Consider the following 116,629-nt stretch of genomic DNA (forward strand, 5'->3'; position numbering starts at 1 on the left):
ATTCTTGCCTCTGTCACAGGGTATGTGTACGTATATGCAGGGTGATGCGGTGATACACGAAGCAACATAACTGTATTCAAGCAACATTTGGCCATGCAGATTAATCCTGCTGATAAGCAAGATAAAATTAATACGAGCATGGAATAACTAATTCTCATACTTGAACTAGGTCATCTGATTGTAACTCATGAATTTTATACAGAACTGCCCTGTGAAGTACAGACATGCAGACACTAAATCCTTATCTGGACATTGGCTGGTTACACAGGAATCTCTTCTAGGACAGCTGTACTTTTGCTAGAAAGGATAGAGGGCAACACACAGCTTATAATGTCATCATTTAATATTGGCTGTCCCCTCTCCTCACTTCTCGTGCCAATACAGAGGTAAGATTAAGAGATTTTCCTTCCAGATCAGCCAGTTCCTCATAGCACGATATTGTGGGTGGTTTTTAACACTGGTGGATATGCAGATTGTATGTAGGATCTGCATTTATGTAAGCCAGGACACATGTACAGATCAGCTTTTGTGGTTGCACACGCATACACAAGAGCGTTGGTTGGAACTGAGTGCTTTTAAGGGAAGGTATTTATATTGTGTCCTGTATTGTTTGCTGTGTGTTATGTATAGCTGGTGTCACTAGTGGCGGTCAGTGCTGATCCCTCTAACAGCTTGTGTTGTGTTCCCTGAAGTTTCTGTGAATTGTTGGGGAGGATGGCTAAATCAGTCAGTTTTCTGTATTCTATATTAGTTTTTCAGTCTGTGTCACTTACCGAGATACTGCGCTGCGGAAGGCTGGTATCTCACACCACACACGCTGCTGAAATCACACCGTGCAGTTTCTACCTCCTCATGTTATCTCGGTGCAAGCCGGGGCTGAGTGTGCGTGTTACGGTTATGCTGGCGGGGCAGGGTGCGACGGTTGGAATGGGAACTGGGGAAGGCTGGAATGGGAACTGGGGAAGTCTCGTGGGAGGCACTGCTCTGTCAGCACAGGCCCCGTCACAGCCGGGGCACGATCTTTGGGGCACAAACCCCTCAGTGCATGCACGTTGGCACACAACTCGTGATTTTTTTCCCTCCTCGGGTGGATTCAAGGCTGGACGAGACTCCTGTCACCACACAAGTCGAGACAGTCCCACTCCCCCCTTTGGGTACTTGACGATCCTATCACGACACAAACAGAGGCAACCCCACACGCGGCTCCAGTCACGACAGGCCGCTGCGCAGAGACACCCATCACCTCATCCCTCCTGACGGGGCTGCACCCCCGCGTCCCCTCAACCACCATATCGAGACCGCACCATGAGGCGGCTGCCACCGGGAGCCGGACCAGCTCGCCCCCCACCCGCGGGCCTCATCCCCCGGCAGGGCGGAAGCTCTCCCGCCGCCGCATGAAGCCTGCAGCGCCTGCCTCCTCCTCCTCCTCCTCCTCTTTCTCCTCCTCCTCCTCCCCCGGGCGGAGGGCGGCCGCCCCGCGTTGCGCAGGACCGCGCCAGGCACCGCCACCGCCACCGCCACCGCCATCGCCTCAGCGGCCCCCGGGCGGGGCCGCTCCATCCCCCGCCCCGCTCCGCTCGCCCCGCCAATGAGCGGCGTCCACATGCCGCGGCGGCGAGTGGGGCCCCGGGCGGCCCAGCTCCCGTAAGTTACATTAGAGCAGCCGCCGCCGCCGCCGCCGGTGCGCCACGGAACCTCGCGGGGGGGAGGGAAGGAGGGGGTTGAACGAGCCCGCAGCCCTGACGGCGGCCTTGGGAGCGTGTGTGTGAGGGGGGCGTAGCGACCCTCACCCGGCTGGGAGGGAGGCAGCGGGGCGGCTGCGCCTTTTTTTTTTTTTTTTTTTTTTTTTTTTTTGTGTGTGTGTCCCCCCTCCCCTCCCCTCTCCTTCCCCGCCTCTCCGAGCCGTTATCGCCGGCCGCGGGGGCGGCTCGGAGCTCGGCGAGGCGAAAGGCGAGGCGGCGAGGCCAACCGGCCGCGCTCTGCCCCGCGCCCCTCAGGCCGCAGCGGCTCTCCTCTGCCAGGCTTCGGGGGTGCCCGAAGCCCCGCTCGGCTCCCTCAGAGGGCGTGTGGGGTGGGAGGGGGGGCGGGGGCTTTTTTTTTTTTTTTTTTCCATCGGGTTTTTCCCCCCCCTCTCCTTTTTTAATTTTTTTTTTTTTTTTTTTTTTAACGTCCCCTCCTGCCTCCTTCGGGAAGAGAGAGGCGGTGAGGTGGACTCGGGGGCTCTCCTGTGGTGCGGGAGGGGGTCTATGGTGATAGCACGGGGGCGGTGGGGGACAGAGCCAGGCGCTGAGGGGGCTGAGGAGGGGGCTCGCCGCTGCGCCCGCCGCTGACGAGGAGGAGGAGGGAGAAGAAGAAGAAGCAGAAGCAGAAAAAGCCAGGCACCATTTGCTGCTCCTTGCCCCAGCCATGGAGAACGCGCACACAAAGACTGTGGAGGAAGTTTTGGCTTATTTCGGGGTCAACGAAAGCACCGGGCTCAGCCTGGAGCAAGTCAAGAAGCTGAAGGAGAAATGGGGCTCCAACGGTAGGTGAACCGGCCCCCTCAGCCGCGGGGATGCTGTCGCTGGCATTCGTCTCCTTTTCTCCCTCCGCTCCTTTTTTTTTTTTTTTCTCTCCACTCTTTTCTCTTCCGCTCATCGTTCTCGGGGCCCGGCTTCAAGGCCTGACGTGTATGTATTTGCAAAGCCGGCATCTCTTACAGGACCCGGAATAGGAGCGAGGGAGAGAAGATGGCTGACTTGAACTCCACCTCGTGGGTTTCTTTCATACCCCGAGCTCGCAGGGCTGCTTTGGGAAGGAGGATGTCACCTCCGTTTCCTTTCACCTTAACGGTGGGAAATCTTCTTCCATTCTGAAATGAAACACCGTGGGGTTTTTTGTCCGTCTTGACCTTCATTTTTCTATGCTTTCCGATACCTTTCTGTCCCTCATTTTACATTCTTCTCCGGAGTCGGGACACAAAATTCGTCAGATAGGGCGATTTAAAAAAAAATCTTCATTATTTGTCCTTACTAGTCCCTTTTGAACTATGATGGCATTGTGTAAAAATGAAAAGCTGTGAGAAAATTATGTGTATTTCTTTTTATTAGCTTTAACTCCCCTTTTATGCCTCTCGTATTGCTAAATGTAGTTGTGGGGAAATAAAGAGAGAGCAGAAATGAGAAAATCCTGAAATGGAGAAAAGCACTTGAAATATTTTGAACCAAGTTCCTTCTTTTATTTTTTTAAGTGGTTGTGGAGGAAAATCCGTGTCAGAAAGCATTTGGAAAGCATTTTAAGCCTTTGACCCTTTGTATGCAGCAACAGCAGAAGTCACACAGCTGGCTGGAGTGATGACTTGGCTGAATTTACAACCCTTAGCAGCTCCCAGCTAACCTGTATGTGTCTTAAAATGCAAGACTAGCAGGCCTATTCAGTTCTTACAATGAAAAGAGCTGCTTTAATGGCTCTTAAGGTATGGCTCTCAAACCCAACTGAGTCGAGTGTATGATGCAGAAGCAGTATCTGGTGGATGCCTTATAATGCTCTAATGTTTCTTCAATGATTTCTTCTCTTTGACATGCTTCCTGAAAAAATCTGACCGACAGAATTACCAGCTGAGGAAGGTAAGCATTTTTTCTTGAAATTTTCTAGTTCTTGTCAATAGTTCATCCTTTTTTATATTCATGACTAAATGTCATCTTTACACATTGCAGGAAAAACCTTACTCGAGCTTGTGATTGAACAATTTGAAGACTTACTAGTTAGAATTTTGTTGCTGGCAGCTTGCATATCTTTCGTAAGTATGAATTGTTCTTATTTCATTGGCTTGTATATTGCAGACTCAGAAATGACATATGTTCCAACATATAGGAGCTGTACACCCTTCTCTTTCTTCAAGAGGTAGAAGTATAAGATGCTTAGTCAATCGCTCTCTCTTAAATTGGTTGCCTTGTGAATGAATTTTTTTTCCTATGCTAAAGAAGAAAGTTTTGGGGAGTCTTTCACTGCATGAGTCAGAAGTACGTAACTATGCTGGGCAGGTATTTTAAAAGTACTTCTTATTCAACCCCGCTTGCTTATTTGAAGTGGGATTTCCCAATGCTTTTGTTGGCTTTGAAAACTAACCTTGAGTAAGTGTTTAACTGGTCATCCTTCTTGCCTTTGAGTTAATTGTTATCAAGCTCAATGTATAATCACCGCAAGACATTTTTGGACGCAGTGCAGACTGTAAATAGAATTTACATGGCGAATATTCCAGTTGCCTTCCCTTCCTGATAATAGCAAGGTGACAGTTGTTGCTTTTGACAGTGACAAGAATGATGACGGCTGTGATGGCACCATTGTTGACCAAATTTGGTAACTGACCTTTGGATAGTCTAGTCATAAAATGAACATCTTGCTTTGCGTACAGGATTAAAAGAACAAGAATGAAATTTAATTTTTTTTAAAAAGCACGTTTAGTTGGTCATCTTATGCAATATGTAAAGTGTATGCGTTTACAGAAAAAATAGAAATCTGAACAAAGTTTTAAGTCTAGAAGGAAGATGAGAGCTATGCATCTTAGGGAGCTGGATGACAGGAAAAAAAAGTGCAGAATATTAAATTGTTTCAGTAGAAGTAAAAGTTTATAGTAGACTTTGCCCTCCAGTTGTAATTAACTACTTGGGAAAAAAAAAGCTGCAGCTGTTAGGGGGTGTGGAAATTGTGACTCTAGCTAAGGGCAAGGTAATTAGATGGGCAGAGGAGAAACTGTTCTGTAATGGGGGAGGATGTGGAGTTGGGGGAAGGGTTGACCTGTTGTGGCTGCTGCCGCATGCTGTGGTGCTGATCCTTGACCAAGGGAAGTTTTATCTATCCCCACACCAACACCTTTCAAAATGCGCTGGGTTTTGGTGTGTATATACCGTTACCAGCTGAGCAGTGGTTGGTGGCATTGATCTTGGCTGTGGACACAGAGGTGCTTTACTCACTCTTCTGTTTCCTGGGGAGGAAATTGGGCTGCCCATAGCAATTTGAATAAACAGGTCATTCAGAAGCCTTTTTTCCTCTTCTCTTTCTCATTTTCTTTCCCCAGAGGATGGAAAGGGGATGAAATAAATGACAGTACAGAATACTGTTAGCCTTTCCTTCCAACATATATTTTGTTTTTATTGTAACCAAGTGACAAAACCAACTTTACCAAACTTAAAAGATTTAATTGCCGAATGAGTATTCAGTACATTACTAGACTGACAGCAGTCATATAATATGCACTGCCAAGCACGCTTTGCAAACTTTATTAGTAACTGGATTCAATTTCTCTTTTTCAGTATGCTTAATTTTCCTGCCTAATTAAGGGGAGACTGTAGTCGAAAGGAGCATAGGGTAGATCTGGGTTCTCTGCTTTTGTGCAACTGGCATGGTGTATGACCTTGGGCTGCTGCTTTGCCTTTTCTCTGTCTCCTATTTAAGAGTTATGGCTACCTGCTGTAGGATTATTTTGGGAATAGCAGGGATTTTCCTTTTAATGAAATGTAAAGGAAAAAACTTGATACATTTTATTTCTGCACTTTAAAAGCACTCCTCCTTTGTGTTAGTTTCTGGCTTTTTCCCTGTTCAGAATGTGATCGTGCATTGTCTGATTTTATTTTGTTTTGACACTTCTTCTTGATGAAAGCATATTAGAGACTTCGGTAGTAGCTGCAAGGAACTGTTGAATGTGTTCATAGATTGTATTGCTGTAAAATTGGGTGGAATTAACATCAACTAAATTCTAGTGCTCCTGAAAACGTTTGAAGAGTGTGTGTAGCTGTGTTAAGCATGTGGACAGTAGTTTTTCCATGAGAGAACTTGAAAATACTACATTAAATACTGGAGTCGTACGTGAAGTTGAGACTAATAAATTATGCTAAGTCATTCTTATGGTAGAACAACTTAATACTGGAAGTTAACTTAAATGCATGTATTATGCTGTCTTTTGCAAGCCTTAAGAATTCAGTCTTGCCATTTGTACTGTTGGAAAGCATGCAAAACTTCCTGTACCTTAGAGATCTTGAAATGGATAATTAAACTTAAAATGGAGTCAACTAAATTTGTGTTGCTTTAGGATATTGAGTAATACCACTGAGAACTGCTCTTCCATCTAATAAGACTTTGCCTTTCTTGGGGGCAGTGTCAGACCCCTCAGACTTATGTGTGGGACGGATGTGCGCATTCACACTTCAGTTCAGTGACTACTTCTTCCTATATTTTATTGTTTGATAGACACTACAGTACTCAGGTAGGGTGTTGGATAGTGTACCAGCAGAAGGAAGACTGGATAATGGCTCTGGGTTGAAATAACTTCCAGCTGAAGACTTACAGACCTGCTGTACTTATAGACCTGGTGTATATCCAAAAGGGAGTTTCTGTGGAAACTCAGACAGACCCAACACAGATGCTTAAATGAATTGTTTACTTTGCATGACAATGGGGGAAAATGGCTTAACGAGCTTGGGTTTAAGAATGAATGACCCCCAGATCTTGCTAAGTCTTTGAATTACTAGTGAGAGGGCCAACAATTGAAATTAGGCATGAGTATAGGATTGACTTTATTTTTAAGCTTTGCGTGTGTCACTAAAACTTGCTAGAATTTGAGCTGTTGAGTTTACTGAAGATCAGATGGAGAATGTACTTCACCATGCTAGTGGCAGCCAGTTGGCACTGTGTGCTTGCAGGAAAGGCATGGGTGCTGTTAGGGCAGTGAAAGTAGTGGGGGTCTTCATTGTCAGTTTGAAGAAACCATTGAACTTGAAGGTTCAGGTCTAAGAGATGGAACCTCAAGGTATGTTAGGGTACTAGTTTGTATCACGAAAGCTTCTCTGGTAATTGTGTTGTGATCTTAAATCGTATTAGATTTTTACTATTATGATTGATGGCACAGAAAAAGGTCTTTAACATTGAGATCTGCATTCAGCTACATTTTTGTGTAGCAACATCACCTATTACATACCATAATATTCTGTGTTCAGAGTGCCTTTTGTGTCCTCTACTCCCACAAGCCCTGTCAGGTATGTGTCAGTAAAATAAATCAGACTAACAGCTGAATCCTTGTCACCCTAGCTGATCGCGGGGGTCATATGCTGCCTGTTGCCTTGGCTGTAGATACCGTGTGCTACATTCCAAGTCGGAACTGCTGTTACAGATGTGCCAAGTTAGTAACAGCTTCAATTCTTACACTGTTGTTTCTCCAATATTTTTACTGGCCTTAAGTATGGTTTTTGAAGAGAAACAATGTCATTTCTGATTTGAAGTAAATGGATCTACATGCGCACTCAGATCTTGTCTCAGTGTTTTGTCGGACACAGTGAAGCTTTTACAGAGGTAACTAGTGAAATGCATCTCAGTGGTTCAGGGGCTTTGGTAGCTTGATTCTCCAGGTGTAAGTAAGAGGATGTTCAATTTACCATGAAATCCAGCTTTTAATCCTTGCTACGTCAATAACACGCACTAAAATCTACAGTATTTACGTTAAAAATAAGCTTGCTTTGCTGTATAAATCACTTCAAGTTGTAAAATATTACTTGTGCCCCAGATTGGGAATAATGCTTTGAAGAATGTGATGTGTGCTTAACTGTACAGTCCTATCTTTGCATCACATTTCTACTGAGTTTTCTTCTACAAGATGAAGTATGTGCTTGTAAAAGCTTGTATTTTAAAGTTAAAACTTCAGCATCCTGAGAGCACTCCTCTTTGGTTCAATTACTTCTGTAATGCGTGGACTAACTTAAAAGTGAATGTTCTGGGTCTCTTTCTGCTAGTGGATGTGTGTGTTTAGAGGAAAACAATATATTGTGATTTAGGCTGGAGATGTTGGCTATATCCTGGAAATTAGCATGAGTATAGCCTCATCTGTGTTAAAAGGTGAACAAAGCCGCTGGTGAAGGGAGTTAGATGTGCCAGTAAAATGTTGCAGGCTTTGCCCTGGGATCACCCCAGAGCTACCTGGTAAGGTCAGGAGCTGTATGTGACATGAGATAAGGGCTGCTGAAGTACATTACATTGGCATGCTTTTAGCCAAACTCAGATTACTCAATAGGACCCGAGACACCAAATGATAGGTGGGGTGACAAAGGAGTAGGAAGCAATTGTGATTCCATTTTAATTTGTATAAATTAAACTATAAGTACTATGTATCTTTATTGTTCCTGGTTTTGCTACAGTAATCACAGGAATGTACTTGATTTAGAAGTATGGAGTAGCAAAACTATTGGATATTTATGATCTGCTAACCCAATAAAATTCTTGATTCCTTACCAATAATTCTGGCCAAGATTTTTTTTTTCTTGTGTAGCAATTAAAAATAAAATCTGTTAGCAAATTGGGGATTATTTCCTGGTCTTCAGGGTAACTGTCAAGTAACTAGAACAAGTATCAGGACTGCTAAAAAAGCTTGTATCTGCTTAAAATTAAGCAAATTTGTATTGAGAAGAAAAATAATTTAAAAGATTTGTGAGCAACAGTAGCTAGTACTCTGTCCAAAACATTCTGAATCCTAACTTAGTGTCCTGTGAGAAGAGGGCTCTCTTAAAGGCTTGCTGTAGTTCTACATGACTAGCTTTAATTAGTCTAAAACTTTTTTCGTCAGGATGAGGTCTTAATCTGCCTGCTTGCTTCAAAGTTTCCATTGTCAAAATGAAAAACAAACAAAAAAAAGCCTTGTTAGGTTGCTGACAACAAACTGTTTGCTTTTCCTCTGGTAGTAGGTACAGCCTGCCGGGCAACAGAATTTTATCTTGAAACTTTCATTCTTCATTTTATTCTTTCTGTTACTTAATGACAAATGGACACCTGAGGCAGTTTGCCACCATAACTTAACTTCACAATCCACAGATACTAATTTGTAGAAATGCAAAAGGCTGTAAGGACGCTTCTGTTCTTGCAGCTGTATTGATCAGTAGTCTACCTCATTGTTGGCTGACTTCTGCATTGTACTTCTGACCCTCTTTCTTTAAATAACCACAAAAACTAAGTGCAGTTTGCCTGTTGTTGCATGTTTTTGGACTTAGTATCCTGCGGGTCCACCCCATTATGCTCTGGATAAAGTAGGCTTCTGTAAGCCATGTATAGCAACGCTAAATCAGATGTGCTGAATGAAAGTTGTCCTCAAAGCTGCTTGTGTGGGCTGTTGGTATGGGACTGGTAGGTCTTGCTAGTGATTTTCCTTATGCTGTCAGGCTCCTGTTTCCCCTGAGCAATTATTTTATCTTTTTCTTGCTTTTTAAAACTTAAATGATAGTTTTTCCTACTGACCTGAACAGTACATTGGGGACCAATGATGTGGTAATTAAGCTTCTCTATGTGTGAGTTGAAGTGGTTAAAATATAGTGGGGCCCTTCTGAGTAGTAGCCAAAGATCTTTCATGGAAAACCGCTTTAGGGTTTTAAAGTGTGCAAATGGAAGCTTTTTTGACATAGACTCAATGCCTTGGGCAAGAATTACAGTCTCTACTAGGCTTTGATTTACAATCTGTTATCAAAAATGCATAATGAAATGGTCATAAACTTACATGTATTCCTTGCTCTACCTTTTGAGCTTGCTGTGTTTGTTAACTTTAGGCTACTACCAAAGAATAACCCTTGTTTGTTAGTACAGCATGTCTTGTTGGTCACAAATGTCCTCAGTGGAGTGCTAATGTAGCAGTAGTGTGCTATAGCAAAACCAAGGACTCACATTCAGGTGTTCTGTTATTTACATGCCTATGTTTGCACTCTAGGACTACACAGCGTAGGTTCTGTTACACAGTTCATGATTGTGTGGAAATTTTGCGGGTGAGATGTGTGCTGCTTGCCTCCAGGATTAACTGTATTTCATTTCAATCTAGTCACAGATCGGTAACTTTACCAAACAAGCAACAGTGAAGATCTAAAGCAACTTGATAGATTTGTACTGTTAGGATTTGAGTTCATCTGCTCTTTTTGAAATAATGGTATATTGAAAGAAAGATCTCAAACTTAATTTTGGCTCTCCTTGATGCGCGTGGATCATGCTGTTCTTGTAGCTACTTTCCTTCCCTCTTGAAGTTGCAGGCTTTCTCGATGTTGCTTTACAACCCACATGGTCTTCAATCTGCAAAGATTGTGGTTTAGTATTATGTAAAGCAGATGTTTTACTTCAGTTAACCTTGCAGTTGTCTGCTCTGTTAAGAATGCTACAAAATGATTGGATTTCCTTACTTTTTTGGAAGCAGCATTGGCTTTGTGGAATCCCAATAAAGAAAGGGAAGGAAGAAACGGATACTAAGCAGCTTTTCTGATGGTGTGTGGCTTTGTATATGCCAAGGAAACTGGGACATGCTGTTAGCCATTTCTATAACTCTGCTAGAGGCAACAGTGCTGGTGAAGAATAAAAGCTGCCCATGATGTAAGGAGTAATGTGTTGAGTGAAAACTACCGTGTAGGCTGCGCTTCAGCAGGTCAAATGGCAGAAGCTGTTACTGGGAATTGAAGATGTGTGGTGTGGGAGGAGGGAAGAGGCATTGAGATGTGAAGAGCATAAGAATTCCTAAGTAAATCTCTCTCCAGAGGGATTACACAGACCCTCCAAATTATGCATTGCCAGTTGGAGTGGTTCAGTCTTACTAATCATAACCTGGGTCTTACGAGTTTATTCTTTTGTAATAAAATTTGTTGTTGCATTGGGTTTGCTTGACAGTCTGCTTTCTGCTTGAGGCTTTCATGCTGCTGCTCCTTCTTCCTTTTAACGTCCTGGAGTGTTTCACAATTGAGCAATAGCTCTGAGCAGCATGTCAGTGGAATTATGGTGCTTGCTTTAGTAACGGTTTGCTCACTGCAGTCAGTGATTCAGACTGCTGCTGTTGCCTGACTACCAGTCCTAATTATCTCAACACGTTGTTCCTATTTACTGTCACTTTCCAGGCTTCCTGTTGCTCAATATGTTGACGAAAAAGCTCTTCCTCTCTGGTCACGTTAGCTTGACTTTTCTTTGGTAGCTACAGAACTCTGCAGAGGCCCTGATGCTTACCCATTCTCCTGAAGCCAAATGAATGGCAGAAGCCTAAAACTAGAACATGATTTGAAAGCAAATGGATTAAAATCTTCTTGGAGTCCTTTATGCAAGTTTTTCTGTTGATTTACTTTAAAAAAAAAAAAAGTTTAATTTTTATCAGATCCTTGGCTCTGAATTCAACTTCAGATGTAATTGTGTCGTTCACTTAAATGCTTCAATAGGACATTAATTGTATTTTAATTAGCAGATATTTATTTTCATATGCACTCAGTGAAAATTTGTAAAGCTATTTTCATTTGTGTAAGTTACTGATAAAGACCAATTTAGTTAAAATTCAGAATCTAGCTATGCATAAACGTTAATCATGTGAAGCTTTAGTGCTCTGAGTAGTCAAGCTAATCAGTCTGCATCTTGTTTTAGACAGTAACGAAAAATTTTTGCAACTTTTCAGTGCTGGAGCCGTTGTCACAACTTCTGCTTTCGTTTTTGAAGCAAGAGTAGCAGTATGGTTCCCAAAAAAATAGCTTTCTCCTTTAAAAGAAGAGCAGGTTTCAGAATGAACTTCGTACTACTTCAGTAAAGATTCTTTTTCTCCTTTTCCATTGCATATTGCCAACTCCTTCAGGAGCTAAAGCATGGAAGATTTGAGGGTTCTTCAAAATTGCTGAAGTCTGAGGAGTTGAACCTCAAGCTGAAATTCACTGTGTCTTAGGTTTGCAAGGTGTCAATGTAAATCACTTGATTTAAATCAGTGTTTCTCTCTTTCAGGTCCTGGCCTGGTTTGAAGAAGGTGAAGAAACAATCACAGCATTTGTAGAGCCTTTTGTAATCTTACTTATATTAGTAGCCAACGCGATTGTGGGAGTGTGGCAGGTATGCAGATATTTTACAATACCAAATCACAAATGTTTTGGAGTTTCTTGGTTTAAGAGGAACTGCGCACTGTAGTGTCAGGTGCTTCATACAATGCAAGCAATATGTATGGCTAGATTTAGATTCCTAAGAGCCTATGTATCATAAATTCCAGACAAAGTATTGACTAAAGGTGAAATGAAAGCTTCAGAAGTATTGCCAACAAGGCAAAGTGCCTGTCAGTTTGTTTAGCCATACACTGATCAACACATCAACTCAACTGTCCAGAATGAAGTCCTGAATTCAGGAAATAAACATTGCAAAGCTAAGAAGCAGTCATTTGTATAGGCTTACAAAATGTGGCTTTGTTCCAGCTGAGGAACAAAGGATGGGACATCTTGTAATTTTGTTTCTTGTCTGTTTCCTTTTGAGAACAAATACTAGTTTTAGTGCATTTGTTGAGGGAATTAACGCAGTATTCTTCCTCTTCAATTACTACAGCTCTTAGTTATAAAATAGTATTGGCAATAACGCATACTGACACTTCTTAAAATAGTCAGAATGATATGAACAATTTTGACTTGCCAAATTTGATCACTTTCAATAGAACATTTTATTAGAATTTTTTTCTGCAGATAGAAAGTATTACGGGGTTTTAGGGTAACTGAAGTCCCTTGCAGATTTTTTTTAAAGGGGTAGTGTTAATGTAACATAAGTACTTGCTATCCTAGCAAGTCAGGCTTCAGTCTTTTTTAGAAAAAAACAAGCAAAGCAAAACACAACAAACAACACAACAAACCAAACAAATAATGCTCTCCAAAATAACAATGAAAACTAAGGGAGAGACCTCTTAGCATGTTAAAACACGTAGGAGTCGAGCCTAAACACTGTTAACCACCAGAAGTGTCTTTCAGTGGCATTGCTATGTGTTTCTACTCTTTGCTTTGTTCAAACACAAGTAGCAGATTGATTTTTCTAGCAGAATCCTGCTTGCTGCACAACAGCTAGAGCTGGTAATGGGTGCAGAGGTTATGTAGAGTGAAGAACGAAAGCAGTGCACGCTTAAGTGTCACTTGTATAAAGCAGTTGTGGAAGAACTAATTTTTAATAACTTGAAACTATGTGTTACAATTCTGCACACAATCTGAAGCCTGAAATCTAAGGTAAAGCTATCCGTATAGTTTGGGAACTTGCTTGTGTAGTCAGATAAACTCTTGTAGGGAATAACCAATTTTTTCAGATGTGCTAAGTGTGCAGAGAGTATCTGTACATCTACATGCAGCGAACTTAATTGTGAAACAGAATTGCTGCACAGATTAAATGACTCATTCCCTTGTTTTAATGGGCATGGAAAAAAGTCACAGTACGTAGTCTCCACCCATAACTGTATCTGTTTCTACAGGTACCGTGAGCAACTGAGTCATTGCCTTAGCTCTGCCCTTTTCAACCTTTCTTTCCATGTGCACATTTCCCAAAATGCCATCTGCTAGTACTTAAGTGGTTGACAGGACAGCGTACCTACCCTTCAAATCAAGCAAACTGGGAGCAAAAAGATATGGTCAAAGATGCTGAGATGTTAACTCTTAGATAATGCTGACATTACTTTTCCATGCATTATGTTGTTGAGGAGCAGAATCAATTTTCCTGGTGGAATATGAGGCTAGTATTACAGCTTTTGGGACCTGCACTGGTACCTCTTCACGGCCTGGCACAGAGCTGTACCATGTAAACAGAAGTCCTTCGAGGTAGCTTTGGTGAGCTGCTTTGTTGTATGGAAACACCTCATACCTCAACCTTGGACTTTCTGAGGATTAAGTGTCTGTTTTGATACATGCTGGGTCAAGTTTTTATCGTCTAGAAAGGCCGGTATGTATTTGAAGTGAAGACTTTCTAAAAACTAGGTGTACTAGCTGTACCCTTTGCATTTTCAGGACTGTATGATGTTTGTACTTGAAAATTGAGTGGGAAAATGAGAAATAAGTTATTCCTCCTTGAGACAGAGCAGCAGTAATGATAGGCTGCTGGTTTTTATGTTGCCCTATCTCTGGGTAGCATCACTGCATTGACAGCAATCTCTGGTAGTGTTAAGCTGAGGAAACTGCAATTGAGATAGAAAAGTTATTGTGCTAGTGTTTGTGGAAATAAAAACTTGTGTGTGGGGATTCATCTAAGTTTGTAAGCTGCTAGAGAATCTGGGGAAGCTTCTTGTCAGTGTGCCTAAATTTCACTGTAGCATGACTTAATTTGCTGAAATGAAACTGATGATAATGCTGTTGGGGAAACTTTGAGCATCTTAACTTGACTCTTGACTTCTATTAGTAAATCAAACTCAGTATTGCTAGCCCACTCCAGTTTGAATGTAAGCTGGTACAGCTGAGACAAGACTAGGATTACAACTCGTGGATATACTGACAGATGCTTTTTGACATGAAAAAAAAAATCACTGCTACATAGAACAGTTTGTGCAGCCTCCCTGTAACAAGACATAAAGGATTTTCTTGATAGGAAATACTGCTGAGTTTGAATAAACAGCATCAAGCTTCTAAAAGTCAGCTAATATCTGAATTACATTGTAATGATTTCCAGTCAGCAACCTCATAAGGGGATGGGTCACACAATTTTCGTTGTGAATAAATGTAGCTGAGCTGAGTTAGTAGTATTCGTGTGATACTGCATTTGAAAAGTTGGGTCTGACATACTTATGTCTCCTTACCTTGGAGGCTCTTTAAATTGCATGTTTTTTTTTTCCGTCTTTTAGGAAAGAAATGCTGAAAATGCTATTGAAGCTCTTAAAGAATATGAACCAGAAATGGGTAAAGTATATCGACAAGACCGAAAGAGTGTTCAAAGGATTAAAGCAAGGGACATCGTCCCGGGTGATATTGTAGAAGTGGCAGGTAAGGCTCATTTATGTGATACATACATGTATTAGTTTGTATTGTAAAACTGTTGTGGGGGCCTTGTCTTAATGATTTGAGGCCCTGGGGGGAGTTCTTAGAGAAATCTTAAGTATATGCTTCACATAAAGAACAACCTTGCTCCTGTTCATCTGTAATTACTTTAAATGTGCGTTTGCACTGAGGGGATTGTTTTTCAAATTGCCACTTAGTTTAATTAGCAGGTCTAAAAGCAAAGCATCTTAATTGGAGTACAGGTTTTAAAACACTTGTCACTACTCTAAAACTGCATTTTCGGCAGTGTGGGTTCAGACTATCATGTAACTTGTCTGTTTTCTATCACAATTTTTTTTCCTTGCTCTTAAATGTGATGACTGAAATTTTGGAATGCAGAGATTTTTTTTTTAGTCACACTCTGTCCTTTAGATAAAGAAAGCTGTAATTTAATTTGAAATTTTTTCCAACTCTTACGCTTGCAGCGGCAGTCCTTTTTCAATTTCTTGTTACAAATGTCTTCCTCTGTCCTCAGCTAATATGTGCCTGGCATGTGACATCATTGGTTTCTCATCTTTGATAATGCCTTAGCACGTCTTTCTTTTATGTATTGCTGTACAGGAGGCTGCAAATAGAATAATTATTAAATAAAGTAGAGCATCCTGTTCTCTACTGTGAGCATTTGAACCCCATGCCTTCATTGCTTCTTTTTAAAATAGATAAATAAAGTCCTAGATCAAAAGATTTGATTCTTGCATCAATATTTTCAATAGACTTGTCCTAAAAGATGTATCTTTGTCTGGAAAGAGTACAAAAATGGAAGTATGAACTGAATATGTAAAACCCTTTCACTTTGGTGATAATGCCACAGCAATATCTCTTTCACTAAATTGGAGTGGTCAGTGACTTTGTTTCTGATTTCTTCCCGGATAAAAGTGGGTGGTTCTTGTTAAATGTCAGGAGTAATTGCATATTCATATTTCGTAGGTCATTATCAACTGTTAGCTGAGTGATTGCTCCTTTGGGAGCAATTTAGGGTGTACATCAAACTATTTCTTTTCCCCTAGCCTTCCTTTGCTTTTAGAAGTGGTAGCTGTCGAAGGTGGAGATAAATATATACCCTTAAAATTGACTATCCTGCTGTTTTAATTAGTAGGCAGAGAGAGTATGCACTCAAAATGAAGTTGGTGTTGGCTGGCTTCCCAGCTTTCATTCCTTGAGAAACTTTAATGTTTGCTAAGCCCTGTCCAGAGTCTCAGTCCTGTGCACAGGATGATTCAGCTACGGCAGCTCTGGCTCAGGTGACTGCAAGTGAGTGAGAATCGCATCAAGGGTGAAGCTAGTTTGCTCTTAGTGTCTGTGGGTGAAGAACAAGTACAAATACAAAGTGCTGATAGCTGAAATAAAGGGTGAATTATGATACCTTGTCACTTACTCTGCTGTTTTACCTCACCATTACCGTATTCTACAGTTTAAATCCATGAGTTCTGCAGTGAGATGTTGTTTAAGCAGCTGAAGTTTTCTTTCTCCCAATTTTAAGTGCTTGCAATAGACTGGTAGTTCTGGAAGCAGTTTATCATGGGAGTATATTGATTTTTGTGGGGTACTTAAATGAGTATTGGTAGAACAGCAAACTGATGACTGTATTTTATACAGGTTTGGGGTATCCAGCTAAGGAAAAATGCTAGATTTTGTTGCTCTGACAGGTGTCTAGAGCACAGAAATTTCCCAACTGATTCTTTGTTATTTCAGAAGCGGCAGAGAAATCCCATTTTCATCTTGCAGAAAAAGACAAAGCTCAGGTTGTATGTAAAACAGCTGGGGGATGTGCAGGCTTTACTTACATTGCTGTGTGTTGTCAGTATCAATAAAATCAATTGCTTGTGACTTTAGACATCTCTTTGGAAAATCTTTGTCTGAAGGAGAAAAAGGAATTGAAAATAAATTGCTGACTAGAATGTCTATATTGCTAGGCTGTCTTTATCAAGCATGATACCCTGTTTTTCACAGGGGAACTATTGCATTATTTTAAAATCTGATTGTAGATCAGTGTCTGATAGTTTGCGTGTGGAATGGATTTAAAAAAAAAAACAACAAAACACTAGTATGCTTAGTAGGAAAACAAAATTGCCCAACTTTTGTGATTGTCCTTTAACATAAATAGTCTAGCCTGTTGACTGACTGTAGAAGTACTTACTAATTAAAACACTTGCTTAATCTGGTGGGTCAAATAGTCCTGAGCATGTTTTAAGCACTCATTTTTCTTACATTGGTAAGTAGTCAGTTGCATCTTCAATGAAAGTGACTATATGTGTTATATTAAGTATGTCATGTGGTTGTTTTATACAGAAAATTAGTGCTTCAGTGTAATATGAACAATGATACTGAAACAGTATAAATTCTAACTTGTAGTCAGACAATGATGAAATTTTAATCATATCAAACTCAGAAAAGCTCCCAAGCAAGTTGAGAAGAGCAATACACTATGTACCAGCTTTAGTGTCAAGACCTGGAGGTGAGGGAGAGTGTGTGCATGCCTGTCTCTCAAGTGCAAGAGTATTGTGATGGCCTTTGACATGGTGTTTGCAAAAAGATGACCATGTAGGGAAGTGACGGAGCACTTCATACTAGGATACATATCTGGGTATGGAATTCTAGGCAAAGTGCCAATGACATTTGTGTGTCCAGGCGAATATCTCTCAACCGAGTGGTATAACTAACCAGGTGATAGGTTTCTCCCCTGTGTTGATATCTAATTTTAAAGAACTTTCTAAAGGTCTTCTATTACAGAACAGTTAATGCTATAACAGCTTTCTTAATTTGATGTGGTTACATTGGGGTCTGATGCAGAGAGAACTTGCTGTAGGAATTGGTGGATTGGTATTTCAATTCATGCAGAAGTATACATTTTTATATTTGCTTCTTTACACCGCAAGAGTTCTCTGAGAATAAGTAGCATTGAACCATTTCCAAAATCATTTGGTCTGTCTTGTAGTTTTGAAGCCTTTAAAGGTAACCTGTGCAGTTAAACATAACCAAAAGACAATACAATAATGGCTAATAGATTACTCTTTATTTTGGCTCCTTAGGCTGTTCCATGGAGCTTGACTGTGTTCATTACATAGACAACTATGCCTCTTGGCCTTCTAAAATAAAGCTATGTGAAGATACTTCCTTTAATTGTTCTGTCAACTGGGGAGATGGATGCTGGGGTATTGAAGTAATAGGGGGAAACTGTAGGTCTGCATTGTCACTGTGCAGTAAATGTGGAGTACCTTGAAATAGATTAGGCCATCTATCTCTTGAGGGGCACTGTCTTATGCTTATCTTGGGAATCAGTGTGCACGCAGGCACTGTGGAGCACTTGATGAGCAATTACTGGTTATTATGCCTGGCAGCTAACATTCGACATAAATGCCACGCTATAATTTTGCAGGTGTACCAGCAGACAGTTGATGGTTTGAATGCTTGGAGACTATGCAGACATGAATTGCTTAACTGTATATGTTCAGAAACTTTTCTTCCACATCTGCCTCAGCAGAGCCAGTGGAAAAGATACTGTATAATCATCAGGAAATCTGTGGGATGGAGTTGGAGTTTAGGGGTTTGGGATATATGCCTTAAATTGGCTTGCAGAGCTCTAGGGGGCATAGTTCTCAGAACTGTAGTGTTTGAGGGTTACTAAGCTACGCTGTTTGTTTCTTAGAATTGATGAACTGAAAAAAAAAAGTTCAGATGCTGTCCTCAAATGGCTTCTCTGTGTGCCTGTCTTAAATGGATTACCACTCTGCTCTAAAACCTTAAGTTTATTGGAGGATGCACTCTAAATTGGTAACTAGCAGCTGCCTTAATAGATTAAAGATGCCCTTTGATGTTTTGAGTGTTTGCCTTGGTTAAAGTAATATTTTAAAGAGAAACTTAAAACAGCAGGGCTTTAGTTCTTAAAATTTTATATGAAGCCCAGTCTGACAAGTTGGGATAAACTGGTTGCAAATTGCTTAATTATAAAAGAAGCACAGTAATGAATTTTGTTCTCTTTTTTGCATTATCCTGTCTAAAGTGTTCTGGCTTAGATGGTGTATCTAATTAGATTTCTGTGATTTAATAAATGGATGTTCACTAGTCGTAATTTGTAAGTGACCAAGCTGGAGTCATAGTAGTCCCTTTTTCCCTGAAATGCTGAATAGTGGTTTCTGTCATCTACTGTTACATCTGTAAGTACTCAACAGCTTAAAAATACACAGACTTCCCAGAAATTGATGCTTATTTAATTGGTGGATATGCTTGAATACTCACTTTTAAGTTTATACCTGGCAGAAAGTATGCAAGTGTTGCTTTCCAAGGCTTTTAATTCCAACTGCAGAATATTTCAAGATACTTTCTAAAGCATAAATACTTTATAATTAAGGGAAGGTGAATTTTGGCATTAAAGTTGGGAAGGAATATTCTTGAACTGAATTACGTCAGACTCCAATGTGGTTATGAAGGAGCTACAGGTTATCCGTGTAGTATGAACAGCAGACATTGATTTTTGCAGAATTTATTCTAAAGCAACTTGCTCTCTGCATTTAACTTTTTTAATGACTAGAATTGATCTTCAGTGCTAAAGATACAGGTTTATTTTCTGTGGAGAAGTAGTTGGAACGGGTGAGGGTGGCATACCAAACAGCTACAACACAATGGAGTGAGAGTTCAGTCCAAAGTGTTGACCTTCTGGTGACTGTCCTAAAAGCATACTGCTGAAAGCAGCTCTTGATATGGGGGGAAAAATCAACTGTAGGTATTTCTTCTTGCCTAGTGCAAGTTGTTGGGTTTGCTTTGTAAAAATGAAGCACCAGCTGTTTTGCTTTTTCCATAAAGTACTGCTTTTGCACCAGAAAAAAAACACACACAGAAATAAAAACAGAGGTTAATAAATACATATATGCACAGTACATAAATCTGTGGGCTGTGGTGAACATTTTGGCTGTCGGACTCTTCTAACACATCAGAGGCAGTTCTGAGATAAGAGTGCAGTCCAAACTTCACTCGGTACTCCACTGACATCATTACCACGTTGGTGGTTATGCATGAGGTTCAACTCAGGGCACAGCCTAAACCTGTGTCACTCACTGCACGCATTTGTAAGTTTAACAGACTACTCTCTTGTTTTTTCCTGTTTCTTACAGCAGTTTCCTCTGGAGTTGCTGAAATGTTAGTGAAAAACAGTGACTGTAATTCTATTTTAATTGTTGGTATTCGTAGTATATCTGGTGTTCTATATTCTGAATAGAACTGATACTGCAGTGGGGTTTTAATACAAGTAGTACTGAACAAAATACTTGATCATCAAGATAATGTTCTGCTAATACTGTAATCACCCTTGCAAAGCAAGCCTTTCCTTTTTTAAGACTAAGGAAAACTTGCCCTTTGGTGCTGTGCTGCACTTCCAGAATGCTTACTGGTTGTTCTTGGATTGCCCAAATGCAGTCAGATTTGGAAATGGGATTTCAGCTTTGGTGGGGAAATGTCACCTGCTGCTCTACCTGATCTGGCAAAAGTGGAAGCTTAATGTAACGGTTTCTTCTTTCTGCTATTAGATATTTTAATAGGCTGATCACAAGAGTTTCCATCTAGAAGGTGGTGTTATAAATAAATCCACTGATTAAAAGCTGAAGCTAGACCAAGTCAGATTAGAAAAAAGTGCAGACTTACAGGCTGGGTATCACGTTGGCACAACTTACTAAATGTTCTGGTGCCCTCTTCAGAAAGACTGACATTCAAATATGATTTTCCAAAATGGAAGCATTAGAATAGGAATGATTTGTCTTATGTATTGCTCAATACACTATATACTTCTAAATAAAAACCTTAGTTCTGGCTTTGAAATATTTTGCTCCCAGAAAGCTGAGTTTTTTCCTGTTTTTTCCTGTCTCCTTGGTTGTCATTTATGAGAATGCAACATGAATAACTTATGTATGATGTTTTTCTTCTACCTCTAACAGCTCTTAGGTTTGGATATTTAGACCTCTGCATGCACTGTGCAGTAAGCTCCAAGGATAACTTCTGTCTGTCCAGAATGGAGAACAGCATGTGGTAGAGAGGGCTGTTTTGTGAATGCTCTCTAATCTGTAGCATGTGTCATCAATGCAAAAAATTGACTCAGAATATGTTGTTTTGCTGTCTTGGCAGTAAAACCAAATGCTGTTTTACTAGTATGGTTAAAACTGAAGGGACCACTATTTTAGTCTACATCTTCTTGAAAAGAAATCCATCCTAACCGTCTTTGGGTGTAAATTCAGGTTTACAGTGTATTTCACAGTCACTCCTCATTTTGATAACTTGATGCTTCTGACCTTGTATGAAAGAGTAGGTGGACTTCTTGTTTTGAAGAGCTTCTGATTTTTCATAGCATTTTTTATTATGCCCTATATAGGAAATGTTAAATTTTATTCCTGTAACAACAGGTTAAATTTGTGGTCAAACACAATAGGAAGACTGGGCTGTATGTGAGAGGAAGACTAGTATGTGAAGAGGGAAGAAGATGAGCTAAGCTGAGTTCGTTAAAGAAGTTTAGTATCAAAATCACGCTGCAACAAATAAACTTCCAGATAGAAGCAGTTCATTATGTTCAGATGTAATTGCAATTGTTACTGTCTGTCCAGCAGAAACAATACTCAGCACTGTCTAGGGTCCCATATTGTGTTACTTAAGCCTGCTCATTTCAGTTCTTAAATCTTGTGGTGGTATCTCTACTGTAGGGATTTTTTGATTGCTTGTTTCAATTACCTCAGTTTCATAGGCAGTTTATTAGTAAATACTCCCCACTGGTATGTATTCTAATTTAGAAGATAAACTCTATTTTTGGGCAAGAGTGGACTTTGAAATAACAGATTCTTTAAGAGGCTAAAGATCTCATTAGGAAAAGTGGCCTAAGTAACTGTACCCATAATAGTATGTAATGTTGGAACAGATAAAGAAAACGGTTGTTAACCCTTAATGTTTTGGCAAAAAAAATAATACTCATCTTTTTTTGATGGCTTTAGGTTTTTTTCCTCTAACTTCATGATTTATAGAACATGTCTCATCACTTCATAGCTTCCTGGGCTGTTGGAACCATAGGCTTCAGCATGCTAAGTGCATTTCTGCTGTAGGAGTCTCCCAGTAACTGTCTCTGTGTTCTGACAGTTCTGAAAATAAATGTTTAGTGTTACTGCTATCTTGGAAAGTGGTAAAGGGATATTGGTTCTCAAGTTAAACATTTTGATAATGAATTGATCGTTCCAGGACATGGTCACAGCGAGGTGTTAGATTAGGACTCAATGCATTCTACGCTTGAAGTCAGTTTGAAGACTTGGATCATTCAGGGTCACTTCCCAAGTCCAGCTGGGCAGCCTGCATGCTGGTTTTTCATTTAGGTTTTTGTTCATGAGGAAGCCCTCTTTAGGGAACTGCAGTCACATCTGCAAATGGCACCTGTTTTACTTGAAGTGTGCTCCTTTGCCAAGTAGGCTTTAAATTGAACACATGTAAATGATTGCACACACAAAGAGTGGAAATTGACCCATAATGCTGCCATGGCACTGGGAGGAGTCAGATAAGTGGGGAGCTTTGAACTCCAGAAGAAAGGCTAGGGGTTGAGGTGTAATCAAGATAACATTGCTAGGTAGTTGTAAGTAGCTGAAAAACTCAGGTATTAATTGTCCATATTTTCAGTGAGGCAATGTGGCTTGTTTAAAATACCTTTAACTTGTATCGCAACTAAATGTGAGTCCAGTTTCTATCAAGGAGAAGAGACTGTAAATCATATGCTACAGTATATACTCACATGCAGTTAAATAAGTGGCTTTCTTTGGCCTCTTCACGTGGACTAGGCTTTTTTTTTTAAGATTTCTTTGTGGGATAAAGCTCAGTATTATAATGCTAAAATGCTATTTTGTGCATGAACAAAAGGATTGTGAGGAAAGCTGTAATGATTTGAACCAAGCCCTGCTAAAACTGTTCCAAGTTTAATTTGTTAAAAATAATTGATGAGAATACTTCTGTAACTGACTTGTGCTTTTAGGCTTAAAGCTATGAGATTATCTAAAGTTAGACTATCTAGACTGTAGCAGCTCTGTATTAAGCAACGCAAATACACATTCTCCTAATTTCTTGTTGTCTTCTAAGTAATGGCTTTGGGTAATACTTGTAGTTGTTCTGTGGTCTAAAATAGTTTATTATCACAAAACAACATGAGATTGATTTGAGTTAAAGTATATGGAAAAAAAGCCTTCTACTTATAGATGAGATCTGCATTAGTGTGCTCACCAAAGAATTTCCTGTCTATCATAGGATAAATTCCTATCTATAGTAAGTTTCACTTATGCTCATTAAAGTGTATTTGAGACCATAAATGCCTTAGTGTTGTAGCTGTTTTTGCAGAGAGCTGCTCAAAATAGTTCTGTAATAGATCCTGATATAAAGTTGTTTTTTTACATATTGGAAATACTTTGAATGTTTTACTCCAGCCTTCTCAAATGGAGATGGTGAGGGAATATAATGCATCTTACCTTAAATTGTTGAGATAAACTTAAAAGCAGCAGTATTGTAACATTAAATGCTTCAGTTCTGATGATAGAGGCAATAATAATAGTGAGTAGCTCTTGTGGCAATATTGTTGCTTGAATATCAATCTACAAGAGCAGGAGTCTCTCCTGGCACATCAAATTTTTAGGAATATTGTGTTTGAGTTTGAACAATTTAGAGCTATTCAGAAGTAGTGCACTGGGAGATGACTCGTGCACTCTTCTGTCCAGTTACTTGAAGGTACTTGTTTACAGCTGCTTTTTGTATTAAGAAGCAATGAAGACTTCAGCATAGTCTTGGCAAATGTGGTAGTGTGTTGGAGTGGGCCGTAGCTCTCCAGCTGCTGTAAGAACTACAAAAATGTGTACGTGGATTGACAGGCATTATGCCCCATCGCACTGAGGCATTAGCCTGTTGTTCAGTGATATCTGAAAACCAGCTGCAATTACATGTCTGCATATGAACGTCCCCACGATGTCAGGAGAGCATATTGAATACTTTTGCCATTTTTGGCTGAGGTCACTGTTCGTCTAATGCTATTTTCTCTTGCTGCTCAAGGGCACGGTGGCTTAAATTAGTTTTCATATGCTATAAAGATACAAAAAGACAATTTGTGGCTATTTATGGGATCCCTTCTTATACACATGCTTATAAAAAGATGGGCAAATCCTCAAGCTAAACTGCTGGTTTTAATGGTGGTTGGGGCTTTTTTGATGTTATAAAAAGTCACGTGCAAATTTACTCAATGTTCAAAGTAGCACTTAATTCTCTTCAGCATTTTGTTCCTTAGCTTTCCTGTCTGAGTGATTGTATGTTCGAAGGCTGTAACACCAGTGCTGACTTTCTCATGGCATTATTTGTTAACGTGCATTATTGCTGTTAGTTGCATAAGCAGTTCCTGCAGGAATTGCAGCTTGTTTTAATTTTACTGCAGGGACACAGTCCATTTACTGAGAAAATCATCTCTTATTAGCTAGTTATTGAAGTATTCTCCCTTGTCTCTATGCATTCTTTTATAATAAAAATGAACTTAACACTTGAATAACTGCATTGCTAAAATCACGTTAGGAATAAACGTGATTATATGCATTTGTTAGAAATGCTGATGTGTGAATGTAGACCCCTCAAACATCAGTCAGAAATGTGGCAAGTTAAGTTGCTTGCATGCAACAATTTATTTGAAGTAGTAACAAAATAGTGAGGCTTAGTTCTTTTACTTTAGTTACAAAAACAGGAAAAGCTCTAGATAAGAGAAAGTAGAAAGATGGAAGAATTAATTGTGGGATGATAAAGATGCAGGAGCAAAACTGGCCATGCAGCTCTGGCAGCTGACTTCATCACTCTGCCATCTTTAGGAGTGTGCTGTTAACTGTTCTACCATCTGCTGCCTTGGTATCTCAAACACTTGATAGAGGAGGTGGTTCTTTATTATTATTATTATTTTCATCCAGTGTTGTGCTCTAGAAAATAGAAATGTATGACAAACACAGCATAGAGTTCTGCCAAAATTTTATGGGGATTTGGACTGTGGTATATTTCATACAGTAGCATTAATGAGAAGTAAAGCTAGTTCATGATCTGAATTTAGCTTTCAATTCTTAAATATCTGGCAGTATTCAAAGGAAAACATTTAAAAGAGCAGATCTGCATAAGCAGTTTCTAAATAAACATGGATAATGTTCTGATCTCTGGAGAACAGAAAACTGACTTTGTGCATAAAGAAAACAACCAGAAAACTGGCCAGGACAGTTTCTGAAAAGGAGACTTGATTCAACTTATAAATAACCAAAATTTGTAGCTATGTATTCTGAAATTGGTTATCTTTCTCCTGAGAATGTTCTCCCTTCGCTGTAATGTAGTCATGTGATTAGAAATACAAAATAGTGATTTTCAAAAATGTTTCTTTGATGGGGTGTAGAGATCTTGAAGACAAACATACAATTTCCAAAGTATATACTGGATACTCATAAAATGAGAGTATTGAGAACCACAAAATATTTAAGAAGCTGTTAATAATCTTAATCACCTAAACATTTACTGGAAAATTCATTTTCCTGGCTGATAAAGCTAATAGTAATTTGGTTAGAAATCTCACCAAAAAACAAATGCTAACTTTGTCTTATTAATTTCTTTGTAGTTGGAGACAAGGTTCCTGCTGATATAAGGATTACATCTATCAAATCTACAACTCTAAGGGTAGACCAGTCAATTCTCACAGGTATGAGTTCTGTGACTTTTGGAGAACTACGCGTACATTTGGAAGTGACTTTTTACTGTTCTAGAATACTATAGACTATTTCCCTATGGATGAGCCAGAAGCTATAGAAGTACAATGTTGCACTTAAGTGCAGTATATTTCAGATCTAGTTACTTAAATTTTAGTGGTTGAATGCGTTAACATTGTCACTTGTGCTCACATTTGTGGGGTGAATATTTTTCTGAGGTTTATAATACCTTTTTGATATTTTTAGTTGAGAAGCACAGGAATCTTGTGAGGAATAATTTCTTTCCTAGTTTATGCATTCTTCTAGGTCTGAACATCCTGTCACTGCTTGAATATGAAAGTATGGAAATCTTGCTAAATGTCTTCTGTAACACCAATTTTCTCTCACAAGAGCTTCTAAAATACAGGCAGCTGTTAAATTGCTGTTACTAAAGCCTTATTTGCTGAAATCCTGTCCATGCACATTCATGTGTTTTCTGATACTAGCTCTCAAGCGCAGGAGCTATATTTAGAGCGCTTGCAGATTAGTTGAAAACAAAACAAAGTAACGGTACTTCTGAATATAGGAAAGAAGCTAGGAATCAACCAAGCATGTTATAAGAGTTTTCTCAGCTGGAACATGAAGATCTATCTGCCTGTTTTGGTAGTATAAATAACAAACGTCAACTAGCTCTGAATTTTGAAACAGTAAATTATTCATCAAAAATTTATTTTTGATCCTTAAATTCGTCTTGAAAAACAGGCTGCAAATTTTCTTAGTACATATCTTGAATAGCACAAGACTGGTCAAGCTTACTTATGTTTAGCATAAGAAAATGTAAGCACTCTGTGTTTGTAAAGCTATCAGAACTGGAAGAAGTAGAAGTAGTCAACTGGAAGCTTGCATAAGGGGAATAATGAATTCCCTGCCATTATTTAAATAACTGAAAATATTTACTTTTTTAAAAGAAAACACTTTTTGAGCCTATTTTAAATTGATGTTTGTCTTCTAATTAGTAAAACAGGACTACAGTCTAAGATGCTCATCAAACCTTTTAAAAGTAGGAAGCTTTGGCTCCCTTGGGCTTACAAAAAGTAGTATGCTTAAGTAGTATGCTTTTAGCATCAGTCACTGAGTTACCACTCTTTTTGAAATATGATGTAGTAATTAACATCTCTTCTTACTGAGAAGAAGCTTTGTATTCCAGTGTGATGTTTATGGAAATTGAGACATTGAAGGTTTTTATGGAAGAGATTTCAGAAGGCTTCCAGCTAAAGGAGTTAACTGACAGATGGCTGCATAGCGTTAAAAAGAGAAAATCAAGGTTTGCCAATAGATGCATAACTGGTAACATGTAATTATTTAAATGAGAATGTAACTCTTCCAATGCATAGAGAACAAACTCATGAATGCATGAGAAGCACAAAACAACACTGAAGTAGAAACTTCCTGGTGAAATAATGAGAGGTCATCCTTGATGCAGTAGATCTTGATAGGTAGTCACACCACTCCTTATTTTAACCTATGTGACCACTTTAATGTCTCTTAAAAGACATGGTTTATGCTTCATTGATTTCTAACTCTATAAAATGTTTACTTAAATCTTACCTTATTTTTATTAAAAGCCAGCTGTTCAGTTCTTTGGTCAGTTGAATTATTTCCTGTTTTACTTAAGCAATTAATTTAAAGAAAGCAGTTTCACACACAGTCTTTTTAGGACTGAAGATTATAACTTTTGATTCCCTACAGGACTCAAGATGATACATGTATAATCTCTTCTTAAGGCTATTATCTTCATTTTAGGTGAATCTGTCTCTGTTATTAAGCACACTGACCCTGTACCTGATCCTCGTGCTGTAAACCAAGACAAAAAGAACATGCTATTTTCTGTAAGTTGTTTTGAAAGTTTTAAAACATACAAAACAATACAGATAAGCTGATAAACGAAAGTGAGGAGAATTTAAAGCCTGAATCTAAAGGCCATATGACTTTGCTATATTCTCTGTGCCATATGTATGTAGTCTCCATGTGCATCAAATGGAATGAAATAAAAGTTAGAAGTAACTTTTAATGAAAGCTGTCCTTAGGGAAGATGCTTGTTGAAACCAGTTTATGTGAGGAAATTCATTTTTGTCCTTTACAAGAAAGTTTTGAAGGTTGGAGCACGTGCACTTTTAAAGTGCGCCTAAATGACTGCTCTTTCTAAAGTAATTGTTCTCAAGACTGATAAGAATGTGTACCTGAATTGTGCTATTGTGTTGCTAAAACTGAGAACTAGCTTGATAAAACAGAAATACGGAGTTGATTTGAAATTTGTTTCATGGAAGTGTTGAATGCCTTTCAGACACTGAAATAACTCTTACTGTTGGTGAACTCCCTGTAGAAAACCTAACTTCTTGCTCACGTTAAACATGTTCACACAATCCCACAGAACATGTCTATTACTCACAGTAAATAACATAATTAGGATTGGTTCTTGCCAGGCTAAAACAAAAGAAACCCACTTGAGATGTCTGTAGACATAGGTACTGAATGTATAGCAGCTGGGTTTGATTTTGATGTTTATAGTACACCAGTATGGGTTCATATTGGGCCTAAATTGTAAATGTAAATTATTCTGTGCTAGGACATTCTCTTGCATATATTGGGGGAATGTCATTCTTCCTCTCTTCTCCCTCTTCCATATCCTAACTCAAACATGTTCTCTAGTCTGGCCTTGTATAAGTGTGTGTTGTTTTTTGTTTTCTTTATTAAAGGAAACTGTTTACAGTTTGAATGCAAGTTGTTTTCTCTTCCCTTTATGTACATTAGGGTACTAACATTGCTGCTGGTAAAGCTATGGGAGTGGTTATTGCAACAGGAGTAAACACTGAAATTGGCAAAATTCGTGATGAGATGGTGGCTACTGAACAAGAGAGAACCCCTCTCCAACAGAAGCTGGATGAGTTTGGAGAGCAGCTGTCTAAAGTCATCTCACTTATCTGCATCGCTGTTTGGATAATAAACATTGGTCACTTCAATGATCCGGTTCATGGTGGCTCCTGGATTCGAGGTGCTATCTATTACTTTAAAATTGCTGTTGCTCTTGCTGTTGCTGCTATTCCCGAGGGTCTGCCTGCTGTCATTACCACCTGCTTGGCTCTTGGAACCCGCCGAATGGCCAAGAAGAATGCTATTGTTAGAAGTCTTCCCTCCGTAGAAACCTTGGGGTGCACCTCAGTTATTTGTTCTGACAAGACTGGTACCCTGACCACGAATCAGATGTCAGTCTGCAGGGTATGTTGAATTGGCTTGCTCTGTTTTTCTTTCTCTCCTCAGCCATTCAGTTTGAATAGTCAGCGTTGTTTGAATTCTTTTGATCAGGATTTTTTTGTTTCTCATATCATGAAAATCTTGCTTTATTTTCCCAAGATAAACTTCTACTTTTAATTCAGTTTGCCAGTGTGTAGTGTTTAAAGGCTTTTATCTCTTCCCTTATTTAGTCATGGCCAAAAATAGCTGTACCCGCATTTGATGGAAGGAAAGGTTGTTTGAAAGCAGCTTCCTATGGGCATTCTGCAAGCATGTCAGAATACTGGTGATTAGTTAGTATGATTTGTCCAGTTTCAGAAAGTGGTAGGATGTGTAGAAGTATAAAAACATTCACTTCGTAGGAAGATTACGATGGTGGAGAAGCTTAGCAATGAGAAAAAGGTAGAAGGTTTACTAGCAGTAGCTTGGATGGTCTGAGTTATCTTCTCTACTGTTTCCACCTTTTTTTGGTCATCGTTGCTAGCTGCTGTTGCTCTGATGTAGATCCCTGTATTGGTTTCAATGTGCATGACTAATCTGGCAACTTGAGGTGCTGTTGACCCTGTCAGCTGCATTGCCAGGGTCCTCTTCAACGTATGGTGCGCTTTTATGTAAGCATAAGTGATGTGTGCACCTCCCTTTCTGCTAGCATTCATTCTTGTGCTGATTGAGATTTTTATAGCTAGTCACCTAATACAACACATGTTGTGTTGCCAGTTTTCCGTGCTTCCCATGTACTTGATATTCTGAGTAGGAATTTTATGGAGAAAACACTAAGTTCTTTTCACAATTGTAAATGTTCAGCAGCATAGCAAATTTATGATATCAAATGTTTGTTCAGTCATTACATCGGGTTAGAATTCCAAATGTGTAAATGTTGCGCACTACAGACTGGTATTTTTGGCAGAAGTTTTTAAGTCTTAACCACTTTATTCTCATGTGATTGATTTTTCTTTTTAATCGGTGGTTGACTTATTCTACATGCTTCAGTATTGTAGTATTTATACCTAAGAGACACAAAGCAGCTGCTCATCAGTATTCCAGAGGAGGTTACTTGCAGTAGAGTTGCATAACTGCCCTAGTCTTTGCAGAGATTTTTCATCACCAAATGCAAGCTGCCAAAAATGAAGATGCCAAAAGCAGAAGGCTTCATGGTTAACTCATTTAAGAACCTTCAGATGTATTTACGTAAAAACCCAAATGCTCTACTCCTTGGATTCAGAGGGCTAAATATTCTACATCTCTAGCAGTACAACTTACCAGGTCAGGCAGCTACAGAAAAACCTTAATTGCTTGACTTTGCGAAGCACAGCAAAATCCTAATATCTGTAACCAGTATGTGTATTCAGCTTCACTTGAAGCAGAGAGATTATCTAGCTTTTTAAGAAGCATTTTTACAATAGTAATTCCCTTTTGCAGTTAACAGTTTTCGTAATGTTAAGTAGTAATTCCTGAGTGTCCAAAGGAAATGTTTCCTAAATATTTCAGTCAAAAGCAACACTTCTTTAGGAGAAGATTTGAAGTCTTGTTTTAATGTCCTCCTGTCCTGTTATCTCAGACAAGAACACGTTTACTCTGTTTTATGATGTTTATCTGCTTGTTTAGCTTTTTAGTTTTTTAAAATTACTTTGAAGATTACAGGGACTTGAGACATTGCAGACCTAAATATTAGGCTGTATTTTGTGAATGCTTGCCTAAAACATAAGGCAGCAGAGTGAGGGGAAATGAAGATATTAAAATGAGGTATAGCAAAATGGCTCATAGTAACCAACTTCTAAGAAGTTGTATTAAAATACATTATCAATCAATGAGAACTTTCTCCTCTACTACCAGCTAGTCCTGGTAGAGTATGACAACTTGAGGTGCCACGTTTTTATCTCCACTTTCACTGATTTGAATCTGCTTGCAGCTCTCCTAGAATGAAAACGGAAACAAAGGACAGATGAACGGATGCATGTGTCTTAGAGCACAAATGCATCCTTCAAATTAGTGTATTCATTTGAAAATAACTTCAGTCTGTGCTGTAGGGACACTTGAGCTGTCTGAATGGTTCTAATCAACCAGTGTAGACTGATTGTAGATTAAGTCATTGCGAATGACTTAGAGAAACAGGATAGGAAATGCTTTGACTGATTTTAAGGGGAACTTGTAGTCTGCCTCTTGCCTCAAACCTTACCTGCTGCATAGAAAAGCTTCTGTTATTTGTAGATGCTTTGTATTTTTGCTTTGGTAAGAATTATCAGTGTACAAGCTGTCCTGTGCTGCTTTTGATTGGAACTGCTACTTCAAGCGTACACAGGAGAATTAATTTGAGTCTGAAGCCAAGGAAGAACTTAGGCACAGTCAGGATTGGGAGCTAGTCTAGTCCTAATAGCTGAAGTTAAGTGTACGCTCTATAGGACTTTTTTCATCTCTTTGATCTACTTGTGCCACAATTGAGTTTTCAAATAAGATCTGAACTGAAATGCTGTGTTCTGTACTTCATGCTTCAGTACAAGGAGCTGTTCAAACATGTATGGGAGTGAAGTTCAAAGTATTGTCTGGTTTTGTCTAGTTTGTTTACTGAACATGGACTTGCTTCTTGTACCTGCATACTTAAGGTTTAAATCTCATGCATTAATTACTTTTCAAAGGCACTTCTAACACTTCTAACTCTAATTTCAGATGTTTGTCCTGGACAGAGTAGATGGAGATAACTGTTCTCTGAATGAATTTACTGTAACTGGTTCAACATATGCTCCAATGGGAGAAGTGTAAGTGTTAAATATTTGTCTATTTACTCACTGACTGTTACTGTAGACTTGCAAAGTGATGTGTATAATACTCAGTAATTGAAAACTCAACCAGTGAGAGTGTAAACTGCCTCAGAGAAGACTTTGTTAAAGTATCTTATGAATGTGCTGAAGTTTTCTTGAATTTACTGTAAATTCCTCTGTCCTGCCCTCAGCAGTTTGTGGGGCTTGATGCTTCTGTACTTGGGTAGTGTATGTGTTTGTCTCAGCCTGTGGCATCTGAGTTGGTACTAAGCCACTGGCTTTGAAAAGGCATGATCCATTTATGTCTTACTTGAGCAGTTTCAGGTCTCTCCTAGTGGGATAGATGGTTCATCCTGAGAGCGTCTAGAATCTTAGGGTTCTGATTCTAGAGGGAGAGAGCCTCCTTCTATCAGGTTGTTCCTGCTCCTTTTATTTGGCCAGTCTTTCACGTATTTTTATCACTTCAGTTTTACAGAATTAGAATTCTATGTGTAAAGTAGAACTAGATTCAATTATTTTAAACATCTTGACCTTACGGAGTTTCACATACAGGCCTGTGACTTCATGCAGTCTTCACCAATCTCAGTAGCAATTATCCCTCTTTATGGTCTTAACTGCTATCAAAATTAATGTTCTCAGCAGCTGGAAATCTTAATTCCCCAAGTCTCTTTTTGTTTCAAAGCTAATTGCTGTCAAAAGCTTATGCTTCTGTTTCAGCAGACAGAATTAGACAAGGTGACACTCTAGATCCTGAAAAGCATCTAGCTATTATGCTTTTGCTGCTCTCTCAAGAACTAGAGATAAATGAAATAATAAAACTCAGTGAGGTGACAAATGCGAGTATAAGAAGTGTCATCAATGTTAATGTTCTGTTTTTACTTGCTGAAACTGGGGAAATGTGAACAAGTGTGTGAGTAGCACTGCGTTCATGTACATAGCATTTTGTAGTGACTGAAACTTTTCTAGTGACTGATTTCTCAGTTACAAGACTGTGTCCTGAGGCCTGACAAAATGCTCTAAACTGTTTGACAATGTGCATGCTTATTTGCAAAACGAGACCACAAAAGTAACAGTGATTGGTAAGAACTGCAGCAAAAGCTAGTAGACTGCATTTCTTCATTTTTAGCTGATCAAAAAACCTGAAGCTTAAGAAAAAGCTTCACCTAGAACTGACCCCACAACTTTGACTCCATGTGTAGTTGTGTTACTTCAGACGTTGTGATTGCTGATAAGGTACAGGCAGGGGAAAGCTGGTATAACAAGTTAGGGATATTCAAATATGCTGGTTGTCTGCAGGTTCAGGACAGGTGAAAGCAGGATGTACCAGCTGTGACAGATGATGGGACAAACTGAGAGCTGCCGAGAACTTTAAAGAGTTAAGGGCTTAGAGCTGCTAAATTTTGCTTATGACTGTAGGATTATATGCAAAATGGAACTTTAAAGCATACTTATTTTTAAGATGTGTTTTGTTCATACGCTATTATGCAACGCTGGATTTCTTTTGCAGTACTACAAGAGGCTGAACAAAAAGCTTACATAATCAGACGTCATAGGCAGTGTTAAGCATTCTTATGGAGCAGTGATCCATTTCTTTCTATCAGACATTTTTCTCCTTGAGGGCTTTAATAAGAGATGGTACAAGAGAATTGTCTTGCTGATTCTGGTAAAAATAACAGCATTGAGCACTTTTTATGGTTCCTTTATGTTTACTCTAGAAGTGTGCTGATTCTACAGAAACTGAGTTCATTTATTATCTATTTCTAAATGTGGAAGCAAAGAAGTTCCTTTTATTTGTGATGCCTGAAGGGTATATTACTTCGGGAAAATGTACCTTTGCTTTCCTAAAGAGCTCAGATATTCATCATTAAGTATATATAAATACAAAAGAGTATTTTTTTTTTTGCTAGTGGAATTTGTGTTGTGAAATGACCTAGCTTTTTATTGGTTTAGGAGATTCGCCTACAGCACAGATTAATTTTTAAGAAATAACAAAGACCAAATCTACTGCCTGTCCAGTTCATGCATAGCAGTAAATCTGCAGAATGTGCAGTGAGACTAAGGAAGTTAAGCTCCTAATGTGTCCAGCAATATCCTTTTCCTTGGAACTCCCCTCCAAGTCATACATGCTGTAATACTGATTTCAGATTCTTCTTTCACTGAGCTCTTTATTTCTGTTCTGTGTTGCTGTATGACTGTCACTGGAGGAGATAAGGTTCTGTAATTCAGGTAGTAATTTCATCGGTAATGTTGTGCTGTTCATTTGTCTGATCTAAAATTCAGATTTCACCTTTATCAAATTTATATGATAAACTTAAATTTATTTTTATTGTCTAATAACTGCATATCTATTTAAAGGTATCCGGATTCTCTGGTGAACTCTGTAGTTCCAAGTCCTTAATAAGCATTGTATTAAATGGCAATACAGTAGCGGGTTTAAAGAAGGGAATTGTGAAATGCTAATTCTAAATAACTAATGTAAATTTCCCCCTTTTTCATCCTCTGGGAAGGCATAAAGATGACAAACTTATTAAATGTAGCCAGTACGATGGCCTTGTGGAACTTGCAACAATCTGTGCGCTCTGCAATGATTCTTCTTTGGACTACAATGAAGTAAGTACATATCCTGGAAATATCCTGGAACAGAGGGGAGTGTGAGAATGAGGATAAATGTTTGTTCTCATCTGTCTATGTAATACCTTTCAGTGGTAAATCCCCTTCTATTCAAGGAAGAGTATTTAGGTCTTCTTAAGCATTAATTCTGGGAATGACTTGTTTGTTGAACACTGAGGAAACTTAAGCCAGGCAGTAAGTGTAATCTGGAACTTGGAGATCTCTTGCTGTGTAGAATGCACTGCTGCTTTCTTGCTTTGCCTTGCCTCCTTAAGGTTGCTACATCTCAAAATGACTTGACTACATGATAAAATACTGACGTCATTCTCTGCTGGGATTGAGAGGAAAGGCTTGAAATTTTCTACAAATTAAACTCCTCAAAGTTGCTTTTTAAAAATAGTTTTGCTTGTTTCATAAGCCATATTAAGATTTGTTAAGCATTTTTTTTCCATTGCGAAACTTGAACTTTGTCTCCAGTAGGTTCCAGCTGAGGGTTAAAGTAAACTCTTGTGTTTGTTTGCTTTGTGTTAACTAAAGGCTAAGGGAGTATATGAAAAAGTGGGTGAAGCTACAGAAACGGCACTTACCTGTCTGGTTGAAAAGATGAATGTATTTGACACAGACTTGAAAGGACTTTCTCGAATTGAACGTGCAAATGCTTGCAATTCGGTCAGTACTCTTTTATCTGGAATTCACTGGGGAGTAAGTTTTGGTACGTATATTATCTAAAATGCATTGTTACGCTGTTGTCTTAAAAGGTGATAAAACAACTTATGAAGAAAGAATTCACTCTGGAATTCTCAAGAGACAGAAAGTCTATGTCTGTCTATTGTACACCGAACAAACCAAGCCGCACGTCCATGAGTAAGATGTTTGTTAAGGTAGGTTCCATGCTAGAGAAGTGCAGTTATGGAATGGCTGCAAAGACACAGTAACATTAGAAACTGTGGCCAAACTGCTTGGACATGAAGAACTTTGTTAGTGTAAGCAAATGCTGTGTTGGAAAGGAATTTTTTAACTAAGATTTCTTCTTTTTTTGCCTCTGCAAGGGTGCTCCTGAAGGTGTAATTGACAGATGTACGCATGTCCGTGTTGGAAATGCTAAAGTAGCATTGACCCCAGGAATTAAGCAGAAAATAATGTCTGTTATTAGAGAGTGGGGAACTGGTAGAGACACATTGCGTTGCTTGGCTCTGGCAACCCATGACAATCCACCTAGAAAAGAAGAAATGAATCTTGAGGACTCCTCAAACTTCATTAACTACGAGGTAATTTTAGTTAAATGTCCTTTTAACATTTCTTCCTCTCCCAAACTGGGGAATGGTGACTCCTTATGTTTGACCCTTTTCTTGAGGTAGTTAATGCTGAGAATGTCTTACTGGGTGTTTTTGATGTCAGACACAATTAGCCACATCTATGGAGGGAATTATCAGTTTATAGAACAGATTGTATGTAGCTTTGAAGAAATTCAAAGGATACTGTCTGGTAATTCTGTGGTTTCTGGTAACTGTCTACCTTTTTCTTTCACCAGTTAATTTTGGGTTTAAAAGCAAAATGTGCATTTGTTCTTGATGGCTGGTTATACATGCTGTCACTTGGCTAAAAGCAGGAGAAATCAGCTAGAAAGCCACCTACAAGTTATACTGTTTTGCATATATGCATACAGTGCTGAAGGTCATAACAGCATAAACTGTTTCAGAGACTGAAAAACCTTCCCAAAAGTGCATTGTGGTTTCGGCTTCAATGATTTTTAGTTTGATGCTGCTCAACTGCGAAGACCTCTGGGGATTTTATGATGAAACCTCACTACCATTTTGTGCTCTGAGGATCGGGTTTACTTCCCCTCCTCCATACTGTTGTCTGCAAAAAATCTGTCCATGATTATCATCTTAACTACTCTGTAATTTTCCAATGAAATCTGTATTAAGGACTTGGGCTGGGGTGGAGTGTTGGGGGGCGTGATAGCAGTTGGTGAGTTTTGGTTTGCGCACTGTGCTGCTGGCTCTGATCATGAAAAAGAAAAACTTGACTGTAAGCTGAATTTGCAAGGGTAACAATTAGATCACAGATAATGAAATGAACGTATTTGAGGCAAGACTTAAAAATGTAGGATCCCATTTCAGTGTATGCTTGTGCTCTCGGAATTAACTATGTCCTCCCATGTGCCTCTCATGCATGGGGTACCACGTAGCAATGTGATTCCGAAAGCACCAAACACTGCCTCACCTCCTCGTACTTGTCAATATGCGTATAGATGTGTGACATTTTGGTTCTCCCACTCTGAATTAAGTGTCAGACCTAAAGTGCTGTGAAAATTTAGCATAACAAAACAGGTAATCCTTCCAGAATGAAAACAAGCATATCACGCATAATACACTGGCTTTGGCTAAACATCAAGTTGACATAGGCTTCAGTGTCCAGTTGCTCAATATAGAATATTGGGAATGGGAGTAAACACAAAGGTCACTACACTGTGATGTATGTTTAGCATGCAAATAAAAATGATTGTTTTGCTAATGTCAGATGTCTACAGGTTTTTGTGCTAAAACTCAGTGCTGTATTGTTTCAGACCAATTTGACCTTCGTTGGCTGCGTGGGTATGCTGGATCCCCCAAGAATTGAAGTAGCTTCGTCTATAAAGCTGTGTAAACAAGCTGGTATTAGAGTTATTATGATTACTGGTGATAATAAAGGCACAGCAGTAGCTATTTGCCGACGCATTGGTATCTTTGTGGAAGACGAAGATGTGTCTACAAAAGCCTTTACTGGCCGTGAATTTGATGAGCTCTCACTTGCTGCCCAAAGAGATGCTTGCCACCATGCCCGTTGCTTTGCTCGTGTGGAGCCTTCCCACAAGTCTAAAATTGTGGAGTTTCTTCAGTCTTTTGACGAGATTACAGCTATGGTGAGGAATTGAACTTTTTACTTGATTTGAAAGGCAGATACTGTGTTTAAACCTAAATTATGCCCTGTCAGACTGATGCCTTGTTCAGGACTTCAGCTTTTTCCTGAACTCCATCTCATAATAGTTCTGTGCTTAAGTGATTTGATCTAAAATACCAGACGCGATGTGAAATTCTTTTCTTGTCCTATATAAAAGTGTATGCTCTTCTTCAACTTTAAATTCTTGTTTTAGACTGGTGATGGTGTCAATGATGCCCCTGCGTTGAAGAAAGCAGAAATCGGAATTGCTATGGGTTCTGGTACTGCAGTGGCTAAAACTGCTTCTGAAATGGTTTTAGCAGATGATAATTTCTCGACTATCGTAGCTGCTGTGGAAGAAGGACGTGCAATTTATAACAACATGAAGCAGTTCATCCGTTACTTGATCTCTTCCAATGTTGGAGAAGTTGTGTGGTAAGTTTCAGGTGTTTTCTTTGGGCTAGAGTAGTGATGATGGAGTCTATTATTTATTTACTTCCAGTATTTCTCACTAAAACCAGAGAAACAGGTTCCGTTCTCCAGGTAGTAGCTCATTGTGACTGTGTGGAATGAGGTCTGTATACTTCCAGGGTCAGTAGCATTTACTGGAGAACTTTAGCATAGCACAAAAGCTGAGCATTGCATTGCATATAATACTCTAACTCAGTAGGTGGCTAAGATGCTTTAGTTACTTCTGTGTTTGGAATGCTTCTCTGTGGAACTTAATTGTAAAAATTAGAAGACAAAATCTTATAAGATCTGTTATTTCAGATAACATAGCCACAGATCCAATTTAAATGTTTCTGTAACTTAAACCTCAAGTTACAGAAGAAAGTCTCTTACATGTCCTGGGGAGAAATGTTGCCCCAGTGCCACAGAATGTAAGTATTGATCTCCTAACTGTTGCTTACATCAAAGCATACTTTCTCCCTGAGCAGAATATAATACAGCATTTGTCTTGCCCTATTTTTTGTAGACTTTAAAGCATTAAAAACTCTAATGCTGTTTGTGATACGAAATGGATAACTCCGTGTGAGAGAACAGAAAGGATGCTTTAATCTTAAGCATTAAAGAACTTATTTGCGTTCACAAAAATAAGCTTATAATTGGTGGGTTTTCTTATAGTATCTTCTTGACTGCTGCCCTGGGTTTTCCTGAAGCTCTAATTCCTGTCCAACTGTTATGGGTAAACCTTGTGACGGATGGTCTCCCTGCTACTGCTCTGGGCTTTAATCCTCCTGATCTTGATATCATGAATAAGCCACCCCGCAACCCTAAAGAGCCACTGATCAGTGGATGGCTATTCTTCCGTTACCTAGCTATTGGATGTAAGTAGTAAGAGCTTTCTTATTTCTCTTAACTACAGCATGTAGATTTTTTGAGGCCCACTTTGAAATCAGTGTCTAACTTTTGCTCAAGTTCTGAAAACTAGCAATAGATGATCTGTAGAATTGGTATTCTATTTTGAGATTCACTGTTCTGTGTATTTGCAGGCAATGCCATGATAGAATGGTAAAGCAGTAACTTCTTCTTTTCATTGCTAATAACAGAGGCAGAAAGAGTTATAGTTGCATAACATCAGTAAGACATCTACCACTTCATCGGAAACTTTTAATTAGATTCTAGATGTATCTTTTAGATAAATTAGTCTATTTTTTTCAGTACTTGGAGGTTTTGAAGTAGAAGTTCAGGTGTGGCAAGTGAGATCTTCTCTTGCATAAAGTTCACAACACTGAAAAAAGTTTTGTTTTCCTCAAGGTTATGTTGGTGCTGCCACAGTGGGTGCTGCTGCTTGGTGGTTTATTGCTGCTGATGGTGGTCCAAGAGTTACCTTTTATCAGCTGGTACGTGCTCTGTTTAGTTTCTCCGGGGAAAGGGGCACATTCCTTTTATACATTTTTTTTTCTTGAAATGACTGTAGAAAAACAGTAGCTTATTTTTAAAAAGATTTATGTAATGAGATATTCTTTCGGATTTGTTAAAGTAAAACTTATTTTAAAGACTAATCAATTGTGATCAAGCTCAAAGGTGGCATACCTGAGCTGCTAAACAATTCGGGGGACTGAGGGGTGTCCTGTAAATAAAAGACTAACAGAAATTTTTCTGAAGCTGGCAAAAGCTTTTTGTTTTTTTGGTGCTTGTAGTGTCATATTAGACACTTGTCTCTCCTGTAGTGTGGTGCTTGTAGGATTCATATTTGAAGTTTTTTATGATACTACTTACTTCCTAATAGCCTACTTTACATTTTAAAAGTTAACGAGCTCTAGAAATGAGTTCACGTTTTTCTGTTCTAGAGCCATTTTCTGCAGTGCAAAGAGGACAACCCTGACTTCTCTGGTGTCGATTGTGTGGTGTTTGAGTCTCCGTATCCAATGACGATGGCTCTTTCTGTACTTGTCACCATAGAGATGTGCAATGCTCTCAACAGGTTCGTATCTCCACATCAGAAAGCAAAGCTTTTGCGTAGCTTATCCAAAATCCCACCTTCTATGCAGCTTGGTTCAGAGTGTGTGGACAGCTCAACGAATAATGAGTCATACTTCCTTTCCAAATCCTGGCAGTGCAAACAAAATGACTCTCAGATAACAATTGAGATCCCTTATCATAAGGTGTATTTTTAATTCTGTCAGTTCATTCTGGCACTTTACTAAGCATAAGCAACTGACATATTTTCCGTTACTTTTAATCTGAGCTTAATTAATCAGATTATCCTTCCCATGTGATTATCAAGGAGAACTAAAATAAGAATGTTGAAGATATGGAAAATAATTTTTCCTGCCCAAAGGGAGTGTGGGTTTAGCCAATTAATGTTATTATAAATGGAAACCAGTAAGTAGCACAATGTCAAGGGTATTTTCTTCAAATAGCTTAGAGGTCACTTTAAAGTTGGTTTTTAAAATTAAGTGTGCTGTGGTAGTCCTACATAGTGAGGTACTGCTCTACATTTGGTGTTCTGTATCTCAGACTCCTCTGCAGATTGAATCTGGAGTGGATTTAAAGAATAAGCATGAAGAAGGTACAAGTACATGACCTCCTCTATATTTCCAGTCTACAACTGACCTTTGGAGGAAATGGGGAGGGAGAAATAAGGCCCCAGCAGCTGACAGACAGGAGGATTCTGTCTCACACTGTTGTACCCAGCATTCTATTCTCTCTCCACACCTGTGGAGAGGATGTCAGGGTCTTAGCAAAAAAAAAAAGTAGATTAGGTCAGGAATGGGCAGAATGCACAAAAGTTTTCAAAAACAAACGTGAGACTGAACTGTGGTCACTCTGTGAAGCAGTCTTCCAGGGTAATCTAAAGTTGTAACTTACTTAAACCATGCTTTGGTGTCCTTTCCTTCATGACTGGGATAACTGGGGCTTGCCTTGCTGCTCTTTCCAGATCACTTCTGATTTACTGAATTTCCTATTGGTATCTTGTACATACACACACGTACTGTGTTTCTGTTGCAGTCTGTCAGAAAACCAGTCCTTAATGAGGATGCCCCCGTGGGAGAATATCTGGCTGGTGGGCGCTATCTGCTTGTCCATGTCACTCCACTTCCTTATCCTTTACGTGGAACCGCTGCCAGTAAGTGTTCTATATCCCCATCCCTGAGCTTGGAGATGGAGCAAAAACTTGTCGGGAGCTTGAGGCAAGGGGTGGAGGAGGAGCAGAGGTGTAATACTTGGCTTTTCTTTCAGATTATCTTCCAGATCACACCTCTGAATGTGACGCAATGGCTGATGGTATTGAAAATCTCACTACCTGTCATTCTGCTGGATGAAACACTTAAATACGTGGCCCGTAACTACCTGGAACCTGGTAAAGATAGTGTGCGGCCTGCCACCAAACCGTGTTCTTTGTCAGCATGCACCGAAGGAGTTTCCTGGCCGTTTGTGTTCATTACTATGCCCTTGGTTATCTGGCTTTACAGCACAGACACTAACTTTAGTGATATGTTCTGGTCTTGACTGACATGGTGACAGTTTTACATTGAAAGAAAAAGTTTAACTTAATCAATTTTTTTATTGTTTAGAGCAACTGTCTATTTCTGCTGAATTTTCACATGAACATATTTGCCGGTGATGGAGGTTTCATACTCTAGATTTTGGTTTTTTGCTTTTTCTGACTTCAGTGGGGGCAATATATTCCTCTTTTATACACAGTTAAAGTGTCCATTGACATGTACAGAGAACTAACACTATTTTATGCAATTTTTTTGTAGATGAAAAGCATGTACAGTGTTCTGTTCAATAGTCTATTCATCATGTAAAAAAAAAAGTAAATTTTTTTGAGCCAGCGGACACTATCAAACTAAATTGGCAGCAGATTTTAGGGAATGAATGTGTGTTGTCTGAAACTAAAAAAAAAAAAAAAAAAAAAAAAAGAAAAAAAGCATGTAACTGTTTGTCTTCTGCATGATCATCCCAACTTAATTTGTCATACAGTCAGGTTTTATTTTTTTCATAAGCCGAACTTTCTGCACTGGGTAGAGAGTACTGCTACCTTGGTCAGGATTTCTTCTGTATCCCCTCTTCCTGCTCCCTTGCTCTTGGTTCTTGACTGTCCTTGTTTACACCAGTTTCTGTATGAGGTATGCCTAATCTTGCTCGTGCAGAAAATATCATTCCAGGTGCAGCCTCCTGGGGTTCTTCCATATTCTCAACACACAGTTTTTTTTAAAGATTATTTATTTAAGTGTCTATTGTATTTTTATTGTAACAGACCTTATTTTGCCAGTGTTGCCCATGATGCAGGGATAGGGAGGTTTTCTTCTGTCTACTTAAATCTAAACCAAGCCTTTTTAACCAACACAGCCTGTTTTAATTCCAAAAGAGGGTTTAAGTTGAGTTTTAATACCTTACTTACATGTGTCAGATCTTTTTTTTTTCTTCCCCCTTTAAGATCAAAACTTGTAATGAGACCTGGAAAAATAACTTGCACTGCATAGCTAGAAATTGGATTTCCTACACTTAGGGCACTAATGCTAAGTTGTATACATGGAGTTACTCTGCTGGCCTGTTGTTAGCCTGACTTGAAGTAACAAGCTCGTGTGTGTGTTTTGTAAAATCTGTAAATAGCACATGACCAAATTGAACATATTGTATAGAACTATTTTTATTTTAATGTGGCACTAACCACCTTCATTATTACGGTAAATGTTAAAGCATGTTTTCAAATTCAGTCCTGTATCAACAACGTGTAAGTCATTAACAGTCCTAACTGTGGTGTTTTTCTCCAATGCCTTCCAACTTTCATCGACTAAAGTGAGTATTTCTCTTCCATTTCACCATGCCAGTGGTGACTTGCTGTAAAATAGCGTATGCTGTATACATGTTGAAGAATAAATAGTAATTTCCTTCATTCCCATGCTGTGTTTTGTCAAATTCTGCTGTGCTACATTATTATCACCACTTTAGACTCTCATTCTATGGTGTGAAGATGAAATTACTGATTCTGAAGGTAAAGCGCTTGCTTTTGTTTTAGTGCATTTTAGAGCTTGTTTTAGAGCAGCCAGGAGCCTTAGTGTACCCCCAAGATCCTACAGCTTTGTCTTAAGTTCAAGATAAAATTGGATAAATCTGTAACTTAAGACAATGACAGGTGTTTATATGAATGTTTAGTGTGCAGAACACTAGTACTCATGGTCAGGTGCTGGTTTACTCTGAGGTTTTGTCCTCCTCTGAGCACACCAGCCCTTCTCTAGGAATAATCCACACAGTGCTCAATGTGCAGGTGCTTCTCTGCTCCTCTTTGCAAAAGCAGCTTATTGTTTCCAATGAATGGAAACACTTTGAACAGTGGTCATACAAAAAGACAAAAGAACAGTCTTGGCTTCACAGGATAGTCTTTGAAAATTGTACGAGGGTCATAATGCCTTTGTTGAGTAGCAGGTGCTGTGTTATCTTGTGTTGGCTCGAAATCTGCTTTAATAACTAAATTCAAACAGCTTTCTTACTCCTCGTAGCTTTTAACTACCACTTTCCTCTCTGCTCTTTTAGAGCCAGCTGGAATCCAGTGAGCACAGATTAATCCTTTAGGTTTCAAGCTTTCAGATATACATGCCAGCCTCAGAATACAGACCTGATTTGAAAGTCCACTGCATTGCGAATACTCCCTGTTTATGTAAACATTGATATACTTTAACTGATGCAGAAGTGACTCAGGTAGGGGGAGATAGAAATGATGTAAGAGGTTTTTTGTAGAACTGTAAGCGCTGAACTCACTTGAATGCCCTCTATGTAAGAAGGAACCTGTCTTTGCCAACCTGGATGTTTTGCATACCGCAAAACCGATGGCCAGCACCAGTCAGATGCTGTCTGAATACTAACTGAGCATTTTAAGGCTTGCTCCTGTTCCTTCAAACAGGAAACTTACAGGTCATGTAATTTAGAATTCCTTGAGATCAAAATATATCCAAGTCCATTGTCATTTGTTGGAAACAATAGAATTGTGGCCAGATTTTTTTTTCAAGGGGGCAGGAATAGCCACTGAATCTTTGAGCAATGGCTCTGTGTAAACCTCCAGAGCACCCATGTTGCTGTGCTTTTCTAAGCCATGTATGTGGCAGTAGTTGAGAGCAATTCTTGTACAGTTCTTTTCCTGTCTATTACACAAAATAATTCTTGCATACAACACCTTTCTCCTTATCTCTAAGACACTGAAGGGGAAAATGGATGAATTAAAATTCAGTCTTTTGACACGTTCTGTTGAATCTTTGTCTGGCACACTCAGTTGTGCATGTTGAAGACAAATCTTGCTGAGGGCTCACTTGTATCAGTTATCTCAGGGTCTCACTTGCAGTAGGAGCCTTCTGTTTCTTGGAGTTTACCTTTGAAAGCTAGGCTGTTGGTGGGTGAATGGAGTGGCATTTATCCCTCCTGACTGCTTCTGCAACCTCAGGAGCCTGGTTTTGTAGGGTATGCTTAAAGAGCCCAAGCAATCTTAACCTACCTTGCTTTTCTTTATTATTTTTAGATGTCTCCTGGTCTTGCTGTCTAGACCTCTTTGCAGAAATGGAGCAGTAGGGTTCCCTATGATCAGTACTTCATTATTGCTGGTTCAGTGGCAACTTCTGTTATACTTCAGTACTTCTGTTCTCCAGGTGTTGCCACTATAAGATGCAGGCCAGCCTGGTGTGGTCTGGACTGGCCAAACATTAAGACTTACCATGTGCTTCTTCCCCTGTGGTCAAGCACCCAGCACTAAAATTGCTCTGCTGTGGGCTTTCAGGTTTTATTTCCCATCTCAACTTTAGAAGATAACTTCATACCTTTTGTTTCCCTTTGCTCTCATCTCACTGAGCTTCATCTCTCTGGTCTTCTGAATTCCTCACACCTTGCTTGTTTTCTAGCATGTGAGTGGTGTGTAAGATTAACATTGATTGTGACTGATGGTACCATATGTAAGAAACACCAGGAGGGATCCCAGCTTATGCTGGGAAACCAGTGGGTTTTGCTATGACAGCAGTGCCTCCTGAATTCAGTGTTCTGTGGGCTGGTCCAAAGCAGAGCAAAGAGGATGGTCAGGCAGCTGCAGTCATGCCAGCAACATGGAAACAAGGGCTTTTATCTTTGTCATGCCCCAGGTGCTCTCAGCTTTCAAATGGCAGTGATTCAAAGTACTGGTTTTGAGCTGCACAACTCAAGCTGCTCCTTCTTGCCTGTATCCAGGCACTAAAATTAGTCCATGGTTGGTTTCTCAAAGCATTACCGCAAATAAATCAGTATGAAAGAAGCTGCAGAAAAATACATCCCAGTCTCTCACAGTGCTGCAAAGCTGATGGTTGTAGAGAGGCCGTTCTGGAGAAAGCTCATGGTAAGAAAATGAGTTCTTAATCTGATGATAAAATGCAGTACAGCAGTCCTCTGTCACTGTTCGAAGAACACAGCTGATGCACAGAATATATGTGGTAAACTGCTTAAAGATGGTTAAATTTGCTGAGATGAAGGGAGGTAAAAACTGATACAAAATTGTCTGTCTCTTGCACCTGTCTTGTTTACCTTCTTGCACTTCTAACCATTAACTGTTTCCCTAATCTCTGCTAATTACATCCTTAATTACATTAATATTATGCGTTCTCAAATCCTAGCAGGAGAGCCTAAATTTTAGTGTTAAGCAGTGTTTTGAAGAGCCACCCTTTAGTTCTAGGCAATCAGAGTACACTTTTTCCAGACCCAAGGCTAACCTTACGCTGTATTTTAGGGGTAAAGTCCAGTAGTTATACTGTACTCTACCCTTTGCCTACGCATTAATCTGTGTAGTTTAACGACTTCTTCGGAGCTTTCCTACTGCTTCCCAGAATAAGCTGCGTAACTTAAAAAAGGGACATTGTTAGGTCACTTCAGGGCCAAACTTGCACTATAATGCCTCGATTAAAAGAACACTCTTCAAGATTATTTATTTTAAAGGGGAAAAAATAGCTCAAACTGGGTACTATAAGAAGCTGAAAGACAGACGAGTCTCCCTTTACTTTTTACTATTTACCGCTAGTCAGGCAAAGAAATGCAAACGCTATCCAGACATACCTCAATTCATCTTCATTTATGGTCTTCTGGAGAAGGTGCTGACTTTGATGATAAAGGGAGCTCTGCTGAATTCAGAAGAGCTGAGACATAATCCAGAGTGTCCTGGGCTTTAAGAACAAAGTAACCTGAGAGTGTCCCTTCAATGACAGAGCAGTTGTTATCAGACTTAACATTCTTTCTTCTGTCACTGTTGATCTTAGTCTTGCTTTTACAATGATACTTTGCATTCATCCTTTTATTAACTGTTTCCTTTTCTTTCTTTCCTTTTCAGCAATACTGGAGTAATCGCTTCCTAAACAATTTTGCAGAAATGTAAGGTTGTTTTGTTGCGTGCATGTGTTTTTAGCAACACATCTACCAAAACTTCTGCATGTATCATGTGTAAAGATTCTTTGCTTTCCCTAAAAACAAAACTCATTGTGTTCTCTGTGGAAGAAATGTGTGGTACCATTAGGACTTCAGATGTACAAATGTGCAATATAGTTACAGAATTGGAAACTCTCTCCAGAGAAGTTTGGGTTCTGTGCAGCATGGAGAAGAGTTTGTTTATCTTTGAACAAGAATCGCCGAGCTGTCAGCCAATTTTCCATATTCCTGTATGTAAAATGTCAGTTTATAAAATGTACAATATCAAAACTGCATGCCTTCGGTTGTAGACAAATCTCTGTATTGTATCATCCAAACATACTACTCTATAACAGCTTATGTACAATGCTATCCTATTTATAAAACTCATTGAAAAGATTACAGATGAATGTTAAACTGTAAGCCTCCAATTCATACCTTTGGATTTTTTTATCATGTGTGCAAATCAACCTGTTTTGCACTGTAATGTAACTTATTTAAATCTAAGGCAGTAAGACAGATGTTGGTGCAATACAAAATATTGTGATGCATTTATTTAGAAAGCAGCAAATGATTTAGCCAGTTACCACAACTGCATGTATGACCTTTAGAAGTTGTAAATAAGATCAGTTGTCTATTTACATGCTGACAGTAAGAAGCATCACACCTAGTTTCATTTGTATCAGGTAAATAAATTTATTCTACAATACATACTTTGTGTGTTATTTTATGCACTTTGTTTTCCGCAGGTACATGCGTACATACTTCAGCGTGCTCTTATATTAATGCCAGGATGACACATATTTGCACCAACAGCATTGCAATCTTTCCTTCTAGAACTATGCAGATGCCAGCTGCTCTTCCAGCAGTATTGACCTCCTCGCTGGTGTGACTTCCTCTGTCCAGGGGCTTGTGTGTGTGTTTAAGGGACACTGTCAAGTACTTTGATCACTCAATTTTTTTTAAAATGCTCCATTGTTTGTAAATCCCTCTGAGAAACTTAAAATAAACATTTCTTTCCCAACTACATCTCTATTTTTTGTCCTTTTCTATTTCCTAAATTGCCCCAGCCTTCAGTAGCTGTTGGCCCCTTCCACCTTCCATAGGCAGAAGGAAGATTAACCAAGAGTTACATTTGCTACAAGCCATGACCAGCCTGCTTACAGCTGCTTTTGTTAGTCATGGCTTATTCCCTTCCTCAAGACTTAGGCAATTCTGCTGGTAAGCATGCTGCAGCAGTGCAGTTCCCTCCAGGTCACAGCATCAGAGCCCTCGTTACAGCGTTAGGCAAGGCTAAAGCACTCCGAAGGGTAAAAGCTGGGTTAGCCAAGTGTCCTGTAATGCTCTGCTCTGACTCCCATAAACTACGTTTTGTTTAGAGTAAGAGGAGGGAAGTAAGGGCACAAGCAGAGCCTCTCTAACTCTGCAACTTCAGCCAACTTCAAAGGGGAGTAATGCGTTTTAAATTAACTGTAATGCCTCTCCAACTAGCCCATGATACCAGCACAGCGCCAGCAAACAGCGTTACCCAAATTAGGTGACATGTCTGAGCCCCTTCAAACACAACAGCACGAGGTTTAAAAATACTAGAGCCGAATTCCGTGGCTGAGCTCCGCTATATGATGGTCGGCGCTGCATTAATACATAGGGCTGGAGGAGAAGGCTGCTTCCTACTATGGTAGTGTTGTTCCCAGCAAGCTGAGCTCTGCTCCTAACCTCTGGGCCAAGGCTGTCAGAACCGAGTTCAGCACAGCTTTTATCTGCAGCTGCAGCTCTTCCCTCCACCTTATTTATAGACCGGCTCCTGCGCACACCAACAGCACTGTCACCAAATAACCTCCCAGAGCTGCTCCCAGCACAGGCCAACAAACAGCAGCTGTCCATTACACTGTGCAGACACCTGAGCTAAACAATTAAAATCATTTGTTCAGCCCATTTGGGAAGAAACTGCCCCATTAGCAAACATCTCTAGGCTGGTGTTCAGGAAATGGTGAGAAAAACAAAGCTGTCTTTATCAACTACAGGCAGCTGAAGTCCAGTTTCTCAGAACACACACACACAGTGTAGCAACAGCTTGTAAAAGCTACTCCTGCTGCCCAGCTGAGCTGATGCCTTCTTTTCTACTTTTGTAAATACTTGCCAGTCTGTACGTTTGGTATCGGTGCTGTTGACAATTAATTCATTGTTCAGAAAACAGCTTCAGCTTCCACTCCGTACTGCTGCCATGGTGCGAGGATGGTTTCGGCATTTCTGTGTTGACAGCACAGCACTGGGGAGTGAACTGAGACCAAACCCTTAACTTAGCTTTAAACATTTTTTTTTTTAGTTATGATCTGCAAGCATAACTAGTCCCCAAATGAACTGCAAGCAGCACTTCTGGAGTACAGCCACACAGAGAAAACTTTGTGAAGCTCAGTGGGTTGCTAGGTACTCAAGTGCGAGAGCATGTGGGGTAAGAGATGCTGAGATAAACAGCTTCATCGCCCCCCTCCTCCTCCTCACCTCGCTGCACAGCCCTGCCTCCAAAGCACCGCATGGATGGGCCCCACTCTGACAGCTGTGGAAGGAAGAGAAATGGTTCCTGGCACCCTCAGGAATTACGGGCAAATTACATCAAGCTCCAGGACGGGGCAGAAAACAGCCCCAGCTCCCAGCCAGGTGAATGTGACTGCGTAAGATCCGAACCCACAGCCACCCCCAGGCTGGTGGGTGAGAAATGAGGAAAGCACTTGGTAGAGGAGAAAGCTCATTTGTTTCACAACCTCAGCTCTGAAAAAGAGCCTCAGGAAAATCTACGGGCCGAGCCCACAGAAGCCACAGAATGAAGAAGAGCATCCCACCCTCTGCTCAGCCTGCAGAGCCCTGAGCACCTGAAGACAGTTTTAGAACATTTCATCCCCAACGATTCAGCTGCTCTAAACCAAACTCCACCAGAGCACCATACACCTTCCCCACCACCGGCTGACTTCTGTCCCCAGCAATCTAACACAAGCCCGCTGCTGTCATTCGATGCCCAAACCAAAGATGCACAATCAATACCGAAGGGAACCAATCTAACTGCAGTCATGGCCTCAGGTTCTGCTATCAGCCACGGACACCTCAGAAGCAGTTAACTGCAGCCCAGAGCTGAGGCTCTGCAAAGCCCGTGGGACGCTGCACAGAAAGCTCTAAGCTAAGTGGGGCAGCATCGAGAGCGGCGACCAGGGGCTGAGGTGGAAAATGTAGGTCAGCTCTACTGCTGCTGAAGAAACCCTGCAAGATCAGTAGTCACCAAGCTCGGAGTGCTCAGAAGCCTTCTGACATGGGTTTAGCAGGCTCAGCTGTCTGCCTAACAAGGTCAAGGCCCCTGCTGTGTGTTTAAATAGAGACAGAGGGACCTGAATTCATATGGTAAGAGTTATCTTCATCAGCCTCCTGGAGCAGCTTGAAGGGAATGCGCAAAATCATGAGAGCACCCAGAAACTTCCCTTTTAATTAGATCTTTTGGAGGCAGTACGAACTCCCACTTGCACATAATCCTAGGAATAACACAGGATTTTGCTGACATCACCAGCTTTAAGAGAAGTAAAATTCTCTACTCTTGCTCTTCAGCAATGGCCAGCCTCCAAGAGCTGCTTGGCGTGTCCAGCTCAGTGTTTCTCTGACACTGAGCTGCCATAATCAACTGAAATAGACTTCAGAAACAACAACAAAATCCCCAGACCTGATAAGCCTGGGCTGCTATAAACCCATGCTATTTTTGCAGGTGGCAGAGTCAATTTTTCCTACCGAGGCAGGCAAAGAACACTGCTCTACTATTGGGGTGAGATAACATCAGAGGCTAACAATCAAGCTGCAACCAGCTCATGCATCCAGAACCAAGTCACACAGCTCCAGCGCATTGTGATTGCAAAACAGCGACGCTTTGGTCTCGCGCCTGTTCCTGCCCTGCCCTGCATTCAGTGAGGCACGACACCCCAGACAGAATTTGTACCTTAAAAGTCAGTTTCTCTTATCATTGCCCTCCTGCAGGACTAGAGCACTAGCAGAGACCTTCAGTCGAGGTTTGAGACCGACCTTCACCAAGCAAAAGAGGGGCACAAAAGAAAAAGCTCCCCCCACCCCTGAGCTCACCCCAATGTGCGTCCTTTCCGCTCCTGGAAGAACAAACTCGCTGTTTCTCAGGACATCCACCACGAGGCTTTGTACCTTCGCTGAACTGCTAACACGAGAATCCACCCCCCCGTGCTCACAAACAACCGGCAGGTGCTGGAAATCTCAGCCTCTGCCAGGCAGCACTGACTGGGTGCGGACTGCTTGCCAAACCCGTGCTGCTCTTCAACACAGCTCCCAGGCGTTTCATGGACCAAAAAGAAAACCAGAAGGAAATGGCTGCAGCATTGACTCAGTCTCCAGCCCATCAGACGATGCCTGCAAACCACAGCTGGCCTCTCAGAAAACAAGGCCAAGCTCCCAAAGCACCCCGAGCCTGCTTTAACAAGTTCTCTGCCTTGCGGAATTACGGAATCTCCCAGAGCGACACTGCAGACATTTCCACCAACATCCCAGCGTTGTGTCAATCAGATTCCGCAATAAAACAGCAAAAAGCTGCACGTAACGTGCCAAAACTAGCCCAAAGAATGACTGTGTACACTGCGCAGCACTAGATCTGTATCAGCGCATGGAACAAACAGAGGAAGGCGAGTACTGCTGGTGGCTGCCCACAGCAGTGGGGAACGAGATGTTCCCTTAGTTTGGGTTGAGGGGCAGAGATAATAAAAGTGCTGAAGTAAAATTCAAGCACCTAAAGTCCTGGAAAATTCCTTTCTCCAGTTGACGCTGACCTCGGAGCACACAGACTCCCTGCGACACTTCTCTTTTCTTCCTGGAACTGCTCTGACACCTTACGCTGCCTTTCTGCGTGCGCTCGGAGCTGCACTGGTAAGACCAGTTCAGCATTTAGCTCTTCCTGTGCTAATCAGGTTCCACACGCTCATTAGGCAGTCCTCAGCCCGAAGCACGAGGGCTTTTTTTCTGACAGATGTAAGCTGAAAGATTTAACACCATCCGGCCTTTCACAAAATGGAGTTGCTGTTGCCCTGCTTTTACAGCATAATGGGATTAAGAGCTCGCCTCCTCCCCTCACCAGCTGCCATTTGTCTTTGAAGTCCTCATCAGGACACTTCCATCTCAGTGAAAGCCCCACTGGCAACGTCCCACAGAACCACTCAATTTCTCTCCCTAGCATCCTAGTGAAAATGCAGCCATCACGGGGCTGGCACTAGGGCTAATCCAGGGTTAGAAATAGGACACACGCTTTTCCCTTCCCTCAGGGCAGGGGAGATGAAGAGCAGCCTCACCCGCAGCAGGCAACATTTCCCTTCAGGCCATGCCCAGGAGCTTTGGGAGTTTCCTTCCCAAGGCCACGAGCCCAGCAGCAAGTGAGGTTAGCCCCTGTGTGTGTCTCGAAACCCATGTAAGGCCAGATGGTGCACGTTCTTCTTTCTGCCATGTAAAACCTCTGGATTGATGGCACGGATGGCAGATCACAGCACAAAGGGAGATCAAACCAACCTGCTTCCTATTCGCTCTTTTCAGACAATAGAGGCAGCAAGAACAAAGCTGAAATCAAAGCACAGCACGGGAAGAGTTCAGCCCCTTTTGCAAAAACTCAGGTATTTCCAGGGATGGAGTGTTACTGGGTGGAAGGTCCTTAAAACTTCTTAGAGCCCAACATTTTGGTTAGGGAAGTGAACATTCAACAGAATCCTGCAGCCTTATCTAATTGTCTGAGCTGCTGCGTGACATCCTCTGCAGAACAGTGGTTAGCTGGAGCCACCTTCCTGCCTGCCTATTAAAAGCTGTCCTAGCGAGCTGAGGAAACATTAAAGTCCACCTCCATACACAGCTTCTCCTCTTGCAACAATCAGCAGCAGCACCAGAATCCAGCAGTTATCCAGGTCAGCTTGAATTTACACTAACATAGGAAGGACTATTTTTCAGAATAATGCCTGATTTTCCCCTCATTAAACAGATATTTCAGCAGATGAGACAACTGAACTTACAGAAGGCACGAACTGCATGACCTGGGCCAGTTTGGAAGTCACCTGCATTCCAGATCACTCAGGTCCACCAGACTGACAGCCCGCTCAGTCCACGCGAACGTTGCCTCCTTCTTGGTTCCACTGTGGACCTAAGGAGGAAAACCAAAAACCAAAACCTGAGGTTAGGCTATCTGCCAATTTGGTCTGCCTGCAGCATCACTGGCTACCAGCCCATCAAATATTCCAAGGCAGAAAAGCTCCTCAGTCACTGACTGCAGATACTCGCTGCCTTCCCAGCAGACAGGCTTTGCAAACGTTTATTCCAAGAACCATATGGACTGCAGCTTACCCAGACCAACCAGGGTAAAGAAGATTCATATCTGCATGCTGCTGTTCTTGCTCTACTGATGTCATCATGCTGAAGTTTCCTGGAAAACCGCTCAGTATCCAACAAGATGAAGCCAAGTTACCAGCTTCAGCTCTTCAAACCATACTACACATCGAGGGAGAACACAATATATTAGATAATAAACATTAGGCAAAAAGCAGAACAACAGAAATCTGATAAATAGTTCGGGGAAAGAGCTGGCATCTTAGTGACCTTTACAGCAATGCACAAGCAGTGTGCTGTCTCTCCAGCCAACACAGGAACGGAGTCTTTTGTGCCACCAGATTGACCCAAGCTCTTGGATCAGATGCCAGCGTACAGATCTCACCTCTGCCAACTGCTAAACCCTCCCAGCCCAGGGAGCCCAACCGGGAGATGTTCCAAGCCACCAAAACCCCTCGTTAGCTGAGCATCGTGTGCTGCTGCCTGCCCGTCAGGCGACTTTGATGTAATTGGATTTTCTGTTCTCTGTGAATATTTTAGAAATTGTCAAGTCCAAGTCTCAGGATGTGGGCTTTTTTCCCCTCTTTTTCCTCTAGACAAGCATTCTGAGGCTCACTGTGCTCTAAAACAGACAGCTGACAGCTAAAAAGAAGCAAGTTGAAGTGATCAAAGGTAAAATTTCAGAATCCGAGGTCACTGTTTCCTGCCAGGCCACGCACTGGTTAAATATAATGTAGCCAGGACACAAGCAGGACAGCCAGTTCAGCAGATGTCATCTATTGTCCTTTAAGAAACGGTACTGCCTGTGAAGGGACAGATGTACAAAACCCAATCCTTTTTAAAACCTGTCTGTCAGGAATTATACTGCTGTTGGTAGATCCCCAAACCATCTGCATGCATCAACGTTTTGATAAGCAGACAGAGAAAGAAGGAAGAGGAAACTGATCTCCAAACTTACAAAGCGCTTTGCCTCTCCCGGGAGCTGGTTGGGTGCAGGGAAGCTGTTTGAAATGGAGGCTTTTACAATGTAAACATCTGTCAGTGACCCGCCATGGTGAAAGCTTCCCCTGCACATTCCATATAGAGTATTAAACAGCCATTAGCATTAATGTTAGCTAAGTATGCGCAAGGCTCGAGACAGCAAGTGAAAACATAGATCATTCCTTCTGTTTTGCTGTCATCAACAGCAATCGATGTGGACTAGCCAAATAGTCTTGCTTAATACAAAGATATTGGACATTGTTACAGTGAAATCCCCCACATGAACAGTTTATTTTTCACCGAGCTGTGTTTGCACCAGAATACACCCTTCTTTTTCTGCACCCAAACACCCAGCTCTGTGTACTCTCTGCCTCCTCCTGACCAGCTTCCAAATGACATCTTAACCAGTCTGCCAGTTCTGAAAACAAGCAGAACTGCAGGAGCAGCAGCAGCTGCCCAGTTCTCTCCCTTTCCACACCACCACACCATTATTCTTCCTATCTTGTCATCCTTCCCTCCAAGATCTGGTCACTGGACCGTCACAAACCTGTTAATTATCAGCAGGGCCTTAGGCAAAGCTCCTACACAGCAATTCAACAGCAACACAGTTCCCAGCCCCCTCCTCCTCAATATCCTTGAACCAAGCAGCCTTTTGTGGGGCCACAAAGCAAGCAGATAAAAAGTAAAATTAAAAAAAAAAAAAAAAAAAACAGGATGGGAGAGGAGTGTGAATATTTCTGAGGGAATTTCAGGAATCTTGTTACAGGATTACTTTTCAAACCACTACCCAGGCAAAACGGGCAGTACAGGAACACGACTGCTAAGGGAGTAATTCCTTAAGCTCACACTGAATCCTTTCTATGAAGAAACTACTGCAAAAGTGACTGCAGTGTAATTGCTTTTTACTGGGTACTACATAAAGTTGTACCAATGTACTAAATTTAATCCCACCTAAGGCCACTAAATTTAAAACCCCTGGAGTCTGCATTAATTTAGATTATTTATTTATTTATTTATTTATATTTGGCTACAATATACCTGTGTAACTTGAAACCACAACAGTACAACGTAGCCTTTGAGATTTCCTTACAGCTGAGGTCTGAATGAAGAAATAGGGTTTGCTGGATAAAAAATATTCCTTGCCTCTATCTTCGACAGATCAGTTTCCACATCACTGAGCTTCTGAAAAGTAAGGATAGAAGAAAAGAATCACTACAAAAATAAAACAAAACAAAAAACCCAGGCCTAATAAGACAGTTATTGAAGAAAAAAAATCCCTAGTTAATCAAAAATCTCTCCATAATCAGCAGTAACAGAAAAGGAAAAAGCACCTCAATTAGAGAAAAACATTTATATTGGCCAGCAGTCCTCAGTTCTTTTCATTATCTCTGCTTCACAGTTCTTAGATTCTCAAGATCTGGAAATCAGAATTCTAAATACTGCCAGTATTTTAGTTATCAGCACATCATAGAAAGCACTGGCAAGTCGCTTGCTACAGAACATATATTATTTAGATAATTCCTAGCCACATCATTGATGCATGATACTTTTCGATTCCAGTAAATTAAGCCTTTTACCTCATCCCCAAGTCTATGTAAAGGCTTTAGATTTGAAGAAATCCCATCCCCTTATATCACTTCTGTATCTTGCCTATCATAAAGCAGGCAGGAATTAAGAACCTGTTAATGACATCTGTGATTTAAACGTCAAACAGCTGTCAGGATTTCAAGCAATCACTCTGTCCTTACCCAACCCAGAGACTAGCACTGGCAGATGTGTCAGTGCTGTAAAATACAACTGGATGGCAACAGCTTCTTGCCTCCCCTAAGAATTGCTTCACTTCTGGGAGCTTACATCACAGATTTGACACAGCCTGAACTTCAGGTTTTGGCTTTGTGATTTTTACTTCTAGCGTGCAGAGCACATGATTAATGGACAGAATGAGATCAACTACACAGAATTAGCTAATTGTTCCAGTCTCTAAACTAGAATACCAGTAACTAAATTTGAGTACAAGATTTCTGCAAAACCCAAGATCACATTCTAAAAGTAGAGCACTAATGAAGGCTCATTAATAGGCAAGAAAAACCCCTTTAGAATTCTCAAGCTAGTGCTAAGTACATCTATCTACATAATCTCAAATGCTTTGGCACATATGACATTTTAAAGTTCCTTATTCTCTACAATTAGAGACTACAAAAATAGTACAATTACTAGCAAAGACTACAAACAAGTGATATAATCCTAATACACCAGGTCCTTGCAGAAGCATTATTTACAGGTATCTTTTCACTGGAATTTTCACCTTCAATAAGGAGTAAAATTCTCAGAAAAATAAATCAGCAAGGATTTCATTCCATTTTGACAGCTATCTTAAGGTGTTCTTTGGTGTACCTAGACACTGTTTGCTTCACAGCATGCTCATTTATCTTGTAGTTTCACCTCTATCCTACAAGAGGTTATCAGGTTATCTACAAAAACACTACAGAACGATTTAGTAAAACTGTGGTTCTCAGCCTTCCTGTTCTATGCAAATGTTGTTTCACAAATGTTGTTTCACAAAAATGTGTAAGAGTAGTGGTTTCCACCTGTGATTAATGACTTATTTCAAGGAATCATTACAACAAAAAGGCCAAGCAGCTCACAAAATCTACATCATGTACCTCATATGCTTCTTTCATCAAAAATTAAATTTGCCTGTTCTTCAGTTTAATAACATTAAAAACTATATTCTTTCATCTACAATGGATGTTTGAAATAACAAAGCTAATGAACCTTCCTACTTTTCAGACATGGAATACAATTTGATGAAACCTTGAGTGTGAAGAAAACACAAGGGAGGTGAAAAAGAAAAAATGCTTTGAATTTGCTTGTACATGTATACTTTTTCCATCAGACAGCAATAATATAAACACTTAGGTTCTTCATTAAAGAAAAAAAAGGGTTTCAGGCCTCTCATACACCAGAATGCAATTAACTAAGTGTTCACTAACTGAAACACAGCCATTTGGTGAATTTATTTAATTAAGGAGCAGTCACAGTTCATGCCAATTCAATCACCAAGATAGCAGCGTTCTGTTCTTTTCTGTTCTTCCCATATATTCTTCAATTAAGCATAACTCAGCTTGATATTTTGGAAAGTCTAAAGCCCCTAGAATTCCAGAGAGAACACATACCCAGATGTTTTTTTGTTTTTTTTTTTTTTTTTTTTAATGGATAAACTATTAGACTCCCTTTATAAGATGTGACATAAAAAAGCATTTTCAAAATAGACTACGATAGGAGTAACTGCCTAGTCTCTTTGTTGTGCATTTTTCTAATTCATGTAGTGCATATTACAGAGGAAAAGAAATTTTACCCTTATCTGCATTGTACTTCTACAATTAGGGGGAAGCTTGTTTTCCATCTCATGTATTTGTAGCAAACAGGCATTTTTCCTCCAGCTGATACTCAGAACTACTTTTTAGTCTTGTAATAAAGTCTGTCTGCTCCAGCATAGCTGTGGTAACAGAATAAATACAAAAGGAATTAAATTGTCAAGATAAAAAGATGTTTTCGTAAGACTACGGAAATCAGAGCTATAAGAAAAGTAAGAGCACAAAGTAATTCCTCCTCCCACACACCAAGCCCACAGAATTGAGTTTCTGGATTACACGACAAAGCTCACCCTGGAAGAGATGATGCTGAGGAGAGAAAGTTGAGAATCTGTAATCAAAGCAATGTAACTTGGCTTCAAAAGGTGATGGAAAACACAAGAATTCAAACGTTATCTCCCAAGAACAGGAAGTATCTAAACATGGCAAAAGCAAGACAATACATACTTGTATAATTTTATCATTTTTACAGTAATGCATATGGAAAGGGATGAATTCTTTTTATATCATTTTAATTGTCATTGCTGTATGCTGAATGTGAAGTGCTTTGAGTCACTGATGAAAAACCATTTAGTAACATTCTGAAATAAAACTAAAGAGCATTTAAAAATAAATGTTAATGTACAGACTTTATGTGATTACAGAGTTCAGTAAGGATTGGGCAAACTGCCGTAATTCTCCACCACTGGTACAATTCCGTACACACAGAAATCGGTCAACTACAAAAATGTCCTCTAAGACAAAGCCGAGTGGCGTATCAAACGTCTCCTTTACAGCACACAGAAGATAAAAAGACATGCCTTATAAAAAGACAAATTAATTCAACAAACACAGCAAGAGAAAAGTGCTGCTTTCAGCCACACCAAAGCAACTCCTCCAGACTTCAACAGGAGTGTGAGCCCAAAAGGTAGCATACAAACAAGGGAACATACAAACCTTTTTCACAAAGGAATACAAACCGCTGTATTTACAAATCAATCAAGCACACTTAGCCCTGAACACAATTTAGACAGTTCTCATCATAACCAATAGGCTTATTATGCACTTTAGATTCTATAATGCTTCTAGTTTTAGCAGGGATTTTTTGAAATTAAAAGTTGCAAATAACCTTCAGTACAGTTAATCCCTTATACTTAATAAATAAGAAGCATCAAGAATCTTCATGGCATTGAGATGCATAGAACTATAAATGGTTTCAGAGTCTATAAAAAAAAAAAAAAAGTCTTCTGTTACTGCAAAAAAAATAGCTGAAGTTCTTCAAAGAAGAATGGCCCCGGTGGTATGTTCATGTGCCAAAACAAGCCTCAGTAAAAGAGGCCATCACTGCATGCCAAACCACTGTTCTTGATCTGCCCACTGGGCTGCTTCACTGTCACTGCCTTCCAAGTCCCCCTCTTCTCCACTTCCCTCCATATCGTCCACATCTTCTTCCTGGGTTGCATCTGTTGGGCTTTCCTCTTTTTCCATTTTCTGCATTCCTTCTAGTGACTTCTGATCGTTTGGATCCAAACTGAGGGAAAAGAAAGGAAAAGAAAGCATTGACTTAAAACTTAGTATTTTTTTTTTTGTATTTGTAATGCTATCATAGAAAAAAATCATCTTGTTTTGTGCACTTCCTGTTTAGCACCACCAAGAATTTCAAATTAGTAGATGCAGCTTCACCTCAGGCTGACAATAACACCAAGTATTACATCTCTATACAAAACCATTTTGAGCCTCACGAATGCACTTCTCTAAACATCACACTCTTTAAGGAAACTTAGTCAACTCCTTCAGACAACACTAATTATAAGAATTTGGAAGTAATAAAAATTTAAATGACTATGACTAAACGCATCATTTACAAGACAAAAATAGCTGATCCATTTACGCAACACGAGTTTATTGTGGATGTAATGTGCTAGATTTAAGCTAAGTTTAACTTTTTGAAATCGAAATATGTAACATTTAACATAACTTTATAAGATAACATTTAGGTTCTTTATTGAATCACCTATTTAAATTTACATAATAGCTCATGCTCATAGAGCACCTCCTATTCTAAAGGAACAGATCCTAAAGTTGCCAATTTAATAATAAATACAAAAATCCACGCCTTAATCTTTTCATCAGTAAAGGAGCTGTACGCCTGGTGACATGTTTACCGTTAATACCATCCCTAAATTTTGCACTTCTCAGTTCAAAGCCTTATGAGCAACTAATTCATTATCAGGTCATGTTGTGTTACGTTTCTGTTTTAAAGGAGAATGAGGTAGAGCTACCTCTGATGCATGCCCTCACCAATTAGTGACTCAATGCTCAACTTTTTACTTGGAGTTGATTATGGATTCTTATAAATACGCTGCAACCTTGGAGTCTCTGGGTTACCTTAGGGCAATACTGTACTGGTCCATCGCTTCCTGGTATTCGTTGACAGCTACAAGAAAGTCTCCAAGTATTCGATGCAGAACACAGTCACTCTGATTAGCCAGCGCGTTCCTCAGCAAAGCAATTCCATCTTCATACTTTTGTTCTCTACCTGTTTATTTGCAAAACTACAGTTTTAATTAATAGTTTAGACGGATCTATAAAAGTCAGAGTGTGCAGTAAAAGCCATCAAAACACAAAACTATTTTTTCCCCTCAGAAGTGACAGCATGAAGGATAGTAGTAATATACTTTTTGTAAGCAGTAACTGCTACACTCATGACTACGTATACTTTGAAGTCAAAACATTTTGCCTGCAATTGTTTTAAGTGCTGCAATGCCAGTTGCAAGATGCAATTAATTCTTGTCCTTTTCCCTTCAGAATAGAACTGACAACCCCCTGGGCTGCAGCATCACCATCACATTCCTCGCATTGATGAGGCTGCATAATACTATAAAACATAATTAATGTTGTAAGTAAGTTGACGTGGAAAAAGTGAACTTACTAAGAAGTTCTGCTTTCTTTACCACAGCTTTAATGTAATCAGGTCTTTGTGTCAGTGCTTTGTCCAATAACGTTTTTGCTTTTTCCTGTGTGACTGGGTCTTCAAGACAGACTGTTGCTAACAAAGTGAGGGTCTGCGCGTTTGCTCCCAGAGTTTTATACACATTATTTGCCATAACCATAGCTTCTCGGATACTGTTAGATGCTAGATAACATTCGATGAGACCTGATGATGAAAAAGGAAAACATTTTAACATTACTTTTAACTCTGCAAGAAAATCCATATTCCTCTGAAAATGTATCTTTATATCTTTTCTTAACTACTTGCCATATAAACTTGTTCCTATTTAGGAGACAGTATGACAAAATGAAGTTCCCAGTGCAACTAACTACACAGTTCACATCATCATCTGAAACTGATTTTCCCAAAACACCCAAGTCTCTTTATAGCCAGATTAAAGAATTTAAAAACAAACATCTTTTTTGAAAATCGTTCTTATAAATACACATGTTCTCTATTATTCTCATATTATTATTCTCATCTAACCACTTTTCACAGAAATGTATAGTTTTGGGGGTAATAATAATGTACTTACTAGAAAGTCAGCCTGAGAAAAAAAAAAAAAGAATTCCTGTCTATTTTCTTGTTTGATAACAACAATAATCATCACCACCACATCAACGCTATCTTTCAATAGCTTCACTTCACTCACCTTCATAGCAATCCAGCCTGCAAGGTGCAAGACGTATCGCTTCACGGAAGTGTATAATTGCTTCCTGTACCCGGCCCATGTTCCTAAGAGCAGCTCCTTTCAGCAACAGAGCTTGAACGCTATTACTATTAAGCTGGATAGCTTTGGCTCCTAAATATAAGGCACGGGAGTATCGTTTACTATAGAAACTATGACACCTACGGAAAGACAAGATGGATTGTAAACACATACTGCCTGCACTCATTCACTGAGGCTTACAAGAGAGAGGGGAAAAAAAGATTACAAGCAACTGTTGAGCTTCTTGGATTTCAAGTTAAAAATAACATGTTCAGGTAAAAACAAACTTCTTTTCAAAAGCTAAAAAAAAAAAAAAACAAGCAAAAATCAATATGAATATTAACCATTATAGTTATTTAATATATCATTACTACTGAACAGGTATAGTAACTCAAAGAGGTTTGGACTTACTGAAAACAACCAAAATAGGTATTTATTACTAGCTAGTTACCCCAAAACCAGAACACAAAGGTTAGAAAAGCACCCTCTGTACAAAAAAAGCTGAATCCACTCTATCAGCTGTAATCCACCTCATGCAGCAAATCAAGAGGGTCAGGGTAAGAAAGGAAAGAGAACATCTTACCCAGACACCACCCAGGGTTCTGCATGCTGATCAGAAATATTGAAGAGACGGCAGCCCAAGTTCTCCACATCCTCCAGCCGACCTTCCCGTGCCAATAAATAACCATATACATCCATTCCTGAAGCGAAACGTTTGAAGGTCAGGCATCAAGAAACGGAAAACTCATTCACAACAAGAAATAATAAAAGCAAACTTCTTAATTAAATTATTTTTAATATATGCTTCTTTGGCAAACCACATAAATGGCTATGCTACCTTTTAATTTTAAATAACTGGCAACACAAACACCTACTCTGACCTGTGCAAGTACCAGCAACTGGTCAGTGTACACAGTTTTGGAGTGTAAATTCTGAATTGAAAGCCAGGTAAAGCAATATTCAATATTCTACTGAATGTTTGTTTGCATGTATCTGCCACTCTAATGTTACTCACCAGATCATTACACTAAGTAAACTTTTTTTTTTTTTTTTTTAGGATTTACTCACCTTTTATTAGGTAAGGATCCAGCATTTGTGCTTGTTCAAATTTTAGAATAGAGTTTTTATTATCTCCAGCTCTGAAATACAGGTCTGCTAAGCTCCCCAGTAAATCTACATTATCCCGCAGCAATGACTTTTTCTCTAAAGAGCTTTAAGAGAAAAGAAATAGCTGTTATTTATACAATGTCATTTTAATATAACTATACATAAATATAAAATATAATTTGATTACATCATGCTCTTTCAACTCTTACCAAATGGTATTGATTGCTCTCGTGTTATCTCCAGTATGCACAAAAGCATATGCCTTGATCCACACTGAAAGCCAGTCCAAGTTAGGAATACTCTGAATTACATTCATTGTCATAGAGGCCACTTCCGCACCTTTCACCGACAGTGAGAGCAAACCTATTCAGAAAGATACAAAAATGAATCAATTAAGTCAACATAAACAACATTAAATACAAATTAACTGTCTGAAGACCAGAAACTCCATCCCCTGACAAGCACAAAGAAGCAGTTTGTCACAATGTTCTTTATAATTTCCATAACGCATTCAAATTACAGTGAATTACCTAGTCCTAAATATAATTCAAATTATAACACTTTTTAGTGCTGAAGTACTTACAGTATGGAGAAACCTACCTAGTATGGCATCAAGTGCTAACGGGCACTGTCTCAGTACTTCTTTGTAGCTTGTAACGGAGGAGCGTTCTTGACCTGCTTTCTTGTACAGATTTGCCAGCATCATGTTGATCTGCAAGGAACACAAATGGCAGTAGTGTCAGGTACAAGAAAGAAGAAATCCTCACTAAGAAAAGGTCACAACTTTGCCTTCAAACATGCTCCCTCCCTCCTGTTCTGGGCAGAAGTTATAATTGCCAGCTTTTTTTCTGAGATCATTATAACATACTATATACTATAAAATTAAAATTGATTATTCTGAGTCCTAATATAAAATTTATATTCTTCTGTATTGACATAATACATCTTGAAATCTCAGTATTTTGCACATATGATGTCAAAAAATGGGCAAACATTTACATATGATGTCAAGAAGGACCTGTATATTCTTTGCATTAACTTTCAGTGCACATCTCTGATCAGATTGAGTTGATGCCTTTATCTTTTAGCCTTTATGACATAACAGAGCCAGAAGGCACAGACTCAACATATTTAGCACCTCAGTCCACAATGGGATCTAAATATTTAGCATTATCTAAACTGTTATTAAGAAGGATGGAGAGAACTGGAAAGACGGAGCATTGGCCTTCATTTTATTTGCCAAAGTCTTCATCCTTTCAAGCATCTTGTGTTGCTCAAACTCTACAATAAGAAATGACGTGCAACTCCTTATACATTCTGGGCTCAGGAACATATTAAAACACTTGCTGAACTTTAATAATCATAGTTTAGCAAGTTCAACTGACTGCCTAGGCTACAAGTGTCTTCCCTTCAGCTCCAGCTGGTGACAGCACACCTTTCCTGTTCAGTGATATACAGCTTTTCCATGGAGGTTAGGACTCTGCCCAGCTACATCCACAAAATAAAGTACGGTACATTAAACCTGTACTTGGCTCTCACTTTTCGAGCCCCACCTCAAAACCAGAGCAAATTATTTGGTTATCTCGCACTCACTCGCTAACTTGCTGTAACTCAACAGTTTACAATCATATGAACTTTTTTCCTGGTAGAAGTGACACGCGTTTGTTGAGAGTAACCATGCTTTCCCCTATGAAAACTACTCACGACTACATCCAAGAAAGAATGGACAATGGATGGATAATACAGATTTCAAGCTCTATTATAGTCAAAGAGTACGTTGCTTTACTGGCCTAAGGATTAGAAATACACTGACCAAGGACTTGTGACAAACATCTGCCAGAACAAACCTTTGGGGTTCTCTGTCTGGAAGGAATCCCATCCAGAATAGCAATGGCATCTTTATCTTGCTTCAGCATTGTGTAGCATTCAGCCATTTTATATTTCACTTCAATTTCAGACGGTAAACACTGAAATAAAACACAAACATTAAAGCACATTAGAGTCACATAAAAAACGTAAGTAATATCTCCTCATTAAACGTTTACAGCATGTTAGAAAAGTCTAGTGCAAGAAAGTTAAAAATGCAACTGACTGTTGGTTCTCATGTCTTCAAAAAGCATGAATTGCATGTATAAAAAAACTCATGTTCCAAGACCACATTAAGGTTTTCATTAGAAAACAGGTTTATTTGACATGATAAATCCATAATTTAACACTACATCATTAAATGAGTAACATTAACTGGACAGAGCGGTGGTGATCATTTTATGCAGCACATTAGTCAGTTTTTAAATACCTGGCTTTGGGGGGTTGATGCAGCATTCCCAGTAGAAGGTCTTACTTTTGAAGTTTTACTTAAAGCCTTTTTCTGCTGCAAGGCCATCGTGTACTTACTGACAGCATTTCTATACTCCTTATCATGGAAAAGAGAATCCGCGTGATATACGAGGAGTTGGTATTTCTGAGATGGTGAAAACAGTTCCCTAGGAAAAAAACGCAAACAGACTGAGTTCAGCTAAGAGCCAAAGGGATTCCAAAGCATGTGAAGCTTGCTTTGTCTGCCTTCAACTCCCAGCTGCTGATGCTCCCTTGCTGCACTGGCAGGGCCCCTGGGTAACAGGTACAACCCCTCACAACGATGAACTGTGAGGATTTCAGAAGGGGATCGCGGCGTTAATTACTACCTCAAACAACTCTTTGGGGAGTTAGGGAGAGCCCTAACACTGAGCCCTCCTCCTCCTCGCCTGCTGCCCCCAGGCTCCCCGCGGGCCTCCCCCTCAGCCGCCGGCGGGAGGGCCACTCACGGGTTGTTGCCGCTCATCGTCAGGAGAAGCCCGCTGAGGAGCCGCACGTTCGAGTGGAGCCCGGCGGAGGCCATCTCCCGGACGTGCTCCACCACGCTCATGACGGCGGCGGCGGGAGGGCACGACAAGGAGAAACGGGGCCGGGAAGGGACCGAAAAGGGACCGAAAAGAGAACGGGAGGGGACTCGGAGGGGACTGGGGCCGCCGCCGCCGCTCCAAAATGGCGCCGTCGCAGGCCCCTCACACGACACCGCCTCCGCCGCTGCCCTGACAGGCGCTTGGCGGGGCAGCCCGCGGGCGGGGCCAAGGCCCCCCGATAGCTCCGCCCGCGCAGCGCTGCCTTCCCTCAGTCGGCTGAGGGGCGGGCGGGGGACGGGAAAAGGGAGGTTTGCCTCAGGCTGGGTACTGTGTTATACGGGGCTGGAAGAGGACTTCCCCAGCTCAGCAGTGTTTTGTGTAAAAAGATTTAGATTCTGTGTTTGCAGAGCTCTTAAACCTAGCTGTTTTTCTCTCAAAACCGAATTTTCTCCCCAAACTTCATTAGCTGTTGGCTGTGGCAGCTAAGTGTGACAGAGGTCTTGGAGGTAGCAGAGGTTCTGCCTTTAAAAATAGACATCTGAGAAGAAAGACCCTTTAAAATCCAGGTTTCTTCTGGGACACAAGCAGAAGAAATGCTTTAACTTGTGCCACCATTAACTATGAGGCATGAACTGCCTCTCACAGGGGTTGACCTCCCACAGCAATAAAATAAAACAGACGTGTTGGGATTTTTTTACCAATCCCTTTTCTACTGTGAAAGGGAGTAAAACGTGTAAAATATAAAACATGAGTATTCCACAAGCATTGCTGCCACCAACAGCAGGAGGAGCTGTCAGCTCAAGGAGCTCTCAGTAACTGCGCCAAGCAGCCCAATGTTAAGGAACACAAAGTGTGTTGGTGCTGTATGGTGGCAATGAAACAAGCATTGCCACAATGTTTTGCCATTTACTGCAATTTTCTGTCTAGAAAATAAAACAAACTTACATTTGCAGATCTTCAGGAAGCCATCAGATTGATCAAAATAATTTTTGCTACTATCACGCTCATTGTTTGTCCAAATCTGCCATCACAAAGGCAGCTTTGGACTAAGTTGTGTGTAATCTGCCTGCATTACTCTTTGAAGATGTTTTAGTACAAGGAAGCACTGCTCTGAAGAAGATTTAAATAATCAGGACATTGCTGGAGACCACAGCCCCTGCATTAATCCTGTTTACAATACAAATGATTCACTTCTGATTACTTTACCATTACACAATAATGATGGCTTTTTCACCAAAATTTTGATTTTATTTCTTTGAAAGCTATCCATAAGACATAAAGCAGTTATCACATTAATTACAAGCTAAGTTTATTGAAAAAAGGTAAAAATCACTGTACTTTAACACGTGATACTGAGACTCTAGCCAGCAGAGCAATTACATACGCCCCCAGGCACACACATTTCTCCTGTTTAAACAAAAGCCCTGTTTTAAATGCTAGCTGTAGCCACTGATAATAAAGCAGCCTGCATCTGAAACAGCACATTAGAAATCTTTTATTAAGCACCAGCTTAATATTTGCTTACAGTACTCAATGATCTTTTTGCTTTAACTTCCTTTTACCTCTCATTGATTATTTTTTCTTCGTAAGCACTTAATTCTTCCTTGGTACAAAACATACCCCAAAAAAAAAAAAAAAAAAAAGAGAGACAAAATCCTTTACACGTGTTCCTGTGGAAATGCTTAATGTTGCTACTTTGCCTCTTCACTGCCCAGGACCTGAGAGACTCTTGTTCATGAATTGTCTCTTCACGAAGCAGATCCACCACTGCAGAAGAAAGTACGAAATAAGAAAATATGCAAAAGCAGTTTCAATGCAATAAATGAAATAGTGACTTCCAAGTACTCTACCACTGACAAATAACAAATGTTAAGGCTCCAATTTTGCATGTACAGTTTTCCCTATTGGTTTCTATTGGAATTTAGGAAAACAAGATGACAGGAGTGGATCCAATGAGTTATAAAACAGGGCTGCAGACTCTGAATTAAGGTAAGACATTCTCCTTTCTACTATTTCAATACTATTTTTGCCATTATTCTGTATATGCTATCTCTTTCAATATATTTAGTCCAGTATAATAATGAACAAAGGGATGCATCAGAAGGCTATGCCTTTGAAACTAAATTAGCCTAACTACTTTCAGTATTAAAAACAGTCATATTTGCACATGAAACATATGACCAAGAGGTAATTCGTGTATTGATAGGCTATTTTTTTAATCTGGGTATGAGGCAAAATGGTTTACTTCAAGGAAGGTATCAGATCAGAACCACCCAAGAAGATAAACAGCATTTCTCATGCCTGTAAATTTCTGAAAACCTGGAATCTTTAGCCAATGCATGTAATGCAAAACCTGGAATCCAAAGCATGTAATACTTTGAAGAACTGAATGAGACACCACTTACTACTACCCTGCTTTTAAAAGTTGCCAAAATCGTCATTTGCTGTCTTACAATATTACAGATGAAATGTATTGAAAACTTTCAGTCTGATAGCCATATAAAGTCAGGGAAGTCTGCTCCAAAGTTACGCACCCCTGATCTTTTACCCCATCACCTCACTTCTCTGAAAAAACAAGCAAGCCTCTCATTAAATCTGTGTTGATCACAGCAAAGCCTTACCTTACTAGGCTTGTCACTCTGAGGATCAAATACTTTTTCACAAAGCCGAAGACCGGTTTCTTGCCTGAGCTGCTGCAAGTAGGCTCTCATCACCTCTGAAACACAACACAAGCACAAAATAACACCAAGTGAAATTGAATTTATCATGAAAGCATCGGACATCAATGCCTACAGCAGAAACTGTGAGTTTTCACACCTTTCAGCTTGCTGGCTGGCTGAGTTGGTTCGTTCAATATACAGCCACACTTGGGATTTTTATATTTAATTTTATATAATGTTAATATAATTTTATATAATTATAAAATCAGAAAAAAGGATCATCCAAACCATTCTTTTCTCTTTGGTACCTTTGCCCACAACTGGGGACTTCCTCTTTTCTCAGTGCAGAAGTTGTTTTGGGCTCTGTTACAGAATTTATCTAGCAATTATGTTGATGCAAAAGCCTCAGACCACTATTGCTCTGTTCTGTTGGATTTATGGACCCAGGGAAGTTTTTGAGCCCCTGAGGTCAGAAAATCCAGCTCATGCAGCCCGCAGAAGACAGAGCTACAGATTCAGAAGCTTCAGTTTTCAGGGTCACTTTTCTAGTCATAGTCCCAAAAATGCAGCTGGTAAAGTATGGGCCAAAGGAAGCCTTCAGAGTTCTTGGTTTATTCTTACCTTCCTCCTGCTTGTTGGTAGGTTTGGCATAAATGGCATTAAGTGGAAAGCCCGGTTCCCCAGGGATTGGGAAGTTAGTGATTCCTAGCGTGTACATCTCCTTTTCTCCTTGGCCTTTGGAGTTACACTGGAAGAACCAGGCAAACAATTGATTAAAACTTACAAACAAAAGCCTTAGACTCAAATATTTTACCAGTCACTAAAAGACTCATCAAAATTAGCATCACAACATCTCCTTGGAGATCCACAGCCTCAAGTATTTGTGGCTCTGACAACTGGGACTGTGGTGAGCAGTGTTAGTTGTGCCCCTAGGAGGAGAACATCAGCAAATATTCTTGAGTACAATCCCAGAACAGACTGTTTCCCTGCTTACCTTTTGCAGCTTTTTCAAGCACTCAGAAATGTAGAGAGTTATGTAGATCAGTGTTCTGTCGGCCTCATTCTGCAAAATAAGAGCACACAGAGTCCAGACACTGTTAGACTACAGGATGTTTTATGGAACTGGTAAAAGTTTGAAACAGGAGGAATTAATTCAAACCATTTGTGGTAACTTCCTCATCAAAAAGGAACTTGTAATTCACGACATTTATCCAATTAAAAAAAAAATAAGTGGGAGGAAGGGGAGGTTTTGTTATCTAATAGAACTATTTAACATGAAAAGAAATGTATATCTGTACCACCAAATATCCAAGTCTTACTGTATACACAGTATCACAAAAAAAATTACCTTAATTTCATAATTTTTGAAGAAAACATTGGCTTTGAAGTAGTAGATGGCTTCGTCTATAATATCTACATCCTTAGCTTAAAAAGAAAAAAGAAAACCAAAGTTAAACAGTGTACCAGTGCACCACATTTGATCATAACTTTTGTTCACTGAATTAGATAAACAATGATTCTTCCAAAAGCAAAATAATTCAAAAAAATGCAGAAAACAGGGCTACACTATAGTCTTTGCTACATGGAAGACTGGTGAACTCAGACCATAATATTTAAGTTTCCTACTCTAACAGGAGTTTTAAGTCCTTTTTCCTCCTTCCACCATGACTTCTCACTTCACAAAGGGCAGCAGTTCGGCAGTTCCCCAGTTTCCTACCCGCTGAGTAACTTGAGTGTTCAGTGTTGGGATGCCCCAAACTAAAGTTTTGGTTTTTTGCTACCCTACAGTGCTGCCTTTCTTCCTCATCATCATTCGGCTTCTGAGCAGCCAAGCATCCTCAGCCTCTGCCCCAAAATGCGAGTTCTCTGCAGTTAAACCTCTGCTTCCTCTGACATCAGAGGGTTTGCACCACTACGTCCTCCTCAGAGCCTGCTGACAAGCACACTGAGACACTGGAGGAAGTGTAAAGATAGTAACGGTAGGCTTCATTTCAATTACTAAAGTAACCAAATTACCCAGAGCTGTTCCAGATAACTATTGTATAATAATTTTCTATGGCTTGTAACACTTCAGTATCTGAAAACATCACCTACAAAGCAGTCCATTTCTAAGCCACAACTCCTCACTGTTACTAGGTCTGGTCTGGGACAAACTGAAATGACTACGAACAATACGCAAAGGGGCTTTCAGACATAAACTTACTTTCCCGGGGCGCTGGGCCTTTGAACTGGCTTCTGATGGGTAACAGCGCCATGTTCCCAACTAGCTTGGTATCAGAGTCCATTAAAGTTGAGTGGTAAGCCTACAGACAGGGGAGAAGACTTGTTATTAATGCCACTGAAAATGGGCATTTTGGCATCCACCTGGCAGTGCAGACTGATCACAGCTCTCTCCTGTATCCTCACCAAAGTCAGTTTTGTTGGTTAGCTGTGCTTCCAGCAACCTTTCCTTGCAGAAACAACTTATTTTTTCTAACTGGGCCCATATCTTAACACCATTCTGGTGACGACCAACACCCTAACCACCATTTCTGTTAGCAGTGATGGAAGAGAGGACAAAATTGGTCCAGCCAACCTGTGTGTGCTGCTCCAGCCCTGGGCTGCCTGAACCCAAGTAGCAGGGGGAGCAGCCCTGCACTGGGGCATGGCACAGGTCACGAAATTGGTCATTAAACGAGTTAGTTCTCCATCGTTAGAAAGGGATTTTGTTCCACGTCTAGCTAATAATAGATGATAATTACTAAAATTAGGCTTATCGCATACATGCTCAAGAAGATTTCTGTGTGCTACAACAGGTGTAAGCGGGGTAAAAAAAAAACAACCCTCTGAATATACCACTTCCTACAAAATTGGCTTTGACCAGGTGACCATTTAAGAAGCCTTCCCCACCCCACAGCCCTGCCTTTGCGGGGCCGTGGCAGGCTGCTGCCCTCTAGGCGGGGGGGGAGGAAGAAGAAAGAGGAAGATGAAGGCTCAGGCCTTGCAGCAGCCTCCCACCGACACCAACCCCCTCCAAAGCGCCAGCCTCCAGCGGCTACGGCCCCATTCCCCCCTCAACCCCGGCCCCATTCCCTTTTCACCCCCAGCCCCACAGCCGAGCCCCGGCCCCACAGCGCCCGCCCGCGCCCGGCCTCCCGGGCCCCTCACCGGCATCTCGGAGGGCAGGGGGCGGCTCGGCGGGGCCGAGCGGGTGGATGGCAAGGATGGGTTCCCAGCAAAAACCTTCCTCTTCCTCTTCCTCGGCCTCCGGGGCTGCAGGAAATGAGGCAGCAGGGCGGTGCGAGCAGGGGAAGCCGCAGCCTGCGCCGCCCCGAGAGGCGCCGCTCCCGGCCGGGGAAGGAGCTGAGGTGGGGATAGGGGTGAGGCAGGACGGAGCCAGCCCCAGCGGGGTGGGTTTTGGGGTGAGGTGTTTGAAAAGGCCCAGGTTCGTCTGGTACTAGCGACCCACAGCCCTCCCTGGGAGCCAGGGTGTCTAATTTCCCCCCTAAATGACTCGTTGTGTGATTCAGGCAGGAAAAACGATGGGAATTTGAAGCTGAAGGGCTTGGACTTCTTTCCATGCTCCATGAGCAGGACACGGTCAGAAGGATGCCCCAGCCCCGCTGCATGGGGCTGGGAGCAGCCTTGGGACTGTGAGGATCCTTTCTGCCCAGACCACTCCCTGATTGTATGACTCAGCCCTAGGATGTGCCAGGCTGGAGGTGAGCTAAATCAGCAAAATTTAATTCAGCCGTATCAGGCCCCGACGTGATGGGGTTAAGGATTAATCCCAGACAGGCATCAAGACATCCACATCATGACGTTAACCTACCCTGTAACTATTAAAAAATGACTTGTTTTTTTGGCTCCATGTTTCAAAGTTCTGAAGAACTGCAACTTGGCTGATGTTCATGCTTTGTGGGAACAGACTTAATTTTTAATACACAAACCATATATCCCATATAGTGAGAGGTGTCATGCCTATACAGAGGCATCCACTGAATTTAAGCATTACATAACCATGAGACCTTTATGGAAAATATTTTAATTCAAGGACTCCATGAGCAAAACTCATTCCTTAGGGTTAAGGAAAAGGCAAGGCTGAAAGATACTTGGACATGAGCAGCAGAAAAACATCCTCCAATTCAGCTGAAAGTAGCTTAATAAATAATAAATTGGACTAATGCATTTTGGGAGAAGAAATAAAAACAAAATAAAATTGAAACATTTAAGAGAATCCAGGAACTTTCTGTACTTATAAAAGAATTAAAACCAACAATATAGTTCATAATATTCTGTCATATAAACTGACATATAGCCCACTTCTCAGTAGAAATGTTAGTTATCTTACAGATAAAACATCAAATATATTTGTACAGCAGTGGATTTTTCATTGTTTTAAACACACAGGCAAGGTATTTTCTTCCTCTTTCTGAGCATCTGTTTTTCACTCATTTACGTGATCTTGAAAATACTCATCCACAAGAGCAGATTTATCTTCTTCATTTTCCTGCCAGAAAGAAAACAAAAAAGGTAAAACCTGACTTTTTCCTAGTGGCTGTTTTACATTGTCTGTTCTGTGATGCTTTATTTTAGAAACCACAACAGAACAACGTCTAATATTGTTCCATAAAACAAATTGCAAAACTTTCTGAAAAGCTGTTTCTAGAGGTAGGAAAATGTATAGATCAAAATCTAAATGCAGGTATTTTGCATGTTCAGAGAGTACAAAACCAAATTAAAAGCATTATAGAAGCACTGGACTTGTTCCTTATGAGTTTTGAGCTGAGTAATAAAATTAGACAAACCCTGGATCTGATTTTAACCCAGTGGTCTTCTATCATGTATTTTACATGATAGATGTATGAGAGACACAGATGAGGAATAGCTTTGCAACATGAGATATTGATGCAGCAGTTTTTAGGGGAGTTTGAACAAACATGCAGGAAAAGATCTTGGTGATCTTAATGGCCCTTTCTGACCTTTAAAGGTTAAAATTCTATTATTTTTGAAATTAAAGCATTACTTTCAACACAACCATTTGAACGGTACTTGCACAAGCAAGACAGTATTAAAGAATCTCATTTTTGTAACTGTAAACGAAGATGATATAAGCATTGTCACTAAAAGACTAAACATGGCTTCCTTTGAACCATACGAAGGCAATCATTTATTAACAAGGCAAAGAACACATTTATATTATGACTTGTATTAAGGAGCCCTTTTAGTTTTCATCTTATCATCAGAAGCACCTTACCTTTGGTTCTTTAAATTCAAGATCCTCTCCATACTGAATGGTAAGGTCTATGTGCTGCAGAACTATGTTTATACTTTCCTCATCAGAGCGATCAAAAGGTAGAAATCGAACCATACCATAATCATCGATCTAGAGAAAGGATTCAAAAGACATGAGAAGGAATATGCACTAAGTCTCCTCACAGCACTCTAAACCACCGCCTTAAACTACGCTTGTATTTTTGTAGTCCAGAGTGCTAAAGGCATTTGAAGAAAAACTGCAAACCAATGGTAGTTCCCAAATCAGAATATACGTACCAATCCACATATGGATTTAGTCAGTTTTTTGAACATTTTGCTTTTCAATAGGTTTGTAGAATCTTCAATCATAGAATACATATCCGGATCTAAGTACCTAGCAGAAACACTCATCATTAGCACTGATCTACAGAATACGTGAGTCACTATGCTTTTAGTCAGCTACCACAGCCAGCTATGATTCTGTGATCTGAATGAACTAACTTAGTATCATGGCAACTTATAAGCCCTGTTAAATATAGTTTTTGTAAATATTTTAATATTTCAGATTATGATTTCTAGTAGAAAAAAGTGTTGGCGTTTTTACTTTTCTTTTTGCTACTATACTTCTATACTTAAGAAAGCTTTGAGAAGGACCACAGGGAATACTATTTTTTCGAATTGTAGTACAAATGTAAAATTAACACTGAGGTAATTCAGTATGTTCAGTACAAAAACAAGTTAGGATCACCTTTAGTTTAGGTTTTCAAGGAAGTGCAGTATCCCAGAATGTCATTCAGAATGATGCAAGTTATTCAAGATATTTTTTTACAGAAAAATCTAGAGGTATGTACACACATGGAACTAACTTTTTGACTTTGACTAAACTGTAAACATCCTATCCAGGCATTTAAAGACCACGTTTGATGCAGAACAAATCCATCTTTTGCCATTCCAAAAAGACCGTATTTTACATGGACTGAATTCTGAGTGAAATATACCACAAAGTATCACACTACAGAGCAAGTAATATTTTGGAACTTACTTTTCTATTTCCTTCTTAGCTTTCTTGCTCAACAAATCCATTTTAGTCATGATGTTAATCTGTGGAATCTCTAAAGAGATCATTGCACTGAGTGCTGCCAGAATTCCAGAAATAAACTGAAGAAATATGAAAAATAACATGGTTAAGTACCAAAAAACACAAAACCGTCAAGCATGACACAATCTACCATACAGCAAGCCCAGCTAATGAATACGTGAAACATGGGCACGAGGCCAAGTGGGGAAGTCATTATCTCTGTTGGAAAAGGGAGGTGACAAGGCTCCTGTCTGCCAGCTGTTTCCAGAGCTTTAAATCTGGATCTGTCACAGAAAAAGACATTAACAAAACTCAAAGCCCTTCTCGGGATTCTTATTGCTGGCTTAGGGAAGGGTCATGCTCTCTCTCCAGATCTGAGAAGGCTCTCATAGAATCACAGGACAATTTAGGCTGGAAGGAACTTTTAGAGGTTATCTGGGCCCTACCAACACTCAAAGCAGAGCTAACTTCTCAGTCACATTAGGTTGCTCTGGGCTTTTTTCCACCGAAGTTTTGAACAACTCCACAAACTTCCATTACGCAGCCTCTCTATGCCCCTGCTCCCTCCTGACCATTCTCACAGTGCAGGTTATTTCCTTTACATCCAGCTGGAACTTTCCTTTTTACAACCTTTATCTGAGACAGCTAATGACAGAAATCAGATCTCCCTTTTTAGTATTCTTTCCTTCAGCCTAAACTCAGCTCCCTAAATCAATCAGATTCCTTGTTGTACATCAATATGAACTTTTACAATTGTTTACAAGATTTCAAATGGGTACCTTAAAAGATTCCACCATAAATTGAGAGTCAACGAGAAACACTCCACAGACACGGAATTCCCACTGCTGAAGCTGCTCCACCAGCTGTTTCATCACTGGCAAATGTGTATATAGTTCGATCTGACCTAAGACACATTTGGAATATTAATATGCAGAAATGTAAAGATAACAGAAACATTTCAAAGTTATCGGTTATAGAAACATGGGCATTATACTTAGTATGAATGATAGCTGATAAAGAAAGCCCAATCTTTCATACAACTGTGCCTGTATTTGGAAGGAATTGTACTGGCAAAGTGGAAATGAATTAAGAACTTTGTTTTCCTTCCTTAACCTCCATTTAGCATTAGCATTGCCATAGTCTTCTCATGCTACATGCTGCTAGCAAAAGTCAGTGCTGTCACCCAAATTAGAATGGAGACAAGTTCACTTCTGAAGCATCTGGAAGCGACTCTGACAACTGTTAATAATACAAAAATACATGAAAAGGAGGCTGAACAAAGACCTCATCGATCTCTACAACTATCTGAAAAGGTGGCAGTGAGGAGGGTGTCAGTGTCTTTTCTCAGGTGACAAGCAATAGGACACAAGTTGCAGCAGGGGAGGTTTAGATTAGATGTCAGGAAGAATTTCTTCATGGAAAGGGTGGTTAGGCATTGGCCAAGGGAAGCGGTGGAGGTATTTAAGAGATGTGTGGATGTGCTGCTTAGGGACATGGTTTAGTCACGGACTTGTCAGTGTTAGGTGATGGTTAGACTTGATGATCTTATGGGTCTTCTCCAACCTAAATGATTCTGTGATTCTATGACCAGCACAGAAATCATCTTGAAAACATTATGCTGCGCACAAAGCACGACACCAACACAGGAATTGTTCACCTGGGCAGTCGAACAGTATGTAGTCATCCTCCACGTGCCCTAGGCTCTCCTCCAGCCAGTTGAAGTTGTTGGCGAAGTACTCCATGCAGAACACCAGCCCCCCGTTGGGGCCAAACCGCAGGGAATCGTCCTCCATAACATCATCCACCTCGATCAGCTCGCGGATATCTGCAAGGGCATCAGGTACACACGGCGCGTCTGTGGGGGGGGTTCCCCAGCCCACCACCCCCCCGGCCCCCTCAGGAACCCCCCCCAGTCCCCTCAGCAACCCAGTTTTCCCCTCAGGAACCCCTCCTTTCCCCTCACCTGCCATCACGGGGTACCCGAACAGCTCCGCCGCCGGGTCCAGGTTGACCACCTGCACGGCTCTGCCCAGCGCCTCGCAGTGCTGCACCATGGCGGCGCAGTAGGTGCTCTGCAAGGCACAGGCGAGCCGTCAGCGCCCTCCTCACGCTTCCCATCCCGTCACCACACCGACCCTCGCCCCCCCCCCCCCCCCACCTCTCCCCATTACCCCCCCCGTCCCTCCTCACCTTCCCGCTGCCCGCCGGGCCCATCACCAGCTGCGCGTAGCGCGGCATGGCGGCGGCCCGGAGCTAGCGGGAGGATGGGGGGGGGGAAAAAAGCTCCGCGAAGCGGCCCCGCTCGGTCTCTCCGCCTCCCCGTAGCCGGCTCCGGTCGCCTCACGGAGCGGCTCCGCCCCGAGGCTCTCGCGAGAGGGCGGCGGCGGGGCCGGGGGAGGCGCGCGGGGCCCGGGGCCTGCAGCCGCCGCCGCTGGTGCTGGAGGAGGAGGAGGAGAAGGAGGAGGAGGAGGAGAAGGGGGAGCCGCGGCCTGAGGGGGCCGCCCGGTAACGGTGCGTGCTGCCCGGCTTTACCTCAGCCTCCCTCCCGGTCCCCGGGGTCCCTCTCCTTGTTCCCGGAGCCTCATCCCCGCACCCCACGTTCCTCCTTCTCCTCCTCCTCTTCCTCCTCCCGCGCCCTCCCGGCCCTTCAGGTGCCCCCGCCGGCCCCCAGCCCCTCACAGCCCCCGAGCCCCATCGCCCCCCGGCCCCCTTCCCTCAGCATGTTCCCTTAACATAATCCCTCACGTTTCGCTTAAAACAGCGTGTTCCGTAATCCCACGTGCTCTCCTTGCACATTTTTCTTCATTTTACACTACATTTCCTGCCACTTTTCCTCCTCCCTTGCGTCCTACAGTTCCAGACTGCTTGGAAGCTTTTGCAGCCATTTTCCCCTCATGGTTACTCCCGGATTTCTCCTGCTGTTCCTATGATCGCATGTCTTTTCTCTGGGCCTTGCACTTCCCTCAGTCTCCGAGGCTTTTGCTGAGCACAGGAAGATGTGAATAACCTAAAACTGAAGCCCTGACTGTTTCGTTCTGTGACCCACAGGCTGGTGACATGGCCACAGACGTAGCTGATCCTGTGGTCCCTGACTGCAAAGGAGACGTAAGGAGCGGTGCCAGGTCAGATGCTGACTATCCTCTTCGGGTTCTCTACTGCGGAGGCAAGTGCTGAAGGGGCAGTGGGCCGCGATTCTTCCAGTGTGCTGTTTGTGAGGGCAGCCTAGCGGAAAGAGTGAGAGAATCGAAGGTTTTCTTCTGGTCAGCTTTTGTTGAAAAGATAGGCCATGGTCAGCGTGACCTTTCTGAGCTTCTTTCTGAAGTAGCTTGTGTGGTGGATTTTATCCAAAGTGTTTTTGGTGAAATGGGGGGGGCTCATGTAGAAGTTACATTAGCGGGAATGGTGCTCAGGCTACAAACTTCTGAGCAGATTTGTTCCTGCAGAAAGCTAGTAAAAAGCTAGTACCTTTAGCACAGATAAGGTCTCTGAGTATAAGTATGATAATAAATAAAGTTAGAATTAAAGTGATCGTTGCACTGTGTTTAGAATTCTGTTCTACTCATTACATTTTTAATTATATAGATGAATTTTTAGACAAGTATGTTATTTCATTTTAAAACATATCCCTCAAGATTATTTATTTCGCATTGTGCTTAAACACAGTTGCAGGGGATTAGAAAAGAATCCCTGCTGTGCATGAGTCTGCACAGTTGGTTTGGGTGTGTTTTAGAGTCAAGCCCATTCAACAAGTTACCCGTCTTCTTTGATGGGCTTGGGCCTAGATTTTCTTGGATCTTTGGGACATAGGTAGCTCTTGGAAAATAGAGAGCTATCCAAATCTGTATCTTTTCTCCAAATTGTATGCATCTCCTACTCTTCCTTCACTGACTGATTGCTCTTGCTGTGATAGTTTTATTCTAACACACAGTATGTGATCAAATGACTAATGGGAGGAAAAACTGTGGGGTGGTAGCAATAAAGTAATGTTTCGAGTCAGCGTGAGGTTATAACCAGAAGTTGCAATGTAAGAAGTCATTCCTAGCTTTAAAATACCAATTTGAATGAACACCAAGGTTGTAAGTTGAACGATTTTGTAATTTCTTTTTTTTTCCCTCCCTTCTTTCTCCAGTCTGTTCACTGCCAACAGAGGTGAGTTATTTTTTTTTTTGTTTCTTTCTGACCTACGATTTCTATGATGATTCTTTCTGACTTTTAATTGTGGTAGTTCTGTGCTTCAGTCGCTCTCATCTTTAGGATGCCACGAGGCTCCTTATGTGCTGCTAGAATGTTGGTATTGAGTCACTCTAAGGAGAAATGGCTGAGCTAAGTAGAAAATGTATTTTGCTCTATTTGTTTGTGACAACATTCACATGTCCTTTCTTCTCTAGTACTGCGAATACATGCCTGATGTGACTAAATGCAGACAATGGTTAGAAAAGAATTTTCCAGATGAGTTTGCAAAACTTACAGTAGGTAAGAATCTTTCTCTGTGTTCTGGCTTATATGTGTACTTAAATGTACTCAGAAATCTTTGAGCTTGTCCATTTCTTAACTTTTCTATCTTGCAGTTGTCTGAAAGTTAAACCATTTTCTCAAAAGTCTAGTGTGTTTTTGGATGCTGTGAATATAAGTTTGTCAGAAAACCTCAGAAACGATATTTGATGTTGATTAAGGTTTCTGCTGTAACCAGGCATCTGTGCATTTGTTTCCTGTCAAAGTTAATGTATCCAATTCTGTGTCTTCCCAGTCAACTGGATTGCTGGAGGAAAGGTCATTAGTAGTAGGGAGCTTGTTGATTAGAATTTAAATGTTGTTAATTTCTGTTCCTTTTTGGAAATTATGCAGAGACTTTATTGAAACTAACTCCATCCTCGAGCTGAATGCACAGGTCTAATTTGTCCCAGCGGTAGAATGAGGTTGTAACGTGCATCAGTCAGGGAACCATGGCACTAAAGCCAGCTGCTTAGGGATCTAGCAAAACGTCACTGTGCCTTACTTCCTATTTCTGTAAGGGCATGTGGTAATCTGACCACTAATTTTGTTCTCTTTCTTCTCACCACTCCGTTCTGATGTACGTAAGAAAATTCACCCAAACAGGAAGCTGGGGTTGGAGAAGGCCAAGGAACTGCAGGAGAAGAGGAAGAGAAGAAGAAGCAAAAGAGAGGCAAGGTCTAAATAGTTGTTTGTGGAATTGATTCATGAACAGTTTGGGACATCTTTTTCTCATCTGTAGGCCTGAACGAGGCACGGCTTTCTTGTGTTTTGGTTGTGTTAGCTACCCTTCGACTCCACGCAAAAGATACCCACTGGAAGAAGCGTATATGGTAGCAGAGTTGGTACAGCAATGTGTGCGGTGTTAGTGAAGAGACCTGGGTTGTGTATCTGATTGTCCCATCATTGCAATGGCGCTTATTCGGGGAGTAATTCTTTAATCCCCAAATCAGCTGGCATACCTCCACAAATGCCTGTTTCTGCCCTGTTTAATGTGAGCTTATAGGTTGCTTGCAGAGTAGAGCAAAGATTGTTTGCCTCTAGAAATGCCTCATGGTGCTGCTTTTGCTTTTTTTCCTTCCATCCTTTCCCAGTATTGTTAGTTATTTCTGTTTAATTAACACACGTCCCATCATAAATCAGAATGCTGCGGTTATTAATATGTATTTGCCTGCTTATTGTCAGCTTTCTATAGTGCTTCATAAATGATGGTTAATAGCCCAGTAGGATTCAGATTTTAAGCCACATATCGCTGCAGATGTTTTATTTTTGTGTCTTGGTAACCAGTTATGTTTACTTTGTCAGTGGGATATGTGTAGTGACAACAGTAACTTAGAATCTCTAGTTTGGATGCTTCTTTCAGAGACTTCAGAACATTTTCTTTCAACATTATTTTATTGTGTGGGATGCTGTGGCTAGTATGGGTTTAGTTATAAAATAAGTATTTAAAATCACTGGAGACTTTCTCCTAGAATCTCAAGTTTCTTGTAACTTAGGGTGTGGTGCTAAGTGTGATGGTACGAGATACTCTAGAAGAGAGGGTGAAGAAAATGAGCAAAAACTTAGTGCAGATGTTGACTCAAGAAACTTTGAGATGGCTGATAATTTAAGACAATAAATTGCTATCAATTTATAGTAATGTAGAACTGAAGCGCTGCACATTAAGGAAAAAATACTTGCAAGGGGTTAGTTTGCTTGTCATAAATTCTTGGTGAATTCTTGGCTTTCCTGGTGAGAAGGCTCTAGAACAAAATTTCACTTACCCTGTATAAACTTGAGTTTATACAAAGTCAACTACTGTGGCTGGCTTCTGTTTGAGGCATGTTTTTTTCTACTAACCCATATACATAAAACGTTTCATACATGTCCTGCATGAATATCTAGAATTTAACGTGCTGTTTAACCCAGCAGTCCAAGCAGGCAGGTTCTCCTGGCCGTAGTAAATGAACATGAGTAAGTTGCTTTGCATCAGACTCAAACCGTAGTGATTTTAAACTCATGAAAAACATTAAAGTAACAATTCATTCCTAAGATTACTATCAAAAAAACGGGCTACATGTAGACCAGAGTAAAGTGTTGAGAACCCCCCGTTTTCATCATTCTAATAGGGGTCTGATGTGTGTGCTGTGCTTTAATGCGTATTTGACATGCATAGGTCATTTTTTGTATACAGAGCTTTCTTGTGCAATGTATTTTTGTTTGCATACATAGATGGGGAGATAGGTTTCATTGTTTACAGGGTTGAAATCTGACAGTCTTTTGTCTTTAAGTGTTATGTCATTTAACTGTGTAATCTTACCTTCTGTTTTAAAGGTGGAAGAGGTCAGATAAAACAGAAAAAGAAGACTGTACCACAAAAAGTTACAATAGCTAAAATTCCTAGAGCAAAGAAAAAATACGTCACAAGAGTATGTGGCCTTGCAACCTTTGGTGAGTTTTGTTAGGTGTATTTTGTTTCCTTTAGATGTGCCTTTAACCTAAGATGTGCTTGCCTTTAACCTAATATTACCTAGAGTCTTGGCTTGCTTCCTGTGAGTAAAAAAGGTTTCAATTCTGAAACTTTATTCCCCCCACTGTAGGTATCTGGTCTTCTCTTCTGTTATCTCCTTCACTTCTTCACAAACTTTTTTTTTTTTTTTTTAAGTTAACTTAATGCTGGATACTGTCTTTTATTCTCTGCTGGTACACCTTGTCTGAAATATTTAACTAGTTCTTCATTCTAATTTAGCAATCATCAAATAAGAAGTCACTTAGAATTGATTTTTTTAATCAGTTCTGCATTTGTGTTTTTGGTGAGTGCGTGCAGCCTAGACCTGCAAAAGCAGAACGTATAGATGACTTTTAGTGATTTTGGCCTTGAAGAGTGCCAAATTTGTTAAGTCAGTTGTTTTGTATATAAATATCAGACTTTTGATTTCCATGGAAATCGTATTAAAGTTTTAACTATAAAATACCACTAGTCTTTCAATATAAATTTCAAAATAAATTTTGGTTGTAAACTTGAGGAAAAACTGGTATGACAATGACTGTACTTACACTGTCAATTTTCCCTTAAACAGAAATCGATCTTAAGGAAGCGCAAAGGTTTTTTGCTCAGAAATTTTCCTGCGGTGCCTCAGTAACAGGAGAAGATGAAATAATCATTCAGGGGGATTTCACAGATGACATTATCGACGTAATACAAGAGAAGTGGCCTGAGGTAATAAACAATTTATTCTGTAAGACCTCTAGTTTTCCACAGTAGCCTGTGACTTTTCCAGTGATTTTCAAAAATGGGTGTCACCTTCAGTAGCACAGACTGTTGTTCGAAAGTAAGACCAGTTGTTGCCCTTCCTCCTCCATGTGAACAATTAGGTTAAGGAGTGATTAAAGTTGAAGCTGAATGTTGCTTCCATTGTCCAAGAAACATTAAATCCTTAAAGATATAGTGTAGGGAGGAAGGTGTATCAGAGTAAGAGCTGTCAAATATCTACAGCTTCTCCCTGACCATTTCTTAATGGTGAATGCTTAAGTGTTCTTGTGCTGCCATTCTATTTTTCAAAGTATCTTAAAATATCGAAAAAAGTTGTTCTTTAGAAGAAGGGGTGAACTCATTTTGAGTCGAGCTGAAGTGTAGATGGTTGAGAATTTTGGTTGCACTGCTCTAAGTGCAGACAGTTTCTTTGACTCTCCCTTGTTCTGGTATTTCCTGGTTTGAATTCCTTCTGAATAACTCCGTAGGCTTGTCCTTCGTCAGAGCCTCATAGGCTCAGCTGTGTGATATAGGCATGTGTCACTCCCTTGGCATTTACAGCAGAGAGTCTCAGATGGCGATGTGTGCTTCTCCTGCACTTCAGTACATGTACAGTGAAGAACATTGAGTGAGATGTGTAACAAGGAAATATACTTAACCTGTTTTGGCTTTTTTCCCCCGTAGGTGGATGATGACAGCATTGAAGATCTTGGAGAAGTCAAGAAGTGATAGCGAAAGACTACCTTTATTTAAATTTATGGTTATTAATGATGTAGCCAAAGTGAGGCTTCTAAATCCATTGACTCTGCAGTGAAACTGTGGAGAACCCGTATCCTTGGCATTTTCACTGTTCTGTATAGGCTGCTTCTTTTTTTTGTTGTGATATTTGCCAAAGCTAAATTGGGGTTCTATCATGCTTACGCATGAAGTAGATTTAAATAAAATTACTGTTCCTCACTAAGTAGTGTTTGTGGTCTGTAGAGCTACTTTCCATCCTAAGCATATAGGAAAATAATAATTTAAGTAATTAAACGTTTATTTTTCATCTGCTGCCCTTTCTGCTGAGCTAAGTATTTAAAGCATGTATCTGGTGTACAGAAACGCGTACCTCTGACTTACCTGCATAAAGTCTGACTGCTTGTTTGCTTCTGCACACTGTGTTCATGTGGCAGGTACAGTGAAGTGAAAGCTGTGCAGCCTTCCAGGCTCCTAGCGAAGAGCTCTGAGCACAGCTTTGGTGCTTTGTATTTCACCGCCCCATTTAAAGACATTAAATGCTCCCTGCTGGCGCTGTCTTGGAATTGCCACTATAAACTTAAACGACTTCAAACCCACTGTGTACATTATCCTCTGCCAAGTCCTTTTCTTTGCGATTTTTGGTGATAAACCTGTAGATGTAATTAGATTTAATTAGCGAGACAGCCGCCTCTCTGCAGCTGTTCCACGACAAACCCGAGGGGGGCACTTGCCCTTCGCTGACAGCGCCTGGCGGGCGCGGGACTCGAACCCGCGGCCCTTCCCCTCCGGGGCGGGGCTTTTGCCTAACGGCCACCGGGGGCGGGGCGCAGCCGTGGCGTCAGGGCCAGGGCGCCGGTGGGTGGGGGGCTGAGGGGAGGGGGTCGCCGCCTCAGGGCTCTGGGGGGGGACTCCCCAAGGAGTTTTGCGTTTTTTTTGTGATTATTTTTGGGTGTTTTTCCCCCTTTTCTCGCAGGGCTGCCGGATGAGAAGGCGGCTGGGTGGCCGTGCGGCGCCTCAGCCAGCGGGAGCCCCCCCCCCAAGGCTCCATGCCGGCTGCTGCCCGCTCCGGGCTAACGCCTGGCAGCAGCCCCGGCCCCTATGAACCCGGCCCGGCCGCGCTCCGCTTCGCCTCAGGTAAAAAAAACAAACAAACAAATAAATAAATACATAAAACGAGAACCGGGGCCCTGGGCAGGGGGCTGCTGGAAACGTGAAGCGCTCAGCGTGCTGCTGACGGCTTCGGGCAAAGCCCACAGGTGGCACCACAGCCGCAGGCAGCGTTTAGGGGCGGTCTCTGTGCCTAACACACAAAGATTTCAATTGAAACCGACCCGGAGTTTGTTATCAGGAAACTGGGACGCTTGTTCTTCGTGCTGAAGCGTGTTCTCCTTCTTGTGTTTCCTAGAAATTCAGCCCGAGCTTTGAGAGCAGCACCATTGAGAAGCAGAGGCGAGAGCTCCAGGTTTTAATCGCAGAACTGAAGGATCGAGATGAGGAGCTGAATGCCATGGTTGCCGTGCATCAGAGGGAGCGCCTCGCCTGGGAAGATGATCGGCAAAAAATACTGACTCTGGCAGAACGATGCACCTTATTAAACAGTAAGCATTGTCTGTAAAGAATAGAATCCCGGTCTTTCAGTAAGTTTGGATGCTTTGAGCCCTGACTGACAGCGTTGAATCATGTAAGGAACCATTTCCTACACTTCAGCCTTACGTTGTCTTCTTTCTGAGATCAAAACTTCTACAGTGGTACTAAAATGGACTGATCATGTAGGACGTTCATTTGAATTTGTAAATTGCTTCTGTGGACTCATGAAGTAACTATGGAGAGAGAACAACTTGCAAGCATGCCGGTGGTCTGCAGAGCCCTGTGCCCTGAGGTTCTGCTGCAGAGCTTTGATATCATCCACGAGGCACCTGTATAAATCACCTGGTGGCTCCAAACAGCCTTGTTTGACAGCTATACCACAGATGTCACCAAGGAGTTTGTGTTCTGTCTGACCTGGGTAACAGGAATCCTCATTTGGAGTGCACAAAGTGAACATTCATTTCTGAATTACGTGATTTTAATTGAACACTCATTTAATTAATGGACCCAGGATTAAATTCCTGTCCATACATTAGCATAAAATCACTGTCCAGTAATTAAAATCTCAGAAATATCTAGCCTGATTTCTCACAAATATCTTCTCTTTTTTTTTTTTTTTCAGATGAACTGAACAAAAGAAATGACATTATAAAATCCCTAACCAAAAAGTTAAAGCTCTTAGAATCTCAGCAGAGTGACAGTAAGACAATATGTGAAATTAGACAACAGAAGTTTAAAGAGCTGTCTCAAAAACTAACAGATATGACTCTTCACTGTCAGGGTCTGGAGGTAGGAGTTGAATAATGGTCTGATTTTGCAGTCCAAATGTGTGGAATGCCAGTGACACTTGTGAATTTCACTAGTGAATGAATATTTCAGATTATCAGGCTCCTGAGTTGTGTGTCTTTTAGTACAGTAATCTTAGATCAAGTTGTCATGCGGGGGGAAGAAAAAAAAAAAAAAAAAGCTTTTCTAAGCTAGGATTTGGAACTTGATGTTTGCTTACTTAGTTTTGGAGAACATTGTTCAGAACCAACTTGCTTCCAAAAATCTCTGGCACCGTGACTTCATGTTTAACCCCCAAAACTGTACTGGTACTTCACTGGGAAGTTCCAGAAAGTCTTACTTACACTACTGGTTACTATTAAGAACTGTTAATATTCTGTAACTGGTTTAAGGATATGATTTATTTTTTTTAATGACTTAGCAATGATGTGTTTATTGTAATAATCTTTCCCTGTGTCCAATACGGTAAAGCAGTATTCTGTGTTTCCATCTATCTAATAATTTTAAGGCATGCAGGCTATTAAGGCCCTTGATTACTAGCAAGTTTAGATGTAAAAGAACTGGGGAACAATTTCTATTTCAGCCTTCTTTTGTCCAAATCCTCTGTTGCCATTCGTGATTTTTAAATACAGTTGTCCATACATTTGCTGGCAAAACTGTAACTTTGAATTAGTGAAGTAAAAATTGACATCGTTATTTCTGTTCACTAGGAGGAAAATCAAATTCTCCGCTGCTCCGTTTTGGAACTGTCTGCTAAGAAAGGCCAGCTGCAAGCTAGAGAACAGGAGCTTCTTAAAAAGCTTGAGCTGAAGGTAACATCTGTCATCTCATCAGGCACTAACTGTGATCAAAATGCAGTGCATTTATTGGTGACTGACATAGTGTTTTAGTCTGTGTTGTTTTCACATCTGTTTAATTCTTTGGGTTGACTGAGAAGGAAAAAGTAGTCAACAAACAATAAACTCATTTATTTTCATAAAAAGGCATGTTTCCTGGCTTTTGATTTTTTTTCCCTTCAAAAACCCAGAAGGAAATTTGTGAAGTAGCTACACCTACTGCAGTAAGGTGTACTGTTGTTTTGTTGAGATCCATATGTGAAGGTAAAACAATAATCAGGAATATGTTCTATTTCATATTTCAGGGAGAGGCTGTACTTGAAACAACTGATTACATTGCTGAGTTTACATCTAAATTAAAGCTGGAGAGTGCACTGCGTGCAGCAAAGGCAGAAGAATTCAGTCTCAACAAAGAAAAGCAGGACCTCAGACTGAGACTGAGAGAACTAATATTTGAAACAGATAAGCTGAAAGGTAAATGTTTATACCAGGCACCTCATTTAGTATGGACCAGCGTGATTCCTTTTCATGCTGGGAAATACTATGTTTTGTTTTAAAGATGACCTCTGTGAAAAGATGAAAGAAAATAATAAGCAGCAGGAAGAAATCATTCACCTCAAACAAGAAAATGTCTTCTTGAAGAATGAGCTTGCACTTAATGGTAAGTGCGGGCAGTTGGCTTTTCAAGCCTCGGCTTTCAACAGATCAGAACCTTCTAGATGACAGCAGTTCACTGGAATCTGAGGGAGGCAGCTTCCTTGACATTTAATAAAGGTAGATGCCCTTGTGTGTTATTCTGTGAAAGCAGTACCTAGGACTTCTGCAGGGACAGTTTATAAAACCTTGTAAAAGCACAGAGTTCACCAATGTGATGATGTGTGGAGGAGTAAATGGTTCAGAGGATTCTCTCTTGAGAATTTTTGAGACTTTCATGTCTCTCATGGTATTAATACAATAAATGGGGGTGGTGTTCTTCCTTCTGAGTTAGGTTGCATGGAAGTTAGTGATATACTGAAAAGATGCAACATGCAAAGTCTAGAGCTTAGGCCACGTGAAATTACTAGCCCGTTCACTCCCTCCTGTGGGCAGCAAGCAGGTGTTGCTGTTGAAGCAGCAATATGTTCACAAATTCAGTTTGGTACTTTGGTACTCAGTATTTCCCAGCACTTACCTGTACAAGGCATGTTTTAGAATTAATTGGTAAGCTTCTTTTCCATGAAAGAATGTAAACATGGAAAAGTAAAATGTATCAATCAATGAAGTTGAATATTGCTACTAGTAAAACTAGATGCTGGTTTAGGTGAAAAGCCCAAAGAAAATACCTAATAAATCTGTGAGACAACTTACTGTGTTTTTGTTCAGAGGGAAAAGAGATCCTGTTGATCTTAAGAAAGTGCTTTTATTTTGTTTAGGTACTTGTTTCTACTGCTACAGACATGCATAAACAAATGTACTTGATTTGTGTCTATTCACTTAAAGTAAGTAACTTGAAAACTATATAACATGTTTTGAAACAGTTGAGAAAGCAAAGAGAAAGGATCAACTTCTTCAGTTTGCCAAGTCTAAACAAGTACGGACTGACACGGAGCTATCAAGTTTGCGACAGGTATGACCCCAACTGTCCTTCTGTTCTGAGATTATAAAGACGTTTTTCAGTAACATCAGATTTGCACAGAACAGTGTGAAAGTTAAAACTGTCTGTTCTTAAATAAGAAAGAAAAAAAAATCAAATTTGCTGTTGCTGCCTTTTTGAGACACTATCAAATGTTGATTTTTTTTTGTTGTTTAAATTAAAAATCCTTGATACAAATCCTTGTATTTACACAGGCTTTTGGCCTCTATTGTGTAGTTGTATCTACTTAGTTCTGCAATGAGTAAACATCCCCGCAGCACCCTGGTGAGGTAACAGTTCATCAGTGTGTGTATAACCAGAAGGTGCTATGCTCCGAAGTCATCTGAAAGGCAGTGGGAGTTGGGTGTGCTGGCTCACGTGTGCCCAAGGTGAACTCCTGCAGCATAAAGGGCAGGGTGTACCAAAAGAGCTCGCTTCAAGGGAGACTTAAACCCAGTGTGTTCACCTGCACTTATTTGATGTTTCCAAGGCACGTTCAATATTCTTTTATTGCAAATAATTGATCAGTGTGTTATCTTTCAAGTTAGCTATACAAAACATTCCGTGCAGTGAAAACCAAAACTGCAGTCATCGTTCCTTGTCCTGTAATTTTGCTTTGAACAACATAATAACAACTTGTGCAGAGTACTGAATAGCAGTAATGATATTTTATTTTTGGTTCATTGTGGTTTAGTTACAGAAGACCACTCCAGTTCTGTAATAAAAATACTGTTTATTTCAGAAAAATGTTTTTGTAAATACATGGAGAGAGAGTCCCTTAGACTTGGATGGCTTTGACAATAAATTGACTACAGATATATAAAAATGGTTTGTTTAAAAACAAACACACAAAATAACAACAAAAAACCCCTGCACATATATTAAAAAAGCTTATAAAAATATTTTGAGGATCTATTTGGAACACCAGCAGTGTGTTAGTGCCTGACAGCAGCGTTCTCGCATTCCAGAACTTCATTAATGTGCCTTGCTATCTTTAAGCAGATCTATGTAAAACAGCAGCGTGACTTGCAGTTTCTTCATGTCAACTTGGAGAACTCTCAGGAATTAAGACAAAAGCATGAAAAGGTGGCATATGAAAGGAGGTACAGAAGTTTGTTTTTTTTTTTATATATATATATGCTAATTTACTCTCCAGTAGACTTCACTGTTGAGCCACAGTTGGCATTCTGAAATAGATGTGTTTTGTATCAAGATGGCTTTGCTGGACTTGACCGGATATCCAGTGCAGTTGTCCGGTAGCTGTTTTACATGGTCAGGACACCATGAGTATCTGTCACAGAATTTAAGCATTGTATGGAGGTCAGACAGTTCTTGATCTTTTTTAAAAAACAGGAATATTCTGGCGGTACGGCTGTTAATCTGGCCCGCTATTCCACGTTTGAAAAACAAAATTCAATTTGCTTTCAGATTAGGAAATTGGTGCACTCCCTGAAAGTTCAAACAAAATTATCAGTTGGGTAAAACGTGAGGGAACTCTCAGACTCTCTTTTTACAAAGTAACATGGTCAAATAGGGGCAGGCTTCTGTTGTGTTTGGGCAGCATGCAGCTGCTTCTTAGTATATAAGCCACTGTAGAACCATGGCTACAGCCTCTAGTTAATGTATAGCTTTATCCAGACTAGTTACATATGCTCTTTAAATACACTGTTTCTGATGATTTCTTTTTCACACCACTGTAGCATAGGTACAGTGTTCCCTGCTCCTGAAAGTAACAGCCAAACAGAGTCGGTTAGGACTGACGGTACCCACAGGGTGTGCGAGGATCATGGAACTGCACAAGTTCCGAAAAGCAGGGTAGAAAACACCTCTGAGATGTGTGAAGTTGATAATAGACTGTTACTGGATGCATCAGGCTTGGAGAAAACTACATCAGCACGCTTAAATCGGTGTCAAAAAGTTGTGAAAGGCTTGGCAGTGGAAGAAGAAGAAAAGCAGGATGTTGCATCAAGCTCTGATGAGCTAGACAGCAAGCTATTTTATGAGGCAAACAACACGAGGCTGTTGAGAAACAGGGAAATCTCTGAGAATGAAGTGGAAAGCAGAGACCAGCAAACTTTTGAGTCATCTTCACCTGAATATTGGCTTAACATCACTTCTTGTGTAAATTCGCAAAATACTTTTATCCAGAACGCCACATCTGACAAAGCTGATAATGAAAATAAAATCTGGGAAGAGAGAACTGGAATTTTGTTTGGTCAAAAAAGCAAAGAGACCTCTGTTGCAATTCACACATCTGAATCTGAGTCCTTTAGTAGTAACTGCATTATTAAAAAAGATGCAAGGTGGAAACCCATATCAGATCCAGAATGGCTGAAGATTTTCAAACCCGTAAAAGGGAATGGAAGTAAATTGCAGAGAAAAGATTGCAACTGTCCTAAGACTGCAGAAGAGATGACATATGCCAGTTCAAAAAGGTTATGTACTTGTTACATTTAAGAAGTAGACAGGGACAAACTAAAGTTATGTAGAAACTCGAGTGGACAAGCTCTCAATAATTTGTATTATTTCAGGGGATCTTTAAAGTAACTGCTGTTTTAAAATTAGACCACCAACTTGAAAAGTGGCAAATTTAAAACAAGTTAAAATAGCTGTAAGGTATCATTATTCTATTTTTATGCTGCATAACTCACCAAATAAACCAGTTGAAGAGAAAAATGCAGATTTTCAAAAATCTTTTGATTTTTGGAAATCCCAGATGTTACTTGTAAATCTGGTGGGTTCTGACTCAGTCCAGACGTGGACTTGTACAGTGACATTACTGTAAGGCAAGAAACAAACCCAGATTTTGTGTGATGTTTTACTGACTGTGTTATTTCTGTTGAGAAATCACACAGCGGCTGGGCAAGAATGTAGGACATGGCTCTTCCGTGCAGGCTGCTTTTCCTCACTCAGGGCAAGATTTAAAGGACAGCATCTTTGTTCGTGGGGCTTTCTCCCTGTGTTTATACTGGGGGAGGAAAGCGGGATGTGTGGCTGGGGACAAGCAGAATGAGGTTTCTAATTCTGAGAAGTGTCAGAAAAATACTGAAGTGTCTCAGTGGCACTGGAAGGTGTCTAAAATATAAATGCTGCTTTGCAGTTATAGAAGTTGTTTTTATGCCTGCACAAGCAAGGGCATTCAGAGCTGTGACTGTTTCTATGGATTTTTTGTGCTGGTTCCTCTTCGTCCTTTCGAAAAAGTGACTGGCTTTCCAGTTAACACCTCTGAAGTTTTCTGAAGATTTCTGAAGTTTTACAAAGCAACTTCAGAGCTGCTTTTTAGATGGGTGAAGAAGAGGTAGCTTTCCAGCTGATAGTTTGACATGTACAGTAAATGAACAGCTGTTTAAACCTGAAAAGTTTTAACCAGCAAGTTTGGCCCAATACCCAAACAATTTAATGTTATGGAAGGGAAGTATCTGATTGTACCAATGCTTTTATTCTATATTGCTTTTAAAACAAAAATACCATAGAAATCATTACTACAATGAGACAGACTTCTTCAGAAACAAGGTGAATGAGCAGCTGCTGGAAAAAATAGTGCTGTCCTGGCACATTTTCATGCAGCTTAGCTGAGCTTCTTGTGTTATTGACTGTCTTCAGTTTCCACTGTCCACAAGTCATAAAACAAGACTTCCCCTTACGTCTACCCTCACCTCTCTGTATTTACTCTGTCCAGCAGCACAAATGACACATTGTCACCCCTACAAATCTCTTTTGAGGCTGAGTCACTCAAACTGCTTTCATTTTTTGACTCATCCTTAAGGGGATTTTAGGGGAGAAGGAAAAACTCAACCCAGGCAGTGCAGGCAGAATGGATATCAGTCAGTACAGGGGGGCTGCTCCAGCCATTTGGAGTTCGCTGAGCTATCAAGTTTCGATCCTAGGAGCTATGCTAGGAGAGACTGGAGATGGATTGACTCCAATGCCTGTTCTCCAGCCATTGCTGATTCTGATTTCCCACCAAATACATTCTCACCCTGTAAATGGGAGGGAGACTGTGGTATTGCAGTCCTCAGCATGGGCATCTTGTTTGGCTACTGCCATTAATGCCTTAACACAACATTCCTCCTAGGACTTGAATCTGGATCCTCCAGTTTCCCGTTGCTGGCCTCATAGTGCTGATGATGTATTCTGTGTGTAGGGAAGGGTGCTGGCACCTCCCTGTCAGCCCAGCAAATATTTTTGACATGAGTTCTTGAATTCTGGACAAGCCAACAAGCAGCCTATTAACTCTGCCAAATACCATAGCCAGCTGCAGGAGCGATCGTGAAGTGCTGTAAGGCAGGAATCCTGTCTGTGTGCTCTGGCTTAAGTGACTCCATTTATGTTGGACCAACATTTACTGGCTTGGGATGTTTATCTCAGTTCTGTTTTTAAAGACAGCAGTTACTTGTTCGGTGTGCCCCCGCAGGAATAAGCCACCCGTGCCTTGAGCCAGCTCCCTGCCTCAAAATCCAACCCATTTCTCTCCGCTCCCTCCCAGCCTGTGCAGTTCTTCAGACTTGTCTGTGCTCATTGCCTTACCTCTGTGTCCTGCTGCGAGGCTGCTGCAGCTTGTTTTGTCACAGCTCTCCAGAGCCTGCTCTTGTTAGAAGCTCACAAACACGAGCTCCTCTTTTTTAAGAGCCTATTGTACCCCTGTGTTTTACGAGAGAAGTGGAACGAGACACAGCATACGGTTCTCAGCTGGCACCTCTCACAAGGGCTTTTTCTTAGATTGAGTGGCACTGAAAAATAAACCTTTCTGAGGCAGCCTTGCCAGGTATGGAATGGATTGCGCCACCGAAACAAGTATCTAAAGAATACTTAACCAAACATTGGGAATTTGAAAAGTCTTTTATTTAATGGATGTGTGTTTAACTAACTGATGCAGGCAGTGCTAGCAGTCATGTTTTGTTCAGAAGAGTGAGGAATATGGAGATGTTTTATTTGGGGAGATGGTTGCCATTTTATTTACTTTTTGAAAGCTTTATGAAGTGGAAATAGCAGCTGAAGATGAAATGCGCTGCAGAGCTCAAACCTGCTAGCAGAACCCAGGGCACGTCTTTGAACAAGCTGCAGACTGCATTCAGTCTGGGGGCCAGGTGATTTCAGGGAAAGATTTCTTACGTATATTTGGGCTGCTGCTGGGTTCCCGTACTGCTGGAGCAGATGAGCCAAAACAATTCCTAATGTGCTGCAGCCTTTGTTAGTTTTAGGCTTGATTTGTGATCAGTTGTTGCTGGAGCTGGCAGAGGGATGTGGGACGTTCTGATAAAATTCTGATTTAAGCCACTGAAATTGAGAACTGTTTTTTTTGAAGGGTAGGCTTCAATAAAGTTAACTTTTCGTAGAGGAAAGTTGTGAGAAAGTTTCAATCCTTATACATGCATGTTAAGGGTTACAGACCCTATCAGGGCAAGCTGGTGGTATTTGTAAGTCAGTGTTTTGACAATAATAATGTTCTGGGCCTGATTTATTGCTTTAATTGACATTTAAATTGCTTTTCAGATAGTCCTAAATATACTCAGATACACCCAGTGATAAATTAATATTTTGTTTTGCTTTAAAACCTAGGGGAAGATGCATGCCAATAGCTTGTGTGCGTCAACTCCACTCTGAAATCATAGGCAACTGAATGTTGGGTTTAATTGCAGTTTACCCAAACTGAACTTTAAATGTACTGTTTCCTTCTGTATTTGTAAATAAATATAAGAAAGCCTCTTTTGGAAAGCTCTCCTGTGATCTCCAAAGTAAGATAGTGGCGTTAAATGTCTGAGATTCTCTTGAAAAAGTTCACCTACAAATATTAATTTGCCTAAGTGGTGATTTCAAAAAAAGAAGAAGAAAAGAGGAATAGTTTATGAAAGAAGGAGTACCACCGGAGTAGTGGGAGGACGTAGATACTGCCTTTTATATGCTCTTTGGGATATTAAATACATATCCTAGCACACGGCAATATCTTCTTGAAATTGGTTGAATGTCAAACCCTTGTCCTCAGAGACTGAAGCTCATCTAGTGAAGATGTCAAACATGGAACAGCTCTGAGAAACAGAGTGATCTCACATGTTTGGTTTTCTTGGGTCGGGGCCCATAAATATTTATTTATTTCTCTTTACAAGTTTAAAAAGAATTGTGTTGCTGTTTCTGGCAATATCTTATTTTTCTTTTTCTTTTCTTTTTTTTTTTTTTTTAACAGTGAAGAAAATGTGGATCTGAATTCTTTTCACTTGGATTCTTCCCGTTGTTTGACTTCCACCCAGAAAGGAGACAGACCTCAAAGATGTGAGAAGTTCTCCGATGCAAACTCCCCTCTGGACATCGGTAACCTTTCAGTGATTGAGCCAAAAAATAGATGCTGCAATCCTACCGTCAACAAAGTCAGTACTTTATTGCAGAATGTGTTTTATTAATTTTATGGGGAATTATGACTGATTTTGAACTGAGACATTTTTTAATGGGAGAGATGATTCTTGCTGTTATAACTCTCTCATCTATTCTAGAAAGATGATTTCATAACTGCGGCTTGCTTTCTGTCTCCTCCAGGATGCCTGCTACCCCACAAGTAAGCTGCAGCGTGCATTGGCTGAGTCTCAACAGATGGTTGCTGATCTGGAGCTTAGCACTCTCCTCCACATGAGCCCTCACTGCGGTCCAAACAGCAGCAGCATTAATACGGTATTTGTTGCTCTTCTGTGACTAGATTTAGGTGGCTGAGAAGAGTCACTGTGAACACTGTGCTTGACCTGTGCGACAACATTATAAGCAATATCCTCCTCATGCTTTGCTGCAGAGCAAACCCCTGCATTCCTTCGCATAAAATGCTTGGATTTTTTTTTATAGGATTCTTTATGGCTCCTTAAGGTCATGACAGGATTTGACTTTTGCATGTGTCTAAGCAGATGGAAGGAAGAAGGCATTTTGGAGCAAGCTGTAGGAGGTCTAGAAAAAAGCGAGCACAAGTATGACTTGCACTCAGAACTGGTTTATTATGCTGGCTATATTTGTGGAAAGGAGGACAGTACAGGAAATGGTGATATAGAGAATAGTTTTGTGTAGGAATATAAGCCTGACTCTCAGCGTAAATAACCTTTGAATTTTTGTGGGTTAATAGTTTTAGTTCTTTCATTGCAGGGTCAGAGAGCATACTGAAGGGGCAAAGAACCCGTCTAACAGCTGTCACAGCAATGCATTTTATGAACGTGAACTCTGATAGGAGGTTTCTGTCCTGAGTATGTGAGCTACAGGAGTCATTGGAGAAGGAGGCACTTGTTTGTTTTCATAAATAGCCTTAAGAATTTCTGCTTTGACAAGATTTGTAACAAAGGAGATTGTATCACTTGTCACTAGTGTTGATAGGGATCACAAAGGGAGAATTTGGGCTCCTAATGAGAAGGCTGCATGCTGAAACTTCACCTGTGCTTTTCCTCTGAAAGTATTACCTCTCCCTAAAAATGTTGCACTCCTTGAGGCCTTAGATGAACTTGACTAGAACAATATTACTGTAAGTACCGGACCAACAAAAGTAATTCTGATAACATTGAGAACCAAAAAACCTTAGTTGTGCTGGGACTGGCTGACAGAGGATAAAGGTTGTGTGCCAGCATTTGCATAAACTGAAAGGATATTTTGTTCAGAAGTTCATCTGCAGGATTTCATTCAGCCTGAAAGACGGCAGCAGTGTAGTCCTTTGCAAAGACTATCTTGTGGGATGGATTCCTGAAAAGCCCTCTGCAGAACAGTAGTTACTTGTGGCTCTTGCCCAGCCCCATCAGATGTCTGGCTCCTGCTCTGATTGGCATGCCACAGCTCGGCTGAACCGGCCATCCTTTAGGCGAGAGCACGACGCTGCTTTACAACCTGACACTGCGTTTTTCAGCTTGGGAATTGGCTTCTCCTTTGGAATGGCTGTTGCTTCGGCGGGTAGAAAATAAAGCACGCTCATATTTTCTGGCAAGGGTAGCTTCTGCACCACATCTGTGGAACTTTGATCTACTTTCGGAGCAGTTCTGGGCAAAAACTTGTCAAGCATGTTCTGGTTAATCTATGCAGGCTAACTAATCTGTGCTTAAAACCAGGTCTACCTGAGGCTGTTTTAAACTGCTCTTTAAAACACGATGCATATAAAAAAATAACCCTTAAAATTTAATCAGTGAGAATTTGTGCCTGATGAATTCTGTGCCCTCTTTAGGGGAGGGGGGAGGAGGGAAATAAAAAGTGTACCACTGCTGCCCGCCAGTTTGAATGTGGGACATCTGTAATTCTTATTGTCCAAGTTCCTTGATTTCCATGTGGTGTTTTTGCATTACAATATAGACATCAGAACTTGCAGAGACTCTTCACAGAACGCAGTTGTCTGGTGCAGAAGAAAGAGGTGCTAAGCTTCCGTTCTTTTCTCTATGATATTTTGTGAGTATGCTTTTTTTTTTTCCCCACTTGATTTATTTTTGTTTGTTCTCATTATAAATGCATCTGCAATATTAATACAAGTCTCTGGGCTTCTGAGATGAGCCTGGCACAAGATTCTAAGTGCACTGCTCTGAATGCATTTCCGATAAAACTCTTGTGAGTACTGTAGCAGCAAACAGATACTAAGGCAGCCAGTAATTCCTTTAGTCAAATAATTAAACTTTTCTCAAGCATGTTTCTAACACTTCCTGCTCAGAAAAAGTCTGGGCTGTCAGATCTTGCAGGTCCATTCCTGAGCCTGCAGCTTTTCTTGTACCTGCACACAGCTTATTGTAGTTGGAGTCCTTCTGGGTGTTACAGATAACAGGATCAAGGATATGAACATTGTTGAGTAAGAGATTGGGAAGTGTTTTTCAATGCCATGGCCAAGGGCTGTTTTAGCATATTGTTCCAGGGCTCGGAGCTCCAAAAGTAGAATGTATTGAGTAGAGCTGTTTCAGAATATAAAAAAAGCAGCCTTGCCCATACCAGATTGTTCTTCCTTTTCTAAATCAGGAAATTTCTCACTGTCTGATTATTTGTTCTACCAATGTGAGTTGGATGCTTGCAATAGGCACCGTGTCGTCTGGTTCTGAGGACAAAAGGGTAACCAGATATGGTTAAAACACAGAAAACCACATGAAACTGAGTAACAGCTAGCAACAATGGGGGGGGGGGGGGGGGGGGAAAAGGAAATCTTCCAGTGCTGACACAACCCCAGAGCATGTCTGCAAAGGGAAATTATTACTCTGTAAGCTGGAGTGTGAAGCTGTGTGGCAGTGGCTTTCTAGTACTGGTTCTTCATGGGGACACTGGGGGTGCTCTTACGCAATTTTGGGCCAGTGGAGGGCTCAGTTCTTTTCTCGGTATATTCAAACTGCACTCTGTGTCTCTTCTGTGTCTCTTCTGTGGAGCTGAACCTTTCATGCCCCTGGGAAGTGGTGTTGGTTTACAGCACCCCGACGTTCTGCTGTTTCGGCAGGTATGCTCTGCATTAAGTGCAGAGACACTGAGTCTTCTCTCAAAGTGAGTTGGGTCTGCTTACTGCACGCTAATGGGGCTCTCAGAGGAAATGGATGCTGAGTAGCTGGAATGCCCGGCCTCGCTGTGCTGTAATATTCCTGTGCAGAGATCTCTTCTTTTCCTATAAGGATAAGCCCCAAGCTAAAAGAAGCAGGAGGGTTTGTAGATCGAAACCAGTGCTGTGACTTGCATCCTGAAACCACTGATGTTAAAAAGTTTCAGGAGCAAATCCCCAAAATTGCTGAGCACCGTGCTGATGCAGCAAAGTGGTAAGCACATGCTTAGCCTACAGAAATAATCTCATTTGCTTAAAGTGAGAAAGAACTGATGGAACAAACGTACCCACAATTCACTGTAAATCCATGACCAGGTTTAGTGACTCTGCAAGTCACTGGTTGCTGAATAAATCTTAATTTTTTCTCTTAATAAAAGGCATTGAATCAACTGTGATGAGTTAAAAACAAAGCAGCTTTTGCAGGTTCAGAAGTAACTAACATGTTCATGTAATTTTGTATTGAAAAGTGATGGAATTTATTTTTTGTTGATTGCTTTCAAGTCACTTGATGGCAGATGCAGTGCTAAACATTAGGTTAATTTCCTGCTGACAGTGATTTAGCTGTTTTCACCAGTCAGTCATTTTCTCTTCAGAGAGAAACTGAGCTGGGGAGAGCTGAAGAGCCACACAAAGGAGGAAAGCATTGGGAAAAAAGGATCTGTTTGGTTTTGGACAGCGTACTGTGTGCCACTTCTTGTTAACTGTGACTCAGTGGCAGGCCAAGGGCACAAAGATCACTCCTTTTTGCAAAACAAAATGAAAACATTTTATTTCATAACACGCAAGTGGTATCCCTGAGAGTGTTGTCCTTCTGTGAAGCACTTCATTTACAAATCTGTCTCCTCTTTATATTTTTATTGTATTTTTTGGTCTGTCTTCAGTATGAAAATGCATATAGTAAATTGACGTATATGTGATTGCTTAATATATTTCAGAGGAAATAAAAGCCTTCTGTCTTTTAATACAAATCTTTAATTTTCTGCAGTGGATGAAGACATTTCCATTATAGAATTATTTTTGAGAACTGAAGATCAGCAGCCCATCAGCTACAATGGAAAGTTACCTAACTTTTTTTTCGATAGTTCTATGAGTGTTTGAAAGACTCACAAGTGGCAAAAGATGTGACTACGCTGGAATACATTTCAACTTGAAATAAAACATAGAATGATGCCAAGGTAAACAAAACTATTTTTTATAGCAATGAGGTCAGGTTAAATACTGGCTTGTTTTTCTAAGAATCTTCAATGTGTAATTGTTACCACACAGCAACTATTTTTCTTACCTTTTTTATGGTGGTTCAGAAATAATTTTAGAGCATGACACACCAAGCATTCATTTTTGTTAGTTTATTGTTTTTGTTCTGAACTTGCCATGTAGAGAGATGAATAATGTTTATAGGAAGTTCCCAATTAGTGTTGTAACCAGGAAATGCCTCCTACATTGTTGAAATTGGACAGCTGTCACCCACAAGGTGGGCAAAACAACTCTTCCCCAGTGAGCAGCTATTTATTCTAACAAAAGCTTACAGCAAGATCAGGTGTTTGTGTGGACTGTTTTAGCACTGTATGGCAATGGCTAACCATAATGTGACTGGCTTTTTAGTATTTAAACTCTTTTTATCTTTGACTACTGAGCAAGACATTTCATTTTCAGTTTGAACTTTTTTTTTTAATGAAAAGGTCAAATAAGATAATAAAAGAGATTATTTTCATACATCCTTCTGGCATATTTCACACACTGTCCAACACATTCTGTACTTAATTTGATGATTCTCTGGGACACGCGACACCAACTGCCCAAAACACGAGTGCAGGGCAGGCTCTGGGTGGCCACTCAGCCGCATGTGGCTTGCAAGCAGCCTGGGGCACCTCTGCCAAGTCCACGTCCTTGTACACAGTGCCAGCGCTTTCACTGTGTGGGGGTAGCTGAGCAAGGGGCGTCTCTGGCCCCAGCCACTGCTACGAATTAATTGCAGTGAAATAAAACACTTGCACCATGGTTTCCCCTTGTTAACTTTCACATAATTCTCTGCTTTCTCTTTAATTACCTAAATGACAGCCTACTTTCTGTCCTGTACTAATGGCCTCAAAATTAGTTGAACAATTCCGGTCACAGCTGCCGTCCTGCAACCTTTCCCTCCTCTGCCTACAAGCGTTACAATTGGAGGGAGTCTCTTGCTTCTTTTTTCAGGAGACAAAGGCTATTTTCCACAAACCTTTAAAGCACATTTGATTCCTCTACCTGCAGAGAAAATTTCTAGGCTCTGGCCTCAAAATGTAATGCTATGGGTATGACAATAATTCCCCAGAAAAAGTCACTGACAGCAATAGCACGATGCTCACCCTGAAGCTGTCCAGCTGCTACCACCCGACTGGTCAAGTTAAATCAAACCCATGAGAAATTCCTGCAACTTCCTAGCATGAGCTGAGCTTTTTGGCTAAAATGTGTTGTGTTAGCAAGCAACCGTACTGAACCCTCTTGTGAATTTAAAATGCTTTGCTGCTGGCATTAAGATCGGAGTGGAAAAGTGAGCTCAAGTGATATAACAAGGATCAGAAGAGCCAGAGGATTTCTTGTTGGGGCTGCCCTAGATTTCTGTTGCTGTATTTTCCTGTTGAGTTCCTGCCTGTGGAAAGCACAACCCTCCCACAGCACCCGCATGCCCTGGTTTGCAGTTGCTTTTCCAGCGTGCATGGGGCTTGTTCCGGAAGGGGAAGAAGCAGAATATTGGGGCACACTTAATCAGGCATTAAGTGACTTACAAACCAGCTGTATTATCTACTGCACTCTGCACTCTGGAGCTTGCATTGAAACTCAAGCTGTATCAAACTTGGCCGCCTTATTTCTGGAAGCATTACAAATACTCCAGGGAGCGCCTTTGCTATTGTACTCTCATACTGAATTATTATTAAAGGAAACAAAGCTCCTGTTCAACTGCAGCTTTCCACAGGGGTGGACGAGCCCTGTGCTGCTTGGTCGTTATGAATGGAAGGATGTGGGCAGCAATGAAACTGAGTCCCTGAAACGTGTGGTGGGGTTTAGGGAAGGGTAAAGAAGGGCTGCAGAGCTGGTGAAGGGCCTGGAGCACAAGCCCTGTGAGGAGCGGCTGAGGGAACTGAGGGTGTTTGGTCTGGAGAGAGGAAGCTCAGGGGAGACCTCATTGCTCTCTGCAACTACCTGAAAGGAGGTTGTGGGGAGCTGGGGGTTGGCCTCTTGTTGCAGGTTACTTGTGGTAGTGCTAAAGGGAAAGGCCTCATGTTGCACCAGGGGAGGTTCAGGTTGGAAATGAGGAGACATTTCTTCTCAGAAAGAGCAGGCAGGTGTTGGGACGGGTTGCCCAGGGAGGTGGTGGCTTCACCGTCCCTGGGGGTGTTTGAGGAGAGGTTGGACGTGGTGCTTGGGGACATGGCTCAGTGGGTGACATTGGTGGTAGGGGGACAGTTTAGAACAGATGATCTTGAAGGCCTTTTCCAAGCCTAGTGATTCTGTGATTCTTCTGTGAAGGGGCTGGATGAAGGAAATAGGAGAACTCAGTCAGGGTGCTCGGGCACAAGCCTCCAACGCCCTGAGGCGAGGACGAGGGGGCCGCGTGAGGCCGTGTGGGACCGCGTGGGGCTGTGTAAGACCGCGTGAGGCCGTGTGGGGCCGTTTGGGACCGTGTGGGGCCGTTTAGGACCGTGTGAGGCCGTGTGGGACCGCGTGGGGCCGGGCAGAGGCGTGTGGCGGCCGCCGGGGGCGCCGTGGGGCCGAGCGCAGTGCGCGGCCGGGAGGAGCCGCGGGCGGCGCCGCTCGCTCGGTGCCCGGTGCGCGGTGCGCGGAGCCCGGTGCGCGGAGCGGGGCCCGCCATGAACAGCATCAAGAGCGTCCCGGCGCGGGTGCTGAGCCGCCGAGCAGGGCACAGCCTGGAAGCGGAGCGGGAGCAGTTCGACAAAAACCAGGCAAGGGCAGGCGGAAGGGGTTGTGGTGTGTGTGGGGGGAGGATCGGGGATCCCGGGGATCCGGTCCCCGTCCCCGCGGCGCCGGCTGTGAGGGGAGCGGTGAGGGCGCTGCGGGACCGGCCCCGCTCCGTGGGGGCTCCGTGGGGGCTCCGTGGGGGCTCCGTGGGGGCTCCGTGGGGCAGCGGAGCTGCACGAGGGGCCTGGCCGGGGGTGTGTGGGGGGAAACCTGGAGGCCACCGGGCTTTGGGGACCCGCCGTCCGTCTGTCCGTCCTCCCCGGTGGGCACCGGGCTGCAGCACGGGGTTGTTCTCCCCTTTCTCCCCTCACATCGCCCACCCTGCCCCGGTCCCCGGGCTGGTTTGGTCCCCGAGAGCTCCCCCCCCACGAAGAGCAGGTGCTGGTTTCGGGTGTTGTGCTCGGCTATGCTGGGTGGGAAGCGGCGATTGTTGGGGTTGGGGTTGGGGTTGGGGAGCGACATGGGAAAACCGGCGAGTCCTGCTCCTGCCGGACCCGTCTCCTTCAACCGCCCCACCGGGCAGCGCTGAGAAATCACCACAGCGTGAGCGCTGCCTCCTGCACCCAAGGGCAGCCTGCGCCGGCTGGGCAGGAGCACGTCCCTCCACCTCCTTCCATCCCTTTCGGCTTTTCCTTTCCTTGGCCCAAGCCACAAGAGAGAAGTCGCATTGTACGAGCACGTCGTGGCCCCACACGGATGCGACTTCGCTCGCACGTCTTCACTCGCTGCAAGGCGTCCTACAAAAGCTTCATCCTAAGCAGGATGTTTCCAACATCGTTACAGGGGTATCGATCTGCCTTCTCCATCTAATTATAGCTGCGGGGATGGCCACTGGGCGGTTGAGGCTGGTGGCGGGGTGGATTTCATGCCCCCACTGTGCTGCGGCAGCGGGAGGCTGAAACCGAGCACTGCCCCATCGCCTCTGCCCTATGCCGCTGGTGCAGGTGGGGATGCTGGGCCTGGTGTGAGCCTGGTGCTCGTGGGCAGTTTGGAGGCCACACAATTTTCCTGGAAGTTCTTTTTGAGGTCTTGGTTCAGGCATCCCCCTCGGAGAGGCTGCGTGTGGGACATGGGAGCCTGCTGTCCCCGCTGGGTGCTCACATTGCAATGTCATCGGAAGAAAAACTCATGTTTTTCTGTGCCCAAGTTCTTCCTTCTCTTAGACATGTGCCAGAAGGTAAAAATCCAACCAGCTAAGCATCCACATACGGCTTCTGAGTGGTACTTTTCTGGTATGATTTGGGGAGGAGAAGCGTTAGGAAAGGAGCTCTGGAGAGGATCTGTAGCTCAGCTGATCCAGCAGCCCCCGGGTCGCCCCAGGGGAAGTTTCCAGCCTGACATCCTGCTGCCAAAAATCATCCTGCTGCCAAAAATCGCTCCCCGCCGTGGTGTGGGGACCTGGCATCCACCTGCCGGGTGGGGATTGTGGCACCGCAGGATGCCGGGGCTCGGGGGAGCCGTGGGCGGAGAGGTTCACACTGTAATTAAAAGCAGCCTGGAAAGAAAGGGTGGATGTAAACCATTCTCCTTCATTTGGGCGCTTTGATCCCAGCTTTAGTCACCAGCTTGGTACGTGAGGGCTGTGAGTAAGGTGTTCGGGCTGTGCCCATGTGGGTTCCCGGGGCCCGCAGGCAGGCAGGTTTCGGGGTCTGACTCCCCCCCCAGCTGTCAGCGCTGGGGTGGCGATGGGGAAATCGTCAGCAGGTTGCATAAAGGTTTCGGCCAGGCTCTTTGTGCACCCACGCTCACAACCAGGACGTGTCCATCTCCAGATGTCTCTGTTTTGAACCACTTTTTTGGGAACTTCCTGGCCAGCCCGGGGTTTGGAGGCAGCAGAAGCACATCCAAGTCACTGTCCCCGGGCAGGGGCATCATTTTGGTGCTACCTTGGTTTATTTGGGACCAAGCTGGACGCGGCATCTCCCATCTCAGCAGTGGTGAAGGTGGCCTGGGGGCTGCTCACCTGCTCCGGATATAAATCAGCTCAGTTCAGCCCTCAGCACCGAATCACTGAGTAAGAAACCAGCCTCTCCAGCAGCCCCCAGGCTCATGGGCAACAAGGCAATAAAACCACCAGCACCGATGGGGACTGCAGGCTGGTTTTGGGACAGGCAGGTTGGTCCCAGCCCATCCTGTTGGGTAGACATGAGTGGACGAGTTCACATCCCCTGGGATGGATCATCCCCTGGTGGTGTTTCCCTTGTCCCGACCCCGTGGGGATCAAGGCTGAGCCCGGCTCCTGCTGATGATTTGAGCTGAGCTTGCTGTCACTCCTTGCAGGGCAGGAGACGGCTTTGCCCTGCTGCCCCCTGAGCAAAGCGCCCTGATAAGATGCAATAAACCACCCTTAGGGGCTTGTTAGGAGCCTTGGGGCTCGTTAACCTTCGGGGTTAAGAGGATTGCATCAAGTTGCCAGCTTAACTCTGCTGCCGCTTTACTGACCCACATGGCAGGGGAACGCCAGGGCTTCCCTGAGCACAACCAAAGCGAAATCGCTGCGGGCACAGCAGTTTTGGGCTCACTTTGGGCAATTTGGGGCATTAACGCCTTCAGCATCACCCCTGCAGCTGAGTGGTGGCGATGCAAACCCCAGAGCCTGCACCTGTGTCCTGAGGGCTGCTCGGCCCCAAAATGCTGAGACGAGGAGCGCTGATAATGCCTGTGGGGGGATCAGCTCTGTGAGTTTCTGGTCCCGGCTGATATTTGACGGGACGGCAGCGTGCTGGAGCTCAGGGCACCGAGTTCCTTGTGCATGAGCTCCTCTCACCATGCAGAATACCAGGTGACACAAACCCAGGGCTGGTGTCGGGAAACCTGCGTGCTGCCGGGAGGTAAGGCTGGAGCAGGTTTTATGGCCTGTGCACAGGGAGGGACTGCGTTTCCCTTCCGGCACAAGCGCCAACGGCGCGCTTGCTTCCTGCCTTCCTGGCCACTTGGTTTTTCCTCCGCGAAGGCACCGGTGACAAAGGGCTCTCAGACGCAGGCACGGCCCCAGCGCTCGTGCCAGGGCGGAGCAGCCCAGCTCAGCTGAGCCTGGGACGGAGAAAAATCCTCGTGGTTCCCAGCAGCTCGGTTTTGGAGCCCGGCGTGAGCTGAGCGATGCGTCTGGCTCCTATTTTTGGGACCAAACCATAATTTGAAGTGCGATTAAATCCATTAATGTACAGATAACCATCCTGATAAGGGCGGCATGTGGCACTCCTCTCCATTAACCTCACTGCTCCGGATCGTGGCATCGCAGCCCTACTCCCTCCTTGCTCAGGGGCTGCGTTTTCCCGGAGCTGCTCGCCCGCGGGGCTGCCATCAAAGCCGTGGAAAAACACCCGGTTCAAAGGCTTCTTGTGATTACACAAACAACCCGAGAATTTGGCATCTCGCTCTCGTGCTGTACCGCTCGCCGGCGCTGAGTTCAGGCTCCAAAAATGCCGTGTGTTTACCGGGCCAGCCGAGGGTACCAGCGGCTCTTGTCGAGCCGCCAGCCATGCGCCGACGGGGAACGGGGAGGGCTTCCAACAGGCTGCTTTGTTCAGGGACAAAAAAGCCTGGGTTTGCGTGTCACGAAGGGTTTCGAAGTGACAAACGTGGTATTAAATTCAGAGTAGTCCCAAAGAGCCCCGGGTGGTTGGGCTGCTCCCAGCTGGCAGCACACCCGGCTCTTTGGTTGGGGGGGACGCGGGTTGGGGACAGGGTGGCCCCGAGGTTTGCTGCTGACTGCCCATCTCTCCTTCTCCTGCAGGCCATCAGCATCAGCAAGGCCATAAATACTCAAGAGGCACCGGTGAAGGAGAAACATGTGCGCCGTATCCTTTTCCTCAGCTGCTTGGTGATGTGGGAGCTCCGTTCTTGTCCCTGCAGGAGATCCGCTGCCTCTGAGCAGCGCGGTGCCAGGGCAGGAGGGTTTTGGACTCCTGCAGGAGGTTTGGGGTGTGGGACAGCTTGGCTGGGGTGGCATCTCGGAGGTTCATCCATCAGTGAAAATGCAAAGGAAATGCTCCACGGGATGATTTGAAATGCTTGTGGCAGGAAAACGTGGGAGTCCCTGGTGCACCCTGCAGCCAGGAGAAATAAACGGGGTCTTGTCTGTGGGCACAGCTCCGTGCTGGTGGCCTCTGAGCCCACGGTGAGCTCTGAGCCCACAACGTGTCCCCCCTGTGTGTGGCTGGTTGACCTTGACTGCCGGGAAGGGATCATCCTGGGGACGCACCATGAGAAGGGGGCCTTCACCTTCTGGTCCTACGCCATCGGGCTGCCCCTGCCCAGCAGCTCCATCCTCAGCTGGAAGTTCTGCCACGTCCTGCACAAAGTCCTGCGTGACGGCCACCCCAATGTGAGTGTTCCCTCCCAAACATCCCTCCCACCAGCTCGGTCTTTTTGGGGGGAAGCACGTTGCATCCCTTGGCAAAGCACCCCGTTAGCTCCCAGCCCTGAAACCTCCCCAGCCTCTGGCGTTTGGGGTTGAGCTTTGAGTTTTGCTGTGAGGGGCTGGATCCTGAAGCTGGATCCCTGTTCCATTGCTCTCACTTCTGCCCCTAGGTCCTCCAGGACTGCCAGCGGTACCGCAGCAACATCCGCGAGGTGGGAGACCTGTGGGTAAGTGGCAAAGCTGGGGAGATCAGACGTTGGTGCCTCGCTGGGGGCTTGGGAGTGGGTGCTGGGACTTCCCTGGGGAGGGGATTTGGTCAGGGGCTGATCCCTGAGCACCTGCAGGGGATGGAAGGGCCAAAAAGCATCACGTGCATGGGGAAAGCAAACCAGCAGCAGAAATAACCTGCTGGGCAGTGGGTGTGGGTGAAGCGAGGGGCAGGTGGGAGAGGGCAAGAGCTGTGGGGCTGCTGTGGGCGGCAGGTGGTTTTCTGCATCGCTCCAGATACCCCAATTTTCCCTTTGTGTCTTCATCAGGGCCATTTGCACGACCGGTACGGGCAGCTGGTGAGCATCTACACGCGGCTTCTCCTCACCAAGATCTCCTTCCACGCCAAGGTGAGACCCTCCGCAGCGTCTGCACCCCCAGAGCTCCCTCCTTGCTGGGGCACCCGGCGGGGTTTTCAGGGGCACGTGCTACACCAGCAAATTTACCAGCTGCAACAGCTGTTTTCTTTTTCCTTTTACAAAGCACCATGAGTTCCCCCCGGGCCTCGAAGTGTCAGATGAGGTGCTGGAAAAGACGGCGGGGACGGATGTGAATAACATGTGAGTGTCCTCGTGGGAGCAGTGTGCTCCCGGGTGGGCGCATCGTGCTAACCAAACGGCCTCATGAAAGGCAGCTGGCGGTGTTTTTAAATCACCCCTTGTCTGTCAGGGTTCAGCGGTGCCTGGTTTCTCCTAGAGCAATGAGACACAGTGTAAACACGGGGAGCAAACACACCAAAGTCTTGTAGATCAGAGGGAGGTGGGGGAAAAAAAGGACTCAGTGGGAGGAAATGCAGCCTGGAAAAGTGGCGTCCTGTAGGAGCACCTGTAGCAAGCATAAACAGCTGGAGCAACGATATCCGTGCTGCACAGTGACCCGTTTGTTTCTTTTGGCAGCTTCCAGCTGACAGTGGAGCTGTTTGACTACCTGGACTGCGAGCTGAAGCTGTCAGAGTCAGGTGAGGAGGAGGCAGGTCCTTCCCGGCTGCCCCGGGGCTCTTGAGCAATAGTTTCGCTCTTTGGTCAGGAAGCAAGTTCCAGTTTGGGTCCTTTCTCCTCCTCCTCCTCCTCTTCCTGGAGTCTTTGGAGAGAGTGTCTCAGCTGGTTTCCCTGTCGATGTTCTGTAGAGGCAGTTGTAGGAAAATATTTCAGAAATGTGGTTATTTTTAGCACACCTGAGCAGTGCAAAGCGTTGTACAGCGCTGTTCTGAAATGCCTTTTTGTGCCTTTTCAGCGCAACGATGTTAATTGTGTGCATTACCCAAATCCTTTCCACCCCCCAAAGCAGAGCATGGAGGCTGTGTTCCTTTATAAATATTCATTTCCTCGTGTTGAAATACCTCCAGCAGGGCTGGTGGCCCCTGCCCCGTGTTTGCTTCCCTTGCCTCATTCTCCAGGAATTTTGAGATGGCTTAAAAATAAGGCGGTTTCTTCCCCTCCATCAGACATCAGGAGCACGATGCTGCCCTGGAGAACGGGGCGCAGCGGTGAGGCCGTGCTCCCGGCTTCGTTAGCCATCCGCATCTCCTCCTGACCCAGTTATACGGAGAATTTATATTCATAAATATTTCAAAGCTGAGCGGGGAAGAAGTCAATCGATGCGCTGCCTGGATTTCTGCCAGGGGAAGGGATCCATTTCTGTGCCGTCCCCTGCCCTCGCATCCTGCCCCAGCTCTTTGCAGGGCAAAAACCATCACCTTTCCCGGCCACCCCTTGTGGTGGCAATTACCGATGCCAGCTGTCCTGCCCATTTATCATCCCGGGTTAAATTCCTCCTATTTGGGATCGGGGATATCCGTGGCAGAGCTGAGCCCCCATTGCTTCTGCCACCAAGGTCCCTGTGGGTGTTTTTCTTGCACGGAGCGGGGTTGTTCCCTGCTCAGCAGCACGGGATGGTGGTTGGCAAAGCCACAGCTGTCATGGTTAATGATCAAGCCGAGCTGGCTGGAGCCTGGTGGCTCTGCAAACACGTCCCCGGCGCCTCACCGTGCTCTCCCCTCCAGTTTTCCGGCAGCTCAACACCTCCATGGCACTCTCGCAGATGTCGGCGGTGCAGTGCCGCCTGGCCCCCCTCATCCAGGTGATCCAGGACTGCAGCCACCTCTACCACTACGCCGTCAAGCTCATGTTCAAGCTGCACTCCTGTGAGTCCCCACACCCCACACTTCCCCTCACTGCATCCCCCGTCCCCGCCGCTGCAGTCACCCGGGGATGCCCTGTGTCCCTCCCGGTCCCACCTGGCCTTTGTAGCCAGAGGGATGTGGGCATGTGGGAATAAATTCACAGCTGGAGTGGGGCAGAATTTGCAGCCACTGCTGTCCCCTTCCCGTTGCCACAGGTCTGCCAGCCGACACCCTGCAAGGCCACCGCGACCGCTTCCACGAGCAGTTTCGCAGGTACCTGGGGCTGACACAGGGCACTGGGGTCCCTCCAAGCCTCCCCGCATCCCCTTCAAGCCATTTTTCTTTCATTCCCCCTTCCAGCCTCAAAAGCTTCTTTAAGAAAGCCTCCGACATGCTGTATTTCAAGCGGCTCATCCAGATCCCCCGGCTGCCAGAGGTACGGCGGGGTTTCGGCATGCGATGGTTTGAGAGGGTTTTTAGGGTGCACGGGGGTGTCCCCACAGCCAGGGGGCCTGAGGATGCTGCAGAGGGACACGCCAGCACCTCGTGGCAGTGAGGGGTCGCCTCCCTCCCCGTGGCTCTCCCGAAAATCCATGGAGGTGTCACCGTGACTTCTTGTCCCCACAGAACCCCCCAAACTTCTTGCGGGCGTCCGCGCTGGCAGAGCACGTGAAGCCGGTGGTCGTCATCCCCGAGGAAGCCCCTGAGGACGAGGAGCCAGAGAGCCTCATCGAGATCAGCACAGCTTCCACCACAGAGCCCCAGGTGGGGGCACGAGGAGGGGCAGAGACCCATGGAGGGGGGGGCAAGGACTCAGCCTGACGCCCTCTGTCCTCCCCAGGTCACCTCGGATTTATTTCAGCAAGCCTTCGGGCCGCCCAACGGCATTCGGGATGACAGGGACGCGCAGATCGAGAGCCTGAAGAAGGAGGTGGACACGCTCCGCGCGGAGATGGAGAAAATTAAGCTGGAGGTAAAGGCTGGGTGGGGGAGCAGCTGCTTTTCCATGCTGTAGTGGGGAAACCCAGATGAGATCTGGCAGGATTGGGGCATGGGGTCCTGGCGCCCTGTTTTGGGACCTCTCCCAGTGCCAGCAGCCAGCTCCCAGGGAAGCAGACGGGACAGAGGACAACCTTGGGTGCTAAGGGGAGACTTTCCTGGGGCATCTTGCAGCTGCTTTGCCCAAAACTACAGCTGGGCACTTGAAAGGAGTTTTTTTGGGGTAAAGGGGGTGCTGGCACCCCCACGGGGCAGCACCCAAGCACTGTTTGACCCCACAGGCGCAGCGGTACATCACACAGCTCAAGGCGCAGGTGAACAGCCTGGAGGGCGAGGTGGAGGAGCAGCGCAAGCAGAAGCAGAAGGCGCTGGTGGACAACGAGCAGCTCCGGGACGAGCTGGAGAGGCTGCAGCAGGTGAAGCAGGACAGCGACCGGTCCCTGCGACTCTGCGCCGAGGCAGAAAGTAGGTGCAGGGCAGCTGCTTCGCCCAGCAGCACCCGTGGGCTGCGGGAAGCCACTGGAGCGGGCGCTGATGTGTTCTCACCCCCTCCAGAGAAAGCCAATGCCACCGAGATTCGCTACACGAAGCTGAAGGAGAAGCACAGCGAGCTCATCAACACCCACGCCGAGCTCCTGAGGAAGGTAACACCACTGTCTGCAAGGACCAGATGCTGCCTTTGTCCCCCTGTCACTGTGTCCCCCCAGCCCAACCCTGCGTCGATTCCATCCTCCTGCACTCAGAGCCCCCCGAGCACCCCTTAAATTCATGTCCGCCACCAGCCAACATATTGGATGCCACGAAAAAGGCATCGCCCCTATTGCCCCAGCCACGATTTGGGCAGAGGGAGGGTGGAGGTGGTTTTGCGGTGAGGGTCACCTCTCTGAAAGAGCCCCGTGTCCCTGCACAGAACGCTGACACGGCCAAGCAGCTGACGGTGACACAGCAGAGCCAGGAGGAGGTGGCGCGAGTCAAGGAGCAGCTGGAGTTTCAGGTTGAGCAGGTCAAGCGGGAAGCAGAGATGAAGGTGAGCAAGCCGTGGGGCCACAGGTCCTGCCCCGGCCACGCATGGAGCCCATCCCAGCCCGGGGCACGTGGCACATGGGGAGGTGGCTGGGGACAATGCCTGGTCCAGGAGGGAAGGAGCTCCCACAGCTCTTTATCACGGTGTTATTTGATGTGTGCTTTGTTCGCTTCTTGCCCAAATCTGCCATTTCTTCCCCCAAGAAAATGCTGCGCTCCAAACCTCTGGGTTCAGTTGCTTTCGTTCCAGCAACCTGGGGGTTGCTCCCCAAACTCCAGCCCTTTCAGCCCCCCTGTTCCAAGACCCCCAGACACCATCCTGCTCCCACAAACCACCACCAGGCTGGTTTCCACTGAGCCCCGGCGCGGGTTTTTTGGTTGCAGCTGGAGGACCAGAGCGTGCAGATGGAGCAGCTGCGGCGGGAGCTGGATGCTCGGCGGGACGAGCTGGACCAGGCGCAGAGCTCGCTCAGCCACGCCAAGCAGGTACCCGGGGAGCACCCAAATCCCCGCTGAGCCCAAGAGCAAACTCACCGGGGTCCCTCAGTGTGGGTCCAGCCCATCGGTGTCACAAGCTGAGCACGTTCTCAGCCCCTTCTGTAACTGTGGGGTGATGACCCGTGGGTGACAGGCGTCTCCTGGCCCTCCTGACAGGCAGGCACGGAGCTCAGTGCCCAGCTGGAGACCCTGCAGGCTGAGAAGGAGCAGCTGAGGCGCTCAGTGAGCGAGAAGGAGCGCGAGCTGCTCTCCACGCGCAGCCTTGTCCAGGAGAAGGAGCTGCAGCTGAGCCAGGAGGCTGACAAGGCCAGCAGGGAGATCTGCGAGCTGCAGGGCAAGCTCCTGGAGAAGGTACGGTGCTGCGCCCCTCGCTCGGTTTTGGGGAGGGTGCTGAGCATTTGGGGGGCTCTGCCAATCTGCTGCCGATGCAGCCATCTGGATGGGACTTGCAGCACGGGATGCTGGCCTCTAATCCTACAAAAGGGACTCTTGGTGATGGGGTTGCTGTGCCCCAGCCGCGTGCCCACACCTCCCTCCCACCCCACAGAGCAACCAGGAGCAGAGCCTGCAGCAGAAGCTGCTGGATGAGCAGTTTGGCATCCTGCAAGAGGCAGTGCGGGAGGCTGAGGGCATCCTCCGCGACGCGGTGGCCAAGCTGGACGACCCCCTGCACGTCCGCTGCACCAGCTCCCCAGGTATGTCCTGCAGCCCCCTGTCCCCCTGAGACAGGTAACGTGGCATCTCCGCTTCCCCCAGGCATCTTCTCCCACCACACATTGAACCTGAGGAGTTTGGGGTCTGACTTCCAGAGTGGGGATTTTTTAGCTCTTCCTGAACTGGTCTTTAAGGGTTCCTTCCAACCCAAACCATTCCGTGATCCTAACGAAGCTGAATTCCTTGCAGATTACCTGCTCAGCCGTGCAGAGGCGGCGCTGGAGTCCACGGATGCGCTGGAGAGCGGGCACGCGCAGTACGTGGCCTCCATGGCAGGTACCTGGGGCTCGGGACTGGCAGCGTTGCTTGAATGTTGCTGTGATTTTATATTTATCCAGCAGCCCCTGGCCGTTTTGGGGCTGTCAGCAAGCATTCACTGCCTGTGGCGGGGGGAGGACACAGGGGCTGGAGCTGGTGGGTCCCCACGTGCTCGTTTGAGGAGCCACCTGCAAGCTGGAGGGGTCAACGCCAACCTCTCCAAGCCCTTGTGCTGCCTTTGAGGGGGTGACAGTGCCCTGGGCTGGCTGTCCCTGACCTTATTCTCCTGCTGGCAGATGCTGCAGCGCTGGTGGGGGCTCTGTCTCTCTTCGCCCACCTAACAGCCGACACCATCGTGAACGGCAGCGCCACGTCCCACCTGGCTCCCACTGACCACGCTGACCGTGAGTGGATGCAGCAGATGCTCTGGGTGGGGTTGTGCTCACGGGGGTTTGGTTTTGGTGCTGTTTTTGGTGCTGGACCCTTCATCGGGTGAACATGGGACATCCCTGCACAGCAAGGAGCCCGCCACCAACCTGTCCTCTCCCCAGGGCTGACGGAGACGTGCCGGGACTGCGGGCAGCGGAGCCTGGACTACCTTGGCCAGCTGAAGGACAAGCAGACGCTGGGGTGTGCTGAGCTGGGGGACGTGCGGCGGGCACTGCAGGGTGTCCTGGGGCTGGCCCAGGTAGATGATGGAGAGCTGGTTTTTACTTTAAAAAAAAAAAAAAAAAAAAAAAAAAAAGGAAATGTGGCTTTTCCTGTTGCCCAGAGCTGAAATTGGAGATGCTGGCTTGGAGTCAGCACTTTGGGGTAGTTTGTCCCAGTGACCTGCAGGTTCTGGTACATTTTCTGAGCACTGAGACACTTCCTGATGCATGGGGATGGTCACCCTCAGATCAGCTGATGTCTTTCAGCTCAGTACCCCTGTGGTATACTCCTGAGATATCAAATTTCCCAGCTTTCAGATGTTTCTTGAAGCCTCCTGTTAGTCTTTTCCATTAAAATACTGCGAATTTCAAAGGCCATCAGCTCTCTAGAGCTCTGCCATGTTAGCTCTGCCAAACTGCACCTGTATTTGTGTTTTGCCAACTTGGTTTGGGACATTTCCTACCTCTGAGGTCCTTGCGTCGTGTTTGCTGCAAGGTGCTGACCTAAGGGACTCTGCCCTTGCTGCTTGCAGAGTGCTGCTCTTGCAGCTTTATTTATTTAGGGGAGAAAAAAACAAATTCAATGCCTTCTGTGGTTTTATTCCTTACAAATACTTTCTTCTCTTCCTCTGCTGAAAACCTCCTGGCTGTTGCTGCCTCCTCTGGCAGGAGCTGAGACCGAAAAGCTTGGACATCAAGCAGGAAGAGCTAGGGGACATGGTTGAGAAGGAGATGGCCTCCACCTCCGCGGCAATTGAAGATGCTGTCAGGAGGATAGAGGTGAGACAAAGCCGTGGGATGGGCCCTTGGGCAGCAAAATGTCCACTCCTCCCTGGTGTCTCCCCTCCTCCTGAGCCCTGCTTGCAGCAGCGTGGTGTCCCACCTTCCCTTTCCCATTTCCCAACAGGAGATGATGAGCCGAGCCAGGAACGAAAGCTCTGGCATCAAACTCGAAGTGAACGAGCGGTGAGTGTTGGGGGATTGCCATTTCGGTCCTGCAGCGGCTCTAACAGTGGGGCTGGGTGGTGTTCTGAAGCCTCACGTGCACTCTGGACCTGCATTTTTCTAATGCTAAGCATAAAATTGCCTTATGAAGGGTGGGCCTTCATATTGCACGTCTAAGTTAATATTTGATAGCTTCTCTGTGGGCTGCTTAAAGGTAACCTTCAGCAGGCTGGTCTCTGAAAAAACTAATTCGTTAACTCAGGCCAAAGAGGGCTCTCCTGGATGCTCAACCCTTTTTCTTGTTTCCCTACAGGATTCTGAACTCCTGCACGGACCTCATGAAGGTCAGTACTGCAGGAGCTGAGCTTCTCGGGGGGTCACAAACTGCACAAAACTTTCACTTCCCACCACTGGCAAAATTGATCCTTCTGTATAAAATCCGCATCAAACACCAAAACCTGTTCTTCCTCGTTCCAGGCCATCAGACTTCTTGTAATGACATCCACAAACTTACAGAAGGAAATAGTAGAGAGTGGCCGGGTAAGTCCTCCCCTATGTTCATCCCCGTGCACTGACGTGAAATACCCACAATTTCCCCCAATTTGCAGAAACAATTGCAGAATTTCCCACAATTTGCAGAAACACCAGCTGAATTTCTCACTTTCCCCCATCAGTGGCACATTTGCAGCCCTGCTGGCTGGAGATGGGCTGCTCAGCCCCGTGCTCTTTGCAGACCTTACAAAGCTTTGTCCATCTAAAGATGATGGCCCAGAAGTGTCCTAAACCCAAACCAAATTCACAGTCTCAAGGTTCCAAAGTTAGTTTTCTTGGTCCATATTTAAGTAGGCCAATAAGAGCAACCTGAAGGGCACAGAAATGCTGCTCATCCCTTGATTTATGGCTTTATATATGGCTTAAAATACGGCTTTATTTATGGCTTTATACATTGTTATATCGTATGAGGATTTTTTGGTGGATTTTAATGATTTATGGATTTATTATACATTTATATGGTAGAAAGAAGCTAATGCAGGCCATAATATTCTTATAACAACAGGGGGCAGCAACAACTCAGGAGTTTTACGCCAAGAACTCGCGCTGGACTGAAGGGCTGATCTCTGCCTCCAAGGCGGTGGGCTGGGGAGCCACACAGCTTGTGTAGGTGTCCAGCTGCAGAACGCAGCCGTTACCCCACTCGGATACTCCCTGGCTGTTGGGGTGGTCGTGTGTGGGTGGTTGGGGTCAGGGCACCACGTCCTGAGCTGTGCTAGTGTGGAAAATGTAGGGGCTTGTTTGGAAAAAGCCCCTACAAGATTTAAATATCTTGTCCACTCTATTGCAGGGGCACAATCCTGCCTCCTGTGGTGTTTTATCCCCATCTAAAACTTCTGGATCTGGGGTTTGAGCAGTTTGCTTTGTAAATGAGCTTTAAATAACCAGACAAAGCTGTGGTTTCAGCATCTGATGCTGATTTCTGAGGGTATAGTGGGAGGCAAAAAGCCCCCGCTTGTGCTGCAGTGCGAGGCAAGTGTCTCTTACACGCTCTCTCTTCCAACTGCAGAGAGTCAGCAGACAGAGTTGTCCTGCACACAGGCAAATACGAAGAACTGATCGTCTGCTCCCATGAAATCGCTGCCAGCACGGCCCAGCTGGTAGCTGCCTCCAAGGTGAGCATCCCAGCAGGGCTGGCTGCACACCACGTGGCAGGTTTTGTCCTTTTGTTCCCATCGTTTTGTTCCAGGGCTGTTCTCAGGCACTGGTGCATGGCAGTCCTGCCCATGGCCTCCTTCCCAGGGAAGGGAAGCTCTTAATTGGAAGGGGATTATTAAAATTGGAAGGGGATTATTATTTTCAAGTTGGTTTCTGCTTTTAATATGTGTCTTCACCTGCATGAATGCTCCCACACCTCACAGGGCTTGCCTCTAATGAGAGGTGTAAAACCTCCCATCTTCCTCCTGCCCAGCTGATTATGTAAAGAAAATGTTAATAACTAGTGAGGAACCCAGGGAGAGCTACTGCAGGAGGCAGCATTGAGAGGGATGAATTTCGGTCCTTACCACCTTTCTTCTTCATGGTGACGGAGATGTGTTGAGGTTTCAGTGAGCAGAGAGTTGGAGGGAGGTGGGCCGAGACTGCTTTTTGTGGCAGATGATGTTAAAATGAAGAACGGGGTTGTAAAAAAATTATCTGTGCACCAGTGCTGCTTGTTCGTGTGTCCTTGGCTCACGTGGGAGCAGAGGTGGCTTAGTGTCTCCAGGCTGAAGGAGGTCACCTTGTCCCTGATGGGATCAGCAAGTCCATCTGTCCTTTTCACATCTAGGTTGTCATTCCCAGTTAGGCCACTGTAACGTGGTGTGGTTGGTGTCCCTGCTCCCGTGCAGGATTTGGCTGCCTCACTGTGCACCCTTGCCCCTGAGCTGCAGGCTCTGGGGCCACGCTGGGGACCCGCGGCCATCTGTGTGTTCGTTGCAGGTGAAAGCTGAGAAGAGCAGCAGGAACTTGAGCAAGCTCCAGGAGTGCTCACGCAACGTCAACGAGATGGCGGCCAACGTGGTGGCTTCCACCAGGACGGGGCAGGAACAGATCGAGGACAAAGGTGAGGTTTGGTAAAGCAGGAAGGGAAAGCTAAAAGCTGAAGCCCTTGGTTCTTTCCTGGCCTAGTAAACACCCCCCCCCGCTTTTCTCTCCAGACACCATGGACTTCTCAGGCATGTCCCTCATCAAGCTGAAGAAGGAAGAAATGGAGACGCAGGTAAAGCCTCCGCATGGGGAGGAAATGAGGGCTAATTCCATTCCCTCTGGAGGGGGCAGTACAACATTTTGGGGGGTTATTGCATCTCTGTGGTTGTTGTTGCTGGGCATATGAGGACCAAGCGTGCTCTTGTGGTGCAGGTAAAGGTGCTGGAGCTGGAGAAGTGTCTGGAGGGCGAGCGGGTGCGCCTGGGCGAGCTGAGGAAGCAGCACTACGCCTTGGCTGGCGGCTACGATGCGGCAGAGGATGGGGAGGCCCGGCCAGCACCAGCCCCCAGGAGAGGCATCCTCAAGAAGCCAGCCCTGGCTCAGAAACCCGGCCACGTCCCGGGGCCAGACAGAGAGGTAGGGACATCAGAAGAGGGGGGACACGGGGCTGGGGACATGTTTATGCCCTGATCTTTGGCTTTGTCCCCTCTCGTTGCAGCCTGAGCAAGACGCCAGCCTGCACCGGGCGCACGCCGTCAACTTCTAGTGGGACCGAGGGGACGGAGCTGGGGCCCAGCCCCGGGGTGGGGGCAGCCACAGCAACGCTCTTATGTCTGTGTTTTAAACAGATCGCCTTGCCTCTGCACTGGTGTGCCTTCGTGCGCGGGGGTCTCCTCCCTGCCTGGCCTGAGAAACTGGATTTTTTTTTTTTAAAGTGACTTTTATTTTTTTTCACTCAGTTCCTATCAGTAGAGTTGTTGGGATCCTGCAGCTCCCCAAGCAGTGCAGGGTACCCTCCTCGTGGCCTGCTGAGCAGCTCGCCCAGTTTAACTTAATTTGGGATTCTTTTGGGTTGATTTTATTTTATTTTTTATCAGCTCTAGACATTTTCAGTAAATGTAGCTCTCTACTGTACTGCTTAGACCCTTTCAAAGAACTGTGAAATGTTTTTGAAGTAGGAAACTGCTGGGCTTTTCTTGCAACTGTTTTTTTAAATTCCCCTTTTTCAGGAATAATTTGACTTTGTTTTACCTTGGGATCAGCTCTCAGCAGAGAAGGGGAATTTAGCTTTAACAGGCGTGAGGAACGTTTTGTAAGGGAAAAAGCAGGTATTGACACACTGGCAATAAGGATATAAACATTTTTATTTCCTTTTCTATTTTGTATTACTACAGCAACAGCAGGGGATCAGTTGCATTATGTTTTATATGTAAGATAATTAGCAGAATTAAACCTAACCGTGGCCTGCAGGAGCCAGGGGACGTTAAACGTGGCGAAGTCTGCAGCAATAAGGGAACGCTGATGGGAAAAGACGGGGGGCAGAGGAAACGTAATCAGCTGTATCTTCTCTTTGAACTACTACCATGATGTAGATTATTAAAGCAGCAATATTTAAACGAGGTGTGATGCTTGGGCAGCGGTGGGGTTGGCACTAAAGGGGTGCTCCAGCAGGTGCTGAGTTGCCCCCTGGTGGGGAAGTGCCTCGGGGGAGTTCAGTGATGGTACAGGGGTGGGATGGGTGAGATGTGGCCGTGAGAGAGAGGCTCCTCGCTGCCCCTTTGGGCCCCCATGGGCAGGAACAAGATACCACGAAGGGTTTTGAGCCACAGTGGCTTTGTGGCAGATCATACCTGCAATGAAAGCTGTGGCTGAAGGCACAGGGCGGGCACCTGCACCCAGGGCTTGCTGCCGGCTGCAGGGCACCCGCCCAAAGTCAACAGGGAAGTTTTTGGCAAACCTCAAGGTTACTGACAATTTATTTGAAATTGCTTCCGCTTTCTTCAGCCTTCAGATGACAGAAAGGGGATGTTTCAAGGAATCTCAGTTATTCTGCAGGGCTGAGTTTCACTCAGGTGCACCCATGGACACCTCAAGCAAAGACACCCATGAGAGGGTGAGCACAGCACCCATGTAGCTAAGAGGAGCAGTGTGAGGGGCCATTAAAAAAAAAACACAAAAAAAACGTAGAATCAACATTTTCATCCAGTTCCTCATGAAGGACTAAATCACTAAAGCAATTATAAAATTTCATACAAGCCACAGTACAAAGCCTGTAGTTCACCATTAAAAATAGACTGTGAAGCTGTTTGTTAGAATTACAACTTTCTATATCTAA

General features: G+C 43.1%; 7 protein-coding genes and 1 long non-coding RNA gene across 15 annotated transcripts; 4 read left to right on the plus strand and 4 right to left on the minus strand.

Moving 5' to 3' along the window:
* The first annotated feature begins 2,292 nt into the window (after window positions 1-2,292).
* On the plus strand, window positions 2,293-46,929 carry ATP2A2 (ATPase sarcoplasmic/endoplasmic reticulum Ca2+ transporting 2). Of its 2 annotated transcripts, XM_082774141.1 has the most exons (21): window positions 2,293-2,524; window positions 3,588-3,605; window positions 3,696-3,778; window positions 11,737-11,841; window positions 14,579-14,717; window positions 25,396-25,476; window positions 27,266-27,351; window positions 28,274-28,738; window positions 31,418-31,506; window positions 34,017-34,119; window positions 34,657-34,788; window positions 34,878-35,000; window positions 35,169-35,387; window positions 36,689-37,024; window positions 37,256-37,476; window positions 38,167-38,369; window positions 38,800-38,885; window positions 39,336-39,469; window positions 40,498-40,615; window positions 40,729-40,849; window positions 45,827-46,929. In XM_082774141.1, the coding sequence occupies exons 1-21, from the start codon at window positions 2,407-2,409 to the stop codon at window positions 45,838-45,840; spliced, it is 2,994 nt and encodes a 997-aa protein (XP_082630267.1). In that variant the 5' UTR covers window positions 2,293-2,406; the 3' UTR covers window positions 45,841-46,929. The 2 variants fall into 2 exon arrangements, with proteins under 2 accessions (XP_082630267.1, XP_082630266.1); XM_082774140.1 differs by lacking the exon at window positions 45,827-46,929 and having other exon boundaries at window positions 40,729-42,397.
* A 5,044-nt stretch (window positions 46,930-51,973) lies between these two features.
* On the minus strand, window positions 51,974-53,295 carry LOC309884811. Its single transcript, XR_014318698.1, has 3 exons — window positions 52,640-53,295; window positions 52,273-52,416; window positions 51,974-52,072 (listed from the first exon to the last, which is right to left on the minus strand). It is a non-coding gene; the product is annotated as an uncharacterized lncRNA (long non-coding RNA).
* Window positions 53,296-54,074: 779 nt separating this feature from the next.
* On the minus strand, window positions 54,075-64,452 carry ANAPC7 (anaphase promoting complex subunit 7). Of its 3 annotated transcripts, none has more exons than XR_014318665.1 (12): window positions 64,201-64,452; window positions 63,693-63,879; window positions 63,244-63,363; window positions 61,997-62,108; window positions 61,606-61,759; window positions 61,358-61,500; window positions 60,873-60,990; window positions 60,233-60,429; window positions 59,521-59,745; window positions 58,977-59,127; window positions 56,594-58,119; window positions 54,075-54,417 (listed from the first exon to the last, which is right to left on the minus strand). XR_014318665.1 is itself a non-coding variant. In XM_082773917.1 (11 exons), the coding sequence occupies exons 1-11, from the start codon at window positions 64,299-64,301 to the stop codon at window positions 57,930-57,932; spliced, it is 1,698 nt and encodes a 565-aa protein (XP_082630043.1). In that variant the 5' UTR covers window positions 64,302-64,452; the 3' UTR covers window positions 55,850-57,929. The 3 variants fall into 3 exon arrangements, 1 of the variants encoding a protein (XP_082630043.1); XR_014318666.1 differs by lacking the exon at window positions 54,075-54,417 and having other exon boundaries at window positions 55,851-56,734; window positions 56,903-58,119; XM_082773917.1 differs by lacking the exon at window positions 54,075-54,417 and having other exon boundaries at window positions 55,850-58,119.
* A 1,054-nt stretch (window positions 64,453-65,506) lies between these two features.
* Window positions 65,507-70,234, minus strand: ARPC3 (actin related protein 2/3 complex subunit 3). Its single transcript, XM_082774206.1, has 7 exons — window positions 70,086-70,234; window positions 69,142-69,241; window positions 68,287-68,363; window positions 67,933-68,001; window positions 67,560-67,686; window positions 66,900-66,994; window positions 65,507-66,045 (listed from the first exon to the last, which is right to left on the minus strand). The coding sequence occupies exons 1-7, from the start codon at window positions 70,089-70,091 to the stop codon at window positions 65,983-65,985; spliced, it is 537 nt and encodes a 178-aa protein (XP_082630332.1). The 5' UTR covers window positions 70,092-70,234; the 3' UTR covers window positions 65,507-65,982.
* Window positions 70,235-70,916: 682 nt separating this feature from the next.
* GPN3 (GPN-loop GTPase 3) lies at window positions 70,917-75,598 on the minus strand. The gene is made up of 8 exons (XM_082773990.1): window positions 75,442-75,598; window positions 75,215-75,323; window positions 74,909-75,076; window positions 74,031-74,155; window positions 73,216-73,331; window positions 72,471-72,567; window positions 72,175-72,303; window positions 70,917-71,427 (listed from the first exon to the last, which is right to left on the minus strand). Exons 1-8 carry the CDS (start codon window positions 75,487-75,489, stop codon window positions 71,365-71,367), a joined length of 855 nt encoding a protein of 284 aa, XP_082630116.1. The 5' UTR covers window positions 75,490-75,598; the 3' UTR covers window positions 70,917-71,364.
* Window positions 75,599-75,635: 37 nt separating this feature from the next.
* On the plus strand, window positions 75,636-81,935 carry DENR (density regulated re-initiation and release factor). The gene is made up of 8 exons (XM_082773991.1): window positions 75,636-75,762; window positions 76,300-76,414; window positions 77,381-77,400; window positions 77,640-77,724; window positions 78,332-78,415; window positions 80,056-80,172; window positions 80,802-80,941; window positions 81,659-81,935. The coding sequence occupies exons 2-8, from the start codon at window positions 76,309-76,311 to the stop codon at window positions 81,701-81,703; spliced, it is 597 nt and encodes a 198-aa protein (XP_082630117.1). The 5' UTR covers window positions 75,636-75,762; window positions 76,300-76,308; the 3' UTR covers window positions 81,704-81,935.
* A 621-nt stretch (window positions 81,936-82,556) lies between these two features.
* Window positions 82,557-97,673, plus strand: CCDC62 (coiled-coil domain containing 62). 5 transcript variants are annotated; one of them, XM_082773765.1, is made up of 14 exons: window positions 82,557-82,567; window positions 82,686-82,846; window positions 83,118-83,310; window positions 83,922-84,088; window positions 84,796-84,897; window positions 85,227-85,395; window positions 85,481-85,582; window positions 86,439-86,527; window positions 87,533-87,636; window positions 88,234-88,968; window positions 92,715-92,895; window positions 93,062-93,193; window positions 94,832-94,924; window positions 97,027-97,673. In XM_082773765.1, the coding sequence occupies exons 2-13, from the start codon at window positions 82,811-82,813 to the stop codon at window positions 94,916-94,918; spliced, it is 2,097 nt and encodes a 698-aa protein (XP_082629891.1). In that variant the 5' UTR covers window positions 82,557-82,567; window positions 82,686-82,810; the 3' UTR covers window positions 94,919-94,924; window positions 97,027-97,673. The 5 variants fall into 5 exon arrangements, with proteins under 5 accessions (XP_082629891.1, XP_082629890.1, XP_082629892.1 ...); XM_082773764.1 differs by lacking the exon at window positions 82,557-82,567 and having other exon boundaries at window positions 82,635-82,846; XM_082773766.1 differs by lacking the exon at window positions 82,557-82,567 and having other exon boundaries at window positions 82,635-82,846; window positions 87,536-87,636.
* A 2,161-nt stretch (window positions 97,674-99,834) lies between these two features.
* Window positions 99,835-116,318, plus strand: HIP1R (huntingtin interacting protein 1 related). The gene is made up of 31 exons (XM_082774102.1): window positions 99,835-99,979; window positions 103,732-103,795; window positions 104,180-104,322; window positions 104,529-104,585; window positions 104,895-104,975; window positions 105,109-105,185; window positions 105,522-105,583; window positions 106,628-106,768; window positions 106,963-107,020; window positions 107,108-107,183; window positions 107,375-107,512; window positions 107,589-107,720; window positions 108,028-108,211; window positions 108,302-108,390; window positions 108,657-108,773; window positions 109,154-109,255; window positions 109,424-109,618; window positions 109,815-109,962; window positions 110,171-110,257; window positions 110,536-110,643; window positions 110,791-110,927; window positions 111,559-111,669; window positions 111,797-111,855; window positions 112,148-112,178; window positions 112,312-112,374; window positions 112,892-112,992; window positions 113,396-113,501; window positions 114,307-114,430; window positions 114,525-114,586; window positions 114,727-114,930; window positions 115,013-116,318. The coding sequence occupies exons 1-31, from the start codon at window positions 99,887-99,889 to the stop codon at window positions 115,058-115,060; spliced, it is 3,198 nt and encodes a 1,065-aa protein (XP_082630228.1). The 5' UTR covers window positions 99,835-99,886; the 3' UTR covers window positions 115,061-116,318.
* Window positions 116,319-116,629: the final 311 nt, after the last annotated feature.

The sequence above is a fragment of the Aythya marila genome (assembly GCF_965140915.1).
Source record: "Aythya marila genome assembly, chromosome: 17".
Classification (NCBI taxonomy): Eukaryota; Metazoa; Chordata; class Aves; order Anseriformes; family Anatidae; genus Aythya; species Aythya marila.

Excerpts from the sequence above, each read along its gene's own strand:
- DENR (XM_082773991.1), top strand. The coding sequence starts at position 76,309 with ATGGCCACAGACGTAGCTGATCCTGTGGTCCCTGACTGCAAAGGAGAC. Across the intron at positions 77,401-77,639 it reads TCTGTTCACTGCCAACAGAG|TACTGCGAATACATGCCTGA; the intron begins GTGAGTTATTTT and ends TTTCTTCTCTAG. Across the intron at positions 80,173-80,801 it reads ATGTGGCCTTGCAACCTTTG|AAATCGATCTTAAGGAAGCG; the intron begins GTGAGTTTTGTT and ends TCCCTTAAACAG.
- HIP1R (XM_082774102.1), top strand. The coding sequence starts at position 99,887 with ATGAACAGCATCAAGAGCGTCCCGGCGCGGGTGCTGAGCCGCCGAGCA. Across the intron at positions 109,963-110,170 it reads CCGCTGCACCAGCTCCCCAG|ATTACCTGCTCAGCCGTGCA; the intron begins GTATGTCCTGCA and ends AATTCCTTGCAG. Across the intron at positions 114,931-115,012 it reads TCCCGGGGCCAGACAGAGAG|CCTGAGCAAGACGCCAGCCT; the intron begins GTAGGGACATCA and ends CTCTCGTTGCAG.
- GPN3 (XM_082773990.1), bottom strand. The coding sequence starts at position 75,489 with ATGCCGCGCTACGCGCAGCTGGTGATGGGCCCGGCGGGCAGCGGGAAG. Across the intron at positions 75,324-75,441 it reads GCCCGGCGGGCAGCGGGAAG|AGCACCTACTGCGCCGCCAT; the intron begins GTGAGGAGGGAC and ends TGTGCCTTGCAG. Across the intron at positions 71,428-72,174 it reads TTGAATTTAAAGAACCAAAG|GAAAATGAAGAAGATAAATC; the intron begins GTAAGGTGCTTC and ends TCTTTCTGGCAG.
- CCDC62 (XM_082773765.1), top strand. The coding sequence starts at position 82,811 with ATGAACCCGGCCCGGCCGCGCTCCGCTTCGCCTCAG. Across the intron at positions 82,847-83,117 it reads CGCGCTCCGCTTCGCCTCAG|AAATTCAGCCCGAGCTTTGA; the intron begins GTAAAAAAAACA and ends TGTGTTTCCTAG. Across the intron at positions 87,637-88,233 it reads AAGGTGGCATATGAAAGGAG|CATAGGTACAGTGTTCCCTG; the intron begins GTACAGAAGTTT and ends ACACCACTGTAG.
- ANAPC7 (XM_082773917.1), bottom strand. The coding sequence starts at position 64,301 with ATGAGCGTGGTGGAGCACGTCCGGGAGATGGCCTCCGCCGGGCTCCAC. Across the intron at positions 61,501-61,605 it reads AGAGCAATCAATACCATTTG|CTCTTTAGAGAAAAAGTCAT; the intron begins GTAAGAGTTGAA and ends TTTCTCTTAAAG. Across the intron at positions 60,430-60,872 it reads GAACCCTGGGTGGTGTCTGG|GTGTCATAGTTTCTATAGTA; the intron begins GTAAGATGTTCT and ends GTCTTTCCGTAG.
- ARPC3 (XM_082774206.1), bottom strand. Across the intron at positions 68,002-68,286 it reads TCAAAAATTATGAAATTAAG|AATGAGGCCGACAGAACACT; the intron begins GTAATTTTTTTT and ends CTTATTTTGCAG. Across the intron at positions 66,995-67,559 it reads TACCAACAAGCAGGAGGAAG|AGGTGATGAGAGCCTACTTG; the intron begins GTAAGAATAAAC and ends GTTGTGTTTCAG.
- ATP2A2 (XM_082774140.1), top strand. The coding sequence starts at position 2,407 with ATGGAGAACGCGCACACAAAGACTGTGGAGGAAGTTTTGGCTTATTTC. Across the intron at positions 25,477-27,265 it reads AGACCAGTCAATTCTCACAG|GTGAATCTGTCTCTGTTATT; the intron begins GTATGAGTTCTG and ends TCTTCATTTTAG. Across the intron at positions 37,477-38,166 it reads AATGTTGGAGAAGTTGTGTG|TATCTTCTTGACTGCTGCCC; the intron begins GTAAGTTTCAGG and ends GTTTTCTTATAG.